Source organism: Lipophrys pholis (assembly GCF_963383615.2).
Source record: "Lipophrys pholis genome assembly, chromosome: 1".
Taxonomy (NCBI): Eukaryota; Metazoa; Chordata; class Actinopteri; order Blenniiformes; family Blenniidae; genus Lipophrys; species Lipophrys pholis.
Window position 1 is genome coordinate 41,309,219 of NC_137635.1, and position 116,537 is coordinate 41,425,755.

The following is a 116,537-nucleotide window of genomic DNA, read 5'->3' on the forward strand; positions in this document are numbered from 1 at the left end:
TGGCCTGAAGTCTGTTCTCATCCTGGGAGCTGTTAACACAAGTACAATGAACTGAAGAGAGAGCGATTCCGAAGAAAAAAAAAATTAAATCACTGATCTGTTACTTAACTGTTATCTACTGAAATCCTTGCTTTTAATGCACCATCTGAAATTTGTATTAGTATTTATGCGTAAATTAAATATTCCCACATCAACTGAGCTGAGAGTTAAGATTTGTAAAGCTTGTGGTTGTGCGTCTCTACCCGTTTACGTAAATGTGTGCTGGTCTTTTTCATTTAGATTTTTCTATCGAAGATCTTTCATCTGGTTTCTTTATAGACCATCCTTGTATGACACAGATATTGATCTCTGCCATAAAGGCATTATGTCAGAAAATCCTTGAATTCATGAGAATGTGACCAACAAATTTTAAAAATATCCTTGACATATCAGATAAGGGATATTATCTTAAATCAAGTGCCTTTTCTTTCCAGCTGTAATAATCATAGATATATTAATAAAACATTTTCCAGCAGATTGCAAAGATGTTTCACTTTTTAGAAATGCTGCTGAACTTCAAGCACCCTGCACTTTCTTTGAAACGGGTTTAATAATGTGCACAACAGTGAATATTTCACTTTAACAGACACATCTGCTGAGACTTCACTGATTGGGCAGCGGCGCTACACTGTTGAGGGTTGAACTAACACAAACTGCATCATGCTTCATCTATTTAGGATAAGCGTCACACGTTTTTTTCTATCACAGTTACACAAGTTCATTATACTGAATAATTCACTTATGTATCCTGGGAAGAGAAGCAATGAGACACAGCAACAGAGTAAAAAAGTGTTTGGGACATTTTCATTGAGGAAAGCTGCAGAGTCAAAGCCAATTGTTTGTACTGGCTGAATATCAGCCGGTAGGCTGCACCTAAGGGCATAATGGCTGTGGCAGATGTGACCATGCTTGAACAATTTTCACACCAGGGAGTGGGATGTTCTTTATCGGCAGGAGGAAAGGGTCAAAGTTCTGTTTGACATCTATTTTTTTTTTTTTTCTTATCTCACAGTGTTTATATGTCACATGTTCTCTTGTGTGTTTTACTGCTCTCTATGGAGCAGGTTGAATAACTCTTGGAAAAATCTATGAATCGGCAACCGATATGACTGAAACCTTTTTGCCTCCTTATATGATTGAATCAGGCCACGTGGGGCTCTAGAGAAAGCGACTGCATTCACCCACCTACTCATCCCAGGAAAAGTCCAAACGAACACAAAACTTTAGGTTAACATGTGAGGTGGATTGCAAACAATAATGTGTCTTTCAAGATGCGCCAATCAATAATTTGATATTCACAATATCACTGTTTTGTTGTAAGGGCATTAACTTGATTAATAAAAAGTTTGCCACATTAGTTAAAAGGAATAATGAACACCACCGTTCCTGCTGCTTTACTTCTACTCATGTTGAGACTTCATTTTCTCTTTAACCAAAATAAAGCAAACGTTATGCTGGCTGAAATCTTGACACACCAGAAAAAAAAAATACTGTTATTTACGTTTTAAAACGACAGTTGCAGTGGGGCAGCTGAGCAAGAAACAAATTCTTTAAGGTAGAAAAGCCACTAGAGACATCTGTTACAAACAATTAAAGCTCCATCAAGTCAAGAGTGTAGGGCACAGTGGAGCCAGTGAGTGTTTCATGCTGATGTACATCAGCAGCACAAGAGCAGCTGAGCGTGAGTACGTGATCGTTTCGTCCAAAATAAATAAACTGTAGGCCAATGGGGAAATTTAAACGAGGGCAACATGAGACGAATTATGGTGAGCTAAAAATAGTTCTTGTTGACCCTTTTACAGAAAAACTGTGAGGGGACTCCCTGACCCAACAACTTCACTGGAGGAAGTTTGGGTAATGTTCACATATTCTAAACCTTGATGTCACCGTTTGAATCCTTGTACTTCCTTTAACGTGTGTCGGAACAGAAAAAATAAATTGAATGCATGCAGAGAAACAGCATTCGGGTACCGGAACTGAGCGTCTCTCGTTTGAATGGAAATGTCATAACACAAATGCAAGGTTGGTTAAAAATTTCTTTCTTTTTATTAATAAATACAATCCAAAAACCAACAAATATGAGCATGGATTATAAATATGAATAATAATTTTGAACAAACTCTGGAGTGGTTAGGGCTGTGAGAGACAAGGTTAAGCTTAGCAGCCTGTCTGTGAAGAAATTGCACGAGTCGCCATCTCTCTTCTATGTGTCACCACCACCAGAATACTATGTGGATGTACTTTTTATTTTAAAAGTGGCTCTTCCTTGCTGCATAGTTCAGATTCAGTGAAGCTCGGGACCGTTGCAAGAACATGCACTTGATTTGACACCTGTCAATTTGCCACAGGATGCTGTGCTGCATCAGGAATAGCCTCTCAGCCTTTCCTTCCCACCTCTCCACAACTCATCATACAAGATATATTTCCCTCTCCTGTATCATGCCATGACAGGCTGTGTGTCAAGCATTTAAAGCATGGGGCTCGAGTGGCACACATGTCCAGATAAACTAAGGGATGTGGCAGATCCGAGCATTAGACTGGTGGATGATAAATTTATATGATCCACGGTATCGCACCTCATCTGAGCTTTCCTTTAAGCCTCGAGCATATTAAGTAACAGAGCAGCATGGGCCACTCTCCCAAGGTCAATGTCAGAGGGGAGGGCAGAGAGGATGGAGGAAGAGGACAGGAGAAGGGGAGAGGAGGGGAAGGATGAAATGTCTGAGAGCTGAGAAGAGGTACAAATAAATGCCAGTAGGACGGGAGTTTGAAACAGAGCCTCACTTGAGAGAAACACCAGGCAACACAAACATTTGTGCACATGCTGTGGCAGAGTTTTTGACACAGCCATAAGCTCCCTCGTGTTTGTTGACCTTTCATTCCTCTTCCTGGACATGCTCTCTGTGGTACTTATTTTGCGCCTTATCCCCTTTCCCCTCTTTGACTCTGCGAGATGTCATTGTGTTTCAGTCGTAGATAAAATGGCAATGGTAGAGTCACATGCATACTAAGATCTACTGGATACGTGCTTCTCGTGAATTATTTAAATGCAGGACTGTGATAACTGATGACACTTTACCTTGAGCTTTAAACCCTTTGGGCCAGAAACATAAACAAAACACCAAAGCTTTATAATCTTTCATGGAAGCAGGATAAAGAAATCAAATGGACTGATTCAAGGCCTGATAATGAGACAGTGACAGTCTAGGAGGTCAGAATACAGCAATCCACAGATATATGAAGAGATAGGAAAGTAAACTAAAGAGTTCATTTCCACAAAACTAACCACTGGGACGAAAAAACAATAATATAAGCAGCAGTATGATGGACTGAATTGCAACTGACGATGAAAGCTGATAAGACACTGAGGCACAAAACTGTCTTCTGTTTAAAGACAGCTCCTCTCTGAGACAATAGGAAGACAGTGCAAACTTACAAAGCCATCAACCTGATGGCACTGAAGACGTCACACTCTGGAGAGAGTTGTTGTGGGGTTTGTCTGTCAATGCCTCATCTTAGTCGAAACTAAAATCCAGTTTCAGGTGTGTCTCAAAGAGTCAATGCAACATCATTTTACACTGAAGTTCTATATGTTGATTTCATGTAGTCCCAGATCAACAGTGACCAAACATGGCAATGTCTTCTGTAGTATTTGATAATCGGTTATCTTCACTTTCACAGATGGCCATTGTTGAGGTCTTGGAGCCAAATGTTCACTGAGATAATAGTCTCAGACACTGACTGCCTGAGTACAAAGTGGATTATTTCAGTGGAGGTTGGCACTATGCATTCGGCACATATCAAACTTCACGTGTCGCATGTGATGAAATTATAGGATGGGTAAAATCATTAAATTTGTAGGAGGCATTGCTTATATTATAAGCTTTTAAGAAGCAACAACAAGCAGCAGCCAAAATGTGTGTTGTGTGATGAAAGTAATTTATGGGCAAACTAATAATTATCTCTGAGCAGAGCCACTTCAAATTGTTGCTAAGATCTGAAGTTATTTGCACAGCAAAAATTGGCTGTTTGGGAATACTTACGTATCAATGGGACACATAAATAGAATTCAACAAAAATACAAAGCCAGTAAACTTAAGTTGGTCATTGTGCATCTGTTCTGAATTTTGTATGGAAGACGCCTGTTTTGTCAGACAGTAAAAAATAACCCTCTATGCCAGGGTTCCCCAATTCCGGGCCTCGAGAGCCGGTGTCCTGCACTTCGCTTGTAAAAAAGCCAAGTAACGAGGCCCTTATTGCATTCAGGTGTGTTGCAACTGGGAGAAACCTAAAACATGCAGGACATCTCCATCGAGGCCCAGAATTGGGGAACACTGCTCTATGCCATACATTTTAATGGATATAATTTTCTCCATGTGGCCGAGCGCTGTACGACCCCCTATGACTGGCAGTGTAAGTACTACAAACCAAAAGACATGCGAGAAAAGTTTAACATACTGAATATATAACTGAGCGTTTACTTCCACGACAATGTAAACTGAGTGAATAGCTTTGGAGCTATTTCACCCACAAGCAGCTTAACAGATTAATAAGCACAGATTTCAATGCCATCTTTTTCATTTGTTTAAATCATCTGGCTATGTAGCACAAGTACTGCAATTAAGCTGCTCCAGAGATTCAATATTTGGCATACACAAAGATACAGGTGGCATTACAACCTCAGAGAGCTATTAGAATGCTGCATGAAGTTAATCTAGTCTGTAAAGAGTACTAAAGAATAAATGTCTCTCAGTTATGCTATAACACTTCAGATCTGCATGAGGGAAGAGTGAAGCAATGGGATAACTGGTGATTTCCCCAACTCCTGCACTGTCCTTGGTCTTTCGAGGAACATGATGAGATTCAGTTGGCTGCTGAAGGCACGACCTTCCTCCAACTTTATTTTAGTTTTTTAAATCTTGGAACGTAATTGCAAATATGGTTGGCAGGAACACACAGAAGAGTACATAATCACAATAACAAGGTTTATTGGATTCAGACACATATTGCACCGTGAGGACACAATCAACCGGCCAGCGGTTGCTGTGCTAATTTATTTAATCACTGTTTAAAAAATACCTCACGCAAAAGTAAGGTAGGAGTAAAGTGGTTGGGATCTGCCTGTACACATACTGACAGGACATGCAGCACTTTGCTACTGGAGAACAATGAACTATAAAAAAGGGATACACTCAGGAAGGTGAGGAGTATATTCACGTAAAAAAAAAAACAGATGTTCATCTCAAATTGGGGTCAAGAAGTATTTAGGGTAGATGCAAGACAAACATATTGTGTCAATATGATAACAGCCCACAACAAATCAATTTAATCAAATACCAGCCATAACACAGCATGCTACTATCACCTAAATTCTGATTTATACATACCATACATTGTCTGTGATGACCTTTTACCCCCCAATTGCACTTTATCTTCCTGAACATCTCCTCCGAGCGCAGCCTCTAAGTTGACCTAGAAATTCACCTAAATACCAAATGCACAGTCCCAGTGCAATGATTAAACGAGGGTGGTATTCACAATAGAACCCAAGTGCCTTAATTCAACACAATTAGGGCTGTATACGGAGAAGACGTTGTCAGAGTAAATGTCGCTAGACCATTTCCATGCGTAATTACCTTACTCGAGTGTGACAAGGGGCCTATTTGGTGGAGTAGGGTGAGAATAGACCTTAAAGGGAGAGACTAAGTATTTCTACATCTGGTTCTACAACTTTCCTCAAGCACCCAAAGTTGGGAGCCGTAGAGGGCACATTTTCAACCACCACATGCATAATTAACAACACTGCTTTCACACCAAATGCCAATGTTCAACCATAAGGATCTCTCTGTTAATTAATGACTAAATGCTGACATTTTGAACCTTTAGCTCCTTTTTCATTGGTGGGTCAAATTGTAGCTGACAATTACACAGAAAGCAACTAAACAGACTGAAACAACTGTGTTTTCTACTGCAGCATGCAAATCCTGTTTCTTTTCAAAATGAAAAAAAATAAATAAATACATACCTAATCTGTCAGACATGTAAAGCAGGTGGCAACAGAAAGGTTGATTTTACACTGCAGTGGACAAGAGTTTGCTTGTTTGATTCAGAGGAGATTCAAGGTTCACTGGCCTCGATTGTGACCACAGCTTCTCTGAGCCTGAAGTAAGAATATATGGACACCGCTGGGAAAGATGTCTGACACACATCATATGTTAGAATTCTGCTGCTCCTCATTATTCAAGCCTGAAACTGCAATCCCTGAAGTATACGTTTCCAGAGCAGAGAGGAGGGCAAAGAAAACTGTGATTACATCTCAGAGAATGGAAAGAAAGCAATCAGACGACGAAAGATCCATTTAAATTGATTTTTGTTGCGGTGGAAAGAAAACAAAAACAAAAAAACCCTGGTATGTTGCATGCCAAACACCTGGAGTTTGCTTTAACATTTCTGCTTAAGCAGGACTTCCACACTGAACTTATTATAGTATGTAATTTATAGTCTGAAACAACACTCGGTTGAGTAACTTGAATATTTTACTTTTACCATGTGTTTATTGTTTAGTGTTGAGACAAATTTGCAGGCTGAATTAAGCTGCAAACTGTTTTATGTGAACTGCCGAATAAGTGGCATATACTCGGCTCAGTTTGTCACATCATGAAGCCGCTTGGTTCATTTTATTTATCAGGTGGTTCTGAGGATGATGAAAAGCCCGTGAGCTTGTATATTAAAGTGGCATTCACGACACGAAGCAAATAAATGAATGTAAATGGCTTCTTGCAAGTAAATCATCTCATTTACTATAAAACTGCAATCACCACGCACGGCGGACTTGAAGCTGGAGCAACTGAGCCGGCGATCAGCACCTCGGACAGCGACGCGCAATCGACACCGTGCGTAACGGACGTCAACAGCGCAGGGAACGAGCGCAGCTCCCAAAACTTTGAGGTGGACTCCTCTTGCATGAAACTGCGAGCGAGGCGGGTAGAAGCTATTCTCGTTGAGAGACGCGATCACCGCCCGATTGGTCTGAGGCTGGATTTCCATGCAGCTCCCTTCCCCACCCAACCACCGGCGCGCCCCGCTTCCTCCGTCCACGTCAGCTGCTGGAGAGCGGGCAACGGTGATTTAAATAGGGACAGAGAGGGAAGGTGTCTATGAGAGACAGGGGCGTCTCTGCAAACAGTCACAGTTTGCATTGTGGGCTGACACACGTTGCCGCAAAGCCCAGCCAAACTTTCTTTCTTTTTCTTTTTTATCCTTCGAACATTCCCCCCACACTTCCCCTGAACTGAGACAAAAAGTTTTGAAATCCCAACAAACAAACTATCTTTTATCCCACAGTTGTGCTTGACTTTTTTTTTTTTTTTTCTACTTGAAATTTCTTTTTAAAGCAACAAGTGTTTGAGCGACAGCTCTGTTCTTTTCCCCCTACACAGAACAACAGAAATGCCAACGACATATTAGCCGCCGTGGCCGCCCAGCGTGCCGCCGCAGTGACCGCGGACTGCCATGATCGTGTCCAACGTGAGCCTGAGCGGCTGCGCGGAGGTCAACAGCGCTGTGTGCGCCGGAGCCGGGGAAGGGCACCTGGGGGGCGGATCATACCGGACCACACTCACCCCGACAGGGAACCTCGTCGTGGCCGTTTGCCTGGGCTTCATCGGCACTTTGGGACTTTTCAATAACCTGCTGGTGCTCGTCCTGTTCTGCCGCTACAAGATGCTGCGGTCCCCCATCAACCTGCTCCTGATTAACATTTCCATCAGCGACCTGCTGGTGTGCGTACTCGGGACTCCGTTCAGCTTCGCGGCCAGCACACAGGGAAGATGGCTCATAGGAGAGGGGGGATGCGTGTGGTACGGCTTCGCCAACTCCCTTTTTGGTGAGTACAAATTCTTTAATTTGGAAGGTGACAGTAATCATGGGTTTCGGTAAGTCCGTTTGTATTTGTATTTTAGATTCATTTGTGAATGCTGATGCACGGATCCTGTGTGGAGCTCTGCGCTTGATAGGATTGATGATGTGAAGCTTCATTAGAGCCATCGATATGTTGATTTTTAAAGACACGAAGATAATATTTGATTGTCTGCTCACAAAACGCACTTAGTGTTATGGACAGCTGCATATCAAACTTTCATCCAAAACCATACAAACCTTCGTAGCACAATAAAATACTAACATAACGAGAACTGCCTATGAGACGCGTTATAACCTAATTTCAGCTATTTGATCGGTTTGCAAGTCACGATTTGTAACCCCTATTTTCTGTTTCTCTCACGCAGTCTCATGTTCTTTTTTAATGATTTTGGGTGTGATCATTCTGCAGCTTCCCAGAAAGGTCCTGCTAAAAGTGCACAACCATTCATAATCTTTAATTATGTACGCGCAAAAATAGGGAAAAGATGACGATAATGAAGTTAAAAGGGTGCATACCCACTGTCACGGTGCGTTCACGTGCAGATGTGCAGATTGTGATGGTAAGTTGTAATAAAACGCCTTGTGTATATATATCCATGCCGAGGTGCGGGTCATTGCGTCCGGATCGGTCTGCATGAGTTCCAGTCACTTCCAAAGCTGCATGTGCCTGCAATTAATCTGATGGAATAAGACTTCGTGCGCTCATACCGGAGCTTTAGTCATTTGTTCAAATGTCATAACGAACAGTCTGTGAAGAGGTGTCACAGGACCCTAAGCTGGTGAGTTGGCTGCTGTATGTGAAGCATGTGTGCAGGTCGCTATTAAATGGCCGTTAAAGCCTTGTTACAATGTGTGCTTGAGGCGAAAGGCGCCTTCTCACTGTTCATTTCGGTGCTGCTGCTGCTGCTGCTGCTGCTACTGCAGGGTTGTAGGGGGCTGCGGGGAGACAGACCGGCTCCACACGCAGGCTATGTGGCAGAGGCATCACATCACCAGCATTTGTTGCAGGATAAAATCACCCAGGGGGCATCTGTAATGAGAAAAGGGACGCTGGTCTACCTTTTGCTGGAGAGTGCTGATATCGATGCAAATAGGGCACAATGATGCAACTGAGAATAAGTCAGGCAGTCACTCACCTGGAACGGAGCCACGATGTCATGCAGAACTAAAAAAAGACCATTTGCTTTAAAGCCACACAGCAAATATGGAGTTTTGTATTAAACTTGCACTAGTAACTGTATGATATCATATTTCTTAAGGCATTATGGTATTCAAACAAACTGTGGATAATAACTGCTTTATCTTCAATTTGAGGAAAGATTAAATGCAGCATAAAATATGTTCTTCTGTCATTTGGAGTCCTTGGCCTGATTTAAAGGTCTTTAATGAACAGGCTGTCTTGCTATCAGCACTTGTAATTGCTTTAAAAGCTTCATGCCAACCAAATACCCTTTGAAGACCAGCAAAGGGACATATTTGATTCTGAAAACATAGAGTTATACTCCCCCTGACTTTAGCCCAGTGTTATAACATTGTTACTACTGTACATCACATGCACTGTTTGCTCAATCACAGCACATGTTTCGTATGATATTTGAAGGTAATGAATTGACTTGTAGCGTTTAGGCTGTTGCAAAGTCCAAAGAGAGAAAAACAAAAGGGGTTAAAATAAAAGTGCGGGGGTGAAACCCATTTCAATGGTGAAGCCTGCCTTTGCCAACTGCAGAAACCAGCAACAAGTGAGTGTTATCGGATAAAGCATTATGGAAGATGGATAGGTGGATAGATGGATTGAATTTAAAAGTACATTCATCCCTGAATGATTTGTATTTACAGTCAGATGTACATGCCATAAAGTTACTGTCATTCACACTGATCTCTGTGCTTCAATCAAGGCGAACAAAAAGGCAAATCAATGCCATATAAAAGTTCTTATCAAATGTCCATGCATTAAAGTTTTCAGCAGTGACGTTCACATCAGTTAATAGAATCCATTGAATTCCGTGGCCAGCTTCACTTGAAAGCCTAAATTGCATTGGTTACTGAAATGAAAACATATCAATGATTGCAGAGGGCAGAGAAAAACCAAACAAAAGCATTTTCGAACTGAGGACTCAACTTCTCTTCTGAATAATAATACAATAAAAAAGAAGTGGACTAAACATTACATGCTCAAGTTCAGGAATCAGCGACAGTAGCTTTTCTCCAACCAACTTTGCATAAATGTCTGATAAACCTTGTATGAAGGGTTTCCACTCTTTCACTTCAGTGAGTCTGATATCCTGAATTGTAATTTTTTTGTAGCCACTGCCAACTTCGAAAGATCTACGCCACAGCGAAGTTGAACATCAGAGCTTCTCAAACTTGCTGCAACTATGAAATTCAAGCTCGCAACAAACCTACCGAGAAAAAACAGTTTCTGGTTAGTCTGGATCATTTATTGTGTTTTCAAGGCATGTTGTTGTGAATATTTATTCATACATCAGATACAGATATTCCTGTATTTCTTATTGTGTCACTTTGAAAAGAAGGCCCCTGCCCTATTTACATTTCTACTTCCCTGGCTTTTGTTACTACACCACTCGTTTCTTTTATTTCCTCGGTTTATTAATGAACTTGTTCAAAATTGAATTTTTTCATACTTAAGAGTTTAAATCCATCTATCTTCAGACAGACAGTCAGACTCTTGACTGCTACTTGAATTTCCCCTGTGATAAGGATGATTACGGTACTTTATTTCAGAAGAGATGGGGTCGGGGGGGGGGGGGGGGGGTACGTTACTTTTACCATGCAGCTGTTACTGTATCTACTGTCTTGTTATCTTGAGTGTTATACCAGGATTAAGTTTAAGCGCCATCTAAAGATATCTACCAATAACATCCACGAGGACCCAATTTAATAACATCTGTTTGACAGAACTTCTATGAAGTAAAACATCCTCGGAAGACAAGCTTGTGTGTGAGAGATAGAGAGAGGAAGAGGGATGAAGATGACTCGGAGTCATGATTAGAGCTTCCATTGGTTCTGGACGAGTAATTCCTCAGTGGGTTCATAGAAACGGAGCGAGGGAGGGTCAGAGAAAGGAAAAGTGAAATTGATTGTGTAGATGGATAATGCTGAGGGCGAATTTTGACAAAGTGACTGTGCCTGTCTTCACCGAATCTCTAGAAAGTATTTTTGAGTGATTGATGTTCCTTCAAATTAGAGGGCATCACTGTCAGTGACAAAAGACATCGTTAGCTCAGTGTTAGCATGTTTTTTTTTTTTTTTTTTATTCCTGCTCCTGCTGACATTTTAGATTTTTGAAAAACTGATGATCCTCCATTGTAATGGTTAATATCAGCTGAAGGCAATTTTTAAAGACACTAAGGACATGTACACACATACTTGAGATACTTTTTTTTTCTCCTATATCAGTCAGCATCATTTCACTCATTTAGTTGCTTCACCACTCCTGCTCATGTTTTTGCATGAGCTCTCCCACTGTAGTTACTTTCATTCTGCAGTGGGGTAACAGAAGGTGCTGGTTGCCTCCTGCCATCAGTGGTTTCTGAAAACAGTCACCGATTCATCTCGCACTGTTTCTGTTCTTCGCCGACGCCAGACTGCCCCACTGCATATGTCCATAAACAGCAACGACGCATATATATGGGTACAAAAGTAGAGAACATATATTTACATGGATATCGTGCCTCCACCGACTGCACCTGATTTGACTGATGTTCATTTGTTCGTTGGTACGGAGGAATCTCAGCAGGGAGAAAGAAAGCAGAACAATGGAGCTTCACCATAAAGGTCAGAGCAAGTGAGCCGGCTAATGAGCCCGGGTATTAAATAGTGAATTAAAGGTCTTGTAAAGCAGGGACTAAAATCTGTTTTGAGGCTGATAGCTGTCTAGAATAATCACATGAAATCACATTAACATCAGTCACACATTTGCAAATGTGATTAAAGTTCTGTGTTATTTTGAATGTTGAATGAATTTGTGGCATCACAGCAGTTCACACACAGAGAGAGAGAGAGAGAGAGAGAGAGAGAGAGAGAGAGAGAGACCCAGATCGAATATTTAGAACAAACATGACTTTGTTCAATCCTGTGTTTTTCATTCAAACGGTCTTTTCCTGGATATACAGTATCCGATGAGACGAGTGATCCCAGACCAGATACTTTCTAACAGACAAATGAGATGGAAGCGGTGAGGGAGCATCACAGAGGCAGCAGAACAAAGAATCAGCTTTCTTTTTTCATTACAGACATTATCAGATCATAAGATGTTTCATTTCCGAATATTAGATTCAGCTGCTGCTTTTTAACCTGCCAGAGGACTAGAAGATGGATGGAGGGTAGTGTTTGATTTCTGATTCTATGAAGTTACCTCCAAAGTTGTGTGGGTGTCTTTCACAATGACATTACATGCCCTCAAATAAAGATTTCCTGACTTATACAAGGTGCTGTGTGACAACGGACAGTGCTGTACTCATCGGGAGGTCGGACATGATCTGGGACCTGCTGATATAATCTAGTTATCATATTAGAAGTGATGAAATATAATCAGCTGTAGCAGTTTTGAGGAGCCGGACAGAAGGTTTGTGCAACATAATGACTGCAGTATTCAATCTCGCTGCTCTCCATTCTGTACGTGAGTCGTCGAAGAAGAGCTGCCACTTAGCTCGCACAAATTTGAAGTGTGATTTATTTTGGCAGTCACTCAAAGCTGGTTAGTAGAAACTGGGAACATTTATATGCTTCTGTGGTCTCAGAGATTTACAACAACACGTGCTCTGTTCCTGACCCGAAATGCTTGACCTCAAAGAATTGACTACAAATAGAACACAGCCGAATTTATGATCTTTGCTCCAAAACCCTTCTTGGCCAATACTTAGCCTGTCTGTTTTCTTATGTATTGGGAAGTGAAGCAGTATGTCTTCCTCATAATTTGCACCAATATAAAAATGGATATCTGTGAACCTTATATGGAATATGTCAGCCTGAGTCAAACTGATTTAAAAGCCCAAATGAGAGAAAAATGCTTGGTGAAAATGCTTTAATCAGAGTGGATAAAGAAATATCAATTAAACAAATAGAAATAAGCAATTTCCCTTTTAAAATTAAGATGTGGTTTCTTTTTCGAAGATATGTTCCCTTCGTTCATGCCCACCCCTTTCATTTACTTCTTCTTCCTTCCTTCTATTTATTTTTTCTTTTTCTACTTCCAATATTAGTAGGTATAATACAGCATCGGTCCACGATTCCAAACAGGAATCCTTACATTCAGGAAGGCACCTGAAGTCAGAACTGTATTAACTTTGCTCTTCTTTAACAGGCTTTTGAAATCAATCAGAATTTCTCATTTAAGGAAATTGCATTTCTTTAAGCTTCAGAATCAGTTTCCTCAATCAGCTTAAGATTTTCACTGTCTCCAATTTGTACTTAATGTACACTTTACTCTTATGTTTCATTGTTAAATATTACTTTTAATTATACATGAGAATACATAATAGAATTACTATTTATAATCAATGAAAGGATTTTCACCTATGTAGTCTTTGCGTAAATCCACACAAATCCCTTCAATTGTCTTGATCATATATTTAGAAGTTGGTTGGCAACAAATGCCACTAAGTTTAATCTCTTGGAAAATAAAATAAAACTTGTGATTTCTGTTTCTAAACAAACCTTCAGTGGTATATCATAGTTTCAACTCCCCATTTCTCCATAGCTGCCTGGTAACGCCGCCTTGCGATTCAACACCTGAACAGACGTCCACGAAATGTAACGGTGCTCCAAATGGTCTATAGATATATTCAAAATATCCTCTTTTGAATTATATAATGTATGTACTAAGCATTTTATGTTGTGAAAAGTTCTATTATCAAGTATTTCATCAAATCTGTAGATTTCAGATAGACACTGTAAACTGAGCTCAGACAAAGTTTCCACGTTCAACTAAAAAACAGGCTTTCTATGTCAGGACATCATTCTGCACAACAGCGCACATCAGGGAACAGATGAGAGATTTTCAAGTGTTGTTACTGCGCTCCAGCAGTATTTACAGATGGCAGCCAGCTGTAAACACTTCCTTCCATAGATTTCTGCTGGAGGATGACAACAGTATGTCCACCTGCTGTGGCGGGGGGACATTTCTCCCACTGTTCCATTTCCGACCTCATAGGGAGCAGATAGAGAATAGCAGAGGATGGGGACATTTCTGACAAAAGTATGCGGGGAATGTATTTTGGGTTGGGTGCTCTGAGTCAGCCAAGATCAAACCACAACACAAGTGGGTTGTTGTAAAACTCTGTTGACTCTGTAATATTGAAGTAATAGAAGTCCAAAGTTACGAAATCTCGTCTGAAAAAGCAACATGGGTTCAATAACTGAGGGTAAACAGACAAGTAAAACTCACTGAGACGCTCCAGTCAGGCATGTATCCAGTGTGGCTGGTCAGTATATTTGTTCGATGCAAGCACACAACAAAACAACACCAAACACACTGCAAATCCATTGCCTTCAATTGCAAAGCTAACATTTGTTTTCACCTCTTCCTCTGGCTCCCTCCTTCTGCCTCCCATTCTTTTTTTTTTTACTTTCAGCCTGGACTGCCTTTAAAAGCAGAGGGCACATCAGGTCCCCTCATTGCTGCTGAAAATCAATGAGCATTAGGAAAGGCTCCATAGATCATAATGACTTGAAAACAAACCTGCAAACAGGGCAACATAAGCTGAGGGGGTCTGCGTGAACACTTAGGCTCCTGCCTCTCTACCTCAAAGAAGGAGAGGAATTGTTAAAAAAAAAAAAAAAAAGACATTGTGTGTGTTCATTGAATGGGTAGTAGAAGATAAGGGAGTTTGTCATAATTTCTGTGTTGTGTTTAACTGCACTGCTACTGTCAAAGAGAGACACCACAGGTTGCATCGCTATTTTTAATGTACAGCTGTGCAGTTATGCTGCTGCTGCTGCTGCTGACATGCCCATTCCAGCTGAATTATGAGGTGATATAATTTGTCGGTTTTACTTCAACACAGGTTTCACTCGGGCAATTATTTTTCTTCTCATGTAACTGCCCTATATCTATCTATATATATATATATATATATATAAACGTATAAATAGTGAAGCTCATTTCAGCTACCACCTCTGATTTCGGAGAGCGATGTAAAGCCCTTCATCACAGTGACTGTGCAAGTTTTCCTACCTATAGCATCACGAGAGAAAAAACAACAACATTTGGGCAGGCGGTGAAATACAGTGTCTGTTTTATGATCCTATTAAATGTGAAACACCCTATCCAGGAAAAAGAAGAACCAAAGAACACAGTGTACACTTGTTTTTTATAGCAAACTCAACCTGATACACATAATAGTGACGTATGTGTGTCCTGTCTACATTATAGGCATTGTGTCCCTGATATCCCTGGCTGTCCTCTCCTATGAACGCTACAGTACCATGATGGGCCCCACCGAGGCCGACTCCTCCAACTACCACAAGATCTCCCTGGGCATCACTCTGTCCTGGGTCTACTCCCTCATCTGGACCATGCCGCCACTCTTCGGCTGGAGTCAATATGGCCCAGAGGGGCCAGGGACCACCTGCTCGGTTGACTGGAAGGCCAAGACAACAAATAACATATCGTACATCATCTGCCTGTTTGTCTTCTGCCTGATCGTGCCCTTCCTGGTGATTGTGTTCTGCTACGGGAAGCTGCTGTGCGCCATTCGACAGGTGAGTTGATTTCTGATCACAAACATGAAACACAACACAGCTGAGCTAATTACTTTTTATACACAAAAGAAAAATTCAATCTTTCTCAGGAGGAAGTGTGAGGTAAAATAATCAAAGTGTGCAAGAGTGGATTTGTTTGGTTTTTCTCTGTAAAAGTTTTGCCTTGAAGTGTAGTAAGAGGACAAGTGTTTTGATTGGGCTCTGGATAAAATGAAATTAATCAACTGAATTATGTCCGAGCTTACTACTTTGGTTTTATAGCCGGCAGCACCACTGCTGTGATTTACTCTCTCAACAGAACAGAAGGTATCTGTAGTGAAGCTCCGAAAACCAACCATATATACACCTGAGCTTTAGACACAAGCTCAACCAACAGGATGATGAACATTCAAATACTCTGTAGAATCCCTCATACATTTCTGTTCAGAAATGTCTATCAGCCTGCTCCTATGTTCAGGGGTCACCACAGTTAGTTATTGAAACTTGCACTGCAGACTTGGCTCAGTCTTACAGTCAGCGTCCTTCCTGCAACAACCAGGGTTCAAACCCAATGTAGAATCAGAATCAGAAAGATTTTATTGCCAGGTACTATAAAAATGTACATTTCCACAGTACGGGATTTCTTTTGGTGTGAGTTGCAAACACAAAGCTCACAACATGAGAAATGTGCAATCAACTGGGTTCCCCATAAGTCAGGGCGATAGGTCTGTCGTCTTAAAGTCCTGTGACTTTTGTCTTTTTGGGGACTGGGACGATGGCTGAGGTCTTGAAGCAGACTGGCACATGACAGGTCTACAGAGAGGTTTCAAAAATGTCAGTAAACACTGGAGACAGCTGGTTGGCACAGTGCTTTAGGATGGAGGGCGAGACCAGCTTTGGTCCTGGAGCAATACGGGGTTCATCCATCCATCCATCCATTTTCTCCCGCTTATCCGTTTACGGGTGGCGGGGGTGGCGGGGGTGGCAGTCTGAGCACTGTCATTGCTTTCCTTTAAAGGGGCTTGATGAACACTTATTGGACTTCAATTCATCTGGTGGCCTCAACATATAGTTTATATATATTTTTCTTACTCACATGCAAATTTAATAACGTATTTCAAGTGTTTTTAGCACAATGATGATGTGTGACTAAATGACTAAATATATAAACAGCACACAAAAAAACCTCTCTAATATTGAGTTCTGTGATTTTACAATCATAAGAGTTTTTTTTGGTCTCCAAAGGGTTGGATGTTTCACACTGTCACATAAATAGTACATGTGGATTCGAGGTTATGAAAACTCATTTCAGCTGAATGGATTCTTATTAGAAAACAAACATTTATTTCCACAAGTTAAAAATAAAACAGCAATAACAACAGCAGTGGGGTTTTGTTCTGGTAGCACAGTAATTTAGATATCAATGGTATGATAGAAACAATTTTCTTCTTCAGCTTGTGTCAGAATAACAATCTGGTGCTGCATTTTTGTGTGAGTCCAGAGCTGAATCCAGATCAAAACTCCAGTCCAGCGGTCAGAAACAAAATCTCCTAAAAACTCCATGGACTGTGCTACTTTCTGAGAGTAAACACATTTATTTTTTTCCTTTTCAGTTTGAAGAACTTCCTCCCAAAGGCTTGAACCACTGAACCAAAACCTGCAACTGATTTAGTTTACGCCACTATTAAACTGCTGCCTCACAGTGGAGCTAATTATAGTTATGAACCATAAAGTGAAGCTGTATTGCACTAAAGCGAGTGTGCCTGCAAAAGTCTCTGTCTGGGTTTTGGGGTAGTCGAGCTGTACTTTGAATAGAAAATCACACTTGCACATTTTATTTGTGTTCACGATGTGAGACAACGCCATGGACCAGCGAGTGCACGTTGCACTTGTTTCAGATTTAGGATGACGTGAGACACATTAGAGCCTCTATTTATTCCACATAGAAGAATATAAAAACCCATCAGTGACTCATACTGTTGCACTGGATGACACATTTGTACACTGGGGAGACTAAGAACCAAAAAAGTGACGACAATAACAATCACTGTCACAGTCTCAGGAAAGGAGGTGCAGAAAAGGACAATAACATGTCAACCTTTGACCTTTAAAGGAAGTTATCATTACAATATGGTGTGGTGAGGTCATTATATTGAGGCAGCAGAATAGTCAAGTTGCATGCCTGCTTACCAAGACATGAAAATAGAATAGAATATAAGCCCATTGCCCGTAGCCATATCTTTGTCAAAACAAGACACAAAATAAAAATAAAACCTACCAACTAGCATTAATTGTAATTCTAAAAGGAGCCAATTAGTTGCTCTAATGGTGTTCGTGGAACAGTCCAGTGCAGTCAAATTGAAGTTGGACAATATTTCTGTGCCGTTTGGCTTGTTTTTCCTTCAAGTAAGTTTCCAACGGTCTGATCCTCAGGTGGACTCAGAAGTCGGGTTGGTGTGTAACATTCCGGAGTTCATCCCAGTCTCTTACATGCAGCTCTTGCAGAACAGACGCCTGAGGGTATCAATCCTACGAACAGCACGTCGTATCTATGTTCCGTCTCCACTGGCACTGCTGCCCTCACAGTAATCCTGGCAGCTTTGTGTCGCCTCCACTAAATACGGGTAGCTCGTTCAAGTATCGTTCTACACATGCCCATTTCATTCTGCAACAGATTTCCATTCATTATATATATCAGGGTCAGACCTGGACACTGTAAATGTATTCTTATCTTAAACAGGTTGTGCCGTCAAGCTTAACCAGCAAGCAAAGTAGTAGATGGATCAGCTTTCCTGAGCATGCACAGATGTCTACTTTAAAGATGCACTCAACCTGATCACTGTTGTAAGTCCAGGGAGCTGTTTTCTAAATGAACTGCAGTGTTCCGTCTTTGTAACGGACAAACATGTAGTCTATCTCGACAGGATGAGTCACTGAGGTGTTTGTAATAGTCTCAGGAGAGCAACAGTGCTCAGTGGCACAATATGAGCATGGTTGAGTGTAATCGCAGCCATGTCCTACAGAAATGATAAAAAAAGAATTAACACACAAGTGTAGGCTGCATTACAAACCAGTTCATTTCTGTGTGATAGGTTAAGATTTATTCAGAGAAGCTTGAGGAGTATTGGGCCACGATCACAGTCATGGATATTCAACAGTAGTTTTCTGATGTAGGCTGAAGGGGTAGAGCACATTATTCAGATTGTGTTTTCTGAGATTTTTTCCCCCCCTATTCAGACCTGTTTGGCTGGTGTGTGTTTCACGATGAGATGGTGTTTGCTTATTCAACACACTGTCGCTCCCTGACTGACTGCGGAAATATAAGGGGAGACAGTATGGAAGCATGCATGTGCTCTGGCTGTCTCAGAGAAAAGCAACTCAGAAACACACATTCACTGTGACACGCGCGCGCGCACGCACACGCGCACGCACGCACGCACACACACACACACACACACACACACACACACACACACACACACAGTTTGTCAGTATTGTGTTTCTGTAGACAAGCGATGAGTTATGTGAAGAGCGTGGATGTGTGCAGCGTCTATGTATCTGGGTGCAGGAGCATTCTTGTACTCTTTGTCTACCATGATAAGCTGCTCAGCCATGTGTGAAACTCGGCGAATAACGATTAACCTAATAACAACAGTGAGGTCCTCTTGCATGGAAGATTATTTTTCCTCTCCTTTCAGGATTTTTTTCATCCGGAAAATGTCTGTGTTTCTTTCACCAGTTGCTTTTTCTTTTGTCTTTTGTCCGCCTTATCTGGTTGCTATCTCTCCTCACCAGAAATCTTTGAATGGATGAAAGAGGAGACTTGAGAAAGAAATAGTGTTACTTCCCTGGCTCTCTTTGTCTTTATCTGCTTTTCCTTCTTGCTCAAATATCCACTCCAAGTCAGTTTCAGCTCCTTTGTGCCCTCTTTGTGAAAGATTACACGTGCTTTCTTCTTGGTCGTATTGACTCGCCACGCTGCTCACCGTTTCTCTTCCACTGACAATGCTATGTAAAACAAAGTCTCTCCCATCATATTGTGTGCGGTAACACCAGCTGGAGGACGTAAAATTAACTTGTTCATTTAAGCCTAAAAGAGCTGAAATCAGCTGTTTAACTGTGTGCTGCTCACTGGAGTTGACCACATGGAAACTAACCCGAAATCGATATGCATTTATTTTTCTCATTTCTATTTGTTGGATGGGCCGAGTGGGAATATCATGTGGTCCTCAACATCATCATTATTGTGTTATGCAATGGTACACTTCTTTTCTACCCTGGGCCACTTGCACATTTTTACAGATTACATTTCAGGGTCATATCTGGTTTATTTTTCACTACTTCATCACCTCACCTTATTAGCACTGGGTAAAGTACTCAGACCGAGTAGAGAGATCTGTTTATATGAATCTGTTCAATGTGATGGCGGCTAGTGTTGCATCCTGATGAGCCTGTTGAGACTTGTGCAGATGACACAGAGAGACTAGTCATTATATTCAGAAGTAACCTCATGGATTCCATGGACAGTACAAACTGCAAATGTCTTCAAGACTTCCCTCAGATGTTGTACTATTGAATGGTAGTCAGAATGTAAATAGCCCTCTTAGATGTTCCTGTCCAAGATGTATGAGGGACACCATTGTTACGACAAAACAGCGAAAGGGGGAAAATTGAGGCATTTATTTCCATGCCTGAGTCCACTCTCTCTTTCCATAAAGCTTACTGCAGATATGGAGTTGAACTCTTTTTGTAGACCCTCCAGGCTAATGAGGTTGGTGCTCCAGTGCATCTTGATAGTTTGCAGGGAATCACTTGCAAACTACCAAATGTACGACATTGACTATTTTCCACCCAGGAGCACTGTGCTTCTATGAATGTAGAAAGCCTCTGCTTTGCTGGGCAGAGACACAAAGAAGCATATTCTTTTTTCTAAAACAAGTATATTTTATACTTGTTCCATCTCATGGTTTCGATGTGTATTTTAGTGAATTGTAAGACATTTCAGTGGTCACATACTTTCAGAACAATGACATCTACAGCACGGGTTATTGTGCGTCACTGGCCAGGATGGAGTCCTGACTGGCCAAAAAACGGTTTGTCCATCTGTGAAGCAGTTATGGTAAACTTTGGAACATGTGTATGGGGTTCTAAATGTGACTTAGTTTGATGTTGTATGTTGCTGTTATGTGAAATGTGAAATGTGCATTGTGTTAAATTCAACATTAAACATATGTAATGCACTCTGTTCATCATCTGTTGGCTACAGATTAAGACAATAAATGCAAAAAGGGGCAGTAAAGATAAACAGACGGATGAACAGACTGGTTGTATGTCTTTGTCAGTCTCGCAATCTCTTTTTCTTTTTTCTCCTTCACATAGGAAATTGAGGTCTTTATCTGTACAGACAAGAGGCACTGGTTGCACCATGTCAGGGATTCCAGCAACAAAATCTCTCAAGAGTGATAAAATGCTTCAAAAACAGACATAAGACTGAAGCAAAAAGAGCAAAAAGCATTTTTTTTTTGTATCAGTGGTGATGGTGATTTATTATGATGGTGAGCAATGGTACAAACACTGACTTATAAACTCAACGTGGTTGTGAGAACAGTAAAGAAAGGTCAGGTTTGATAAGAAAAAATATGAGTCATAACAGTGGTTTGGCCTCTGAAAAAGGAAACAATTGGAATCAGGATCAAAGAGAGGGAAGAATGCTACCAGCAATGAGAAAGATTTTAGTTTATTAAAAGTTAATCAATGAAGACCTAATGTAATATCTTACAATATCAAAAATTGTGTTACGATAGGTAATTTAATGATGCCAGAATTATCAGTAATTCTATCCATCCATGTATTTATATTTCATATCCTCCTTAATCAGTCATAAGCGTAAGTATGTTTTGTTGAGACAGAAGACAGGTGGAGAGTGACTAATGGAAATGTTTTGCTACTTATAAAGACACACAGGGCATAGTTTGTTCCTTTAGTCGAGCTGAACCTCTGACGAATACTCCTGCCAACACTGGTATGAAGCACTGCTGGTTATGGGAAAGCAGGACTCCATCAAATGTGCCGGAACATAAAGTTTGTGTTTTAACAAGGTGCTACTTTTGTGAAGTTTATGTAACCCACACAACCACATAAATTCACCCTAATGAACACTCAGTAAGGTAAAGCTTCACTGATTCACAATTACTAAGATTTACTTCCACCTCCTCTTGAACAATGCACTGAGGCGGCAGTGGCTCTGGTGGAAAAGTTTTTCTCTCCTTGTACAAATTAATACATATCAAATTGAGGTTCAATGCAATGCACAGTTTTTACATTCACTCAACAGTTATGCATCTTAGTTTCTTCAGCAATTTAAGTTTGGCTTGCAGAATAACTAACTTTGAACATGAAATCCTAACAGATGAGAGTGTTACTTCCATAGACAGAAAAAAAACCCAGAATTAAACGAAAACATCATCATGAAGTATCTAAAGCATAATCAAAGATACAAGGTGGTGTAGTTGTTAACACTTTAGAGTCACAATAAAAGTCTCTGGACTTCTATTCTGGGCTCGGAGGCCTATCTGTGTGGAGCGTCCATGTTCTCCCAGTGTGTGTGTGACTACAATTCTGTGTGAGTGTGTGTGTGATAGTCTGTCTCTCTGTGTTTGCCAGATCATGTACTTGGGAAATGTTCAAGGAGCACCCTGCTTCTTTTCCAAAATCAGCTGCGATTGGCTGTCGCCCCTCAGTCAGACGAAGGGCATAGAGCAGACAGATAGATGGCGGCCGTCCATATTTATTGAAAGAAATAAATGCTTGTTAGCAGGGCTAAACATGGCGGTTTGCAAAACACAATACTTCTTAGTTGAGATCCCAAGTGGCTCTATTTTTGTAAATGTCTCAGTGGCATCACAGGTGCAGACTCACGGCAGTGTTTATGCATTTTAACAGGTAAATTCAAATGTATTAAAAAGATGAGACCCACTAACCTCAATCGTCTCAAAAGATGCAACAAACTTTACCAAGCAACACACAATAGCTTGTCAATTAACAATGAATTAATTATTCTATAGCTGTATAATCAGTGGCTGCTCGGTCAGGATGTGAAACTGGGTAGAGATTGAATATCTAATACACCACTGTGACGACTGTATATCACTTAAGGGTAGTGCATCCCTGAGCGGTAAGCACAATATGCTGAGAATAATAAGGGGATTAGTGTGCTGAGCCTCTTACTGCACTTGTCTTCTCACACCGACACATTACAAGTTTGTAAGATAAGACAAAAACATTGTGAGAGAGCCGTGAAATGCTTTTTTTGTTTTGTTTTGTTTTGTTTTTTATCACAAAGGCACAACACGAGCGGTGCGCTTGTAACTGAAAATAGGCTTTAATAAGCAACAGCTTGATTCGCTATGATTTACATGTCAGGTTTAACATAATTTACCTTCATATTACAATTGGGATTGAGATGTTAAAGCAGATCAGGAATTGAGACACATAATCATCTGGTGACTAGTAATTGTTGCCAGAGTTCAGGAGGCAAAAAGTGATGATATTCAAGTGAAGACCGTTAGCTTCTGTAATTCATGATTCCCTCAACTTCAGCAAAGGCCTCACTGATTTTCCATTCAACAACAAACACGTCAACAAGGAGCATTTTCTCATGAATCGCTGCTTCAGCAGAGCCACATAGATACATCAAGCCTAAAGTGATATGTATTAAAACAGAAAAAGAAGAACAAAACATGCAGACGCACACAGAGACACCCATCAAGTGGTTTTTGGTGAGATAACCAGACCTCACTTTCCCCTGGCTCAGAATCTTTACCCTCAGTCTGAATTCATTACGTGACTCATGTGTCACAGTGGATGTCGAGTCGTACTCTCTTAAGTGCTAAAATACTTCTCCAGCATCCTGAAGGCAATGTGGCAGGGGAGGTAGAGGTGGAGACAGGGAGGGAGATGAAGATATCATGAGGAAGCAATGAGGGCAGAGAGAGATGAAAGTGCCATAAAGAGGAGGGAGGGGGGAAGAGATGGAGGAGAGTGACAGACTGTGACTGCTGGGTCCTAATTTTGTGTTTGCCGAAATGACAAGTGGTGACCTTGCACTGATCAATGTCATCGGCCAAAAGCAGATCTCCCCTCCACTTCAACCCATTTGATAATTCCGTGACCTGCTATCATATCTCACACAAATAGGCGAGGACTGCACCAGAGGGGGAATTTTAATGCAAATTGGAGGCCGTGCTTTGGATTAAGAAATGACACTTGTGCCTCCTCCTACATCCACAAACCTACCTGCAGTGGTATGCAAATAGTTAAGAAAGAGAAACTTTTCAAACACAATTTGCATATTTCTTAGCATATTTTTTTGTGTGTATTTTAAATAGACAACCTTGTACAGTACTTTTATGTTTCAACCGCAATCAGTGAAGCTGCCACCGACATGATTCATCATGGAAATAAATACAACAAACATGAAGTCCAGGATAACTATAATGACCAACACTTGACAGGTTTGCTCGTGGAGTTAGCATAAAAATTCAACAAATCAAGACGACATCAGGTCAGAATATTCTTGAAACTCGGCGTCTAGAATCGAACCAGTCCATATTTTAGCCGAATAAATGTGCCCACTAAACTTAAACTAATGTCCTCAAGGATACTGCAATGAGGAGGAGACGGCCGACTTGATGATATGGAGGTAAAAAACACTCAGCTTTGGGCATCCCAGGAGATTTTAGCTCGCAGGCAGCTTTTTGTAAGTTTTAATCAGACCCCTAGGATATTCCACCTTGCGTGCGTGCGTGCGTGCGTGCGTGCGTGCGTGCGTGCGTGCGTGCGTGCGTGCGTGCGTGCGTGCGTGCGTGCGTGCGTGCGTGCGTGCGTGCGTGCGTGCGTGCGTGCGTGCTAGACATAGAAAATTAGTGTAGTAGGATTTTCTCATGTTAAATTACCTTATGAGACAATGTAACAAAGGCTTCATGTGGGGTTGTGCATGCAATGAATCCGGGTCAATCAAACAGTTATTAATGACGACTGTCAATATGAAATATTGTAGTTTCAACTGCAGGATGGAGGAACTGCTTGCTTTTAAGCTTTGGGTTTCTTCCCAAAGCTCCATATAATTATTTGTTAATGGGGTCTTTATTCAATTTAGAGAGCCAAATCACTTACACAATACCGAAATATATGGAAGACCCACAGTGATAACATGCAAACTCCATAAAGAAACAATGTTTTCTCACAATGAAACAAGCGGGACCCCTTCTTTTTCTATATATTAGCTTGAAAAACTAACTTTATAACATGCCTTGGTGACATGATTTACTATAGCACAGCCTACATAATGTACTTGATGATATAAAGTATAATTATCTTCAAGTTATATGCTTTTGATAAGTTCCCACAGAGATGACTGAAAGTAAATGTATCAGTTCTCCAAACTTCAGGCAACACATATGTGTCTAAGAAGTGCAAGAAAAAGATTTTTCTCAAGTTCATGTTTACCTCCTGATGGCCAACAGCAGCAAAAAGTCTCAGAGAAACTGATCGGTAGCTGCTGGCCTTAATGAAGAAGGGATCCAGTACGACACGTTGTGTCTCAGGTCACGATTATTTAAAAAAAAAACAGCCTGTGGATCACGTCAAAGTGTGCTGCTGCCAACGTTATTTGTCCCTGCTGTTTTCTCGCTCCACATTAGGACCCCTGATGTTCCTCACGCAACAGCAACTAAAGACCCACTCTACCAACATACAAAATAAATGCACACACATCATTTTTGTCACTACATAGGGGAGTAGACACAACCATAAAAATACTTCTTGGCGAACCCTTCGGGCCGAAAATTGCCCACACCACTGACTAAGAGGAGCTGTAATGGTGAATAGTGGGAAAATGAAACCAGGCTATATGCTTAAATCACAAATGAGTTCTCTGTCAAGTGGATACAAAGGTGCAGCTCTTGTTCTGTTGATGTATGCTGTGCTGGGTCTGATTTTTTTCGTCATTGTCTTCTCTAAATTCCTCCTGCCTTCCATATCCATCTCCAGCTCCATTTCCACTATCTTTCCTTACTGTCTTTTTACGTTATACTTTTCCTATGTGTATTTCATTAATGCTCTCACCTTCTAATTTCCCCACCAGTGGCTTACTCGTCTGAATCTTTGTGCGCGAACACACAGTGTAACGACGGCTCATTTCTTTTTCTGCCCATACCCCTACAATCCATTCTCACTCTTTTCTAAGCTGTCTTGCCATGATTCTCCTTCCACATCTCCGAGCTTTTTATGCGCCGCACTCACATATTCTTTCCCTTTCACTGCCACAACCATCCATCTTCTTCACCTTAGTTGTCTCGGTTGCCATTATCATTTCCATTTGCTCTCCATCCCTCATCGCCTCTCCAGAAAGCAACCCAAAATGGAACATTTGTGAAACAATGAGACAGATGTTGTGCAACATGCTCAACAAACTGAGGTAGCAAGCCTTGATTATGAATGACATGCATATGCTCAAAGGTTTTGTTTGAACCAAAGCGATCAATAAATATGGTTATTTCTATCTCAAAAGAAAGTCAATATTCCCACAGGAAGAGAAAACAAACCAAAATAAAGTAGTTTTTTTTCTTTTCTCCATCAAAACTGGAAATTTAATTCTATATTTGAATCCGACTTTTCATTTTGCTCCTGTGATTTACACTCCTGAAACAAGATTTTGTGTTTTTTTAACATAGACGTTGCTACCCCTGTAAAAAGAATGAATTCATCAATCCAGCCATAAATACAATTTTATATAAACCAGGTGTTTGACCGGATCCTATTGGACTCCGGGCAAGAGCAGGATGCTCCTCTGAACAGGTCACCAGTCAAACACAGAGAGCGAGAGAGACTCTCTGACTGTTTACAGTCACCAATTAAGCTTAACAATATGTGTTTGGACAGTGGGAGGCATACACAAAATAAACACGCACAATTCACACAGAACGACTGTGACTCGAGAGCTGCGTGTGGCGCCATAGTTTCTCTGTAAGGACTCCCTGAAACTTTCAAAATACAATGTGTAAATAAAAACACCACTAAGCTAAAAAATGGTTAAAAATAGCAAAAGCAATAAAAACCAGAATGGCTAAAAGAAAAAGGAAATGACCAACAACCATTTTGGATATAGTCAAAAACAGCTAACGATGCTGAAAAAAAAAATACTAAAATTCACTAAAACAGATTAAAGCATTACAAAATTAAAAAAACTAAAGTGGGACAATAACTAAAATGGCTTAATCAGTTGTTGGAGTCTATAGAAAATGGAAAAGGTTACATTTGTGAAAGTGCGAACCACTATATGGCCCCTAAATCAAATTAAAATGAATTTATCTGCTAAGTTAAGTCTAAAAGTTTGCAAAGTTTTGTACATAAATGTCATTTCGCAGGGATTGAAGTTCTTTTTAAATATTTGTTTTGATTCATTATTCCTTAATATAACTTCTCAAAATGAAGGCGAAAGTAGTGCAAGCCCTTCCCATGCAGAAAACAAACAACATAACATAAATAAAAGAATAAAAAAACGCAAATCTCAATGCAGATGGAATTGGACTGTTGTGGCAATTATATAGATTTCTCACACGGTGTTGATGCTAAACAAAACTAGGCTAAACTAAAAGGACAAAAAAGGACAAGCAGTCTGCTCAGCAGAGCGTGTCTTCACAGCACGAGCACAACAATAGTAAGCATTGTGTTTTAAAGGTACTCAAAGTGCAATCTATATTTATAGCTGTTGGTAACGATCTACATTTGTACAGGTTATGTTATAGCTTCCTTTACATTTCATTATGTTTCACTGAACAATTGATTTTCAACTGCCGAGTCTGGAAGTTCAGGATTTAGTTGCTTGTAGAACAGAGATAATTCTGCTTAATGTTGAGAAATGTAACTCGCGCTCAAGAACAATGACAAAATGAATTCAGACCAACACAGTTTCCAAACGCTTGTTGACTTTCTGCTGATCTTTCGTTGTGTTACAGACTTTATGATGTCAAACGCCCACTCATTTTGGGATAAACAAGTCACAATATGTAGAAGATACAGCAGATACAGTATTTGATTATGTGATCATGCTTGATTTGGCACATGTTTTTCCATAAATTCCCTTCCTGATGCAACCTGAGCAGTTCTGGGCGAAAGGCTTTGCTCAGCGCTGAGACTCCAGCCAGTTAAATTCCAGCCCAAGTGTTCTTTAATCGTTCTGTTTAGCACTAATAAATGATGCCGCTCGTAGCTTGATCCCTGAAGACATCATGGACCCTGAAGTGTAACTTTGGGGTTCCTGACATCTGTTAACCTCTCATGGATCATTTGTGGATCATTTACACCCAAGCCGCGTCATCAACAAGAACATGCTGATATTTTGATTGATAGCTGCATAGAGAGGCCTCCTCTGCCTCTTTCTAATTATGGCCAAAAGCTCATCCAGCCCCTCAAATCCATTAGGAACCGCAGAGAAAAATGTTTAATCTGGTAGGAGGGAGTTGTAATTTGGCTTCAGCAGTCAATGGAGATTGGTGTCATTAATTGTACACTTCTTAATGATCCCATGTTTAGGTCGACCTGATGCAGTCATTGTGCGGCAGTAGATCGCAATATGTTCAATGAGTGTCAACACAACCTTAACATTTACAACGGGTGAGTTATTGTGTCCTCTGATATCTCACCAGCCTTAGAGTCACGCCTAAATCAACCCGATAGTCACCTCTACAAAGATCAGGCCAGAGTGTGTTTGTATTTTTTTTTTTTTTATCTTGATTTATGATGCATGCAAAAATCGAATTAGCCCATTAAGTGTTGTTTTTTCAAATGTGTCCAAGCACATGTGTTTACTTGCATATTAATTTCAGACATTTTCAGATTATTGTACAGCTTGTTGCCATGCTATTGATGAGCTTGGGACTAATACATTTTTAATTACTATTCAATGCCTATTAACATGACAAATGCTCAACGGCTTTCCAAACCTGCATCTATTCTATTCAAACTGTGTCTGACTTTCCGCTAAATTCCCTTTATTGTTTGCATGTAACCAACACTGTAATTGCACTTCGTCTTCGTTTAACAAATTACCATAGTAAAATATGCTGAGTGTGTTGTTCCAAAGCAGTTTTAAAGGAGCCTTTGTGAAGAAGCAGATAATGTGAACAGACAATGGTGTGTGAGCACCTTTCATGGCAGCCATCATGATGAGTGTTTGTGTGTAAATAGATGAATGTGTCATGTAAATATCAATGAGACTGATAAGCTCATTTACCATTTACCAGGGATCGTTTTTACCAGAGATTTGCGGTAAGTGTGAGGACGGCGATATGAACGGATCACGAGTACAAATTCTACAGCCAAAGTTTAGGCAGAAAGACTTCAATGACCCATAAATCTTAAATCTCAAAGGTCCATATTATCTGAATTGGAAAAAAAAAAAGGGACTTTCTTGTGTGAGTTGCTGACCCAGTAACTCAAACCACCATTGACCACTTGGGTAAAAAAATGTTTAATTATTCATTATTATTACATTAATTATTGACACTTGAGCCATGGCCCTCTATTAGAAGACAAAGTTTGAATATCTGCGATCACATTGCCACTTACAGTAAAAGCAAATCTGGTCACTTATGTCTAAAAAAAAGAGGGGGGCGGGGGGTGGACAAACTGGGACAAGTAAATCTGAAAATATCAACCTATATTCTCCTCATGCTAAAGCTTTCTTGTTGGTGCCCTCAAGAGGAAGGCACGGTGCTGTCATCAAAGTCACTGGAAAACTGTAAACCTCAAAGGACAACCACTCATTTTTCTGTTGTATCCTGTGGAGATAATTGCAGCCCTTTTGTTTTTACAGAAAAGTCAATGCAGCTGGCCTGGTTGTCAGGAAATTTGACAGAATTACACATCTAAATGGAGCTCTGGTGGCTTTTCCAAAGAACCTCGAGGTGTGCATTGGAATAAAGTCCAATCCTCATTGGTAAATACACTGATTATTTGTATTTTATTTGTACTACGGCGACCTCTCTAATATTGGTGTCAAAACACCCCTGACCTACTCAGATCTGGTGGTATCTGGTATCACGATGTTTGCAGCTGCTCATTTACGTCTTGGGAGTTGCGAGGCAGGGTCTCTAATGGACGATGTGCATCAATAAGCCTTCACTGCCTATGACACAGTTGGCGCTTGACCACTTTTCCTCCCTTGGACTAATCTTGATAATATACTGACCCCTGCAAATGGGGAGCACCCCATAAGAGCTGCAGCTCTCAAGATGCGCTGACCCAGTTGTTTAGCCATCACACTTTGTCCTGTTTGAAACTGATCACACTTTCCCATTTTTCCAGATTTCTGGCACATCAACTTCGAGGACTAACTGCCCACTTGGTGTCTAATAAATCCCACAAACTGCCAAGCAGCTTCTGTGATGTTACTCATGTCTCCTGTTAAGTGGTCCTAATGTTATGGTGGATGTTTGTGTAAGTGAGCTCACTATTCATTCGAACCATGTGAAGACATTTGTAAAAAAAAAAAATTGGTTAAATCCAAACCTGAGGCATCTGGTACCTTGTGCAGCCCCCGAGGCTCATCAAACTTTTACTGGTCTTTCTGAAAACAAACAGTCGTCTCTTTGTCTTCTCACGCAGCCAATCACATGTCCTTCAGTAGCTGTCCTTGACCATAAGTGATGAAGACGCTGCCATGTACAAACTTGGACGCAAGAACCAAAGACATAATTTGACCGACTCCAGAAATTCAATAAGAGGAGATAATAAAATCCCTCAGGCGGTAATTATCACCTGACATATCAATAGATGCCAATAGGTAGGAATGGAGACATGAGAAGCCACAGTCTGTCCATTTCCTTCTTCTCCTGGGTGTGTGTAGGTGTGTTTCGGGGGTGGAAAACAGGAGAACCAGTGTTCCTATTTGATAGTTGTTTCACTCTTTACTCGCACCCCTGGCTCTCCATCTGTCCTGACCTGGGAATCCGTGGCCTAATTGGACTATCTGAATGTGAAACAGCCTCTTGTCTGGCACTGCCAGCCTCTGCAACCATCTGTCTGTAGGATGGAGCAGCGTTTCAGTGTGGGCCGAGACACATGCGTTCACACTCGTTCATTCAGCAAAGCCGCTCAACGGTGATGCCTTCCCTGGAATTATAGCAGGCTTCCTCTGCCATATTTCACATGCCGCAGGTTTATTGAGGATGGCTGCCTGCTATAGTGACAGTGTGCGTCCGCCTGGCTCCACCCCGTTCGTTTTCCTCCCCAGGATATAAATCTAACACACCTCTTGAGAATTCTACAGTGGAAATGGAGCAGTGGCCACATATATATTATCGCTTTGATTAGGTTCTTCCTGACCCATTTTCATTTGTTCACTTCCTGTCCGGACCTCTATTAGATATTCTGTAGGCATATGCGGATGTTGACTTCTGCCGTAGACTGCTTTCTCCATTTAATTGCTCCTCTTCCTAATATTGGAAGTTCAGTTATTTATTTTTGTGTAGCATCTGATGGATTTGTTTATATTACTTCACACTCTCACATTGATCGTATATCTATTAACTTTGTTGAAGTTGGTCTCATGGGACTCAAATCACATTCCCGAGCTTCAGAGCAGCTGTATAGTTTCAAATATGCTCTGATGGAAAAACGTCCTGTGGGATGTGGCGACGGGAAACTCGATCATGTTTGGAAAAGTGTTTACTTGGACCAGTTAGTCCAGTTACTTTTCTCAACTCTTTTCTCAACTTCATAGGCAGGAAAAGGTATTTACGTAAAACTCCCTAATTGTGGGGGATATGAATGTTTTGTGTTGCAGATTTTGCTTCAGACTTTGAATGCAAGTGGATAAGAGCCAAAACAGTAATCATGCCCTCTCTTTTGACTCGTGTCCAGGTTGAAGCGAAGCGCATCCAAAATCAGGTGCAGCACTCACAATTGAAAGTTGTATTGGTTAAAAACATCGTCTACAAAATATTTACCATTTTGTCTGAGAAGCCTTCTTAAAAAAGAAAAAAAAAACTACACAATTATTAGTATAAACACACTCAGTGGTCATCATTTCAGGACGCTGGGACACTCAAACTCTGTCTAATGCCTAGAAATATTTGTATGGTTGGGCTTCGTGTCACATAATTTTAGTTTGAACTTGATTTCAATAAGAATTCTAATAGAAACAGTGAGAAAGCAGCCGCAATATCAAGACAAATCTATTATGTTTATGCCAGTCTAGTCTCATTCGTAGGTTCAGAAAACCCACGTACAACAATACATACATGGAAAGTTGTAAAGTCGTTTTTTTTGTTGTTGTTTTTATAACAGCTTATTGCTGAGAGTTAGGATCCAGCTAAATAATGATGTTTACCTGATGGAACCTCGCTAAATAATGCCACTTGGCACAAACGTGTGTGTGAGGAGGGCCAGCTCCGCAAAAAATTAGTTATTATGATGGTTCCATATTTAAAGATGTACCATAATATTGCATGCTTTCAGATATGCCCTGAGAAAGCTTTGGAGTGGAGTTCATTTGAAGTCATCCAAGTCTGTGAGCAGGTCCTTAGAGGGAAAACTCTTGGCGATGAAGATGGATCACTGTTAAATACAGTACCAACGATTGAGAATGTTTGTGAATGAAGCCCTTCATATTTATAAACACCCTGGGGTGAAGTGATTGACCACTCAAGAGAATGACAAGAAGTGGTTCAGCTTTAGACTGTTCACATTTGCTCTAAGAGATGTCATATGGCTGTTGGTGACACGAGTAGCGCATAGTTAAGACTTGTTTATGCAACACAAAGGAGAATCTGCAATAAAGAGGGGCTAAAATGAGAATATGCCACATGAAGCTGAAGCAACTGAATATTTTTGTTGCCCTGAGGTCAGAGAAAATGTGAATTTTCATGTCTGCGATGTAATTGCCTTTTTTCTAATATATCAAATTAAATATTCATGTAGATAATTAATTAGCTGGTGGAATGTAATGTCCTCACAATTTATTAAACTGGAGCCATACTGGGGCAATCAATAATATTCATACTGAATGTGGTTACGAGTGTACGGAGGATAATTCTCCTGGTGAGGTGTGCATGTGCATTTGTGTGCACTTTGTATTTCTTAAGGCATTTCCAGGACACAGTGAGCGATGGACCGTTAGCCACCTGCTGCTAACTGATGGAACACAAGGACATACATAGTATTTTCCTCGCGGAGTGTGTGTGCCTCTGTGTGTTTGTGAATACACATGAGTGAGCATGTATAAGGAAATAACACTTAACTGTATATGGGAGCTTCACTGCACAATGGTGCGGATAGGGAACCTTTAGTAAATTTACACATGAAGATCACGTCGCTGCTCACAGGTAATTATGATTCACTGTGTTTGTTTTTTTTTCATCATACAAAACCAATGTCTCAGCAGTATAAACTGATTTATAGGGCAAGTGAGCACATTTGAGAAATTCCACATGTGTTCTGTAACTGCAAACTATCAATGAGAAGTTTAACTAGCGTAGACATTGATGCTTTCAACATAAATGTGAAGATTTATGAAACAAACTGAGACACTTTGCATGACAATGTGCACTCTGCACAGATCGTGACAGCATGTGAAATGTATTCAGTAAGTATGTGGTGAGACTGTCGCAAGTAGTGTAAAGAATTGTGTATTCACTTAAAGAAATACAGTGAGGGAAAAATAAATATTTAAATATGGGTCATATTTACTATGAAAGATTAATGAAACTATGACTTTACCGCTATTAAACTAATTTTATTGTATAGTTAAGGCATACAAGGATTACAACTAACTTTTAAAAAAGTCTTGAAAATATTTTATCAATACCATAAATTATTTTTTAATGTTCAAGTATATCATTTTGTGGCTTTTTTTTATACAATTCCACCAGATCTATTTAATACTGTACAGTAAACCTCTGCCGAAAACTGAATTGCATTGTCATTTTTATGCATCAGTGCAAACTTGGCCAGTAATTATTCCGCAAATAAAATTGAAACTCCCAATTCTGTTACTCTTGATTTAAAAGTATGAATTCATGTTATATATTGTTGTAATATCCTTATTTCAGGACAAATTAAATAAAAACACTAATAACATTTCGTCAATTGAATAAAAATAAAGAAAAAGAGAAATAAATTAAGAAAAAGAGAATTATAATCGGATTTTCAAATTTGATCAAATTGTTCGTGTCTTTTTTTCCTACTGGCCAACATCCGTGCTGTGTCAGCATGCACGCTTCTGTGTCTGTGTGTGTTTTACTGAGTTATAATGATGCAGGTACTTGATTGTCCAAACTTCTGCCAATGTAATGTTTTAGTGAAATCACATATTGATTCTGTTTAGTGAGCCGGCCACCCTCCTTGGAACTCTACATTCATTCTTCTGCTCATTATTCAAAAATCAAGTCAGGATGCACCAAATACAGGAACCGCAATCTCATACCTGTGACACTTAACTAGAGTTTGTACAGTAGTAAATACACTGAGGCTATATTTATATTGTAACACCTTCACTTGCATATCATGCACAATGATGGTTTGACAGTACATGCATGGATCTGTTTGGAAGGAGAATCCATCAGTCCGCCTCGGACCTACTAATGACAGCCGATATAAAAAGGAATGGTAGCAAAACCAGAAAGTGTACATCAACATCAATTCATTTCTCAAAAAAAAAAACCAAAAAAAAGATTCTTGAACTGGGTGCACGAAGCAGTAACTCAATGACTTTACTAGCTGCCGAAATCAAAATGTTTTGATTCGGTGATCTTTCAACAGTGTTTACAAGTGTTGTGTGGATGGTGGCGTAAACCTTGTCTGGTATAAAATATGGCCTGTCAGGAAGCAGAGAGGGGTCAATTGCACACTGCATGGAGGAAATGGACCTGAAGTGGTAGTACCTTTGACATGAAGTGTTTTTTGTTCATTTTGATTGCTTTATAAGTCCCCCAACATGATGACTGTACAATTGCAAACAATCAAATTTACCCTTTTACATCTTTTTTTTTTTTTAATGCTTTGGGACTCCAAAACAAAGTGTAAATGTTTTTGTATTTAAGAGCAATCCGAAAAGAATAAATGTCATACTCTTCCTGCATCACTGCCACACTACAGAAAACACTACACTAATTGGGTGCCCGGGGGCGTGACTATTGAACTGGACTCATTGGAAAGCTTCCCCATAACAACTCAGAAGTTATTAAACTTCCTCTTCAAGCAAAGCGGTGCCAGTCACCTACATAGTTTCTCTGGCAATTTGTTTGAATACAGACGTGACAAATTGTAGCAAAACACAACTGCAGTGTCATTACAAAAACTACGCACTAAGCTGACCTAATTTATTCTTCTCCAATGCCAGTTTGGTTCTTTACATATTTCATGCCACTGTGCTGCTAAAAACATCAACAATGAAGCTGCACAGACACCATTTTTAGTCAAAGTCACCAAGTCCACAGCCGTTTCTGTGGTTTGTTCAGTTTTGAGCGAGTGTCTTTGACTATACAGGCAATTATAAATCTGTCTATGTATGAGGTCATGTATCTTTATATCACCGTTATGTCAGTAGCTTCTTTTAGGCCAGCTGGCTGTCGACAGGGAAGATAAACCCATCAAATAAGTTGGAATAAAACAGTCCTGTCACACAAATAAAAGCCTTTGAGAGTCAAATTCTACCTCAGTCAAATGACATTTTCCCCAGTAGGTTTTCACTTTAAATTCAATTTATTTCCTGCTCGTCTTGATTTTCTTCAAATTTACACAGTTAGAGGCACGACTAAATATTTGAAGATCTGGATTTGGGAGTGTATTTTTCTGAAAAATGTCCCTTGTGTTTGCTGAAAATATGCATTTATGAGAAGTGCTCTGAACTCACGTGAGGCAGACACACTTCATTTTGGTTCCAGTATTTGGTTAACTTCTTTAAGACTTTCGACTGAACAGAACAGCAGTCCCTCTGGCTTTTATTACTTCTCAATCCACAGCAAAGTCCCTTTGGAGCTTTAGGAAGTAGAACAAGAGCCCAGATCTCCAGACATCACCGGAGCCAATCTAATGGTGACAGAAAGATTCTTTTCAGTCTAGAACTCAACCACTTAATCCCACATGGATGGTACAGTGCGCCACTCTCCTTTTGGTCCTCAGAGAGTTATTACTCCAAATAAGAATGAATGTCTCCACCTCAGCACATTCACACATGCAACTGCACCATCCATTCATTCACCACCTCCACTGCTGTATTCCCTCAGCAGCCTGCGAGAACCTCACCCTCAATTTCATTCCCAATTGCTTCCTTTGCAGGTTGTTTTGTCTGTTAAAAGCAGCCGGTGATGCTTATTCCAGTGGACTCGACAGGTTTACTTGACTCTCCCTTCTGCTTGTTTTTTTTTTTTTTTTTTTTCTTTCGCGACCTTGCAGACACCTCAATGTGACATTAAGAGTGAGGGAAAAAGAGATGGAGTGGGTGGAGGAGAAATGCACGGTTTTGGAATAGAAGGTGGAGGAGTGGGAGCGGGAGGCAGAAGGGGCAGAGAGTGTTTGTAAAGCGACTCAGTGGAGCGTTCAGGATTCTTGCTGAGGGAGGCCCTTTGATGGGCGACAGGCAGACGTAGTGTTTGGCAGGCCACAGGAGGCTGGTGGCGTACAGGACTAATGCAAAAGACACAAATCCTGCGATCAATCATGTTTAGCAGCCAACAACTGTGCTGGCAGAACACCCAGGCCGGCTTCCCGAGCTGGGATGCTGAGGCGAAACCAAGCAGGAGGAAAATGCTGCGCCTCTGTCTTTTCCACTTCTGGGTGCTGTGTGTTTGTGTCTGTGCCCTACCTGCCTGGTTCTCTGGCTGTCCAAGTGTGTGTAAAATGCTGTGCTTGAGTGGAATAGCTTATGTTTGGAGTTTCAGATCTGGGAGTCTGTGTATCTATTTTATTTTTAATACAGTGAGAAAGTTCTTGAAACTAAATTTGCAAGGTGCATTTTTTCAGTACAGTAAGTGCGACTGTGATTGGAGATGCATTCATGCTGATTGGCTTCAAGAGCCAGCCCCACTCTTCTGCATCTCTCTCTCACACTTCAAGTAATCTCAGAAGAGAACTGTCACTCGTACAATCACTGGCATGTTTTCATGTGACTCTCAGCATTAGTTGAATGTCTAGTCTCTGTGACTGCACTCCCCCCCCCCCCCCCCCCCCCACCCCCCGGCACTGCGGGGTAAAGATGAGGGAAGGACGTAAAGTGTGATTAGATTGGCGAGTATGTAACTTTCTCAGGCGTTCATGTTCTTGTGCCAGGATTTGACTTTGCTTTGATACTGTAGTCAAATGTCAGCTGTCAGACTTCAGCCAACGGGTGGGGGAAAAAAAAAAAAAAAGGGGGCACGATCTCCCAAATGAGCACCAACAAGGTTGTACTTTTTAATTTGTACTTTTCCAGCTATCACAGCGATGAGTTGGATAAAATAACTACTTGTACTATATTTCCTTGCACTCAATTCTCATGAAGCCAAAGCTCTGGTAATGTATGGGGAGTTTTCATGGTGAAACATGACATACTCGGGTTTAATGAATGATCAAATTGAAAAAGGAAAAGGAAGCTTATAAGGACTCATGAGCAGCCACCAGAGGTGTGAGCTGTGGCTTTAGGAGTTCATGAAATGAGAAAGAGACATTCAAATATACGGTATATCTCCGATGTTCGAGTTCAGTCACACTGAGCGGTTAGAACATAAGTGTTTGGCTCTGGGCATGTCACAGTTAAATGCAGCTAACTCTGGGTCTTGAAAATTGTTTCTGTAAAAAAAAGCAGCATGAAATATGAAGTCAGAATTTACAGTAAAGGAACTCAGAAAATTGCTCTAATTGTTTCTCACTAGTTGAGGTGATGTTGTGGTACAAAGCTGCTCCATTTCACTGCTCCCAGGAGCTTCACGGGTGTTGACAGTGTGTTCTTGCAAAACATTCTCCAGGCATGGTAGATACTAATTGCTTCAACTGATTTGGCTTGGGTCTCTTTTATGTGGCGAGTTTCTTAAGGCTGTGTGCACTTGAAGACGGTATTTATGGTGGCTCTGTTAGTCGAGTACATCTACACAACAAGCTTGTCATTGAGGTTGAGAACACACGTTTGTGTGACCGGCTAGTCGAGGGTGGCTGCTGCTGCTGCTGCCATGCGTCTCTCTCTCTCCAGCCGGGAAGATTTAGCCAAACTGGAAACCTCACCTGGTGTTTGAAGTGAGGAGGAAACACAACGGCATATAATGGGAGTAAACAGACAGGTGCCGTCTTTCTCTGCTAACTTGGCTTTAGAATTGGTGTCACAGCAGGAGAAATCAGTTACAAGTCCACTTGAAAGCAGCTTCTGTCCATATGCCTCCTCTTCTTTCCCTTTGGGAAATCCACTCTCCTAACTCTCCACTCATTTGCTCCTGCTTCCTGCCATATATACTTTTAACTTCCATACATACTCTCTCTGCTATATCCTCCTCTCCACCTGTCTGTTCTCACCTCCACGTCTGGCTCACACCGCCTGATTTTTGTCGCATCGACACCAGCAGCAGTCTCTGTCTTATAGCCAAGGTCTGGTGGGATGAAGGCAGGCAACAGCTGGGGAGAGCACAAAAGGCATACTGGCTGCCTCCAGACTCCCAGGGCATCGGCAGCCAGTCTGGCAGCCGCCTGCTCAGTCCGCGCGGTCGACTTAGCCTGCCTGAAGACTTTAAATGAACTGATTACGTGGATTAATTAAGAACACTCAGAGTGTGCTAATACGGTTGCATGTGTGGGGCAGAAGAGGAGTTGGAAGCATCTGTGGTGTAAATCTGCGCCACCAGCAATCATTATAAATACGTTGGTTTTTTGGGGTTTTTTCCTCCCCTGTCATCTATGTGCAAGTATGAAGTGCTTTGATGTTGACTGAATGCACATCCAGATTTCCTGTGATTGCATGAAAAAGTACCACAGAGATGATATAATCTGGCCATGTTTCAGAATAAGGGCAAAGTTTGAAGAAAAAGTCAAGATGTCAAGGCGAAAACATTTCTGTGTTGCAAAGTGAAAAATCCTCTTCCTTGTACTTTTTTCTTAATGGGATCCAAATACTTAGTAGCTCTGGTGATACTGTCAGAACTGGAAGTTTTGTGTGTGTAGAGCTCTACAGTGCAATTGTTTTCTGAGAAAACGTATGTACAATTATGTACAATGGGATGTTTGATGGTAACTTTTGTATTATTGATGTATATCGTTTTGCCAGATCCGTGCAGAAAAACAGTTTCAGGCCCTATGCTTAGCTCTTGTCAGGATTGTTTCTGAAATGAAAACAACATTGTGTTTTGATGTATTTCTGCCCTGCCTGAACGCTGCATCAACACAGCTGTCAGAACATCTCCATCATCTGCCTGTAGACCAAATTTATGTGTGTTTGCTGGTGATGGCTTTTACCGCACATCCCTGCTGGCCTTGTATAAAACACAGATTTTCACTTCCTCCCAATCCTTCTCATAAACAACCATCTTCACTGATGAAAGTTGCAACGGAAATTCCTAAAGGAAAGTAGTAGTTCTCTTGTTTTTGAAAAAGATCTCAGTACGCAGACTTTAAGATCTGAGAGTCGACGTGTACCACTACTGTTTACGGATCGATGCAGTACGACTACATGACAAATATAATTGTTGCAGACTTCACAGACAAAGAACTACCCAGCTCGCACTCTGATAGTATACTAATAAATCCCTTTGACTGCAAGGAAGCAGCTGATCCCACCAGTGTGTCAGGAAGCTTCAGGGATGACAGGTGAGCACAAAACCACACACACACACACACACACACACACACACACACACACACACACGGATCCAAAATTAAAGTTCCACACTGCCTATTACATGCAAAACCCATAATTTGAGTTTTTCATGCATGCTTTGAAATGAACTGCTGTTGTTTTCATTTCAACATGCGTCTGTGAGTAAGGATGATCTGGTGCTCAAACCTGAGAAATTAGCTTGTTCAGCCGTGATAGGACACTGTGACAGAAATACAGATCGGGGAGTTCATTTCCTGTAATGCATGATTTTGTGCATGAATTTGACAAGGCATTTTGCTCCATTTTATTTTGTGTGTAAGTGTCAATAAGCCGTCATCTCATAAAAAAAGAGCTTGTCTCCAATGAGCACGCAGCTCTGAGCGAAGCTCAAGTGTCTTTATAAATGAGCAAATATCAAAACTGAAAAGGGCTATTGATTCATCTCTGAAAAAAAAAAAGCTAAAATGTTAGTGAAGTTGAAATCATAGCCTGAGCTGAAAGTGGAGGAATTTCAAGTGCCATTTAAAGATAAAGCATGAAGATGTTTGTTGAAGTGTCATCGCTGAAAGGAGATTGAGGAAACCTGACATAACTGTCAGTTGACGTACAATTACCAAACGCGGCCAAACTTATTGGATAAAATCAATTAGCTAAATCGTGTTTTCACCAGATTTTCCATGAAGAGTATTTCTTTGTCCTCACACATGGTCCACAATTTTACAGTTAACCTAATGAGGCATCTTGACCTTGCAATCTAATTGTGTAAACATGCTCTTTCTTGCAATTTTTTCTGTTATGAATGTAACTTGTCAGGCAAAGTAAAGCCAACATAAAATGTTAATTTGAATTTATATTATATTCACGGCCCCTTCTCTTTGACGTACGGAACGTGCTTTTGAAGCGAGGATAAATGCGTGCCACTTAGATTCTGTTGACTCGAAGATACATTTCTAGCTGGAAACTTTTTTCAAGCATTTAATTTGCATTTTCCCTTTATTTTGTGGGGGGGGGGATTCCAATATACAGCAGCTTATATATGACAGTAATTGGTTGTACAAGACAGAACGCTTGAGGACTAAAACTGAAGGAATCAAAAGAGGGAATGTTAAGATTATGATCAATCCCTCCTTACTCCAAATATATATGTCCCTCACTGATGTTATTCTAACGACTCCTGCTGAAGCCTGCAGGAGTCCTGACTGCTTCTAGACGAGGAAGTGTCATTTGGAGCCCACACTGCACCCAGAATCCCTCGGCCTGAAATCCATCCAGACTGATCTCCACTCAAACCAATTCTTTGCTCCAAATCTATTATTCCCTCCCTTGACTCTTCTATTACCGACTACGGCTCTGTCGGTTCCCTCTAAAACTTGAACAAGGCCTTCCACTTTTGGTGAGGGTAATAATTGGAACTGGTCTCTTTCTCCGTGGTGAAATAACGACATGCCCGCGTACAGCTCATGCCAAAACAGATTCGGCTGTTCCCTCACCGGAAGATCTGAGCATGAAATATGAGCGTACAGTAAAGCCTGACTGACAAATGCCTTGAGTGACACGGCCCACAATCAAATTTATCTCTTCCCATCACTTCATGTGGCATTATTCATCTTCTTACATGTGACATGCTGTGATTAGAACAGATGGCTTTGCCTACAGACAGGACATTTCCATAGAGGATGTCAGTGTGACAGCGCGGGACCAAAGAGTGACTGTCATTCTCCACCGAGGGACACCATAGATGCCACATATTGAAAGCAGGTTCTTAATGTCAACTTCAATGACATCTCGGAGGGCAAAATGTGTGCGCAGCTGAAAGTTTGCAAGCTCAGAGAAGTGCAATCACTGGCAAACTTAATTTGTGTAGTGTGCATTATTGAATGTCTGGAAATGCAAGTGGTTTTTTCTTTTTCCAGAAATGTCATTCAACGAACCTATTAAACTGCAGATTTTTGTTTCTGATTTTCAAACATAGCCTGCTCCATGTCAGACTTTCCTTCCTTTTCTGGCAGCACGACTTGCAGCACATCATGACACTGCTTTCTTGACGTCCATAGTCTCTCAAGTCCTTTAAAGCACGGTTCTTTAGATTTCTCAGTTGACAAGCACAGCAGTGTGCATGAGCCCTGCAGTTCCATGTGTTCCTGCATCCTGCTTTGCTAATGCCAAGACCCACTCATAATTTAGGATGTGTGCCTTTTCTGATCAGAACTGTCCCGCATCACTCAGACTATACGTCAAAGAGAATGCAACAAGGACAGGCCTGATTTTGGTGTACTGGTTTAATTGCAGGGTGCATTACCGCACAAGAGAAACAGCTGCAGCGCAGATCAATACACACATTCAGAAGATATTATTTTCATGCCACTCATGTGGGCCAGTGGAGAACACAAGTGGGCAGTGATTGAAACTTTACTTGGCGAATGGACCGCTTTCATGAGGATGAATGGCTTCGCCATGTTATCCAGAGTGAAATTCAGACGGCAGTGACTCATGTAAATCATCTGTGGTGACTAAAAATATCCATCAGTTTCTTTCCTTTGAAAAAAAACTTACTCAGAGCTTTTTGGAACAAAAATGTACATTCTGTTGAAGAAACAAACATCTAAAGTGTTTTGCTAGTTTAATTTAGCTTCAGAATTGAGCTATAATAATAAAATCCCTAAGGATTAGTTTAGCTCCTAAAAAAAAAAACCAAACAGGATTTCTTTTCTGTCAACATATCTCAACATTCTGTTGCTACTTGTAGAAAAGTGTTGCTGATATGTTTAATGTGAAAACAACACAGGATTAGACTGAGATTATTCTTTTATGAAATTTGTATTGTGGTAGGAACATTAGATTTCAAAATAGACCGCATTACCAGAGAAACCTTGCGTGTAGAAAATGCTGGAATCATTTACGTCGCCGGTGTGACTCACATGACTACATGACAGTTTGTTCTTTAGTGTTGTTTGCTTGTCCTGATCCTGAATGGAGGCACTGGCACACCCACGAGAGTGAAACGTAAAAGCTATGTGTGTTTCTTTCAGTTTTGTAGGAAAACTAATTTTAGCCTCACGGCCCACTGGACAGATGATCTCTCTCAATAAGTGACGGCTCGCCACAGACTGAACGGAAGACAGTGCACCTTCTGTTGTCGCACAGGAAAATTAGCCGTCGGATATTTAATTAAGTCTGCAAAGACTGTGAAAATGTAGTCACTTGACAAGCATTTTCCATCGAGCACATCTTTTCCTGCTTATTTATTTACGCTTTATGAGCATCGTCGCCACACTGGACCGCTGCCCGTAATCTACAACTGTATTTCAAACTGTCATGATGCTGAGCTATGAAGAAAGGAGCTGCTGTTCTCAGTTCACTGACTGTCTGCTTAGCACAACATCATGTTGTCCATCATCAAAAGCCTAGTGCGACGCTCATTACCAACCCTGTAGTCTTCATCACATTGACAAAACCCTGTAACAATTTGTCTCTCCACAGCGACACGACACATAAATATTAATTACGCACGCTTTGGGCTTTGCTGTTTAGCATATGAAACACTTTCTGTACAGGGCCAGTCAATTATTAAGACAACTCCTTTCACCAACCGCCCAGCTTTTGATTGCCATCATTCAGCACTTACTCTCCATTTCCTCAATTTGTCTATGATCTCGAACACTTCATTTATTCAATCAGAGCCGAGACTGAAGTCATTAGCCACATATTCTCTGGAGCTGACGCAGTTGAAAAGTCCACATGGTGGGAGGAGAGCCAAACTAAAGAGCAGAAACTTTTCTGAGCCACAATGACAAGTGACCTTTTGTTGTTAAGCAAAGATGAATTCTCTCAACATGAGAGGGAAAAGAAAATACAATGTGTGTGTGTGTGTGTGTGTGTGTGTGTGTGTGTGTGTGTGTGTGTGTGTGTACACATCAAACTCAGTGTGTAAGGAAACTTTTAGAGAGATGATACTGAGCTGCTCGCAGGAACCACTTTTTCCAGAGCAGATTATGTTCTTAGATCTTCATATGTGTGGACTTTCAAAAGGAATATAAAACCTTTGTGGTTGTTTTTTCTCTTTTTTGTTTTTTTTACCTTGATCTATTGCAAACAAAACAGTCAAACGACTGGACGACTGTTGACTATTGACTGTCAGAAATGAACTCGTTGTTTGCTCCAATAATGTCGTCTTTTTAAAGGACTTAGTGAAGTTCGTAGACTTGTCGAAATGTTTTTGCCACTTTCTTTGGCGCTCAACTTCCATGAATTATTTTTCTGTGTAGAATCACAGCACATTTGTCAGAAATGATCAGTAAAACAATCATCTCATCATGATGGCTCCTCTCTTGGCAAGGTAAAAAGCCAAGAGCCAAACTGTGTTTGAACATGATTCAATCTAATTTCATTTGGACAAATAAACCTTTAGATTGAGAATGAAAAGAAATTAAAAAAAACAAACACTTGGATACAGATCAAAAGTACCCTTTTCAAACTCAAACATCAGTTGTTTAATGTGAACTTCAGACAGTTTTTGATCTAGCCTTTCTGTTTCTGACTGAATGCTGAAAGGATCAAATCAGTGATACCATCTGAGGATGAGTTTTGGAATTTACTCCTAATAAAGTGATAAACACAAGCGATTTGAAAACGGGATAAGATTCCATCCCTGAATTTTCAGTATTCGGTGAACTCGTACTCACAGATTTGGTTTGTGTGAGCTTTAAATGCGCAAACATGAGAGACATAATGATGCTGAGAATGAGCAGACAAAGAGTGAGCTTTTAATTAACCATATGGAAACAATGTTCTTGTACAATATTGAATAATGCTTCCTCTGCTATTTAGGTTGTTGGTTTTTCTTTTGATATGAGAAATAACATTGTTTACCAGCTTGAATAACGGGATTTATGTTTGTATTTTGTTGTGATTGTCTTTCTATATATATATAAATAAATAACACATAAAAGAGAAAGCCTCACTGTCCCCCAGTATGACAGTGATATCTCCCAGATTTACAGTTCATAATTTGTACCATAAATCCTGACATTACATCGTGTCCTCCTGTCCAGACAAGGCGTCAGACTCCAGCAAAATGTTGGAAACAAGTGGAGGGGTGATTTGTAAAGGAAGCTGGGCAAAGACTAGTCAGAAGGGGACTGTAAGAACCGTGGGAGTGACAAGCAGCCGACTTTCTTTCAGTTGTCAGACTCTGATGGTTTGACCCCTCCTCCTCCGTCTATGTGTGGCGCGCGTGGTGCATGTGTGTGTGTCATTGCACAGCTTGCAACGTACATAGCTATTTTGCATGTACTTGTGACGTTGAGACCAGCCCTGATTGATACACAGATGTCTGTTTTCAGAGATCAGGCCGATAGCCGACGGGTTTTAAGGACGGCACGGACACGGTTCCCCTTTGCAGAGCCGCGAGTGTCTCTATAGAGTAACTAAGCAAAATATGAAAAGCTGTCAATCATGTGGCTGGTTTGATTAGTCTGTCACGATAGAGATGCATTTATTTGTATTCTGTCATTTTGTCTGAGAAATATGGACACACAAGTCTGGCGGCAGCTATGGTCAGTATGATGTGAGCTGAATTATTCAGGGAAAGAGCAGTTAATCGTACTTCACCATATCGTTGAAAACCATTGCAGCATGAAGAAACACAAGTATACTGTACTCTGTGTGTCAAAGAAATGAGTATTCGTAGAAATGAAAATATAGCAGCCTGTCTCCAAGAGTGCCTTTGTAGGAATGATTATGTAGTAAACTTAAAAAAAAGGTCTTGGTTTCTTAAAATTTTCAATGATTATATCACTGAATATATATATTTATTTTGTCTTTGTTTTTAGAATAAAACTACGAAACTATCAAAAACAATATTGATAATAAAATAAAACCTTCTTTTGACCTGAGACAGTTCTTTCTCAATAGTGACTCTGGTTCTGTCCGTTTCCACGGTAATGACGCTAAGTGACAGCTGCAAACATGGGGTCATCGGGGAGTAACACAAAGAGAGAAAAGCTTGCATGGTGTGCTTACAAATGAATGTTCTATTTACCAGATAACTTGTTAAAAGCTGAACTTTGCTAAATGGATGCAGACTGTGCCTCTAACTTTGGAAATGCATGACACCTGAGAAAGTATTGGTATATAAGGAAAGTTACTCCAAACACATCTACTTTATCTACTCAGTGTGAGTCTGCTCTACAAAGAGTAATATCAGTAACAAGCAGGTCATTCTAAAGCCAGCATTAGAGTTTATGAAAATAATTCAATGAAACCCAACAACCAGAAATGATAAAACATTTCCTGTCATTTATTTTCTCCTCTACCTCCGTCTCACCTATTTTTAGAGTTATGATGTGGATGCTGGGATGACTTGTCCTATCTCCTCCTATTCCTGTGGGGGTTTTTTCCACCTTCAGAAACCTCTCAGTTTCTCACTCAAACCTACTTGACCTGCTGGGTTTTTTTATTTTTTTTTATTAACACCCCTGCATTTTACTTTCCGGATTGCGATCCCCCTCATCTGGCAGCTTTAATGGGGATAAACTGTGAAATCAAACTCTCTGAACATGTTATGTCATCACTGTTGTGAGCGCACTCATTAAGGTCCTATTTCTTTTTCCCATCCTTCTTTCTTCCGTCCTGTCAGGTGAGTGGGATCAACACATCCATGAGCAGAAAACGGGAGCAGCGCGTCTTATTCATGGTGGTGATCATGGTGATCTGCTACCTCCTGTGCTGGCTGCCATACGGCATCATGGCCTTGCTGGCTACTTTCGGGCCGCCAGGTCTGATCACTCCCGAGGCCAGCATCATCCCCTCGGTCCTGGCGAAGACGAGCACCGTCGTGAACCCAGTCATCTATGTTTTCATGAATAAACAGGTGAGAGCGGGAGGCACGGGAGGAAAACTGGAGCTGGGGTCAGTGCCTTTTATCTTTCGTTGTCAGGCAGTGGCAGGCGGAGGTCATCCCGCCCACTGAGGCCAACCATCCTGATTGTTTTCAAGGTGGTCTGATATAATGGAAATGAGCTATTGTTTTGTATTCCTGTTGGGTGTTTGCCTGGTGCCTTCTTGACATTGAATTGTCTAAAAATATGTATTTGTGCAAGGCGAGAGGGCAATTCTTCTGACTGTATTTGAGTTTTGTTACGAATCTGAGGAAAAACACTCCCGCATCTACAGTACTGCTCAAAAATACCGAACATCTTCACGAGTGAATTCATTTGACACAATATGGTGAAACCTCACAGTCAACGTTACTAAGAAACACCTAGACAGTGCACGCCGGTCCAATTACTGGTCCCAGTTAGATGTTAATCAAATTAGTTGCACAAACAAAATCAGAAACAAATAAATCTCATCTGGGCTCAACTTTGAAGGTTCACAAGACATGAATTAACCGTTGAATTGTGGTGTGATCACAAACACTGGCTCATTGTTCACGGGTTCTTTTTCGTGACTGTGAAAACAACAAAGAGGACAATTTCAGGCTTTACGGAGGACGACTATAACGAGACGTTTATAGATTAGCTATGCTGTATGGACAGATAATAGCAAAGGCGAGCTTCTTGTAAATGCAACATATTTGTGAAGTACTGAACAGTCGAAGAGTCATTACATCTGTGGATTTTTAAGTAATTTTACAACCAAACATGTCACCCAGCGTCGGCTCACTCACTTCCGCATGAACGTTTTACAGCTTTCTGTAGTGATGATGAGACCAAGTCAAGATCTCGCAGAAAAAAAGAATGTTCAAAGAAATGATAGGATGAAGGGCTTTAAATAGCAGTGATGCAAATCCAATGGAAAAACTTTGGGGAGACCAGAAATCTGAACCTAAAACAGCTTGAATGTATCGCAATGACAGTGTGACTAACTAGCAACAGATGGATGGGCTAAACGTCTAGATGGAAACCAGAGACATTTATAGCCTGTTATTGCTGCCGATTGTCTGCAAACAAACATATAATCCCAATATTTGTGTCCAATAAGGGGTTTAGCTTATGTTCATATATTTTGTCTGATTGAAAGCAAACATTCTGTTCCTGTTATAAAAATGAAAGAAAATGTATGTAAACACACTGGTTTGCCTAATACTCAGGACTGTACATATTTACTAATTCCATGTTCAGCTTGCAAGATATATTAAGATTAAATCAAATGTATTCATAGAACAGCAAGCACATGAAAGAGTCACTTCTTATATCAGAAGGGTCTGTCCTCAGTTCAGTTTCATTCCAGGTCCGAACAAATCTAATATATTTTGTAATCCACTATCCTGAGCTGTTCATGTGACTCTAAATGACTCCTGGTATTTAGTGATTGCTCATCAAACATGAGCTCTCCCATCACGAGAGACGTTTATGATTAAGCTCACAGTAGGTTTGAACTAACCTCAGCCTCTGCTGAAAAGACACAATGATGAATCCCACCAGCGTTTGCCCCCTGGAAGTAAAAGCTCTCATCTTGGGGTTGCTGCTATAAATAGCTTCAGACTAATATCATGATTTGCTTGCTTTGTATCTTTGACACATGTCTTCATTAGCTCATTTAATTAAGTAAAAAGAAAAACTGTTTTCAATATGTATTGCAAAAAGAAAAAAAAGGAAAGATTTCTGTTTTGTATTAATAAAAAAAAAAAAACCTGATTATGTATTGCTGTGTACTAACCATCTTCACTGGCTTGGTTTGACACAGACCAACTTCCAGCTGATTACATTTTGATTATCATGGAAATCCTACCACTCTGAACACATGGTATCAAATCAACTGACCCAATAAGATCATTTGGAAAAATATTGAACATCTTTCATAAATAAAGCACATGTGTTTCAAGGGCCAAGTTGTAATGGACTAAACTGAAACTGTAAAGGAAATTTCCATTTCAAAATAATCTCATTAGGGCCGTTTCCACATGGGTTGACCATATTTGATCCACAGTGACTCGATACTACACCAACTATCAGCGAATAGAAGTTAAGCACCGCCTTTGTTATTTGTTATTCACCATCACTCGGCTAACTTCTCATCCAAATATGAACATTACTTGATGTAGGAAGTTGGCAGAGAAAATAAGTTTGTTGTCTCCTTTGCCTCAAAAAGTTCAGAATGGCACTGGAAGAAGCCCATCACTATACATCTGTCAGGAGTTGAAGGGAATACAGAAGCTTTTTGGGGCCATCAGCAGCGAAACTCGACAGCAAGGGCCTCGCTTCTGCTTTTATGGCTGAAGGGCCAGAGACACGGGAGACGGGATGAAAGCCAAGAGGCAGCCGGGGTTGATTTGTGAACTCCAGCATCACACGCTTTATCAGTCATGCCTCGCCCCATGCCTCTAGCGGCCGGCGAGCGGAGAGCAACATTTGATCTTAAAGTAGCTGTACATACATGCTAAATTATTGATTGAAGACTTGGGGACACAAAGCCTTTGTATCGAAATAATGAATCACACCAGACCTTAAAAGCTGTGTCACATTTATCATGCAACTCGTGTTTGTTGTATTTAATTAAATCCGCAGGCTGATGTAAACAAGCTTGTTTTTGTTGAATCATGCTCTGGAGACATTTCATTTAGCTACTTCAGGTTCATCCAAGATCAAGCTCAGAACAATGGTTGAAATGGATCCGAGAGTCTCCTTGCTTAGAATTAGATTAAGCTGTTTCCAGCAAAGGTCTTTGGTGAAATTTAAAGAGATTTAATGACCTGCATTACTTGATCAGTGGGATTATTGATGCAGTTTCCCCGCAAGGATAAAATTAGAAGGTCGGGCATTACTAAATAGATAGTTCCACTTACTTGGTCGAGTAGTTTTTTTCTACTTCTGTCTAAATCATGTGGATTCCAATCAATCTTTAAACCTTATCTGACCTTCAATCTTTAAACCTTATCTGACCTTCAATCTTTAAACCTTACCTGACCTTTACATCTGAATTATTATTGCACTTTCATCCACTTTGTGAAATACTGAATACATTTGCCTTTGAATTCTTTTATTTTGACGTAATCAGAGGACAAAAGAAAAAAAGTTTGGGGGTGTAAATATTGTCAACTACTTGTGCACTGAGGCTCAATCTGTGATAAGAGATCACGGATACAATTTGCTATGTTAAATGGTAAATAGATTTCACATATATTGCGCTTTTCCACCACTTCCACCATTAACGGTGTTGTAAAACAAAAGTGGTGCTGACACTGTGCACTCGGAGGCCCACATTGCAATTTTATTGCGAGACAATTACTTTGCAATGATTTGATTAACTGTAAATTTGCCTTGTAATACTGCCTGGACCACTAAGGCGTATATAAGACTTTTATAAAACCGCAGTGATACAGGCTTTAATTTGTAATTGTTTTGTCGAGTTGTCTCATTTTCAAATCTAGTTTTAAGGTCACCTCTTTTTGGTTGGTGCAGAGCAGGACATGATTAAAAAGTTCTGTGCAAAACTTTTTTTTTTTTTTTTTTTTTTTTTTTAACAGGAAAAACTGCTTGTAAAAAGCAAAAAGTATACTCAATTTAATTCCCACTTTGAAGTATTTACCTTGGCTGTGATACACCACTCCCAGCCCTTGGAGCAGTACCTGAAAGTCCTCTTCTTTAGGAGTGTCAAGCCCTATCTCGACAGCTTGAATTCCATCTTGGGGAATTGGTGAAAGTCATGGAGCGAAACTGGCAAGTAAAGCCGGTAGTAAGCGACAATCATGTTGGTGCTTTCAAAGGAACCTGCACGTTTCATGCACTGTGGCTAGCGGGTTGTCATCACGGAGCGTCCAATTGCTGTCCGGGGTGTTTCTACCGAATTTTCCCCGTGAGACATCGCAGGGCGTTCACAGCAGAACGCACCACTGACTGTCTGACCCAAGGGAAAAAAATTCACGAGCCACAACACCAAGAATGGTGACAAATATGAGCACCACGACTTTTGGTTTTATCCAGGAGAGCGCGGGCTCTTCTACAGTTAAAAACTGCTCTTCGTTCTCCTATTTCTCAAGGCCGTACAACCAAGCCTCATTACCAGTAATGCCCTTGCACATGTTTGTGATCAGAAAACATTGTTGAACTTAGATGACTCTGTTGTATTTCTTTTGTGTGCAACAGAAAGAGTCACAAAACCTTTTGATTACAACTTGTAATTAAACCCAAACCACCAATAATGATGTAAAGCAAAACACCTAGGGACATAAAACACCTGAACCTTCAACAACCCTTTTTTAATATTAAAGAAAACTTGTGTTTTCATTAGTACTTTCTTGTGTCATATCAGCAGCAGCACAGATCGGCACAGATCCTTCCTGATAATTTCCCACAAGAAAGTTTACACAAACCATCTCCCCTGTCAATAGATTGTATTTACGGAAAACCCTCTGCCTCTGTGTAGGCAGCGTCAGCATACACAAGCTGTCTCCATCCCTTGCCAGCTACCTTATGCGGCGACATATACAAGATTCAGGCTGAAGTCGTTTTGTGGGTTTCACTCATGGATACTGTCATGGGTCTATGGTTGTGCTTTAGATAGCAGCGCTGCGGGTGTACGAAGGTGCTGCACATGAACCACTGCAGAGAGGAAACTGGAGTTTGTACAAACCAATGACAAAAAATAAATAAAAAATGTTAAGGAAAGCTTAGGGGTTTTTTTTGGGCGACTCGGAAACTATTTTTATCAACTTCAAAGATGATATGCTGAACAGTCCAATACCACAGGTTTTGCAAGCCAAGTTTATTTATATATACGCAATTCAAAATGTTTTAAAGAAGCAAAGAAATACAATAAAATGAACCATTAAAACACTTGGATTGCATTAAACTACCATTAAAATGGATACAAGCAGGATACAACATTATGAGATATAAAATATTCAGAAGTCCTAAAAACAACACCAATAGTAAACAAGCATGAAAACCAATGATGCATGTTTCTTTACCAATAAGTTGTGTTGACTTTACTGGAAAGCTGCAGAAAGCAGTTTTTTTTAGGAGCTTTTTAAATGAGCTATAGGGTGTCAGCAGCCTTCAAAATGTCTTGTTCAACAAGTTGTAAGTCCTATGAATAAAAGCCGCCTCACCACTGAGAGCGAGCGAGGGCTGAACCGGGGGCTTTGCAGGATTGCGTCCGACTCTCACTCCACTTCTATAGTCCTCACACTCCCATGTACATGAATTTACATTTTAGAAGCTAACGATGAGTGTGATGAAGCAGGTACTCATATGAGACAGCATTATATAATTGCCTAATGTTTTGGACAGTCGCAACTTAAGGAACCATCAACCATGACTGCAATCTCCATTTCGTCAGCATGAAATCAATCAGCAACCTTTGCAGCAGGTAAGGTATTGATAATACGTTCAATTATCAAACCCTTAGGGGAAGACAGATGTGCTCATCAAAATCAACAAAACAAAGAACAAAAACCCCAAAAACTAGATAATATTCCCTTCGCCTAATAAGTCAGATGTGCATTTATCTGAGATTTGGGGTTTTGATTAATTAGCAATACTTGTCAGCTGTAAAATTCACTACAGCCAAATATCGATACATGAATCAGACAAGATCGCTCCAAACCATCTACCTATCATCGAGAAATGTCCATTCAAACTGGTGGTTTCATGTCAGCATCTTCAATTTTAACTGCATAACTTCTACAGCATGACTCATATTTTGACAGGCATCTGACTAATCGGCTCCATCACTGCTTAAATAATCAATTGCATGATTTGTTAACTACTCTTTGATGAAGAGCTTAGAGCAAAGATAGGATTTTAATACCCATCTGGTGTGTTTCCAAGCAGGGAAACAAGACACTGCCACACTTATTATATATCAGCTTTCTAAATGAGCACGTTATTGTCAAATATAATAACATTCATGCTGCTCATCAGACGATGCAGAATGTCAGAATATTAGAGTGAGGATGTTGTGTTTTGCACAGCAGGTGTTGCTTGTCGCAAAAAAAGGTTGTACATGTACTGAGAAGTCAACGTAATTTTAAGTTGGTTCTTTTTCAGAATATCAAATGAGTTTCAAAAAACACTCAACTGTAAAGATGACTTTAGTGATTAGACTAAATATATGAGCATTCAAAATTATATTTAAGGACATTTTTGACGATAATTGAATGATTAAAGACACACATGCTAAGGAACGTGCTGCGTGCGATCCATGACCTTGGGTGACAGATGATGCTATTACTTTGACAGACTGTAATGTTATTAAAAACACCCAACATCTGTTTATTTAGAATATATATATATATATATATATATATATATATATATAACACTTAAAAATTCGCCTTTACTTTGTTTTTGATACTTTCTTATCAAGTCCCCCGCTCAATAGAAGTTTGTTGTAGACAGTGTAGACTCGAGATTAAGGATGTTTTATTCCTTTCTGAAACAGTTCATCACAGTGAGGGGAAAAAAAAAACAGAAGATAAAATTGTTTCACTGGGGTGTGCTGATAAAACTTTTTCTTCAATGTAATCTTTATCATCTCATTCTCGTCTATTAAGTGAAGCACAAAGCACTATGTAGGGAGTATTCCCTCGAGACACTGTCAAAGAAACCCCATGCACTGTAAAGAGAATTATACACAATGCTGTATATTGAAAAGTAAATCTTATCTGGGTTTTCAAAAGGTGAAAAGTGTAAACCTTGCTTTGAAGTGTAAACTTTTCTCGCAGAGAAGTTGTCAAGAGTTATTCTGCTGTGGAGTCCACTGGAGAAAAAAAAATGCTTCCAGATGTTGTTGTCATCTGGAGGTGCTGCGTTCTTCCTTCACGTTTCAGCCCACACGGCATCGACCTCACGGCAGCGCCACCGACAGAGGAACACCAAATGTCCTGTATGTCATTTTCAGTCTTCAATTCCTCCCAGCCCGTTACTATGGAAACTGTGAGTTGAGGCGAGTTGAAGACTAAAAATGCTGTACAGATACACGTAGCAGCTGGTGTGTGTTTGTCCCGTCAACAATGAGCAGCACTCGCAGCCGAGAGGCCTGAGGTGGATGTCAAAAAACAAAACAAAAAAGAAACAGCGGAGAATAATGGGTAAGTTTACACTGCATCGGCTTTTTGTTGTCTTGTGTAAACACAGTGATTTCTGCTGGATATCAGTACTCAAGGGCGTCACTGTGAAAACTGAGAAAACTTCAATAGCAAACAGAAGACAGATAAGATATCTGCTGTTGCTCCATAAGCTGCAGGGTCTTGTAATTTCATGGAACATTACCACTACAGCTACTACTGAGAGCTCACCGCTTCCTGGATTCAAACAAACACCCCTGTGAAGTGAATGGCCAGTCCGACATGGAGAGGTCTGTTCAAGCCTTTGCTTGATGCCCATTAACAGAAAAGCAATGATCACAAATGTGTGACTGGAATAGGACTTAGACACTGAAGACATTTGAGATGACTCAGATACAACAGTAGTATGTGAGGAAAAACACTTTTATTGCAGGGTCACATTGTACTCCAGGCTTGGTGTGATATGCTATGAGATTTGCTTCAAATTAACTCGTGACAGTTTCCTTGCTGTGATTCTGCAATGCAAGGTATTATTGACTATTTGAGTCTGTGGAGAATGAAAAGCAATGAAGAATGTCTACCTGAGGCATGTACAGTAAAAAAAAGTAATTGGTCATATTGCACTTTTTATATTCTGTTTATTATTGTTATTATTCTGTATTTTCTGTATTTTGTATTCTACAATTGTGATTTTTCTTTTTCTTTTTTGTCAATAATGTTTGCAAATTTGTCTTGTCATTATTTCTTTTCAGCAACTAAATGGAGTAGGGAATATTCAGTAATCATCCATAGCCCCCTCTGGTTTGGTCACAAATTGCACTTTACTTTTGAAAAGCTCTCAGAAACTCAGAAACTTCTGCTTTTGTAATAAGAACTTTTTGTCTGTAATGGATATACAAAGTTTGGGTATTTGGGCAACAAGTGGTGCTGTTGATGACTTGGTCAGTGACACATGTGTGTACTCAGAGAAAAACTGATTCTTTAGGGCTACCGCTGTTTTGTTTTTCAAACTAAAAAAAAAAAAAGAAAAAATACAAAAAGAAAAATTCATCAAATTGAAATAAAGTGAAATTTCTTGCGATACTTCCAGCTGATTCTGATTTGCACAATAAATGCAGATTTCCTCTTAAGTGCTCCAATTTAATTGATGGACTGTGGAATAGAGGGCAGGAGCTCTGGGTGGTGGGCATTAGAGTCACATGGTGGGTGAAAAGTTTGACACAGATTGTAAGGACGAGGAAAATGCAAGCTTTTTGTCACACAGCCGGCAGTCGTCAGGCTGATGCTGGAGGACAGCCTGACCTCTTTCATGCTTTTTACTATATGCCAAATTGCTTCCTAACTAGACATCAACTGTGATATTTTGAGCAGCTTTAAAGTCCATGTATCAAAGAGGGCAGTGTCAGTCTTCTCATCTTTCCACAACAAAACGATCAAATTACTCTCAACAGTCATCCCTGAGTATATATTTAGATTTGCTGTACAATTACTATGAAATGCACTAATCAATATCATCTGTTTGCTATGAAGCCTTACAAAGCAGAAAACATTGGTGCATGAAACACATCGGATGATTTCAAGAGACTTTATATTTACTTTTTGTCAAGAAATGTTAAAAAACAAAGTCGTCTGATTTTAGCACTTTCGATTTGTATGCAAATCTTCTGCATCATGACTCATATTTTGATAGGCATCTGACTAATCTGCTCCATCCCTGCTTAAATATTAAATTGCAAAACTTGTGAACTACGGTTTCTTCTTTAGCAGAGAGCTCAAAGCAAAGCTGGGGTTTGACGACCCATCTGGTGTGTTTCCAAACAGGACCAGTGATCAAGTCTTCCTGTTCAGGTTACTATTACAGAAGAGAAAAAAAAAACCATTCTGCTACAGTTGTTAATATCTTTCTGATTTCTAAATGTGCTGATCGGTTGTTCTCAGACATTGTGATACACATGCAGTTTAGCACGCCATGCAAGACTTGTTATGAACTGAACTCTATTGAATTAACATGACATGGCTTCTTAAATGGCACTTTCCTTTTATTGCATAGAGAGAAAAACTCTCGGCCAATAAATCCTACATAAACTGGTTGAATTTAATGAATTGTGTCTTTTATCCAGTGGCAGGTTTGACAATCTATTGTCCATAACTCCCGTACAACAGTCATTTTAGTTCAAACATATATTATGAAGGTTTTTTTATGCAGCGTTGATCTGTTAAAAAAGGATGTTTTGATGACACAAGTAGAGAGTAAGCAGATCTCTAAAAGGAGAGATCTGCGGATCAAGATGTCCGATCTCATCATGGCAACAGCTGCCGTGTTTAGATGGACCATGAGTAATCAGATTAAACAACAATCTGATTCAAATTGCAACATGTAAACAATATTTTTGGGATTATATTGCTCCTACCCAATTCACTTTACCATCGGCTCATTGGTTTATGATCTGCTCTGAGCCGGTCAGCTGGGGGTTTATCATGTGCACATGTATCAAATGGCCAATGTCACAGTGCAAGGTATTATGGGATTGTTCCAGTGACTGAATGGGATGATATTCTCATGGCATATGAACTGTATTCAATGCCCATGCAAATGAAATTGATCCCTCACTTGGAAGGAATTCAATGATTTTGACAACAAAGTGTAAACACAGCTAGTGTAGTAGTACTACACAACAAGGTTACTACAACTCATTCTCAGTCTGACCTCAGGGATGAAATTAATTTGTAACACACATGTGGACGCCTGGAGGTTGACTCAGCTCTCCGTTTCAACAATGTGTTAGTTACTTGAGGCAGCGCTGCTTGTAAAGTCAGACAGCAGAAGGAAGGAAGGACCTGTGGTTTCTCTCCTTCACACTCTTAGGGAGGAGGAGTGGCAGCTGTTTGGTGGACTTATAGTCTCAGGTGCAGTCTGCTCTGCCTCTTCTTGAACAGTGCCGTGGTGCTATCAGACCACTTATTCTGGTGAATACCTCGCTACTTTACAGGATTATATGGTAATTCGTTGATTAGTTTCAGCTCAGGTGTAATAAATGAGGAAATCATTTACAATAAATAAAATTGGAATGATTTCAGACTTTGAATATCATCACAACTAAGTGTATGTTTTTGGTTATCGTGCTCAAGATTATGTGTGCGTGAAGGTATGTACTGTAGTTTCAGGTCCCACTTGAAGGTACTTTCAAGAATACATTATAGAAAACTTAAAAAAAGAAGAAGAAAAAAAACCTTAAAAAAGCTGACTCCAACTGAATCAAAAAGTAGAGCTTTAATTTCATTGTGGTACTGATTCAGTTTGCCTTCATTCTTAATCCATTTAACTTGTCATAAAGATCCAAAACTTTTCACAGCTCATGGTGACCTCATGGAAAGACTGCAGTATAAAGCAAAGGTATTAAATAAAATGTAATAGCCTTATTGCATTATTCCTCTCTTCCAAGTACGGAACACTGCTGATTTCTTTGAATTTTGTGTTTTATTACCTGAGAAATAGCTTTTGTCTGTGCTGCCTCTCTACAGGCTTAGAAGTAGGAAAACTAAGTAAAGATATGACAGAGACAAAAAACAAGTTTACCTGAAAACCTGTTGTCAGTACAAGTACAAACAGGAACTTAGACTGAGATGAAATTATTGCTAAGAAACCTTTCAGCAACAAACCCATCTGTTAAGTGTTATTAAGTCAATAGTTTTCCCTACCACAGAAAACGCAGGAAAAGTCAAATCTAAGACATGTTCGAGCAGGTCACTTCAGCGTGAGGAAATGATTGGTTTCCAATACAAACATAGTGCAGCCAATGATGAATTTAGAATGTGCCAGAAACTCCTAATAGATAGTCAGACCATTCTCATCCTCTTCTATTCACACGTTCCTGTGTGGCAGTCATCATTTTCTTCAGATCTATTATTCATTTATCATTATTTTATTTATTTTTACATTCTGTGGTCTGCATGAGACTTCCTGACGCTGGGAAGTTTATTGGTTGAATTAAGTCACACAATTGTCATATAAAGTACTGGGTAATCTGCTGACGCCTATAAAAAAAAAAAAAAAAGATTAATGCTTAGTGGAATTACACCACTTCACCCCTTCAACTACATTATTCATAATTTTGTGAAATGTTTGAGTATCTGCAACCAACTCCTCCTCTGACTGGTGAAAGCTTTGCTTTCTTTCGTGTTTTAGTCACCAAATTTTAATTAAAGCCTGGTCTATTCATTTTTTAAGTCTAACTTTGTAGTCAGCATACGTACCAACCATTCATTCAATACCTGTCAGCTACTGGTGATCTGCCAAAGGATTTATCATGAAAAAAAAATCAAATGAGATCATTTCTAAGATTCACGTTAGACCTTTTTTTTTTTTTTTTAAAGTCCAAAGACTAAGATTTCAATGGTATGAGTATGACAAAACCACCAATTATCGACTGTGGCAGAAACCCACGCATGCACAGGGAGAACATGCGAAGTCGACACAGAAAGGCTTTCAAACTCGACTCAGACCAGCAACCAGTAAAAAAACTAACAGAAGACTTAAAACCGGCTGATATATTCAGTAAACTGCATCACTCCACTGTGATTCAGCCTTCTGGATAACACTCGTGTCATATAATTTGCGAGATCTCATACCATTTGTGGATTTGGCTGTCATGAAGCCAGTCGCATTGCTAAAGACTAAATAAAGTATGAAATTGGTTTGAGGGGAACAAATGGGAATTCCCAGAGGACAAAAATGTGTTTTTGTTCAAACTAAACATCAATGTAGAGTTTTGCATATAGATAAAGAGTACATACTTCACTTATGGTGTTTTTCTTAACGTAGCTGAGTAGTTTCTGTAGCTAAATCTGAGTAAAGGACAACTGTGAGTCAAGATGTTTATGAATAGATATGAGCTTTTGTATGAACATGCCTGAACTGCTAATAAGTCCCATTTTGTACACCGTGAAGGAGAAGAAAAAGAAAACCGATACAGCAGATCTCAGGCTTTGACAAAAACAGGAGAGTAAACCGATGATGCTTGACATCTGACCCTGTAGTTGTCATCTTCTACCCAATGAGTCCAGATTACAGAGAGCGTCATCCGAACCTGATGTGACCAGTCCGAGATGACCTGCACTGAGTCATCAACAATCTTCTCTCATCCTGATATACTCGCCTCCCTTTCATCTCCCTGTCATGCTTTATCTATTTATCTGTCACTGCCTTCACCTTTTCTCCTGACCTTAGCCTTGATGTCCTTTTAACTAACTTCATTCTATCCCATTTGTTTTGTTTCCTCAATCTTTCCCTCTCTCTTTCCCTTCCATCTTTTTATCTATCCTCAGTGCGGCGCATGCACAGCTGAAGGGAGCAGAGAATGCAGCTACAACGCAGAGAGGTCTTGATCTGGTTTCCTCACGTCCCTTTGCCTCGCCTTCACTCTCACATGACCTTAAGGTTATGGATGGACTGACAATGGGGATACATGTGTTGCTTGTAGATACAATGCAAGAATAATATTTGGTTATGTCCTGGGGCATTTTTCTCTTCCCTCTCCTCTCTGCATCTCCTCACACCCAGCGAGCGTTTGACAGACAGCGTTGCATGGGAGGAGTTCAATGTCAAGTCAAATGAACTACAAAAATCCCACCAGATGAGTTCATGGTGTGGTGAAAAATTCATGCCGAAGATATGTTTTCAACTCAAAAGTCGTGAAAAGGTAAAGCTTAATAACTTCCCCAGCCTGTCAGTGACTCTCAAGATCGCTATGTATTTAAAGACCATGTATATACATTAATAATTAAATATTGATTCCCTGATGCAGCTGGGTGCTGTAAGTATTAGTGGTGTAATCCGGTGTCTTCGCATGCATTTCAAAGCAGGAGTAGGGATTTGTAATCCGCTCAAAATATTATGCAAGGCCTAGGTGATTAACAAAGGAAAAAAGGTGTTTCTTTAAAATAGTTTGTCAGCTATTGCCTTTAATGGGGCTATTTGACAGATAGAAAAAAAAAAATTAGAATATCATTCTAATCCCCTAGAAATGATAAAGGTCAGAATTGCCGTGTTCTTTGCGTCAACCTTTCACGTTGGCACTGCTTTTCAGAACTGTCTGAGACTCATGTTGACATGTTATGTTACTTTCAACAATCCATTTTTAAGAAGCCAGTTTTTTTTTTCTCTCTCTCATTTTCAATCTAATTGTATCAGGATGTTTGAAATACTTTGCATGTATTTGACTTTTGTGGTATCTCCTATCTGACGCTGAAACAGTCTCAACGCATTTTGCACCCATGGGAAAATGTAGTAGACTATAAGTATACATGAAATGCAGAAAGTATACTAAGTATACTACGTTTACTCAAGAGTGGCATCTTCTGAGCCCACATTAATATAACTTGAGAAAAAGGTGTTGGAAATGTTCTAAATTGTGTTTTAGTCCCCCTCTGTGTTCAGAATATGTCACAGGTGTGGATAAAAATGTGTAGAATTTCAAGTATATCCAAATACCCCGAATTCATTGTTATGCTTTCAACCTGCTCCTGGGGCCCTCAATTATTCAGAATCTTCCTATCTGTCTATCAGCCAGACGAGATACCTGGATTTGAGCTGGGTAACACAGGGGGCTCTGCCTTCTGTAGGGGTCGGTGTAAAACAGGAAGATCTGCATGAAATCGTAATCCTGAGATTTCCAGATGTATTTCTTGTATTGAACAGTGTATCCAGGGGTCCATTCACTATTTATTACACCTTGACAGACAGTGTATACATTTCAATGCTTTTCCTCTGTACCTTGGAGACAGCCTGTCCTTTTTCTTTTTTCTTTTTGGCACAAAGTATTTTGATGTCTAGTGATTCCAGGCTGGAATATAGTATTTGTGGACATGTAGACCTGTAACAGTTCTTCTGGATTCACTGAAGGATTTTTATCAGTTTGATGAAATATGTTCACAATCGTGTTACTTGTTCTTTTGCAAATGAAAGCCTACAAAACAAGATTTTAAAGTAAATGATGTTTAAGTTCTTTACTGACCATTTGAACATGAGTTGAATATGACAACGCATACTGTATTATGGTAATGGCAAAAATATGCTCCATATGAATTAAATATAAAAAGACCTCTCACACCAAATTCATTTATTGCAACATTTATGTGAGGGGTATTCTAAACAAACGCTTATATATACCAAACAAACGCCTATATTCTCAATGTGTTGTGTGAATGACAATAGGAAAGACAACAATATGGGAACTCCAAAATATGATGCTTCCAATCTACTGCTGAGACACTACAAGTCCTCAGTTTCTCATCTGAAAAGAGTTCCACAGCTGCTCTGAAGCAGCATGAAGAACTCTGAGCCCACGTTTACACGTACAGTACCCGGGTTTTTACGAAACCGGATATTTTACCCCCTCTACGTTAACAAAAAAAATCTTCATTGCCACAGAGCCGCATATACAGTACATATGGTTCAGAGCTACTATGAGCACGCCAAACCTGTAGGGGGCAGTGTAACAACAAGCATGAAGCCATGATAGCCAATCAGAATCCTGGCAAAAACGCGATGTCACTAATTCTGACGTAAATCTCCGCCTACCCCCCTTCAGATGAAAAAAGAGACAGGGTTTTTCTAAATCTCCACTGTGGCCGGAGTTTTCATTAATCATTGTTTGTATGTAAAGGCTAGGCCCAAACGCAGAGTAATATATAAGTAATGTATAATAAGACTGTTTTCAATTCAGTAAATAAATCACTCCATCAATTCAGGATATATATATATTTATTTGTATTAGTTTGTTCTTTTTACATATTTTCAACATGAAAAATGCTCTTTTGCAAATGTACATTTTATCCCGTTGACAATTTTAATGACGGGCTTTCATCCAGAATGTTTGGTCAAAACTTGAGGTCAGACCTCACACAGTGGTTGGCTAAAAGGGTAGACAGACACGCTAAAGACTGGAAGACTCCCAGTTTAATCCTGAGCCACTGATATGAAACCGAGAGGTCAAAGTGGGGGAGAAGCAGCGCTCTAATTAAAGCTAAGCCCTCAACCTGAAAACTGCTCCAACGGACTGGCTCAGGGTCCAACAGAGGAAACTGACTATATTTACACTTGGTCCTTACCCAATGACTCATTATTATAGTATCTGTGTCTGTGTTTTGGTAACTGTTGGGAAGTTCTCAGATGTAGGGCTGGAACATACAAAAACATTGTACAACTATTTGAGTCATACTATGAAACAAGCCTCAACATCATGTATCGATCATCTCAAAGAGATTTATAAAAAAAAAAAGCTATTTTCTCCTTAATTAACATTTGGCATACAATATACTGCAATATGTTTAAAGCAAACAACTTCCTAAAAAACATTTGACTTACAGTCACAGAAGTATAATTAGCTACATAATGATCATGAATAGTTGGATTACGTTACAATAAATAAAGGCAGTGTCCTGTTTTGAGACTGTCCAGTTCCCTGATTAAGAACTTGCTAAAGAAGCCTGACAAAAATACTTGGACTGCAGTAATGGTTTGCACTACTGATTGAAAATGTCACCAGTTGACTGCTTAATTTAGAAACAAATACCTTCTGCCCCTTGGTGTATCGTCCCACATGCAAAGACAGTGACACAATAAACTAAACGACAGAGTATTTGTGCTGTGGGATGCTGGGATTCATGGGAGGACAGGGAGGAATAAGACGTATTGGCTCAGTTATAATCAAGTATAATCCACCTAAAAGCGTATTAAAGAGACATGAAAGATGGTCATATTATTCCCAAAACCGAAACACAAGGAGAAAACATTCAAACCATGAGTGAAGCGTTTAGTTTCTTTGGTTCTAGAGAGATAAATAATGACCATTAGTGGTTTTCATTCTCTGTGCATCTGTTTCTAATTACATGTCTGTCTTGTGTGCTTGCCCCAGTTTTACAGATGTTTCCAAGCCTTGCTGCGCTGTGAAACTCCTCGAAGGGGCTCCAGCATAAAAAGCTCCTCCAAGGTTGCAACCAAGGCCATGCGAGGCGTGGCAGTCACCGGCCCCCGCCGTACAAATGATTTCCTATATATGGTGGCTTCGTTGGGTCAGCCAGCTGCCACAGTGCCCCAGCTGAACGCCTCCTGCGAACCCACCATTGATATTACCAGAGCTCCTTCCTCGGACAACAAGCCTGTCGTGGTTTCACTCGTGGCCCACTTTGATGGCTGATGATTGGTTAGAACCACAAAGTCCCAAAGTCCTGGAAGTGATTAATAATGAGAGGCGTTGTTACCAAAGCCGAGAGAGCACGCGCCTACCTGTCCAGGTGGATTTAACGCTGCTCTTGCATCAACTCTGCTCCGGCTGGTGGAGGTGACGGAACGATAACCCAAGAGAAACCTCGGATTGCATCCGGACGATATGAGCAAAAAAAACAACTAAATGAAGGCATCAACCTGTACAACACTGGGAGCGTGTGTTTCTCTGGAGAGAAATAAATATATACATCTGTCATGCCAAGAAAGAGTATTTAAAGAAAGATCTTGTCACCGTGTTTGTAGAGCGCACTATTATTGTAGTAAAAGAGGGATAGGAGAAACACCTGTAGCGGGTGTTTGGTGAGATATTCAATCTCATAAAGTGAGACTGAAACGTGTGCAGGAGGAGGGATAAACTATTTTTGTATCGATTTGTTACTGACAGCAGTTACAAAGTCAAATTGTAGAACACGGGTGATCACGGTTGATCAGTTTAAAATTATGATTATGTTCATAAAAAAAATATATATAAAAGAGGGTAGGCAGAGTTCTAAGACTGTACTGTTTTTGCTTTCAATAATTTGTTTTCATTCACAAAAAGTTAATTTTTTTTTCCACCCATTATTTTCTCATCAGTTTGATGTAGAGTTTTGAATGAAGTGGTTTAATAGTTGGCTTTTTGTAAATGTCGCATTGCAAGCATGTTATTGCCCTTCGAGCTTTTACAGGAAGACGGGTATTAGAGGTGAAAAAGATAGGTGCATGGTAGAAAGAAACAGTGTACGCCGCCTCCGATGATGGCTGTGCATGTGCACGGTTCGGCACGCTGCAAACGACCGAGGAGAAATGCAACATCTGGTCATGTAATGTTGATTACAGTCACAAATATAGTGGATTCCTTTTAAACACATTGACGTGTGTTTATGTGGCGAAAGTTCTGAAAGTCCTATGGAATATATTCAGTCAAGATGGAGGTTATGTTTAATGAGTTTAGTGACATAGACTTGAGCATTGTAGTTACGACTTTTAGCCCAGTTTCTGTTATATTCAGGATAAACTCCTAACAAAGACAGATGTGATTATTCATGCCCCTATACAGAGAACTGCAGTACCCTCGTCACCAACTACCGTGTTCTAATTGTGCAGGCAGATCAGTACTAACAGCTATTTCAAAATCATTAGCCTAATTTGGCTATTGGAAATGAGCTCTCCTCTGTTTATTCTAGGCTAAGCATAATTAAATATTAACACGACTTTGACAATTGTGCGTCTCACTTCATTCAATGCAAAAAAGAATAAATCAATAGCAAATGTAAATCACAATCAGCACTGTCGGAGTGTTGATGCTGTCGACATGCAAGCGAGGTGTTCACACAGCAAAGTGGAAGGAAGATTTTTCAGACATCTTTTCCATGTTGTGTGACACTTAAACTGCTCATGAAGACAGAAGAAATGTGGAACAGGTCCCATTTCTAGGTTGCTGCTGTCAATTTGTTTTGTTGACTGGACATGTCAAGGGAGTATCACGAACACAACTAAGAGACAGATGTCAAAAACAGAGGTAAGAGTATACATACACCAATATCTGAGCTTCAGATCTCTCAAAACCCTCAAACAACTAAACACCAAGACATAGAGGAGTCGTGTAGGCACAATCCCAATCTAGAAGCTGGGCTCGATCAGAGAGCAATCTCTCAATTTATGCAATAATTATTTGATTCAAGAGTCATTTGTGCAGTATGTCAGAGAATTTAATTATTTGTGTTGTCTTCGGGAAAAGAAATAATAGGAAGAAAAATTCTTTCACGTCATCTTTCTAATTATAATGAAGGACTTGAGCTGTACGGTAGAATATTTTTGTGAATAAACTGTTTGCCATGTGCTCGGTAGAATCTTTATTCTGTTTGTTGATAACTGATTTGACACCTCCTCCCTCCTTCAAATGCAAAGATAACAGTGGAGATTCCGAAAGCAGTGTATTGATGCCGTGTTGTCAGTGAACGTCCAAACTGTAAGTAGTGTAGTTCTTTTTGCTACTGCATACACACATTTTTCTATTTCTCCTTTAAGCACAAAAACTCTCCGTTGCTCCTGAGATCTTGTATACTATCAATGTACATGAGTTGATACCAAAGCAGAGTCATTTTAATATTTTTTAGAGGGATGCTGTTCAATAAAACTTTTTTTTTTTTTAAATTTGGAATCAGTCTGAGTTGCTTTACTGCGAGCTGGAGTGAAACGAACGTGGCTGATGTGGTGTGCAATAGACAGAAACGGCGCAATCTGGTCCGATTCCTCATTCGTTGTTCAGAGACCATCCATGTGGTTGTGGTAACGTGTACCAATGCTCTGTAAATAAACCGTTTGTGAGTTGGTGTGTTTTTTTATGTAGCTTTCCCAAAAGCAAAAATTCAAAAGATAAGCTGACGGGCTGATGAGATGGTGTTTTACTTTGCCTTACACATATTGTCAGCTTGTCAGGCTGAGGGCCTCATTGCCATAGTCCAAGACCTTTTTTTATTTTGTTCATTTGATATTTTTGCCACGTTGATATTGTCTTACAGGTTTTGCAGCACTCTCACAGATTGACATTTTTCCCTGATCCTGGCATCCACTCTTGAAACCCGAGTCAAACTTAGCCACACTGAGATAGTGATTTATTGTCCGGATGCTGCTAAAGTAGAATTTGCATGTTCACCCTGACTTGACATGGCTTTTTATTCATTTGGATTTCTTTCATCACAATAAAAAAATGTCTTTTACATGCCGTTCTAACTCTGAATTAGTCTGGGTGGGATTGAACACGGTGAGTATGATTGTCTGCCTGTGTGAGCTCGGTGATGAACCATCAAACTGTCCAATGTGCACTCTGCCTTGTCAGCTCGAATAGGCTCCGGCCCACATGATCTGTCCTGGATAAAACAGGTATGGAAGATGGAGGTAGAAATGAATTCTGACAACATATTCTGATAAATCATGTGAATGTACCGAATATGCAGAAAGATGAACGATCGATAGATCACTTATTTAAGTTCTGAAAATGCCATCACTTTAAAGGAATGAAGCTTTTCAAAACTTGGAAAATACAGTTCTGCTATGTATATACTTCATGATATCACGATGTTGAAAATGTCATATATTGTGTTGTGATGCATTGCATTTTCATTTTTGTTCTTTCCTACATAACCAATGTCTTAATGATCATACTGCAGTCTCAATCTCAGTATTTGAGCATGTCATGTATGCCTCCAGCCCGCATTCAACAAGCTGTCCAACCAACCTCGATCTGAAATGGAAAGGCCAGAAGCATGAAACAGTCAGCAGCTGATGGTGTTTTCAGCCAAACATTGAGCGTGCACAAGTATGGATTGCATTACAGGCTATACAGAATATTACTATCCAAATGTATCTGGATGCTTGTAAAGTGCCTAAAGTGAATAAAAGGCAAAGACAAGATAAAAAAAAACAAAAAGAAAAAGAACAACTGTCTTTAAATAATAGATTGTGATTGTTTGACAAAAAAAAGATTGAATCTAGTCAAATAAATTGGACAGAGACTTTTGCCATTAAACATCCACACAGAATCAATGCAGGAATCACGTGGCTCAGTGCAACTTTGTCAGTTTTCCAAAGTCAATAAGAAAGAAAGAAAGTAAAAGTGCTTTGCTATCGCTACGCATCACCAGGCTTGAACTTGGCCCGTAACCAGCTATAGACCCAACCTGTGTGTTGGCTTATTTTTATTTATTTATTTTTTCCTTGCGACTGAACCACCAGGTACTTTGTGCCTGAGTGGGCATATTGTTCAAGTTATTATCAGGAATCCCAAATGTTCCAATATGCAACACCTCTTGCACATGCTCATGGCCACGGGAATGCTCAAGCGTGTGACGCACTCTGATACTTTGAACTCTCATTAATTACACTATGAATCAATGTTTCAACCAAACCAATGAAAGGTTGTGCAATAACACAGTAGACGGGGGCAGAAAAGCACTAACACAGTTTGGATGACTGAACCGCTCAGTAATTCCTCCGGGACGACTGCAAATCAAGGGACAGGCGGTAGTCATTGAATCAGCTCCAAGGAGCATCTCATAATGAATTTATGTGAATGACCGGAAATGGCAATCTGACTCGGTCAGCTTTTCAAATTCACTCTATTTAGTAGAAATGTTGTTTAATGAATATATTACATAATTGTTATATCGCTGGAACACATCTTGACTTTATTCGTGAGTTTGTGGCAGGAAGCGCTGGAGTCAGCATGACTGGCTCAGATGAAACACCACGATGACATCAGAGATAACTAATTGGCCGGTCCGTGGTGAGCAGTTGATGTTATATTAGGGACTATGACAAAATGTCCTTTGTCAGTGGGTTACACTGGCCAAAGCATTTACAAGAACTGGTGAAACTCACTCAATAGCATCTTCCTAGGAGGCTGGAAATAAATTGGAAATGGTTCTTCAGGTTGAACAAATCTGTCCCGAGAAGTGATTTTAAATCTCTTTCATTCTGCAGAGCAGCTTCAGGGATGTTATGCTCATTGTTTTTTGTGCAACTCTTGGTCCTTGGTCTGCGCCGTTTATTGTAAACCCCCCGTTAAGCCGAGATAAGAGATATCCCAATAATCAACATGGCTCTTGAGACGGCGTTGTGGCAATGGACTCATTAAACCAGAGACCTGCAGCGTAATGTCTGATTAAGCAGTTGAATAGCCTCAAGACTGGAGTGCAGCTGAGATGAGTCAAATCTAAATGACATTTTTGTTACCAACCCTTTAAACTTTTGTCAAAATATCAGCCAGTCAGTAGTCTTGATAAACAGGTGCTCACTAAGGGCCTGCATTAAATCGATTTCCTTCTGTGTCTTTCACAAGTTTTCAGCACCTCTGTGTGCCTCTCACTGACTTTGAGCTCAGGATAATGCCAAGAGGTTCAACATTCAGAGAGAAAACAAAAAAGTTAAAGAGAAAGTTGAACTTTAGACCATTTTATCATTTGCCACATGTACGATGTAAGGGAACATAAGAGTATCTTTGAGGGTAAAGTGATTCATACTAATTTGTGGAAATAATACAAGAATGCAATTCTTTTATTCATATTAGGAAATGCTACAAAAATGAAAGACATTTTGATACAGTGGTGCCCCTCTGTAACACCCTTTGTAAAAGCAGCTAATAATCTATTCCGCGAGAATGACGCAGAGTCTTTTGTTTCAAACACATCACAACAAAAAACACATTATCTCTTCATTACCTGAAGCTCAACCAGCAGGATGGAGGGAAGATGTTTTACTCTGTCCTCTTTCTGTTTTCCTGTTTTCAATAAAGTCTCCGACTGTTATTATAAAAGCGGTTTCTAGCTGATAAGGAACAACTGCATCAACTTATCTGCATGAATTGTAGTGACATTAATTTGCTGTGTGGCTGCCTGATGGTGGGGCTGTCAAGCAAGGCTCACGGGCCAAATGTAGTGCATTTGGACAACTTTGCACAGGGAAAATATAACTATCAAAATTGCATCAGCGTGCAGTGCAGAAACTGTGCTGCCAAGCAAGCAAAAGGCTTTTTGCCAACATGAGTTTTATTTATAGGTTCATACCTTCTTTTTGCAGCTCCGGCCCCATTAGGGCTATAAGGGCTATATGTGGAACATAAACACAAATTCAACCCCCCCCTCCTTCTTTGACTTGTATATTTTCTTTAATATTTATATTTCAATTTGATTAAATCTATTTTTAAAAACAAGTTTTACTTTTCATTATCCATATTGATATTTTATGTTATCTTAATAACCTAATGTCATTTTGAGGTCTGATTTGTAATATTTTATGTGCTTTAAATTCTGTACTTTGTTTTGTTGTTTCAATATTTTATTTTGTTTGGTTGCCTCATGATCATTTTATGAGTTTTAATAGACATTGTTTTTCAGCTTGTTTTGTCTTATTATCAGTGTAATAAATGTGAAGCACTTGTATTCGTACCAAGTTGCACAAAAAGTGCTATACAAATAAAGTTTATTTGTTTGATTGATTTTATCCAAGGAGGTTTAAAAATTGCATTTTAAAAATCTAAAGTATTTGTTTGCTCATCTTGAAAATGCACGTTACATTATTCACCACATAGAAATAGAAGTGTAGTGCAGGAAAATGTTTACACTTCCTTGCACAATATTAATCACAATTGTTGCATTAGGCTGCAAGTATTATAGGAGTTTATAGTATTACATATTATATAATATTAGGAACGTGTTAGGATGATAGTGGCCGATTTGATGATTATTACATTACTGAAATAGAACATCCACAAAACAGCATTTGTGAAGAGTTTGTGATCTGTAGTTGTCAGCAGACTCCAAATGTCTCTCGAGGAGGGGATACCAATGATCCAGTAAAAGGTCATGGACTCCAAAAGCCCAGTAATGCATGTGCCAAGTGAAACCTGATCCATGTCGTCTGATCCGAAAGAGTTGAAGCTTGTTTTGAGTGAGTGGCATCAGAGGTCACAATGCGTCACTTTTGGCTGAGAAGCTCCTCTCCAAACAAAAAGTGGAAACCTGTTGAAACCCTGGCTTGAACCATCAGATATGAGGATGAAACCGTTTTTGTATTAGAAGCTATGTGTGGTCTCGCCAAACACTTTTTTTTTTCTCTTCCATTTGTTCATTCACTTTCCAATTTGGTGACTGAGTAAATAAGTTAGCAATACTACTAATTACACAAATGCTCTTTGTTCTCAGTGTTTTCTTTATTTGCACCTGTCAAAATTTTGTAGTACTTTAAACCAATAATTTAACCAGATATCCAAAAACCTTGTCGGATATTTGATACTTTGGTCAAAGTACTGCTATACAGCTTTGGTGTCTGACATTTATTGAGCCATTAATTCAAACACATAACACGTAACCCATACCACATCGTCCTCATATCGGAGTGATATTCCCTAATAGCAAAGGTCATTTTCCGCAGAATATTGCTCCTCCCACACAACACAGTATGGTTCAGGAAACAGGAGTTACTTTTGTTGACGTGCTCTCAAATGTCTGCAGGTGTCACTCCTATTGTAATATATCTATGTTGCAGACAAGTGAGACAAACCATGAAAGTGAACATTACTGCATATTGCACACTTCTTTCTTATATTGCAGTATTTTCTGGGTTACATTTTGTTCTTTTGCACTGTGAGAGGAGCAGCTCTTCAATTCCATATAAAGGCTATTCTATCCTAACTTAGAGATCTGCTGTTATCTTGCTGGGTTCAATGACCTTCAATGATAGACTGAAAGCTAGTCTAGCTTTTTTTTTTTTTTTTTTTTTTCTAATGGCAAAAGAAAAACCCACTCACTATTATGCAAGTTCTTATAATATTATAGCATGCAGTTCTTCAAAGGATGGGTGACAAATTCAATTTCATAACTCTTACAAACTCCAAAGTTCTTGTAAACCGGCCATTGTAAAACAAAACCGCCTCCCAACAGTGATGATCTGTACAACCGAGTCAATATATCTAAGTATTGTAACAGGCAGATTCTGTGAATGATATTGTTTAAGCAGTGTTGCGCTGTCTCTTTGACACCAATTCTCAGTTCCTGAAGCACAGGTGGTGTACGGTTTGTGTGACGGCAGCCAAACTCACCAGACTTAATAAGTAGAAAGTGATCTTAATACGCGTCGGGTGGCTCAGCGAGGGCTCGGATGATAAAAGACGTCGTAAATGAGTGTAGACAGCACAGGGGATTCCACAGTTAATTGATTAATAAAGCCCACTGGTACATGAACCCTCCAACCCGGAAATTTGATAAAAAAACTTCAAAATCTTATCCATTATTTCAATAATGCTCAAACACCATTATAGCTGCCTGAATGTATTTTCAGTTTTCTGAATGGAATGCAGGACTAATTTCATTATGTACAGAAATGTGGAAAAAATAAATGCTTGTGAATCTGACTTTTGTTTTAATATTTCACTTATATCTCTTGCAATTAGGAAACATTTTAAGTGTTAATGTCACCACAACCTCGTCACTAATTCTGATTTGACTTAGCTGCACACATTTTTAATTGTATGTTGTATTGTATGTACTTTGCGTCAAAATGTTGTTCTTCAGTGCATCTTTGATGTATATTGTCAGAATGACAATAAAGTATATCTATCTATCTATTTAAATCCACCAGTGGTGATATGAAAAGCATTAGATGGTGTCAAGCTCCCTGAAGGCTGGCTGCTCAATGTTTGCAATTACTGTATTCTTCTGGTATGTAAATTAGATAATAATTATTTCTCTGCTTCTGATCTTTGAATTCTTTTTTTTTTTTTTAATGATGATTCAACCTCATTTCTCCTGAACTATATAAACATTTATTGAAGAAAAATCCCATGTATTTTCAAAATCAATTAAAATGTGTCAGTCGTATGTTCTTTTGATTCAATATGACGAGTTATTTACAAATGCATTCAAGTGAATAAGTGTGTCCTCCCAGCAGTGTCCAAGTCCCAAAAAATGTTACAAACTTTACTTTCTAAAATGGGAATATACAGTACTTGCTGAATATATCATAGTAGCTGCTGTCTTTAAATTTCTTATGCTACCCAGGTTATCACTTTTGGAATACTAACTCTATAGGCAGGTCACGGGTCGAATGTTCAGCAAGCCACTGAGTGAGGTTAGGAGATGACCCACAAAAACAAGAATATCTAGTTTGTTTTGAAAAGTTTCTAATTATTTCTTGAAACCAGCTTAAATCTGATGATCGCCGACTTCTCAGATTCTCTGGTGCAAGTTTTTAATACAACTGAATCTTTATTTAGGCTGTATCTAGTCCCAATAAAAGAACGTAAGAATTCAAGACAGAAATGACTTCCTCACATGTCACTGATTGATTTCTTTACAGAAAATGTGATTTTTCTGTATTGTGTATTGTATCGTAACAAAAATTAGTGTTTCGTTGATTATTTCTTTCTACCCCAAAAATCTTTTACTTTAGAAATTGCTCTTCTTTCCAAGACAAATTTTGCCACGTTTGTCATAGAAGAGAATCCATTGTGAGCGTTGGATTATGTGTTGCATCTATAAAAACAATTACCTTTACTTTTTAGACCAAGTTTAGTACAACAGCACAGCCATCAAGTGTACATTCATCCTACTATACCTGCTCTGTCCAGAAGAGTCCCAGGAATGTCTTTCAGCTGATAAAAAAGAAAACAGTGGGTGCACTATGAATATATCTTCTGCCTTCTACAGAGTTCAGACCGAGAGATCACAATACGTTCACTTATACCGCCAATATAAAGTCCCCATCCCATCACCTCACAAATGATACCTTGACAGGAAGAGCATAACGGGAACATCAAGACTTTTATAACATTAGCACATCAGTTTTCGAAGAAAATACTGATAATCAAAATGTTTATCGTAATGTTTCCTGTCGTCTAAGATATAGAACCGAGTGTTATGTCGCATCATGTATAGAGACGATGGATGCAGTGTTCTGCAGGTCTCTGAAAGCTCAGCTCCACTTGGTGACACATTCTGACCTGGCTTTGTCAGGGTTAATTACTGTAACCAACTTTGAAACCCTGCTGACAGTTTGGTCCAAATGAGATTCATTAATACAATAAAATATTAACTTGGTGGGAATTTCCCTGCCAGATTCACCTACAGCTGCAGCCCACTATTTGATAAATGGCTGCAGGAAACGCTGCAAGGGGCTGGATTCCTCCAACAAGCCCAAACTGGTCTGGGAGACAGAGAGCTGCAAATACGTCAATGATGGTTAAAATACTGGCCTCACTACCAGGGTGTATGGGTGAACATCTCTATTAAAGTGTCAAACAGCAAAATAAAAACCTGAGAATTGCACATTTAATTTCCTCATGATTATTCATGAATAATCCGTGCTGCTATCCACACAAGCAGATGTGTCTTCCCTCGCTTGATTGTTCCCCCGTCTCCCAAAGTGCTCTCATGGTGGAGGCTTTGTCATTAATATTTGAGACATATTCAACAACCTCTTTCGCACTCTCCAGAGATCTTTTCCGTCTATACGCTTTCACAGCAGGTGGGTGTAACTTGAATCACTTTTAATTATTGCTACATCTGATAAGAGTCTAGTCACTTCACAGAAATGCATTTTCGAATTCCTACTTGGAGCCTCTCCGTCGTATTCCGTCGTCACAAGCAATCCTTTTTGTTCATTTGGTGTGTACCGCTCACTCCGAGCCGCACTTGTTTTCTAAACCGTTTCTAATCAGACTGAATCAAACGTTCAACAGCAACACGGGCGTAAAACTGCAAGACTTGGTATAGATGCACACTTATTCCAAGTGAAATTAAAGTTTCGGGTACACTGGCTGCACGCTTCTCCACAGAGAAAGTTGTAAACTGAAGAGTGAAATACAAACTGTCTGCTGAACAATGAGCACTCACCCAAAGAAGAAAAAAAAAAAAGCTCACCTCCCAACATCAGATTATTAAACCTCTGATCCCCTTGGTGGTATAAGAAACAGAAAATTATATAGATGGCTAACCATGCCTTTTACTGCAATATCAGATGACTTTTCTCTCCTGAATGTGCAAAGAGATATTTCAGTTGGTAATTGAGTCGGGAGTTGAACTCCTCTAAAGCTAAAATGCAACGAAACCTGTTAGAAATAGACTTTCAATGTTCGATCTGATACAGCTGTTTCAAAACATTAGCTTCAAATACTCTATCTCTGCATTAAATCCAAACATAATTAACATAAATGTGTTTCCTCCTAACATCAATTTCACAGTACTGCACCTCAGACTTGTATGGTGTTGCTCATCAATTGTTGAGCTGATCAGGAATCTTTGAACTGAATTTTAAACAGTTTTTCACAGGCAAGTCTGGCAAACGAAAACTGTTTTCAAACTATATAGATAAAGAGGAGACATTTCTGGTAAAAGAAGGACTTGCAGCAATAGCAACCACATAAATGACATTCTGCCATTAACCGACTCCACCAGTACACCCTGGCACCACACAGTTCTCTTCAAGCCACCTAAATATGTTAGGTTGCAACGTATCCATTTAGCAAAAGAAATGTGGAATTAAAAGATGATCAGGCATTGATTCATAGAAGGTGGAAAGAAAAAGAGCAAAGACAATATAACTGTTGTTCAGCAACAAGCTAAACTCTTGAGGAAAAAAAATAAAATAAAATTCCATGGAGCCAACCACTGCTAAAGTCAAAGGTACAGCATCACATTATACCGATTGATGATCATGGAAGTGTGCTTAAAAATGGTTCTCAGGTCTTTGCCACCACTTTATGTGAAAACCTCTTCCCACAGAGGTATGCACAAAAAAGTGTGAGGGAGGACATCAAATTGTGAAACCACAAATTAAGTGTAAGGCTCTGTGAGATCAAAGTCGCCTAACTTATTGAATAGTATGTCAAATACACTTTAATAATAGTAATGTATTTATCAAAGATCAACAGCAAAGGTTCACCAAGAATACATTTGCAGAACAAGTTTATTGTGTATGTATTTATTTATTTTTGTTAATATTATTATAAAGCATATAAAGGTTCTTTACATGTTGATATTTAAAAAGGCTCAGTTTCTGGCGGTGGCCTGTACATGTGTCAAGAAAGCCTCAGCCAGTCAGTAAAAATGGCCACAGATCCATCCATCCATCCATCCATCCATCTTCTCCCGCTTATCTGTTTCCGGGTCGCGGGGGTGGCACTCTGAGCACTGTCACCCAGATCGCATTGCACCGAGTAAGAACCGGCCCTGCGGGTGGTGAGCCCACGGGAATGGCCACTGATCATGACTCAAAAACAATTCAAGCAATTTAGATTAGATTAAAAACTAAATCATATTGAGATGATTTTAAAATCCATAAACCAAACTCTTGTGTCTATCAAGACAGATCTGATGTTGACACGTTTCTCTTTTTTATAAATTAATTAATATGATACTTCATAAAATACAGACCAGAAATGCAGACCTGATTTGTGGTTGTATGTTGGTAAACTGGTATTGTCTGTTAGACAAGTCTTTGGTGTGATGTTTTGGCAAATCAGAAATCAGAGAGGGTTTGATCACCTTATTTTAGAGGTACGGTAAACCTATATTTTCCATAGGCATCCCCTTGGGGAATGGGCACCTCTTACTTTGAAAGCCACTGTTGTAGACATGACCTGGAAAATGGCAGATGGGAGGCAAAACATCAGAAGTGACATTAAAGATTGCTGTACAACTTGTCAAAAACAAACTTGTATTTCATCCTGCATTGTAATTATGGGTAATGAACACAGAGCCATTACAGTTTGAGTTTGACAGGATGACGCAGAGTCCATTCGATGCCTTTTAGCCCACATCTAACTTTTGACAGATCATCTGCCATTACAGTGCTGCTGTGTGCTGTAGTTAGGTTGACAAGCTTGCATCACACTCACACTTAAGCCCAATCATAAGGCTTTAATTGGAGCCATGGGATTCAGTGAAGAGGCCAAGTGGACAGTATCAGGTCATCTTTCCTGTGAAGTCAAGCAGGACCATCTCCAAATAGATCCTACTCCCAGGCCTGTGCTTTAAAAAGAAACTCTTTGAATGAGTCACATTAGATATAAAACGATAAACCTGTATATGTCATACAGGGATTGTATTTAAATTGATGTCCTCTTCATTATTGCTTCTTCCAGCAACAATGGGTCAGCCATTTGAAGACGGAGGAAACAAAATCAATTTAAAATGTAAAAGGAAAATAAATGAGTCAGCTTCCTTTGTGTGCGTGTCACAGTGATTTATGTTGAGGTTGCACTGTCTTTGTAATCATCCACAAGCACAGGCCGGGCTCAGTATAGAATTTAATTACTCAGACAATGGCTGATGGGGATTAACTAAGGAAAAGTGACAAAAATGGAAAGTTATGCTTGGCCATATTAATTGTCCCATCTCGTTTTTCAGAAATCCATGAGCGAATCCAAGAATGAGGGGTCGGAAATAAGATATAATTAGACTGAGGCTGAACGCCACTTCTCTCAACTCATCACAATAATATGAAATCATGGAGGGCTGGATGGACGGACGGAGAGTACAGATTGTGAATGGGGACCATGGATGAATAAGTGGATCATCTACCGTTTTCTAGATATCTGAATGTCTTACAGCACACCGAGACAAGGCAAAGAAATGAAACAGAGTGATGCATGTGCAAAAATAAATTCTATTAAGAGAGACTTCTTTCTCCTTGCTTGCCAAATATACACTCATTAACATAATAACCAAGCACAGCAAAACTTTATCACATCATTCACAGAGCTGCTATTAATGAATGAGTCGATACTGTCCCTCAATCAATATTCATTCAGACACCCACATTTGTGCTAAATAAGCAGTATGGTTATACAAATTTACATTGGCAATGAACTCTCACAAGAATAATCCTGTACTATTGTACCATTTGTGTTCCTATTAGCAACAGATTTAAAGAAAATCCTTCTCAACACCGAGTGAGAAACTATTAGAACTGAAGTAATTTCAAGGTTCACAAACTTACAATTCAAACTGTTCTGCTATTTGACCGCACGTCAAATGACATTTCATTTTTTTGTTCCATATATCTTAAGACTTTTCAAGGAGAAATTTTAGAATTGTAATACAAAAGTATGATTTGTTAATATCTGCTCCACCTTTAATTAACATTAAGAGTTACTCACAAGTCAACTTCTCCAAAGTTGGCCATCAGAATTGTTTACAATATCTGAAAAACAATTTCAATGTATGTGAATAACCTGAATTCTAAAGACTTGTTCCAGAGGTTCCAATATTAAATACTAAATTGTATCAAGTGCAGTTGACCAATGACACAATCCATGATGTATTTAGCCATGATACATCGGAAAAGATTCAATGTAATACATTACTTTTTCCTGCATTACAATTGTTCCTGCCCAATCTCACCTTCTGACTGCGACCAGCTTCCTCTCTGGTCGCAGACACACATCTACAGCCCTTAACCTCAGCACCCTGAGTACCCTGCTCATCGGTACCCATTCGGTTGGTTAGAAGGTGATTGGAGAATCCTTTAAAAAATAAAAGAAAGAAAGAAAGAAAAAGAAAGCGCCGAGCACGGTTTAATCAAAAGATGCTCAATGAGTCATTTCCTATGCTATCACAAAAGTTCTCACTATATTGCAAAATGAAAAAGGCCCAACAAACAAGGAGCAACAGAAATGATGGCACAATGTCACGTATGGGCAACTTTCCAATTTGAGTAGAATGCTGAGGTAAAACTATGCATATCTTTTTAGAATGAAAGGACACACCTTAACACTATTTGCATCTGGGTTTGTATGTAAAGTAGGATAGTTTAATTTCTCAGACTTATGTAACTCAAAATAAACCTTGTTGTTAATGTCCTGAAATGTTACAGCTGATTGACAAACTATGGAAGCCACTCGGGTTTCTTACATTATGAAAAGTAAACACTCTGAATTATAAAAAACATAATATTTTGTCTCCCTGAACTGACAAGCCAAAATGTGATTATCACCCCAAAACTAAAGTAAGGGTTCCAAAGTATCACAATGAGGAGACAAACTGAAACATATAGGATACCATACAGACACTATCTATAAATATAAACCACACATTATTATGAATTACAAAACAAATTATCCCACAATCCACTCACAGAAGGGACAGTGCAGCACTTTGGGGAGCTTTACTCTCGGGATTGAAATTCCACAGCTAGCAGGCTTTTTAAGTGATTACAGCACACTGTTACAAGATACCCAACTATTGTCTGCCCTGTGTTTACACCTTGTTACTCTCTTGAACTTTTCTTAGCAAAAAAAAAAAAAACATCCAATATTTTGTCTATTTAAGTTTGGAGTCATGGTATGTAACCAAAAAAACGGCAAGCAGTTTGTTTGATTTGATTTTGAAACATTTGGTTATTTCTTCAATAGGTGTTGTAGGTTTTTAAGTGACCTTTGTGCTATTCTCACACATTTAATTCATATTCGAATGAACTTTCAGATAAGTTTTAGCATTCATCCATGACTCCATCCATCCATGAATCCATCCATCCATGAATCCATCCATCCATCCATCCATGAATCCATCCATTAATCCATCCATAAATCCATCCTATTGTAAGACTTACAACAAAACAGAAAATTTAGTTTGGTGATACAAATGTTGCTGAGCACAAACAAGAGTTACTCATGAAAAACTCAAAATCCACCACAATTATAATTATGATAACATTCATAATTTCCACAAACACAGGGACAAGTCTTTTATATATATATATATACTTCATAATTAGAGGGAAGGAGATTCAATGATGAATAAATATAAGAGGCAGGTGATTTGTGCCTGCCCATCATTTCTGCTGCATCCACATCAGGAACACAACAAAACATCGCATCATGCTGGGGCTTTATGTTCTGATTACATCACTTTACCGTCACACTAGAGGCTGCTGAGTTGTCTCTGGTGCATGAAATGAGCTATTTAAATAAAAGGTTGCCCTGCCTTTTCATAATTGCCTTGCCTGTTGTGTGGCCACACCTCCTGAGGAATAAGCCTGTATACCAGATGGTGGTCCATGCCCTCACTGCCACAGGCCATGCAACACTCTCACAAACAAGTAGGAAATATGCTATTTAAGCCCCCTGTGGGTTTGCCAAGTGCGAAAACAATAGGTCACATTGACAGTGAAGTTTCTGTCTCCTTGCTACTTCTAAAAGTGCAGTGTCCTCTCTGGACACAAGCTTTAAGCCTGCAGTGATGAAGGCGATCATCTTCCAGAAACTCAGGCTACATTTAACAAGAGTACCCCCTCTTGTAACCCATATACATCAGGTCACCAAAGCCTTTAGTTCGAAAGCTCATCCAGTTCGAAAATGCAGTAAGGTAGTAATTTAATCTATTTCCGTAAGTGGCTCTGACAGATCATTACACTCTGCTTGTGGCAAACATGCATGTTTTAGGATCGAATTTGATGTAGTGCTGTCCTAAGGGTGTATTACATTATCAGACCAAATTGTGATGTCGCTGTTGCCTGCTTGATGAAGTAAGCGAAACAATGACTTCCTGCAGAAATTTTTGAATATGCATTTGACGTCAAAATGGAGGACAATAACTAAATAATATACAAAGTTTTAATTTGTGATCATTAACTTTAAGAAGCCAACTGTAATATAATAATCTTACAGATAAACCATGTACCATGCTACAGTTTGTACGAGGTAAATGACCCATGACTACATGAAGGCTTTGCATGACCAAAGTGTTATCATGAACTAATGGGCAGTGGGTGTTCTAACCAATCGCCACTCTCTTCTGTAGCGTATGGCACTCAGTAATTCAATTGTATCAAGCTCTTGCAAAATACAAAAAAAGGGAAGTTCTGAAAGAAATGCAAAGCGGGAGAACTATAGTTCTCTCATCTTTCGCTGGTTGATGAGCTGTTGAATAGCAGGGTAATTTCTTTGTTCTTCCTTGAGTTATTATGAGGAAGTATGGAAAGCCCATTACAATATTCAAAGTTGTCTGAGAAAGCTTTAGGATTTGTCTCCCTGCTCTGTACTGAAGCTGGATTTGAAAGGTGGAGAGGGTAGACAATCTAGTTTTTGGACTGTAACTTAGCAGTGGTCAAAATGTAAGGTTAGTGGGTTACTGTCTGTGACAAATGTGAAAGAATGGCCTTTCAAGTAGTCAAAAACAACTTTTTTCCACTGCCCAGTTTAGTGCTAGAAGTTGCAACTTCAGAGTAGGATAGTGATCTCTCAATCCTTGATGTACTTGCATCTGTATGCAATAGATATGGCAAATTTTTGTTGGCAAAGCCTAACTCTGAAGACGTTAGAGATTTCTGTCCACCTTCACACTGCAGTTCCAGCTCTTCTGGCTGGAAATGAAGACCACAGGGTACTTTGAGATTGACACCCTTTCTTAGCGGTGGATAACCATCAGTGAGGTAACAAGGGTTTCACTATTTTTTGAAGTTTTATATGAATCACCAATAATATCATGTAAAACCCCGGAATGAAGGCAAGTCTACATTTCCTTGGGGTTTGTCTCAACGCCATGCTGGGAGACAATATACCAACATCCGCCCTCTCCATTCAGCTGGAATCTGGAGACTCACCAAAGTATGAAAGGCCAGATTATCAGCACTGTGTATTGTCATGAACCAACAAAGTTCCTGGCATTTATCAGCAATTCAGAGGCTGTGAACTCCAAGTTTACCTGTAGTGTAAATTGTCGGAAATGGATGTAAATGTGGTGCCTTCAAGTGACTGGGGAGCATGTCATGTTTCAGACACAACTGCTTTTTGTTGACTTCCTACAATGTATGAATTTTAGCTATGAAACTCTTTGCTGGAATGTCCTGCCTACTTCCATTGTGTAACCCACCAGTCGTTTCTGTGATTTAACACTGGGAGGAGTCAGCAAGCAGTTTCTTACTAACAATCCACCTGGCCAAAAGCAGGATCAGGGGGTTTCTAGGACAATCCACTTGAGTTTCTTTTGTCAGCCGATATGAAGCGATTTTACAACGACACAACTCTGACACACTGGAACTACCTCAAGGTTGTTGCCTGATAATCTAACCAGGCCAAGGCTGATGTCTGTTTTTTTTTTTTTTTCTCGCTTCTGTCTGTTTTATCCTGTAGCCCTAAAATAGTCTTTGGAAGTCTTTGTCAGTCAGGGAGCAGGTTTCATGGACAACATCTCAAGTGTTTTTACCAATCAAAAATATAAATTGTCTGGAACCATTAAAGCAAGGTTGGATATATTGATGTTAGAGCCAAAACAGTCATTTAGAAAGGTGATGCCAACCTCCATAAAAAAATGAATAGCTCACGGTTTGACCATTTGCAGCCATAACCCCCAACAATTGATTCAAAGGTTTTGCTCACAGAATGACTGCAATACTTACCATGGCATTGGTCCAGCACTTTGGTTTTGTGCTGAAGGAGTGTTTACACTTGGTAGTATCATTCACACTACACATTAGCCAAGTTCCTTGAAGAGTTTTATGATTTGAGGCTTGTGAGGTGACTTTGAAGCTTAGTGACTTCTTTCCTGAGCGCAAAGACTAAATTGTCTCAAGGTGGCACACTTATCGCCAAACATTCACTGGCATGTTATCTCATGTAGCCCACTCCTTTATAGAGCTGCACGATATTTGATGAATATGCAATGTTGTTGACAATGTTGTGTGACTTATGATTGAAACACTTTGAGATTTATTTTTTCAAATTATGGTGCCTTTTCTCCTAATTTACACCTGGGCCTTTATTTGTATGTAAATATATGTGCAGTTTTTAGTTATTTTCCACTGATTTTCTGACCTCTGCCCTTTGGCCACCAGGTATGAAACAATGTTAAAGCAATGAAGTGAAATACCATCTGTTTTCAAAATGACAAGATTCACATTGCCGTATTTGCGGCCATCTTCCCCAGGCAATTTCTGTGAATAATAATCATATTGTTTTGCAAGCGGCGCACGGAGTCGCTCCCAGGGAAAGCACAAGCACGGTCAAGAATGACCACAAATCAGTCTGACCATTGCGGCCCAAAGCTTATTCTCATCACGTCGCTTATGACACTCTCTTCACTCACATTCACCAATCGGACAGGTATCTAGGGCAGCGGGGCTCCAATCTGATGAGCCTAATACGTTGTCTACATGAAATACAACACATGGAAACAAAATTTACCACATTTTCAGTCACTTATTTGTGATATTTCCGCATTTCTATATTGACAAATTTGCAATATATTATGGAGTGTGCAACAACAATTTAACAGAGGTCACTCATGTTAGTAAAGAAGCAGGATGCCAAGGCTTGTTAATAAAAATCTGTTTGTTTTTTTGGGTTGGGGGTTTGATTTTTTTTATCAAGATGCACAGTTGTTAATCAGTGTTTACCATACATTGATTTATTTGTGGCAGCTGGTCACCGTATCAACATTGACTGCTACACATTGATTTTCTATTTTTTTTCCTTTACCTCTCAAAGTGTGTAAAATCTCAGTTCATTGTAGAGGTGCACAGAGCGCATTGATTGGCTCAACCCCTCCTTACCTCTCGCACACAAACACATTGACAGCAGACCAGCCTGTAAATAGCCCCTCCTCCATAAAAACATGATCACGTCTCCTGCGGTGGACGCTCGTTGGCTTTCCTTGCAGAGATGACAGCCGCCAGATTTTGTCAAGAAAATCAATCCGATGCTCACGAACGGCTTTATGAACACGTCTGCATGTATGTCTCCAAAACAAATACACCCGAACTAGTTCAAAAGTAATGTGTTTATGTCTCTCATGGACACAACATAAGCATTCACACGCATGTGACAAGTCCATATTAAAAACCATTACCACTGGGTTGTCGACACTATCGACTGCTCACACAAGTGGATTATGTTAATGTTAATTCTTTAATTCTATGCCTGATTGTTTACTCCCCCAGTTCAGATCAATACTAAGGAATGTTTGCCAAGACTCAAAAGGGCTCGTGAAGAGGCATACAGACAATGTTGACCAAAAGTATGACATCTACCAGTCCAAACATGTGATTATCAATTCATTCAATTTCTTTCAGATGCTCATTTTTAGGTTTTAATTTGTGTTGCTGTCTGGGACTAAGCAGTAAGAGGGGGGCTAGGAAGGGAAAGTGAAACAGCAGCTGAAAGAAAGATGTTGGATTTGAAGGCTGCTGCTGGCACATGACTAAAATATTGATAACACATTTAATAGTATTGCATTTGTTTGGCACATTGTGTGGATGCGGAATGTATATTGTGGTGTGTATTCCTCAGTTATTTATTTGTCGGATAAATGAGAATGTTTATGGGTGAGTACCTTATATTCCCCACTCAATAATTCATTAAGGCAAGTGCAAGTGTGTCTTTTCCACAACCTACACTACAACACTCTTGAGTATTTCATAAGATAACGATAAGAACAATCATATACACAATGGCAGGGGGTGATTATCACTGTTTTTTCATTCATTTTTTACCCTGAAATGCATTTTTTGCTGCATTTTACTGTACTAAGACTGTTATATAAATAAAGTTTGATTGATTTTGCTCATTTTTCCAAGGAATACACAGCAGTGTGGACACAGACATTTTCTGTAACGGTCTATAATATAGTCTGCACTTCATCACTTTCCAACAACAGCATGTACTGCTTACATTGATCACATGTCTGAACTGACCAATAACAAGGTAGGACGTTTTTATCCGAGGTAAAAATGTCTGAACCTTAAAGAGGCAGATTGAACCAACTAAGAATACAGCTGTCAATATTTTAGCATGTAAATAAATGTAGAAATACTGCAGTCATATTTTACCAAAAATATATCAATTCATTTGTAAATCTTACACTATCTTGCACTATAAATATATTGCCATCAGAAGCCAGTCAACTATTAACATGGACCCCTGTAATGTACCTGTAGAAAAGTAATGACATATTCATGACATGTACTTGCTGAAAATCTTACTTGCAGCAAACAAGAAAGTCATCACCAGGAATTAGTTGTATGAAAATACCCTAAAACAGGAACAGTGATTTGTTTCTTGTAAAAGAGGTTTATTTGATGGGGAAATTGACCTCTATTACAAGGCCAAAGGGGAATACATTATATAACAGGTTTATATAATTGGACAACTATTTGGCAAGTGACACCAGTGAGATAAAGCATAAAATTACTTGTATAACAATTTGAACAGTTTTTAGACTATTTGTTTGTGTCTGTGCTTTTCGTCTGGAAATTGTTTTGTGACGTTTATCATTTCATGTTGTTTTGTTTAACAAGAAAATCAATAAAGATTAAAGTGAAGAAAAATAAATAAATTCAATACAGGAGTTCTTGAAGTCGGAGCTGCACGTCTCATGTTCATCTGGTATAAAGCAGGCCCTGCGATGAAGACTTGAGACACAAACACAAGCTGCAGCAACGCAGTCAAAGTGTTGAAGCCTGTTGGGAAACACTGACTGATTCAGACTGCCCGGTCGTCAATGAAATTGATTAGCGAGGTCTGCTGCTGACACATTCAGTGTGTGCACAACATCTTGTTTTGGGACATGCCGCCTCTTATTTGCAGCTTTGGAGCAGATTTATCAACAGTCACAGTGACAGTTTGGCTTGGCTCCGTCTCCAGCTCCAGCGAAATATCTCCTCTGGCACTACTTTTCTGGTTTGTGATTTGTACACTGCCCTGTCGTAGATGTCATTTTGTATTACACAATACATAATATAGAGCCATGTATCATTAACATAGCCATCCTAAGTGAGAGGCTGTGGCTGGTACACTCCTCCTTAAAGGCCAACTTTGGAATATCCGACAGCTCATTGATTGCATGGGTCTCATCTCGACTACAGCAGATAGGCGATAATGTCAACTCCTGAAAACAGAGGCATATGTAGTGAGGGTCAGGCTGATCCCAGAGAGTTACATAAGATTTTGGCGAATCAAAATGATTCAATCGTTGTTTGTTGTGGAGTGATATGAAAAATAATTAAAATCTATTAACATGCACTAATCGGGTTCACTGTAATAAGGAGCTGGAGGTCATTTATAATAGTCGTGGTCATTGAAGGAGCACTGGCTACTTGTCCAGCGTGGATCCCGCCTTCGCACATAGTGAGCTGGGATTAACTCCAGGCTCCCTCCACCCTGAACAGGATAAAGTGAAGATGGCTAGATGAACTGCAGGAGCATCCTTTTACCTTCTCTTTGTTCATTATCTCACTGGCCAGCACCATGAAGGAGCTTTGTTCTTTTCTTTCTCTAAGACCAGCACTTTAACAAAGAGAAGTCCACTGGTGCAACTTTTCCAATAAAATAATATGAAACTGGTGATTTCAAGCAGTCACTCTGACAATTAGATCTTAGATAATTTAGTAAAAATAGTAAAAAAAAAAAAAAGTAAAAAGAAATTCAGTAAAAAAAAAAACAAGACTCTTCTAGGGAAGCATCTTTGTGTGGTAGCACTTTTTCAAAAAGTTTGACCATGATCAACAAATCACATTCTGGATATTTTCAGTTTGATTTATGACCACCCACAAAGATCGGCTAGTTAATGATAGCTGTATTCATTAAACTATGTTTGTATGACTACGTTTAATCTACTGCATGTGATAGTCTTACATAAATAATCAGATTAAAAGACACACACACACCTCAGCGGTGGTGAGGCTGCAATACAAATACCCATCCGCCACTTAAAGAAACTGCAGACTCAGACCATGGACACTTCAGCACATGAGCAGGTGGAGATGGTGCACAAACAACCACCCTTGGGATTAAAGGATATTATGTACAAACTGAGCTAAATCCTCAAAATGTAAAAACTACCTTCAGGTGTTCCAACAGAAACAAGTTAACTATGTTCAGTATGTAGGCTTAGTGTGTTAGCAGGATGATATTTGTGAAGTAAAACATACAGTTGGGACTCTTAAGCTTGGTGGATAGATCCTCCAACTCATCCTGTCTGTTAATCAAAGGTTAGTTTTGCAAGACACTGAATGAATCTCTAGTTCTCTTCAAAATTGTCAAATAGAGCAGGGTGTGTGTATATGTGTGTGTGTGTGTGTGTGTGTGCGTGCGTGCGTGCACCACAAGATTGCTTGCCGACTCAGAGAAGCAGATCTTTCCTTTCAGTTGGGAATAGAGAAAAGTAAACCATAGATAAATGTTTTAATTAAAAGCAGAATTGGGAGATAAAGTCTGTCAAATATTTTATATGTGGCAATTAAAAGAGGGGCTGCGGGAACTTATCAATACTATATTCCTCGCCAATGTAGCCTCTCGGGACTAAATTTGTGGTTTCAGTACCGTTCTCTACCCTTCACTGATTAGTTTGTTAATCATGAATTGTAAAAGTTTTATGTGTGTAGCTGCATGACTTCCACAGAGGCCCACATCAATGTTGCTCACACAAGCATGCAGAGCACTTAATTGAGTTGAGGGTCTTGGGGTGTGTGCCCGAGGATATCCAATACTTGTGAAGATGCAAGTGGATTTACCATGAGCCTCGAACACACGCTGCACCAAACTGTGGGTGATGCGGTCATACGGTTTTGTATGGGTGGTGGTAGATTACATTTTTGATCAGGTCTAATGGCTCTCTGGTTCATTTTATATTAAAGGTTTTCTGAAGGTGAGTTTTATATCTGTAACAATCTTAGACCTGCATTTCCCTGGTGTGTATGTGCCAGTAACATTTTTACATATTTGGTCTTTTGGGCTCAAAAGCAGTGACAAAAGTCCATAAAGTCTGTTTCTGACGATTCGTAGAACAGTAAAAAAGTTAAAAAGGGTTCAAATACAGTTTTAAAAATAAATTGCATTTTTCTTCAGTGTGACATCTGAGTGTTGACCGCATCTTTTGTTTTCTCTGCATTCAAAACAAAAACAATAAAATTCCAGTGGTTTTTCCTGCTTGCACATCAGCTTTCCATCTAAATGTTTGACAAAGGTGTAAACTCTTATGGTTCTGTGTTTTGCATGGTGCATCAAACTAGAACACCATATCGATGGGCTTCATATTGCCTTAAATGTAGAAACCAAGTACGATCATGTGTACAAATTGTGTTTATTATTTAAAAAAGTCAGCAAAAAATAAATAAAACTCAATAACTCAAAACTACTTAAACATTCATATATTGATGTTTGAAGATAATCGTCCATCCAGCAACAGGATCATGTTACACAAACATTGATCTTTGACTGTTTTATTATTTGAGGAGTTGGGTATATCTGGTATTGTATTCATTCATATTCCAGTATTCATTTCATTCGTATTTTGTTTTCATTTCTATATTTAATGTAATTCCTACGGAAGTCATCCAGTCTATTTTTCTTTAAAAAGCGGAAAAACCATTATCACTTTACCTCTCAAACCACAAGATATAGTATATTCCCCAAATGGCCTTTACAGTGGAAAACAGCGGACTGTGTTTTCATATTGTTCATCACAGTTCACTGCTCCAGGAATCCCTCTGGAAGCTGATGGCAGTAATGTTTACAATAGATGGCAATCTTCCCGGGCTTCTCCCTCGTGCCCCCGTGGTCCACAACCTTGTGTGATAACACTTCATCAAGTACCCCTCTTTCCCGCACTACGAACTCCACCTGTTCTCCCCGCCCCCACACCCGCTCGTACTGCGACTGAAGCCCCGGCAGCAGTGGCTCAACGGGCTACCCCAAATTACTGGATGGGACTGTGAAAGTACAGCGGAGAGGAAGAAACAAAGATTCATGGGGAGTATCGGGGAGGGCGATCTCCGAGTCTCGAGAGGGGAAATTCTCAGCGTAAACAGATGGCATTTCATACTTCATTAATAACCAGCCAGGATGACAGTTAGACTAAATTGGAAAGGCAGCAATACTGAGTCGGTCACCATCAGCCTCCCTCCTCGCTTTTTCTTCATTTTTTACACCGTACACCTTCTTCAGTCTTCATCAGTCCTGCCTGTCTCTCCTCAGTCCCACACTGGCTATTTTATTTGTCAATTCTAATGTTTCTAGTGCTTTCTCCGCAGGATCTTTAATCACAACATGATGATTTATGCACAACAGTCTGTCCAGACCAGTGTGGTTTCTTTTTTCTGGAAAAGCCTTTGTCTGATATGTTCGGCAGTAGAAAACTACAGACGCTGGGAGGGTTTTGATAAAATGATTGTCATCTGGTGCCTGACAGGTGGAAATAGGCAAAATCCAGAAAAAATTTGTATTGAATAATAGCACTTTAAAAAAAAAAAAAAGGTTGTGATAACTATAAGATTAAATTAAAAACAATGATTTGCAAATTTCATGAATCCAGATTATAGAAAATGTTAAAGGTAAAGTGTCGTGGTACCAGTCAGGTGTGTTGTTCTGGGCCAGATGAGTTGATAGTTGATCCCACGAGCATTTATCTTTAATTCTTCAACAATACTGGTAAAAACAAACTGATCCACGAAGCAAAACTCAGAGATCGGCACCACGTCAAGCTACTATGATTTTGTCTCTACATATCTCTCAGCACTCGTACATGAACTGGTATGATTCTTCCTCTACATAAGACATTTTACCCATTCGCTATATTTGCTTTATCCCACTTGAGGTCGCTGAGATCTGGAGCCTCTCCCAGCTGCCTCGAGGACAAAATGTAGGGACAGGTTTTCTACGTCATTACCGTGTTAACAGAGAGAGACGGTCACTCTCTTACACACACACACTCACACACATTAACACCCGATTCAATACAACTTTGCACAAGAAATAGTGTAGTCGCCTTTTACTTTATCTTGAGCACAACTACCCTCCAGCTGTATATATCTTGTAAAAACTGCTGAAATGTCAACACGTCAAACTGCGAGTGCTCAGTCAGCGCATGAAAATCAGGCGATATCTCTGTTCCACGTTTTGAGTTTAACTTTACATCGCACAGCACAAATGCACTTTCTGTTCTCTTTCTCCATTGTTCGTTTCCCTTTTTGACCCTCGCCCGTAACAAGACGTACAGACCTGCAGCGTCCACGGGACCTGACTGTTTGACAGATTAAATCGGGGCGTTTGGGGGACCTCTGAACCTGAGCTCCTTCGTCATCCACAAGTCATTGCTCTTAAAAAGACCCAAGAAAACTGCATCACCAACTGTGTGTTAGTGATGGTCCTGGATGCTGGCGATAAAAGACTGAATTTGACCTAAGAAGATTGATGTTATTTTTAAGACCAAAATCAAGAGTTCGATCTAAAAAAATTTAGATATACATATATATATGAAATAAAAGACACTGGATCATTACCAGAAACTCTCACTAGCACACAGTTTGTGAGCCTGTTCAAGTTGACCTTCACCGGCCTCATGATTTGAAATAACCTGTCCAACGTCCTTCAAAGCATGGTATTTAATCTCCTGGATTACTATGAATAAGGCCGAAAGAAGTTTTAAAATAAAATCATTTAAGTAGTTCACTTTTACATTTCTTCTTCGAAATGTATTACAAAAAGAAATATATTTTATGAAAAAACCTATCCCTTGATTTCAAAACATGCACTCGTGTATAGAATGTGTGAATGTGATTCTTAATAAATATAATTTGATTTCTGTAGAGTGTAGGTAAAAAAATTTTTTAAAAAAAGTTAAAAGTGCAATTTAAAGATTATCTTTCTTAATCTGCAGAGTATTTTTTTTCCTCCCTCCCACCTTTTTAATGATATTTTGGTCAGAGATAGTGCAGAATGTTCTTCCCTTCCTGCCTGCATAGAAGCAGGAAATTAAGCTTACAACATGGGGTCAAGAATTTAGCCATGATTCCATCATGTATCAATTAGCCACAGACATGTTCTCTCCATCCTCACAAGATGTGTACAAAGCATGCGAGCGCGCGTGCGTGCGCCATTATTCACAGTCCTCTTGAGGTCGCAGTGAGTTAATTAAGAAAACAAACTGTTAATCATATGGTCGGTTTAGCCCTGAAACAGGGATATGTTGTTCCAACGGAATGAGCAATGTGCTAAAGACCTTTGATGAATGTGCCTTTTAGAGTTTAGCCTGAAAATGGTCAACTTACTCCAAAGTCACTGAATTTATATGAAAAGTGTGTGTATGTATTAACATAACTAAACTTGGAGTAGGTATTCAATGACTGATGCAATAGATATAGACACATAACACATGCACAAACACAGAGAGACCATGAAAAATAAAAAAAAGCAGCTACTCAGACAATGCAACATTTCCATATTATGCAATGTTTTATAATTTACTACCAACAATTCAGTCAAATCCTCAAGGACAGTCTGCACAGAGTCATCCAAACGTAACATCACCAAAAAGTAAAGTCACATTTGCAGCTCTTTTGCTCTGAAACTATGTAGAAATAGATATTTAAAAGAAAAAAAAATCTTAAATATAGCTTTGGGCAGGGTAGAACCAATACCATCTGGCTACAGCTGAACGCAAGGAGAAGTCACCGAGCTTGAGAGAAACAGACAACCACACACATTCACTAGATACTTTTGCCTTTACATACAAACGTCACACAGAATTGCCTCAGTTCTGGCTTCGGCTTGAACAAGAGAGCTTCTTGCTGTGATGTGGCAGAGTTAACCACTTCACCACCGCGCAGCCGCAAAAGCTGCTGTCTTTAGTCCGAGTCGTTCAGAGAAGTCTTCAGCACCCGGTCACACTAATCGTCTGTCAGTGTTTCATGATAAAGTGCTTTGATGGTCCTTTCAATATCAAAGTTTTGTGGGTGTACGTTGTGTTTACTTCCCTACAGTTTGTGTAGGTGTGAGATGAATACAACTTTAAGTTGAATTGACAGGTTCTCCTGAAGACCAGCACTCGCCCTTTTTAGGGACATCAAAGCAGCGCGACGACCCGCTTCTTCAGTCTGGAGCCGTTTTGGTTTCCTCGATAACTGTATAGCTCCTGAACTCATTCAATCAACCCTTCTTCAAAGCTCCACAATGAAACATCTCACTCTCGCTACAGGCTGCAGTGACAGACGGTTGAAATCTTCCTCAATTGAAACAGATCTGCTAAGTATTCAGCGCAACCATCACAGGCACTCAAGTGGAGGCCATTTACAGCGAGAGAGGGGGAGAAAAAGAGAGTTGTCAGGTGAATGAGGATGACGTTGTAATTGTATACTGTCTGCTGAGGGCATCAGAACCAATTACGTCTTCAGTTAGTCTGATATATTTCAGAAAAGAAAGAAAGCTTGTGCTGAGGTTAAGCTCTCCCCAAGTATCTCTGTATGGTGTTTCTTACAACATCTGTGATCAAACTTCAATAAAATCTCCATCAACGGTGATGCAACTTTGTCTTACTTTGCGGCAGAAAAACATCTATTTGACAATATCACACAATAAAGCCTCAGTGCTTCCCTTATTAGGGATTAGTTTTTTTTTATTCACATGGAAACACTTGAGTCAGCAGAATTTTTATACAACTTTTGAGAAAAAAAAAGTTAAACATGAAAGTCAGCCAATGCAACATCACACCGCTTTAAATGCAAGAAGAGTCTGATGCTCAGACACTATTGTTTCCACGTCTGAAAAGTATCCATAGTAACTTGTATTAATTTTTCATTCCATTCCACCTCCATTTTACCCCGCTGAGTTGAAGCTCTCTTTTACATGAAAACCTGGCGAAGGCAGCAACCGGTATATACTTACAATAGTAAGATAAATTAAATCCACAACACGTTTAGCGGCACAGCCACATAGAAACCAACGCTCAGAAAAAACACGAAACCTACCTCGTAAGGCGACTTCGGATAGTATTCTTGGATTGAACCAAAGCTTAACTCTTGTTATCCTCCCCACCCACCCTCCACCCTGAATTCACTGTGTCCACCCCGACTCTGGACCATGATCATAGAATGAAATGAACTACAGATAATACTAGTCACATGAATCACATTACTGAGCAGATTAGTTAGATACTCATCTTAAGCCACTTTTACACAACATTTAAGTAAAAACGCAAAAATGTTTTATTGTGTTTTTTGGTGACGTGACAGTGATGCTCAGAGAGACTGAAAACGCAAATTTTTGAAATAACCTCAGTCTCTGTATGAACAGGGGCATAACGCAACAGTTTGAAAACGATTCTGACTCCGTCCCTGGGTAAACGGGGAAAGGACTTTGTGAAAATGCTGTTACTGTGCATGCGAATCACCGCCTTTGTAAAAGAAAATCCCACACAAGTACGAGCAGATGTATAATAACCACATTGGCCGACTCCAGTGTGGCATGACTCCGAGTGAGCCAACCATAATAATAATATAATAATAATAATAATCTGTCCAGACAAGTGTCCATGCACTCGCCATTGTTAATAGTCATAGTGTATTGTTCTGCCTGCATGTGTGTGGTTTCATGCTCTAAATAATTCTCTTTGTACGCGCCTTAGGCTTTTTTTTCCCCATTGTCAACATTATCAGGTAATGGTAGGATAACATGTTCCTCTTTTGCGCTTCAACATCTAATTCTTCAATGGAAATAATCACATAACAGGTACATGTACCTGTCTCCAATTTGGTCTAAACTGTAGATTTGGTTTTTTTCAAAACTGTTTTGATGAGCATGGCAACCAGAATTTAAACACTTAGAAAGAAGATCACATAAAGGTGCACATTGTATTGCTTTTCAGATTATCTATACGTAGAGTGTACACTTCTGTCTGCCATCTTAGGTACTAGCATGATTAATTTCTTAAGCTTTTCTTCTACAGTGCGAGCCTGCAATCCTAGCTTTATGACCTCAAAGTGCAGAAAAGTAAGTTTGTGTGCATGTTGACACACATGCACCCTGCGCTCCTTTTGAGTACTGAGTGAAATGCATTGAAATGTGCTCCGACAGCAGCCTCTTTCTGTGAGAAGCAGAAAGTGGCAAAAGGAGAAAAAAAAAGTCAGTCACAGTGGCGGCCTGCCATTACAGAATGAATGAATATATGCTGAGCGTCGGGGTTCATTGTGTGGTCCTGGGGTGTTTGTGTAACCCTCGTAATGCTATGTGCATATGTGCCTCGGAGTGTGGACTGAATCAAACCCTCATAATGAAAGAAGAAGGAAACAGTTTTGGAAAAGTTCACAGAGTATTTAGAGCACGGGTGTCAAATTCATTTCAAAGAGCCCAGTATGACCTGATTTTTGTCGGACCAGAAGTGACCTATAAATGCCCACAATTCAGAGTTTTCTTCTCAGCTTAATCACAAAACGTTACCAGTAAGTCAGAAAAAAAAAAAAAAAACATATTCAACCCACTTTTAACAAAAACTGTTATGAACAAATTCAAAAGATTTTATAATAACGGACATTGTGTTGAAGTTATTTCAGTGAAAATCACATTTTACATTTCTGAATTTCTAATATGAGGATTAGCTGTTATCTGTTATAATGAAACTTATTATATTAAATGATTTATGAGCATCGACTGTTTCTTTCCTGCTGTACATTCAAAAGAAAATCATACACACAACAAAAAAGAATTTTTAACAGATTAGCAGAAAGTTCAGAGTTTTTACGTGTTTTAAGTTTTGTTTTTCTGTCATCTTCTGAGGTACCACACAAACAGTTAAATACATAAAGCCATGATTTATTTTTGTATCAGACAAGAAATCACAACACTCTCCATTCATCACTGGATCAAATGTCCATCACAATAGAGAAAATAGCTTTTTCTCCCCAAAGCTGTTAAGGAAGCCTGGTTTCCATCTACAAAGGTTTCAGCTTGAAAAATTGTATTTATCATTTACCATATTGGTGAGTAAAAGTCTGACTGACAATACATCTGTCAGTCACACTCGCTGAAGAGTTCCTCCTGCAGTCAGAAACTGATGTAAGCTTAAATTTACCTTTAGAAGGTGAGGTTATAGATCAGGTTAATCTGCTTCACTCATTTCATTTGACTTCATTTTATGAGATCTCATTAGCAGCAGGAAGCTTCTACCTGAAATACGAGAAAGACACACAGAGTTTAAATGGTGGTTTTTTCCAGCATGGTGTTGTTTTGCGGGTCGTGATCAGAAGCGCCACATTCAACTTACGGGTGCACTGCTGCCTTTAGACGGCTGCAATGATTCAATAAACTCAAGCAGAAACATTTCAGTGCAAAGCAGCTGTGGACAAAACGTCCGGCTCCACATTTACACATCAGTGCAGACTGATTTACTGGTCCTCTGCTTCCAACACAATAACTTTTTATGGAATCCACTCATGCTTACACTGTGGCCAGAGAGTGATTTATGTAAATGATTTATGCTTACTGTTAACCTTGCTTTGATGGCTTGGACTTCAGTGCACTGTTGCTGAAAGCATCAAAGTGGCAGGAGATGCACTGGGAATGGATGAAGGCTTGAGCGCAGAGTCTCAAACACATAACTAACAAGTCACTGCTTATTTGAATGATCCTCCCACCTGTGTACTGTGAGCTGTAGACTTGGCAGCAAGGATGGATAAAATGACTTTCAAGGTCAGGAATTTATGAGTTTGATCTCTTCTTACAAGGATTCTCACATTGTCTTGGAAAAAACTGATGGACTAAAGTTTAGGGCGTGAATATTTCCAAAAGACAAATGATGTAACCAAACAAACCAAAGTAAAATTCCATTCATCTAAAGTAAGGGAGTGAATAATTAAACGTCCTCCCTCTTTGTAGTCGGGCAGCAGAAAGATTTGTTGGTTTTAGCAATAAGTGTTTACTTTATCCAACTTTCATGCAGCTGCCTGCCAATATTTGAGCCTACAGAGCCATGAGAGCAGCAGTCACTATCTCCACCGCAGTGCCAAAGAGACTGCAGGTAAAAAACAGTGGAGAAATTAAAAACAAGATAGCATGCGGAAGTTGTCCAAGAGTGAAAAAATGCCTGAGTAATGTGCATCAACATTCCATTTTTAGATATGTGATGCTCGTGGTGCTAGTTAGAAGCACTTATGCCAATTTGACATAACTTACATGGAGACATTGCAATCCTGCCGAGTGTGAGAAGTAAACGCAGCTCATCAGGACAATGGTGAATGGATTTCACTTGTATAGCGCTCTGAGACTGTTTGAGCAGCCCTCCAAGTACTTACATCGCCCAATGGCTGCCAATGACCTCAAAAGATACACTTCCATTCGGCTTTAATTCAATCTAAAGCCGGGGAGTCATACAAAACCCACAAGAGTCTCAAATCCGGCCCGCCAGACTACCAAGAAATTGTAAAAATTTCAAAAGAAAACAAAGATTTTTTTTTTCCCCAGCAAATTCTTTAAGAGTAGTGAACATAACACAAGACACAAGCTGAGAAATCTGTGATGCTGCCATGAAAGCCAGCTACTTCGTTGCTATCAGACGAGCCTCAAAACCATGCTGTGAAGATGAGCTTATGAAAACATGCATAATGCAAAAGTTATAGAATAAGTTTTTTTGACAGATTTCACTATATTTTGCACCGCAAGATTTCATTAAAATTGTGTGGATTTGTGTGAATGTGTTTTACACCTCTGAGCTAAAGGCTTTTTTGAAGATAGAGGAATATGTTGGGTTTGAATTTTTGCTGAGGATTTTTCTTTTTAGACAGTCAATGAGTCTTATCAAAGGTCACCACACATACCTCTAATAGAAAGGATCTTTAATCTGTAGTAACATGTTCATATATTCATTAATAGGGTTTTTGGTTTTTTTCACTGGTTTTTATTGTGGCATGCAGTGATAGTTTTGATATACTTTAAATAGTGTAAAGTCTGAGAAACAGCTTCTGTATCAGGGAAGGACAACAAAACTAGTCCAAACTGCATGAGATTATGCTAATGATGTCTCTGTCGGATGTGTCTCTCCACTGAGTGACCTTCCTCTCTGAACTGTACACATCCAGCCACATGCAGAACCGCGAGGGGAGGAGACTGTCGGGGGTGGTGGGGGGGGGGGGGGGGGGGGGGGGCAGAAAGTTAATGAACAGCCTTCACAACTGACAGGAACTGTTTGTAAAAGCAGACACACCAATGTGCAATCATGCCTGTGCCAGCTGACAGTTCAGCAAAACATCAACACGGATGCACACGCACGCACGCCGAGACACGCACACGCCGGCATCTGCACTGATATTTCTGCGGCCGTCCCATCCCATACGTGTTTCCACTCTATCCTCTTTATACAGCAAGAAGAAGACGCAGGAGAAAAAAGACCAAGGAAGATGTGGCTTGAGAGAATTAGACAGCAGGGAAATCAATGTGCCATCGCTAAGGTCCTGACAAAACACCCTTCTGTAGCTGTTGTATGGAAGAGAGCGTGTCATTTTTAGACATTTAATTAATTCCTCAGGTCCCTTAAGGAGCTGTTGTAGGGCTGCAGGATTCAGAAGGACAGTGGTGACAAGGGTGGGGTGGGGGGTGGAGGTGGGTGGGGGTTGGGGGCGGGGGGGGGGGGGTGCTCAGGTAGGATTTGAATTGCACTTCTTTTCATACCATTCAAATCTGTCTTGAAAGGGAGGGTGGCTACAATTATTATCAGCCTACTTTATATTGTCTAATATTCATTTTGTGTTTGCTTTGTACATAGTCAGAAAAGTCTCAAATATATTGGGGGGGGGGGGGGGGGGGGGGTGTTATCCAGAGATAAAAGAAATGAGTACTCACATAATGAAAGCTGTTATTTTGCAGAACTGATTATTAAAAAAGTTGGTCCATCAACTATTAATGGCAGCTCCACTTAAAGTGATGCTGACAACTGTCCACATCTCAAATTCTTTCCACATGACGTTTCGTTTAAGAAAAAGAGAGAGGTGAAGAAAGTCTGCACCCTTTAGAGATCAAATTTGACATTTTTATCTTCATCTGTTTTAAGTGGCCACAGCTGGCACTGCCGGGCACACGTTCACTTTTTACATATTTTCTTATTAAAACACATTCTTGTGTGCTTTTATTATTGCAGTTTCCCACAACGATGTCCAATAAAGATTCAGAAGCAGATTGTGAATTTTTACTCATCTCTTTCAATGGGTTCCTGTCCTCCTCCTTCCATACAAAATAAAGATAATGAAAGACATATTAGTCATTCAGCTCCCTAAGCATATCTGGTGCCGATTATTTTTGAGAAAAAAATAAATCCTTCCTGGAAATTCCTGTCGGAGTTATTCAATATTATAGCAAACACACTTCGCATTGATGGAAGAAAACCAAAAAACGGATAGATAATAAACTGACCCTTCTATTGTCGCTTGGATAAAGGTTACTCCTGCCTAAATAGGAAAAACACAGCCTGTTCCTGTTTACATGTTTTCCACACCGCTATAGTCTTCCTCCTCTGAAATCAGCCTCAGATAACCCACACGTGCACCTTCCATCTAAACACTCAAAGGCTTATCAGATACGAGGCCGAGGCTTTGTATGTAAATCACCAGACGTATCCGGTGATTTAGGCCCAATAGTGTCCAATTAATTATAGAGAGTGATGCTTTCACGTCTCATTGTCTCTCACATAATGACATAATTGCAGCTCAGGTCCACCAATTCTTTTTGATGAGACATTGAGAGCAAGTGCACTAATTAAATATGTAGCGATCTTAAGGAAATGCTGAAAATACAGCCACACCATGTGGATTTCAATCAATAAACCATTTACATACAGATCAATGAATAACGATAAACGTGACCATAATTTTCCCTTCCAGCTTGCTGTAAATCATTTCAACCTTACAAGGGCCGATCATTATGTTACCCTGCCCCTGCTGTATAATCACTTCAGTGGACTCACATTTTCTAACTTTACAATAAGTTTACAATGAAAGGATCAGGGTTTTTTTTTTTTCTTCACGATTATATTGAATTATTCTTGCGAAGAGATTTAACTCAATCATGCAAGTTGTGATGATGACAATGTACTGTAATTGTTTCCACTGTTATCTGCCTCTCTAATCCAGCTTTACAGAGAAATCCCCCGTTTTCCTAAGAGAGCCCAACTGACTAGCACTGTGAGTGTTATGAATGGACACAGAAATTGGTGGTAAATAAAAGCGGTGTGCCTGCCACACCTCTGCTCTGTAACCCTGCCGAGAGGAGGTTGGATGCCCGCAGAGCTGAAATATGGAGCTGTCAGGTGGAGGCACATAGGAACGGAGAGAGGACACTGCGACCCAGCCATGGAGCGTGGTGGAGATGTGGTGGGATTGCTTCACATTAATATATGCCTTTATAAGTCATTGCTACAACCTCAGTCTATATGGAAAAGTATCTTGATCACTTTTGGGGGTGAGAGCCGTCATGACTAAACAAACAGAAGCGACAGTAAAGACTTTCCCAATTGCCAAAGTGACTGCACCTTCTAAAACCAGCGATTTCTTTATAGTTATTATAATAAGCTTGGCTCCTGTGGCAAAAAAAAAAAAAATAAATAAAAAAAAACTTAAGTTGAAACTGTCAATTATGAACCAAGTCTCCATGTCCCTATATTCAAGGTTTTTTTCTGTTCCCAAAAGTCACTGTGCCGACTCACAAACTCACAAGGTGGCACGTACCTAAAAATATGTTGACAGAGGTGATGAGACATGGCTGCTTTTAATGACTACTGTTGAGTTGTCCTTATAAGAATTCAGAAGACTGAATTCCAACCTTCAGAGAATTTCTCTCAATGCCTCACAAAAGTGGGGTTTTTTTTGTCTGTTAATTTTTTTCTGAATTACCTTTCACCGGCAATAGTAAGTCCCATTAAACAGAGGCGTGGCAAATTAGCCTTCTGCTGGCTGGAGCCGTATGATCATTATACCGACACAATAGTTTTTATATAATACTCACGTTGCCAACACATTTGTTTTTTTTAAATGCACATCTGAAGACAGATCTGATCAAAGCGTCCATCCAGCCACCCTCAATACCACATTATGAAATTCAGGGTTGCGGGTAAAACATTATACTAATTTGTTGGTTGGCACATGTGAGTAAATAAACATCACAGCTCAGCAGGAACTGTGTCAGATTTACCGTGAAGCAGAGACTACATAGGCGGCCATAATGCTATAGATAGCTGAAAATTCACAATAAAAGTTTTGTAACGCAAATCAATTATTACAATTACGTCTGCACAATTGATCACTGTTATTATTCCGATACCAGCAAGCACAATATACATGCTGCATAAGACATGCATGCTTTGCAAATTCAGATTCCTCCATGTTTCACATGCCAGGCGTTTACAACGCAAACCGGCGCGCTGGAAGACATTTAAATGGATGACAAGAAATGCACCTCAAGTGTGTTTAATTCACCTCCTAATCAGAGCAATGGCTTAATCGATGTATCGGGCCACTGAAATCAGGTAATGGAACAATCCTTTTCAGCCGAGCAGGCACGGGGATTAATCAGTGCAGAGTCCCAACGAGTCAATGACGGCACTGCTGCGTATGCTTGTGCGGGTGTCCGCGCATGCGCGTGTCTTGTCAAACTGCCTACCTACGTGATGGAGTGTGAACGTCCATATGTTTCACTTCCCACTGGCTCATGGAGGTTTGCAGGTTGAATAATTACCCTTGCAAGGAACTGCAGAGGATGTCACCGTTTGGAAATAGGAATTAAAGAAGGCAAGATTCATGGAGCAGATGGGGGTGTCAGCAGTGCTGATCGGCCAATAATGAAACGCGCTCGTAATTGTGTGTCTGTGTACATCTGTGCATGCACGGAGGTGTACAGTGCAGGTTTTTGTTAGCGGCCTGGATACGTGAACTCGCGGATCAATGCATGTGTGAGTGCGTGTGCGCGGGGAGCAGGTAGCAGAGGGGCACGTTGTGGCCGTGCGATAAAGGCGATGAATGGCCTCGCCAAGTGTCTAATGAAGCATTAGTGACAGACTGAGGGAGGACAGTCCTCGCCTTCTCTGCAGCCAGTGCACTCTTTCCCATTTGTCATCCACTGTGTGAAGGGACTGAAGATAAAGGGATAAATAGAGGCGGCAGAGAACAGGGCGAAGGGGACGCTTACGAGGACCGCTCGCTTTAAGGTGGTGGAACGTCAGCTCAGCGAAAGCTTGAAAAGACAGCATCTCATTTATTATAGTTGTTAGGTACGGAGCTCTTGCTGAATATACAAAATATAGAATAACTCCACCGTGCGATTCAGGAGTGGCATTATTAGGCGTCACCTGCACGTAAGAGCCGGGGTTATTGAAAATGCGTGCGACTATGCCACCAGCTGGTGCAGCAGTAATGGACTACTGAAAATACGTCCGCTCGGAGGCGTGCAGGCTGAGTGGGGAGGTGGGAAGTTTCTCCATTCCTTTTGCTCATCCATCAAAACAGTGGTGCCATTTCAGAAAGAAGAGGGTCCCACATGCAGGCTTGATGCATCGGCTGCTATAAGGAGAATAGTAACCTTTGGAACAACACCGTGGTACAGAATTGCAACACCTCAAGAGAAGACAAACAGATTGCATCAGTAAAAATGAATAAACATCATGGATCAGGTGCTAAAGGTCGAGTAAACCCAGAAAATATTCATGTTCTTCAACTAAATCTGTATGTTTTTCTGACAGTTTCCAGCAGTCCCGATGGGGGCAAGATTTTTGTTTCACTCTTCTTTTTCATTTATAGGTTTTTATTGATCATATCCGGTTTTTACCATTTTCATTAAAATCACTTCAAGATTATTTGTAGAGATTTTCGGCTTCTTCAGACAAAAAGAAAACATCCGCGCTGAGAGAATAGTGGCAATGTCAATGTTATCATGTTGTTGTGACCAAAGACAACCTGCGATAAAACTCGTTAGAAATTTGTGCTGATCATCTCACCGTGTAACTTCATCAACTAGCTGAAAGGACATGGCAGCTACAATAGCAACACGTGTGCAAAGTGTGTGGTCTGTAAACAAAGACAAAGGCCTTGTAGTCTTACTGCAACAGTAATCTTTTATCATTTATATCATTTTTTTCAGGGATTTCTTTCCAAACAGATAAATGCTGCAAGTGCAAGGGCTCGGTTCTTGCTTTGTTAATTTCTTTCTCATGATCGGATGGCGCACGGTCAGGACATTTTATTCTTACGCATTCACGTGGACTGGCGTACATTGTAGGCTGCGATTCAGCTTGTGATTTCGTCGTGCACTCTGCACACAGGAAACTTCATATCAAGCCCAAAGTTATTAGATTCATGCCGTACTGTGTAGCTAATTGTTAAAATCGTGGTTCGTAGCTGGCCAAAGTAGTTCTCTTTTAAATAGAAATTTCGCTGTGATTCACTTTACTAACTGTTTGAGCTGATTGTAATGACTTCTAAAACTACTTTTGGGAGTAATTCAAAGCAGCAGATTTTCTTGATCTTGGGAAAACCTTGATACACATTTAGAATGAGCAGATGTTGCACCCTCAAAGTGAGTCACAAGAAAACCGTCCGTCTTTGCTTTGCTACTTTAATAAAGAAACAACCCAGCTTCAATACAAGAATAGATTTGTTTTCTTTCTGTCTTCAACCCAAGAGAAAACTCTTCCCCGGCTCCATCTTGAAAGCGACAGAACTAATTGTGATACGGGTCAACATCCTCGTTTAACAGAGACTTCTGTTTCTAACAAATGGAGTAACATGTGAAAGTGACTCAGACTACTTATTTAAAGCAAAAGTAAAACTTTAATAAGAAATAATACAATGAAATTATTTGTTCATTCGGGTTGCCACCCAGAGATGCAATTTACTCTTGAGGTACACGTCCCAACTGGTGAATTTATTCCTTTTCCAATTGGACCTCATCTCTTGACTGACATCTTTATCATTATTACAGTCATTTTAATTTCAGGTTACTCCATTTCCACCTGAGCAGAGCTTGAAAGGGCAAAAAAAAGCTGCTATAAAGCAGAGAGTGCCGCTTCTATTTGGATATATTATGCCCAACTGGCGAAATTGTCCGTTTCATGAAGTGCGCAGTCAAATATTTCTTTCTATGAACTGGTCAACCATGTCATTTTAATTCTAATGGCAAAAGTGAAAATGCAACCGTTTTGAATCCTTGAAGCCCCAAAACTCATGAAGCGAACACATTGTGATGCCACCAGGGTGAGGGACAAAATGCAAACCGAACCATTCACTTTACTGAAAGCTTTACCAAGCTTGTCAGACTTTAAATTTACACCAACAGGCCATTCAGACTCAACATTTAGCTTCAAATGCATGTTTTGGGACTCTAGGGAGGAACCGGAGAAAAACCGATGTATGTACAGAACATGCAAACGCCACACAGAAAGACCCCCAAGGTCAGCCTGGACTCGTTACAGAGGCGTTCTTGATAAGGCAAGAGTGCAAACAACTACACCAGTTTGGAGTCCAGATAGAATCTTCATTCACATATAAAAGTTTTTAAAGTCCTGAATCTAGATTTGCCACCATCAGTGTTTTAACTGAATTGAGCGAGTTTCATTTTGCATTTGGATTATCAACTGGCTGATCTGGCAACGCTGACAACCTTAAGCTGCCCTATCTCGTGATGGTGTTATGAAATAACAAAGCACACATAATGTCTTGCAGCTTTATAGGCACGAGCATAGCTATTTGCCTCCTTGCACATACACTAAATGAGAAAAGGTTTGCAAAACATACCCCTGAGATTTACAAATACACATCTACATTTGCTAATGCATGAATCAAATATATGAGTTATTCATAGAACACTAAAAGATCCAGTGCAAAGAGCAGTGAAACGTGCCTGTAAAAGCATCTAAAGCATAGCAATGTCATTTGCTCCATCGCTGAAAATTCTAATAAAAGTGTAAAATGCGACAATGATCTGATGGGTGTGATACAGAAAGATTGAGCTACATGTCCACGTCCAAGAGGTACGTCACATCTTTCAATAACACTATAAATTAATGGAACAAAAGCGACAAACCAGAAAATATACTGGTGATAAAAAAATAGTAATAACCAGAACGTTAATGCTAATGGTAGCGAGGAAATTATGCAAGCACTCCATACACACTATAATATAAACATAGAAGACTTTATACAAGCCCATTTTAGCACATAAAAGACAAAGAAGGATGAGGGAGGTTGCATCTATTAGTCTCCGGGAAGGGAAACCCCACGACGCAGACGGACAACATCCGTTGCAGCTAGTGTCCACAAAGCACGTCATTTAACATTCCTACTGGACTTCGTGTCTTCCACAAAACAGCAACAATTTGGTGAAAATTTGTTCGTTTGCTCGGTCGTCCATGTTCGCGTCCTCTGACATTGACAAGGTGTCCTGTCCGAGATTGAGCCTGCGGGGACGTTTCCAATGGGTCTTTTTGCACTTCTGCTACGTGCTTCATGAAAACAACGAAAACTCAGGACATCAAAAGAGTTTGGAAATGTAAGAATACTTTAAGTGAAAATTTACTTGTGTCCATTCACCATACTTTTTACCGACACAACTGTGAAATTGGCTCACAAGAATGTAACAGAGAGAGAGAAAGAAACGCTGATGTCACCTCACGAATGGCCACTGGGAAAAAAAAAAGAAAGAGCTACCTACAAAATCATAGAAAAACAATTAGGTTACACACATAATGTAACCTAATTGTTGTCATTTGGTTCATTTAATTTCAATGTCGAGGATATCTAAAAGGTCAGACAACCCCACTGAGTCATCAGTCAAATTGCTAAAGGGCTGTAGTCAACAAGATTGTCCAAAACGCAGTTTCAACTCCCTTTTCAGTCTTCTTTCATTCATTTTTGCATTAGTCGTTCAATACCTCTTATCTTTCAGATTAAATTGGTGCCAATTCATACCATTCATTTCAAACTATCTGGAAGTACTCTGAAACTATCCTAATAATGGATTAAAAGTGCACATTTGCTCTCTTCATGGCCTATACTCAGTGGCACATCTGTGGAAAAGTAGTCATAGATAAAATGTTGAGTGCAACCACAGAATTATGGGAATCATTTCACTGTAGCAGCCTTTCTGCAAAGAAAAAAAAAAATAAATAAATAAAATAACCCTAGGTGCTGTGATTTCCAGCCATAGTGGCAAAACTTAAATGACAACAACATATACATCGCTGCTTGGTCTGAATCCTTAAAGTCATTAAGAATGGGGAGGGGGAAAAAAAGGAAAACCACTGACAGATGAGAAAAGGTCGTGGAATATATTAGATGGAAATAAATATATGTACAACTGACATAAAGTCAGAGTGAAATGATTGCCACTTTTGAGAATGTCACCTTTCATGAACTGTGGGTGTTAGTTGTGCTTTGAAGATGCTCCTCACCCTGCAGTTCAATCAACATTAGTTTCAAAGATGTGACTCAACTCTCCAGCGCAACTGACCTTTGGATTTGTCGGAGAAGTCAGTGTGAAACACACACGCTTTGATGGGTGGGGAGTTTTGCCGAGCATTTGGAGCTTTAATAGGTTTGAGCTATTCATGTCAACTGTTTGATAGACCCCCCACTCAGGTTTGTTTCTGCTGACATGATCTATATGTAATTTATGACCCAACTGTGTCCAGCGCTAATCCCTGACTTCACCTTATCAATCGGACCTGATCATGAACTTGGTTTCTGGTTCTCACCATCTAAGCATTTCACTCGCTTGTTCATTAGTCACGCCTCGATTCCATTGATTTTATTTTCCCCGAGCCTGTATGGATAGATCAATTGGAGAGTGGGTGGAAAAAAAAATGGATGGACTGTGTGTGTTGTCACCTTTCCCAACAACCTTCGCCTTCTCCACCTGCTCCTCCTTCTCCTGCTCCCCCCCTCCATCTCCTCAGCTTCTCCTTCACAATGCGGGCCAGTCAGCTGAAATGAGTAACGGCTGACTGTTTCTGCTAGATCGACACACGTTACCAAGCCATCCATCATGATGCTGACAACTCTCCGATGCTTCCTCCAGAGGAAGGGCCTCCCTTTCCAGAAGGTCCTCAACACATGTGCACACACCAACCTACAAACTCCCACAAAACCTCCAATCAGCATTTGGACTATCCTTACCAAGCACTAAGCTGGCAGGCTTGGTACTGAGGGAGGGAGAGATGGGAAACTGTAAGGCAAACTGTAAAAGCAGAGAAGTGACTGAGGCTGAAGATCTACAGTATTCCCTGCTAAGGCTGTGAAGCCAGGAAATCAAACAGGAACTGTCTTCTGTGATGACTGGAAAGAAAATCTCCATGATATTTTCACGGTTGGTTAAAATGGTTTGGCTCAGAAGACAGCAGAAATGCTAGGTGTTTTTTACATTATGGCCCTTTAACCCCTCCTCAGGAACCTGAATACCAGCAAGCTTGTTTTTGTTTTTTTACACCTGTAGAAGTTTTTCCGGCTTATATTCTTACCAACCACCTCAGCAATGTGTTTCAAGAGTGATACTTCGGTCTTTCCAACTCTGATTTCTCTATCCCTTTTCACTTAATGACGATCTGCCAAGTTCACACTGACTTTATTCTCTCATTCTGTCACTCTCACCCCAAAGCACGTTCACCAACTGCAGGCTACAACCAGGACTGACAGCTTAGAGGTATTTCACTTCAACAGCCTTGAATTCAGCGCTTTATCAAACTGCGTTTCCTTTCATTTCTCCGTTTCTACTTCGAAAGCATAATGCATCATATTCTACCGTCCAAGGACCTAAAACAAATATAGCTTTACTTTACTAGACCTTGCACTTCTGCAACCCTCAAATCATTCACATTCTTTCATGGGTCCAGGTGCTGCTTGAGGAACTATAAATGTATCTCGGTGGTCATTCAGCACACAGTCCATCAGCTATAGAATCATGATGTTCATTATTCATATCACGCTTAAAAACAAAAGGAATCAAACACAACTTGCACATGGTTACATCATTACCTTCCTTAAGGTGCAATTAACCACAAAGTATATTGACTGAACTTTACTTTTCACTTTTTATTTTTATTGAATTGCTCATAAAAAAATAACACAATCATTACCAATATTTTGCAACTTGGCAGATAGAAATATCGATAGAGATTAGTTAGGAATTCCTTTAAATATCTATGTGAAAACATGCATTTCATGTATGTTGGTGAGAAAAATTATAACTCGTGGATCTTGTCATAGTGTTTCATTGACCATATCTCCAGGGCATCATCAGTGGAGGGTTTTCTGCGCTGTAGGCTGTAGTGGTGGTGTTTGGACACGAAAGTATCACAAATTAATTTATAAAGGATTTTGTCCTCAGGTTGAGTTGGGCGAAACGTCATGCATGATATAAGTATGGTGTCAATCACGTCGTCATGGGAACGACCAATTTTGAGTGGGGGTTTAAAAGATTCAGGCAAACAGTAAAAATCTCTAATAATCACCAGTCAACAAACGGAGATTGCTTCAGAAATAATTGTTAAAATTATGCTTCATGTTCAAGATGCTGGATATCCAGAACTCAGTCAAAATATCCAGTTTTACTACTTGGTTCGATTCAAATCTGTGTGAGTTTCACTATCAATGCATGAGTAACATCTCTGCTTTATTTTTATATTATATATATATATATTTGATATTTTTGGGCCAAATATTGAAGTAGCTTGAATTACTGTGAATAGGAAGAACATTTTTATTTCCCTTCTGTAAAAAAAAAAAAAAAAGCAGTAGAAGGAAGGACGCAGTGACCAGAAGGTCGTCACCTTGACCCAAACCTTATTTCACATTAGAGTGTCTGAATTGACTGTTGTGACAGTATTCTCTATGACTCATCTTCAAAAGTCCTGAAACTTCAGTTTATCCAGAACTCTGCTGCCTACCTTCTCACCCACTCCCGTCAACCCATATCACCAAAACCTCCACTGTCTCCCTGTCCCAGAAGGCTTCCAGGTTAAAGTCCTCCTCTTGAACCTCAAAGCTCAAAGTGCAGAAAGCTCCACAAAGCGAGAACTGAGGCATCATTAAATACTTTACAACATTTTGAAATACTTTTCATGTAAGGCACATTCTGGATTGGGGTTTGCCACATGACACATGACAAAGCTCTTGCTGGTTTATAGGCAGTGAAAACAGTAAGCGTGTAGTGTATTCTAAATGTGTACTCTGTTATTATCCAGTCAAGTAAAAAAGCGATTTATTTCTTAAAATGACTGAATGAAGTCAGGTCTCGGTTTGTCGTTTGTTAAATTCATAAATTTTTTCCAAAACACGATGCGACTCAGAATCACTCTTTGATACGAGACACTTGATTCTAGCATGATTAAATAACAATAAAACTGAGGGGAGTGAAATGCTTTGTAATTTGAAATTGATGCTTTTGTAAGACTGATGACACTAAATTGAGGATTCGTCTTGAGATCAATTATGGAGCACGACCAATTTTTAACTCTTTTCTTTGCTATAAAATCCAAACAGGAGTACACCAGAGATGGGGGGACTGCGGGTAAAATATCACACAAATCACTGTCTGTGTGTGTGTGTGTGTGTGTGTGTGTGTGTGTGTGTGTGTGTGTGTGTGTGTGTGTGTGTGTGTGTGTGTGTGTGTGTGTGTGTGTGTGTGTGTGTGTGTGTGTGTGTGTGTGTGTGTGTGTGTGTGTGTGTGTGTGTGTAAGAAATTCTCCATTGTGAGGTACCTAACCTCATGTTGTCTTTATCACAGGTTCTGAATGAGTGAGTCAAAGTGCTCCTCAGTTTCTTTTTTAGAAAAAAAGAAAAAGCTTACCATTTTTGGTGTGCAAATGTGGCCTATGCATCCATTTGGATGGCATGGGTGGACAATGGGTGGAGGTAGGCTACATCCTGGAGAGGTCATCAGTTCATCACAGAGCAAGCAGAATGACCTTCGTCTCAGAGGAGGGCTCGGGACATCAGACCAAATAAATGCGTTTGTCCACCACCACATATCTGTGGAATCGTGCAAGTTGCTTGAATCATTAATAAATTCTAACATTTTCATTTACATTGAAATTAAAAATGTGTGTTTAAGGAACCATAGTTTTCAGCATTTTTTTTTTTTCCTTAGAATGAAACACCCTTCTAAACTGCCTTACGAATGTATTGCACCCATGGTTCCCTCCGTCACTGTTGCTCATACTTTCACATGCTCTCTGTATAAAAGCTTAAATAGCTCCCCCAGTACTTTAAAAGTTGCCTTCTTTACTAGCTGCAATCTTACCTTCGGCTTTTACCGCCTGTCTCCTCTCCAGCTGTAATAGTAATGGTGTATTCAGGCAAAACACAATTTTTTTCTTTTTCTTTACACAAATTTGATCAAACAGCGAACGCAGTAGCCGTACAAAAGCAAGTTGTGGCTAAATAACCATACACACACACACTCTCAGCCTAAGTGCACATTTCTCTCAACCAAAATATCTGCCCTTCGTGCAGCTACATCATCAAAACACGTCAGGACTTCAGAGCAAAGCATCGGCTTGCATTTGTTCGGTGTCCTTCCATTTTGTGTGAAATTGTGAAAACACTGTTGAGAATGCTGATCACCTTATGTCCCCTGAACATCAAATTGATTATCAGCTCTTTTCTTTTCTAGGTGAGAGTCTATATGATAAAAATTAAGTCTGGCCAAACTGAACTGTGAGCGGCTTCAAGTGCAGGTTAATGCAGGTGAAGGTCTGAGGTGCACGCTTCCTTTCAAGCTCCATATTCAGTTACTTCAACTATGACCCAAAGAAGGTACTGACAATAACTTCCACAATTTATCTTCAGGCAGGAAATGTGACTACATATCCACGTGTGATCATAAAACACACCAAGGAAGTCAAACCGATGAACCTCATCCCCATAGAAGCAGTACCTCACCCTATATAACTGAGAATATTGTTACCGGCTGAATAAAGAGGTGTTTTCATTGTAGTCTCTCTAATGGGGGCTACTGGTTTTAGTTGTAGGAGTAGGAGTTGTAGGAGTTTTCAGCTATTACGCTCAGGTTCAAAAAGCGAGCTGACGACTTAAGATCAGGCTCAAAACTTTTATACTTGATAAAACTTATATTCAGGATCTTTAGACGTCACCATGGACAATTTTCTCTCCTGTCCTTTTCTCTGTTACTATGCTGAAACCTACGGTTGGAGAACTAACTTGTCTGCGGGAGCCCCACAATGAAAACAAGGGCTGAGCCACCAGGTCCACTCAATTCTGATATCTTGTTGAAAGACACCACGTGGAACGGTTACGATAAATTACTGTTGCTGCTTTGTGTCAGTGACGTACTTTGCCAGAAAATGGTGGTTTAAATCATGTTTCAATGCAGAAAATCATGAATCATGTAGGAAAAATAATGCAATGCTTCCACTTCCAATGTTGTAATAGAAGCTTCATATCGATTTTTATTTGACTCATGATTTCTCATTGACCCCTGCGGGGCAGCATGTGGCCTGCGAGTCATATAATAACCAAGTTCTGCTACAATTCCAACTGGAACAACAGAGTTAATCTTTTCTACTGTCATCAATGATTGTTTTTATCTGAATTTGTTTGTGTTTGTTTAGAGGTTTTTTTCCCCGTTGTAAAACCACTGTGGATGGCAACATTGAAAATGGTGCTATACAAATGTTAAATGTTTTGTTTTCATTTCAAACCAAAAAAAAATCAATCAAGATAAACAATGAAAATCTCACATGCACCAAAAGCATAAACGGAATAAATCCTACCCTCTCTACTGTCAATTTGTTTGCATACTGCCATTCTTTTTTTAAACCAATCACATACCAACTTAAATATCCCCAAAACAAAACAAAAAAAGTAATAAACAAGTAAATAAGCCTGAAAATAAACAGAATGTAAAAGCACAAGTGCATAATCTACCCTTTGTCTTCCCTGTACCTGGAAAACACCATTTGCTTGCACCTCTGTTTGAACTGCTTCATGGTTTACAATATCAACAATTTCCTTTTCTTTCACTGCTGTGAGAAACATTAAGCCTCAGTTTTTGTCTAGAAGATTGTCATTCACGTCCTGCGATGGACTACATTTAATATAATAGTCTATAGTTGACTCAGAAAAGCAGAACTCACAACAAAAAGCAGCTAAAAAAACAACAAAAATTCCTAACTTATGTCTCCACAATACTTACATTAAGCACATGGTCAATGTGGTGAATCAGTAGCATCTATGTTTGGTTTAGGCAGCAAAATTATGGGATTATGTTTCACTGACGATTATACACCAACATTTAAAAATACAGCTTTTTTTTTATTTTCATATTTTAAAGTCCCAATAATTACTGAAAATGCCACAAAACCCCACGATACGCCAATGTTCAACCTTTCAAATTCGCTCCATTTAATTGTTCAAAATGTAGTGAGTACACTGGTCGTTTACATTATTGAAATATCTCAACTTCTATTAGTAGAAATAAATTTAGATAAATTGGGGTTTGCTCAGGGGAGGACTCAAAATGCCAGAGATGGCTGTTGGAGGAGCAGACACTCACTTTATTGAAGCAAACCAAAAATCCAAAATAGCAAAGTCCTGAAGATCACAGGAGACGATTACTGGGGCACTGGAAAGTCCAAACACGCAGAATACAGACTGAAACACGAGAGCGCGATCCACACCGAAACACAAGTGAACTAACAAGCAGAGCACACGGAAGCCGCCTGGTCTATACCCAAACCACCAGGTGAAGACAATCATGCTCTCAGGCACAGGTGGAAGACATCAGGATGGGGAATAGCGATCAGACACGGGGGGGGGGGCCTTCAAAAGACAGCATCAGAATCTCAAAATAACAAAAGAACAATATGTGTTTTAAGACCAGATCATTTGATTTGAATAGTAACAGCTGTATGATGCATTTAAGTTGGTATTGTTTTATCTAGACGATTCCCTGTAATATGTTTAAGAAAGAGAAAGAAAGAAAAGCCAATAAATCACCTAATAGTTTCAATCTCAATGAAATGAAGGGGATTGGTCTTTTTAATTTCAATTGTGTAACTCATCAGATTTTAGCAAGAAAGAAAGAAAGAAAGACTGGACCATATGAAGTTTTTGGACTACAAAAAGCACACACACAAAAAAAAAGACAGCACATGGGACTTCCTTTGAATAAAACTATCTTCACTTTGGTTTTTACAGAAGGCACAAACAGGAATCTCCTGGGAAAAGCTTTAACGTTTGAACTATTTCACTAAGCTTACACTGAATAAATAAATTCAGGAGAGAGAAAACATGAAGTCAAGACACTGTCCACAAGACACTGTCCACAGGATGAGAGCATCCTTATGGTGCATCATGTGAAACTGGATCCAGTTGTTACTCTGACTTGTCCGAACCCTCGTAAAAACAGCAAAAGCAGCGAAAGTGTTCGGAACCCGCTGAAGAGAGCAGACATCAATCAATTAACCTTTTATCACATTTAGGAGAAGCTACTTCAGAAATACTGAGAGAAATCATATTATAATGACAAACAATTAAGCAATAAGCGAAAAAATTCATACCTAATTAAATTGGAATAAATAGAACGATTCAACTCAGAAGAATCAAGTTTTGGAAGTAGCTGTAGGTCAGGAGTTGAGTGCAGCTGCCGTGGCTGGGGAACAGGAGATTATCTGGAGGGCAGCTGCTTGAGAAGAATGATGATTCTCAGTAAAAAGCTGTCCGGTCTGATATAGTTTCTGAGAAGGTTTTTCTCTTTTTTGTGGGGGGGGGAGAACAGGCGGTTAGCAGGAGACGCTGGTGGAACAGTAATCCTACATTGCCCTTCGTTCACCCCTGTGGCCATCTGCGTGCAAACAGGGGCCATTGAGAGCGGCTGTTTCTCACAAGGAAAGGCCCACATTCATAAATTCAAAGTGAAACTCTAGTGTAATCTCTCATTTAAATGATGCATCAGTCACTTTTCTGCATCACAGATTTGACTTAAAGCCACAGAGGTATGTGTTATAATGCCTGGAGGGATTCCCGTGTGATGCTTTTGATAGACAGAATCTTGGCGGCCGGTTAGAGCAAAGCACAGAAGACCGTCATCACAATTGTACCGGGAGGTCATTATTCGGTGGGCTCGCACAGGATTTTGGAAAAGTCCAAGGGTGTAAGTCTGCATTTCCTTTTGTTTTGAGACACACAGCTATGTTCATGACTTGATACTACCAACACAGAAATTTGGTAGCAAAAGAAAACAGGATGTTTCCTTTCTGTATTTTGCACCAACCAACCACGGAGTCCTGGGGCAAACCATTATTGTCTGCCTCCTCTGACCTACTCGTTCAACCCGCTCTCCGTAGATTGTCTGTCACATTTACACACCTTTCACATATAGTTTACACAGGAGCCTTCACATGGCAGCTTAATTATATTTTGTCTTCAGGGCGAGAAGCCAGTGAATTCTTCCTGCACTGAAATACTACCTGCTTCTAGGTTCGCGGTTTGATAAGTGCCTTGGACTAATTTGATGAAACCGGTGATTCATTTGCAAAATAAATATCTTTAGGAATCATGCCAGTCCCATTTATTGAGTCATAAACCATTAAACTGGCAGAACTGCGACCTCTTTAGTCACTCCCAAAATTACACGTATGAGTGTAAGCACCCTCTTTGAGACCAAATTGTCTTCACACCGAAAGGATTCAATCTGTAATTTGACTATTGGAGTGCAACACTGGCAAGTCCACTGAATCTTTGCCATTAGCAATGACAAGTAAAGCCACTAATCCCCCCCCCCCCCCCCCAAAAAAATGCAGTTGCAGGCTAAGAACCAGGGAGAACTGATGTGGGGCTCTTTGGGATCCATTTCTTTCAACAACACAAACAGTTCAGATGCCATTAAAGTCAGTTGTAATTTGGTGAAGCTTAAACTTATACAAGCCAAGAACCTGTTACATTATGCATTAACACTAGGGATGCACTGATACCGATACCGGTATCGGTATCAGTGCATCCCTAATTACCACAATTTCTTCGCCAAACCATCTGTTGATCTTTCACTCATACCCCTCATTATGGCTCACAAACAAATCCTCGATAAACTTCTTGACTGGTGGGAGTGGTTTTTTTCTCACCCTGAAAGTGAACTCCAACATTTTCAAGCAGTGCCAGAGCTTTAGCTTGAGGCCTCTAAACCTCATTCCTAGTTTGCAAGGTTATAATATGAAGTTAGGATAGGCACAGCTCTCACTCTAAAGTTCTTATGACTAACGTCTTATCACCCTTCACCCCAAGAAGGCAGAGTGCCTTGCCAGCACCGTGAACTAGGGGCCATCAAATCCTTGTGGAAACGCCAGGTCAAGGTGTCTGCCTTGTTTGTAAGCCTGGTTTTCCATTTCAGTGTGAAAGAGAGTATATAAGGGCACCAAAGAATGCTCAACTTTATCATTATTTCATGTATTTTGCTCCAGGCTGAGTGAGTGGCCACTGATATAATCAAGAATGTCTTGGTATTCTTTTTATTTCCCCATCATCTGATCCTGAATGAGTCAACTTGACCTACGTGACTCTACAGTATTTAATAGTTAATAGTCCTCTGGCATTACTTCTGGAATGTGCTCAGGCTAGGTGCTTTAGATGATATTGGAAAGCTGAAGTGACTACTTGTCACCCTCTCAGCTGCACTCAGCATGAGAACAACCAACAGTATTGAAGAACTGTTGAACTGCAGCATGAATGCGTGTTCCCTCATGTCAGGGTACAAGTCGGCGCTGCAGACACAAGGTGCGTCCTTGGAGACTGGGAGAGCATCTGAGTCATATAGACTGCATCACAAACACTTCTGGCAGGCCAGACGTGAGATTAATGGCATCTTTTTTGCTCTCAAACGTCGTCAGTGGGACGCCGTCGCCAATGAAAAGAGATTCAAGGTCGCAGAGTCCTTTTCCGTGTCAAAGGTGGGATGAGGCGTGGAATATAAAAGGAAAATCAATTCTGCTCTCAAAAATCCTCAAATGCTGGATCGGCTGTAAATGTACATTGGCGACAGATTTAACATTGCACGCTTTAGAGGTCAACACACCGACGCGTTATTCACCGCACAAGTTGATCTGAATAGAGGCACACAAAAGAGACAGTGTCATCTCACAGCATGAGGACCCATTCACAGTCCAATGCACCACTTTTCTTTTTTCTACGCTCTCCTCCAAGGAGGAACAGACAGGACCAAATTTCGGTTTCACCCACTGAGTGTTTTAGGTAGCCGTCAGGATGTTGCAGTGAAGCAATAACGTAGCAAAGATAATTAATGCCACAAGGTTACTTCTCCTTCTTGACTTTTCTATTATGGATTTATTGCGGGTTTTTATTTTGTCAAGACAGATTTTTTTTGTCCTTTGAGAATAGCAAGCTAAATAACACAACAAAAAGTCAAAGACTTATCGAGCATATTTGTCTGGCTTCTCTGGAAAATGTCTTGTCACAATAAATATCAGACACCAGCAACAAACAAGTGACATTTTAGTGAAATGGAGTCTACATCTTGAAACTGAAACAATTTTCACTTTTTATTTTTTGGGGAAATTACATTTATTTTTTCAACCTTCGTGCTCCACTGGTTTGACAAATAATATATCATGAGTTTGAAAACAATTTCCAACCTGTGACATAGGTGAGGAAATTGTTTGGTGGAGTATTTGCTTCTTGGCAATAAATCTTACATCATTGCAAAGCTTTCCGTTTCAAATGAAGCCATTATTCTACGGAATCTGTATTGATGAGTTAAGTAGGGTGTGGCCAATAAAAACGTCTGCCAAATCTTCACTGCCAGTTTCTCTTCGCTGTTGTCGAAGGGGGGATTTGTGTTGCACCGGCTCTAGGCTGGTGGCGGGTGCATCCAACCCGAGCCTGGGAGCAGCGTATTGCCTCTCCCTCTCCTGTGGCTATGGGCGGTTCTCCTCGGATGCCTTCTTGGATTGGGTACGTGGTTTCTCATATATAATACGTGTTAAAGCAGCGTGAGTCAGACTGCTTGAATTCCAATTTAAAAGAGGAATTATATTGTTCTCAGTTTTAGTATTTGCTGTTATGTAATGCCTTGTTTCATCGTGACCCAACGTTTAAGAAATGTTTTGGCCCCATTTTGTCACTTTGTTGCATAGTTGTGAAAGTGGCACTGTATTCTTCAGAGCCCAACTGCACTGAAACAACCTGAAAGACAGGCTGAATCAACAGCCAACTTGAGTCGGATACCCCTGCTGACCTCCAAACACAGCTCTGCACCAAGGGGAATTGCAGCCTGGGCTGTAGCTGTTAAAAAGCCCCCCCCAAATGTGTGAAACTCATAGATCCTGCAGCTGATCGGCACATAGGTGACAGACGGAGGCACTTTGTTGGGATTTATATGCTGGCTGCCTGGCGGATGAGTGCTGGCTGAGACCAGTGAGGGCAAAGTAGTTGTTTTAGATGTCACAGCTGTTTGTTTTCTCTGGTTCGACATGTGAATTACATGCCTATCCACTTGGACTGACCCAAGCCGTAAAATAACAACATTGCTCAATATCTACTAGATGCATGAGCAGGAAATTTTCCTCACAAATGACATGCAAAGGGTTAATTTAGTGAGGCCTGCAATGCACATTCATGTTGGTACATATTGACTGTTTTTGTTTTGTCGATATGTTCACGCACACCCGGATTTGTAGCCATCAAACTATGTTTACGTTTTGCTAACTGACGTCATCTTCGGAAAATCTGTGCACTTAGGTTTCTGAGATATCAAAGATGGCATCGCGGCAGCTCAAGCGAAAATATAAACATTTGACCGATTCAGACTTTTTCAAAGAACGAGTCTTCGAGCCACGAGAAAAGTCTTAAATGTTGTGAAACACTTCGTAGATCGTTTTTTCCAGCACAGATCGAGACCTTGCGAGATCGCGTGTACAGGAGTTTCCGTGACCCTAAGACGTCAACAAACCGCCTTTGTTTCATGAAATTTATATGCTGGAAATACGTGTTTGTAAGAGTGTCATGACGAGTTTCCATCAGAACGGTACTGACAACGTATTCGAGATGTACATCAACAACTAAAAGTGCCTCCGAAATATTTTCATTTTTCCCGTGTGAGTTCTGGTAAAGTAAGTTTAAAGTTAACTCTGTATTATTTATGTTATGTAATGTTAGATATACATATATACATATATACATATATACATATATACATATGTTGATTTGGGCAGCAGAAAACAGAAACATTGCTCCAACTTTAAATTCCAGCTTAACTCTACTTTTTTTTTGATAAGGTTTCATTTTATAGAAGATGACGTTTGGACCTTTTTTCAAACCCTCAAATTTAGGCATTTAAACCAACCTTGCTTCTATCATCCGATGCATGTCAGGTTTTAAAACATGAGAAACATTCAAAAGGACCAGTTATAGAAATCCCAAACTTCAAAAGCTTCAAACCCATGCAAACGCAATGAACCAGTACACAAACGCTAAACTGGTATTATGGTCAGGGCCTAGTGAGGCCTACTGAATTCTCACCTAAAACAAGAGGAACAGGACTAATCAATTGATTGAATATAATAATAATGATAATTTAAAAAAAAGATATTATGGTGAAAACTGAATTTTCTGTGTTTAAACAGCAATATCAGCTCTAAGCTAAGCTTCAGATTCCTCCCACAATCCTAAAAACAGCTTGTTATGTTACTGGATTTTCTGGATTTTCAAGTGATATTTTCTTGTTGAAGCTTGGCTGATCATACGACTGATATATGAACTAAATATGAAGCCGAAAACAGAAAAACAGAAACACAACACCAGGAGAAGAGTTCAAAGTATATGAAAAACGTGTGTGTGGCCATAGAAAAGCAGAGAAATTGTCTAAAGGAGACTATTCGAAAACACAGAACTTGCAGGCATAATTTCACAGATGGGTTTCTCACAGCACATGTGGACTTTGGCTTAGCAACAATTAAATACTGCAAATGTCACAGCAGATGGACGTGTTAATGGAGGAAGATATCAAAAAATGTCAAGTCATTACAGCACATTAATCAGAATTTGGAAAAAAAAAAAAATATTAACACAGAAAATATCTTATAAAATCTGCAAATAAAAGGTGTGGTGAGCCATTTAAGGCCCATTTATTGCTAAAAGCAAACTTGCAAATAATGTTCGATTTAGTAAATCACATTGTGAGTTTATGGAATTTGAATTTTTCATAATGTCTGATCTGAAGCACGTGCCTGATAGTCCATGTTCATAAAGGGAAATGCACTAAGTGAATATTGTGTGTTGTTTAGCACGTGTCTCCGCCTCAGAGAGCCCCTGTTAGTAGATTAACTCCCACATGTGTGCACAAGATATCACATTTAGACCTGTTTTTATAGATCGGGCCCTCAACTGAATGGAGATTTTAGTGTGTGCCTGTGTTGAAGATAAACGAGTGACTAAAGATCATTTCTATGATTTGTTGTCATCTTATCACAGCAGAATGCATTCAGCAGTAATATCCATGCAGATGAAAT

The 116,537-nt window shown here is 39.8% G+C and overlaps 1 protein-coding gene across 1 annotated transcript; it reads left to right on the forward strand.

The window, feature by feature from the left end:
- Positions 1 to 7,551: 7,551 nt before the first annotated feature.
- On the forward strand, positions 7,552 to 62,704 carry tmtopsa (teleost multiple tissue opsin a; the record flags this gene model as incomplete). The annotated part of the gene is made up of 4 exons (XM_080459171.1): positions 7,552 to 7,924; positions 15,353 to 15,681; positions 46,134 to 46,367; positions 62,423 to 62,704. The coding sequence occupies 4 exons, from the start codon at positions 7,552 to 7,554 to the stop codon at positions 62,702 to 62,704; spliced, it is 1,218 nt and encodes a 405-aa protein (XP_080315297.1).
- Between the last annotated feature and the right edge of the window lie 53,833 nt (positions 62,705 to 116,537).